The sequence below is a fragment of the Canis lupus genome, chromosome 3 (assembly GCF_048164855.1).
Source record: "Canis lupus baileyi chromosome 3, mCanLup2.hap1, whole genome shotgun sequence".
NCBI lineage: Eukaryota > Metazoa > Chordata > Mammalia > Carnivora > Canidae > Canis > Canis lupus.
This window is the reverse complement of record NC_132840.1, coordinates 59,836,674-59,972,190: the sequence shown is the minus strand read 5'-3', so window position 1 is coordinate 59,972,190 and position 135,517 is coordinate 59,836,674. Positions and strand designations below refer to the sequence as shown.

Below are 135,517 nucleotides of genomic sequence, written 5' to 3'. Positions count from 1 at the left end.
TCCTCCTTTGTAAAATTAGAATAGGAATAGTTCTTATGTCCTAGAGATATTTAGAGGCTTAAGTATATAAGTCAAAATATACAAAGCCCTTTAGATAGTCCCTGGTGCCCTATAGGGACTCTGTACTTGCTGTTTTGAAGCATTTAGAAATAATTTTGTTTTGAGACATTTCAGAGAATGTGTATATATGTCCCTCAAGATAGCTGAAGACATGACGAGCTATTGGCACCACGAGGATTGATAACCAGCGACCTGGAAGTTTTCCTTTCCAAACTCCAAATGAAATCAATAATCAGATGCTATACTAACTGTTGTTACCTCCCATCCCCCCAAAATAATTCTTACAAATCATTATCCCTTTGTTGGGTAAGAGATACACAGTCATCTGTATTCCAGAAAGACAGTCCCTAAACCTGAAGAAACAGGGACTGTGTTTGTGTCAAAACTCAATTGGGATATTTATGTGCTCACCTGAAACAATAATCTTGTGTAGAAATAATTTATATATATATATTTGTCACTTGGCTTCAGAGTAGTTCGGGGCAAACATGTTTTGTTAAGTAAGTTTTGAACACCATGTGGTTCAACCACTCCTCTTGAGAGCAAGAGTAAGCAGAACAGAGTTTTCTTTCTCATGACCTCTATCATTGTTCCATTGACCTCAGTGATAACTGTTTATGGACTGCCCAGAAGCTTCTGGAAAGCACCAGAGGGTCCAGGGAGGATGAGAGGATTCACCCAGGTGGGAGCTTCCTAAGAGCTCTGTACCAAGTTTTCTGTGGCAAGAACGAAGCTTGCTTGCCATTAGCCTAGAGTGAAATGGCAGACCCCGTCGTCCGTCAGGTCTCCCTTCTTTTCCATGTGGTCATTTGGAAATGCCTTAGACCCCGTTTCACATGGCAGATGGGAAACAAACTATGCAGGCTTTTATTTGGAATTGTGTTTGATATATATTTAAATTATCACAGCGCCTTCAAGTGCTTTTGTTTATATTATCCAGATGCTTTCTTTTTATTCTTATTTTTTCACCATTTCCTTCTATAGACAATGATATTGGAGGTTCTTTGTGAATATTCATAGCTAAATTACCCAATGGAGTGCCTTTTGAGAAGAAATGTATAATGCCCGTCAATATATTGGAGTTTCAGACTCCCATCCAGAGCATAGGAAAGTCCAAGCCAAAGATTTTCTGTATGTCTGCTCTATAGACTTGAGTAGAAGGATGAGAAAGAGCCTTTGCTCCTCTCATCTGCTGAGCCTATCCTCGATGCCATTCCCATCCCCCAGTGACCTGTCAGCGTGACCAGACTAAAGCACATCCTATTGTTCTCATCATGCCACAGTGCCTACCTTGCTCCTGTAACTGGAATAAGAACAGAACCAGGAAGATGGCTGGTGAATGACTGGTCATAGGAAATCAGTGAATGAGTCTGGGCTCTAAGGAGGATTCTTGTAATGCACACGTCCTTAGTCTCTCTGCCATTAATCCTTCCCTTTATTTTGGGACATCATTTTAAATGGTTGGGGATGAAATTAAACTTTTGTTGCATGCTGTCCTGACAAGAGTGGGAGGAGAGATCAGAAGAGAGAAGGACCAAAGGGGACTTCTCAGACCTCAGTCCTTCAGAGAGAGGGACTCAGTGAGAAAACATTTGCAAAGACCACTTGAGAAATGTAACATAAATCCATTTTAGATCATCCACAGTGGGAAGGGAGGAACGGAAGCCTGTCTGTGTAAGCAGCCAGCAATGTGTTTATCCTTGGAAAATCCCCAGCTTTTAAGGAAGGATAAACAATGTGAGCTATGGGGGATGGGCAGTAGATGTTTACAGCTGCGGGGTGGGGGGTGGGGGGTGGAGGGGCTGGGGCTTCCCAAGTCTGACTAGAGCCCGTCAAGTGAGCTGCAGGCTGCACAGTGGAGTACTACTTTTCCACACGGTAGACGGGTACCTGCATATGAACTGGCCATTTCTGGAAGTCAGTGGTTTTATCAGCAGTTTCTTTTGAAAGATTTCATCTCTTCCCTAAAATAGTTTATCTCCAAAAATAACCACTTCAGCCTTCCTGAAGGATCTGGCCACCCACCATCTCCACCCTCATGTCCACTCTTAATCCAGTGAGAAATATTCATTTTCATGAAGCGTTTCCTTTATGCTGGCACCAACGAGGCTCAGCTGCATTCCTATGTGAACTTCTGCCCCCAAGAAACACACACTCTGATGGGAGAGACAGTCAGTAGGCAAATGAATAAACAGATCTAGATATAATGAAAGACATCGAACATGCTTTGAAAAAAATAAAGCAGAGGAGGGGATAAAGTGTGTTGAGTGCCATTTTACTAAAGGTGTTTGGGGAGAGGACTTACTCAGCTGGGGATATTCACGCAGGGATGTGAGCAAAGGAAACGAGAGGCATGGAGGCACTAGGTTCAGGCTGAGGCCTCGAGGACAGAAGGGGCCAGGCATGTTGGAGGTGTAGCAGGATGGTCTGCAAGGCCAGAGGCAGTGAAGGAGATGGGGAAAGCCAGCCCAACTGCAGAGAGCCTTGCTGGCCCCCAAGAAGATCAGTTTTGGCTAATTAGACAAGCAAGGCTCTGAACAGGGGCATTACATGACCTCAGTTATGTTTGGGAGAATCACTCCGGCTGCCAGCAAACATCTTGCTAGAGCAAGGGGTGCAAGGACGCCTTCTCCCAGGTAGAGATGGGGACGGCACTGACAAGGAAGCAGCAGCACAGATGCTAAGAAAGGTCAGGTGAACAAGATTTTTCCAGGTAAAACCAATAGGATTTGCTCCTAAAGAGTACGTTGGAATTAAAGCCGAGAATAAAAAATGGCCCTGAGGTTTCGGGGCTGAGGAGACAGGGTGAGAGCAGCATGCCATCTGGAATCAGCTGGTGTGAGCTGCCCATCCAATGGGCCAGGGGAGGGGCTGACCGTGTGGACAGACAAGGTCTCCTGAGTGCCAAGAGGAAGTGGAGCTGGAGGCAGCCCCTAGGGGTCATGGCCTTCCTGCTGCCCTCCATGACCCTGGGGAGCTCCACCCCCACAGACTGCCGTGGGAATTGGGCAAAAATGGATTCTACAAGGATGAGAAAGCAGGGGAAGTGACCTCAAGCAGTCTATAATCACATGTGCTGTTCCATTTACTAACCCATTCTCCTTCCCTCTTCAAGAACATGTTTTAATTCTCAGCAAGAGGCTTGGTTTTTCTTTTTTCTTGGTACAAAAATCAAAGCACAATCACAAAAGGAAACACAAAATCTTAAGGACTGCTCTCATGGAAGAAAATTATTGGTCACCTGGGAACATTAGTTGAAAACAATAAAAGATGTCCCAAGATTTTTAAATATCCGTTTGTTCCTACAGTGAAAACACCCTGTGTTGTCAGCAGACCATATAGAGATGGCAACTGGCAAGGTCTCTACCACATTTCGCAGTCTTTGCCTGAAAACCAGAGTTTCCGTGTCTCTACCACATGTCCTGGTCCCCAAATCAACGTTCGAGTCAACATTCATGCTGGGAACCCACTCAGCCCATCAGCGGAGCCTGTTGCTCTCCAACAGCCCCACACACTAGGGGCCGGGACAAATCCCAGCTAGGAATCTCTTTCCTGAATGACCTAGCATGGGCAGCCCAGCCTCTGCCTCAGTCTCCTCTCCCGGCACACAGGTTTCTAATGCTGCTTTGATCCCCACACAACTTGGTTGGTATCCCAGAATTGCATGCAACACTTGAGTTCCTCAAGCCTCACCACATACCAACGTGCTTGGAGACTCACAGTAACCCCGACAGGTGTTGCTACCTTCATGTCATAGGTAAGAAAAGGAATGCACATTAGCTTGTGCAGGAAGGACAATCAGTGCTGACCACCAAGTGAGCAGCATGGACCACACATGCTACAGGAGCCCAAATCACTTAGACGTGGCCAGAGGGAAGGAAAGAGAAAAGAAGGCTTGGAGTTTCCTTCCTACAGAAGAACAAGAAGCTCACATTTTTCACATTAGTACACCCAGTGGTTGGGCTTAACCAACAGGACCTACACCTTTCCAAAAGAAGTACAACTGCATCATCAATCTCTCAGCCCCTCCCTCTCTGCCCCTCTTTCTCTGTCAATTACAAGTTAGTCACAGAAACATGTGGATAAGTTTTGGCCTTGAGATAAGCCCAAACCTCCCCAAAAGCCTGAAAGCTGCACAGGTTACATGCATCCTAATGAAGGTCTCACCACACTGGGAGCCAGCTGAGGACTTGCCTTCTGTTATCACCAACAGGCGCTGAATTTTGAAGAATGATTATCTGCATACCAAAAAGACTAAATAGGTTTCTTTTATTTACTCCTTTGCTTTTTATCATCAGTTAAATAAAATGACTTTCCAAATCTTCAGTAGAACCTTGTACTATTCCTGGAATAAACCCCACTTACTCATGATACATTATCCTCTTTATATGTTGCAGGGTTTGTTTTGCTAACATTCTGTTTAAAATACTCACATCTGTGTACATGATGGGTTTCATCCGGAGATTTTCTTTTCTTGTGTTTGTCTGGTTTTGATATTTGGTTTATGGTGGTCTCACTAAATGAGTTAGGAGCTTGTCCATGACATGAAAGAGCTTATCTATCATCAATATTTTTTCCTTAAATGTTCAATAGAATTTACAGTGAAGCCACCTGGGCCTGGGGTTTCCTTTGGGGAAAGTTTTAATTACCAACTCCATTTCCTTAATTCTTTAATTTCTAGGGCTATTCAGATTTTCTGGCTTCCTAGTGTCCGTTTTAGAAATTATATGTTTCAAAGAAACGGTCCATTTCAGACAAGTTGTCCTTTGACTTACTATGTGATCTAATTTTTATAAATGTTCTCTGTGTGTTCAGACATAGGTTTGCAGTGTGAGGGCTGTTTCTGGACACCCTGCTCTCTAGAGCTGTCTCACTTATTTCCTCTGTGAGCTCCCACTTCCATGGGATTATCAGTTTCTGGCAATGGGAAGGGCAAAGGCCCCCACCCTTGGCTTCCTTGCTGAGTTTAGAGACCGAGAAGGAGTTGAGGACCAGAGGGCAGAGAGGGTGCCCTGTGATGATGTCTGGGCTCAGCCCCCCTCATCTCTCATCCTCACCACCATCTTCGCCTGAGCATCATCTCAGAAATTCAGCATTAGGCTCTGTGGATTTGTGGGGGCTGCTGCTGTGTCTATAATGTTTCTACTGTCTAGTCTGGAGAGTAGTGAGAGAGGGGATCTTTCAGAGACTGGTCAGGCTGACTGTCTTGGTAGTGACTTCTTATCTGTGCTCGCAGCCAGCATCAATTCCACATTAATTGTTGAGCATCTACTTGACCCGAGGATTATATCAGCAAACAAAACAAAAGCTCCTGCCCTTTGTGAGTTTCCATTGGACCCCAAGGCAGATAGGCAATACGCAGTGGACATAACAAGTGCTTAAGTTTATATAGTGTGTTAAGGGCACCTGGGAGCTCAGTAGGTGAAGCATCTATCTGCCTTTGGCTCAGGTCATGATCTCAGGGTCCTGGGATCCAGCCCCACATTCCATTCCCTGCTCAGCATGGAGTCTGCTTCTCCGTCTGCCCCTCCCCCAATATCTCTCAAATAAAAAAATTAAATCTTTTTAAAAAATATGTAGTGAGAAAAAAGATGATAAATTCTAAGAAAAAAAAATGAATTGTAGAGCAGTGTCAGTCAATTGGGGCTAGAGGCCTGGGGATAAAGCTTATAGTTTTAGGCCTGGTAAGCCAGGGAAAGTCTCACTAAGAAGGTACAAAAACCAATCAGCCAGATTCTACATTGTTTCTCACCAACAGAGAATTCCTTTCTACCATCTAGTTAACCCAATGGTTATGCTATAAAACCAAATTCCCAATCATTGATGCAACCAAGTGAAAATAAATTCTTGGCTATGGGCAAGTCCGGAAGAAAAACAAAACACAAAACCAGTAGAGAGAGAGAGAGAGAGAGAGAGAGAGGAAAAGCCAGAGGAACAGAGAGTAAGCAAAGCTAAAGTTCTGGTGTCACTTGGAATTGACTCTGGAAGCCAAGAAAGGATGGGCCCCATTGAGCAAACACGAGTGAGCTACTCAAGAAACACAGTTTACTTGACGCTTCGTCAAGGAATCTCAGGCTTCTTGGGGGAACCTTCAATATTACTAAGCTATAATTTCTTTAAAGGTAAAATCTTGACTCTCAAACAAACATGAAATGGGCATGTGTCAAAGAATATGTTTATTTGACTAATGAATGGGGGACTAGTAAGAGATATTGGAGAATGTGCACGTGCAATTAGCAGTGCTGATATGATTGTGCTAACACGTGCAAAACTGGTTAATATCATAAGATATCATTTTTACTTCTTAATACTTTATCTCTATGGGACAATATGGCTTTGCATTTCTACGGACAAGAGTGTTTGTGTTACCGTGGACAGGAAGAACTTGCATCGTTGCTCGTTACCCTCCAGAGCTATCACACAGCCCCACCAGTCGGAGACCCTCAGATAAAGAAACAGCCCCGAATTCCCTGGACAATCAGCTAGACTGCGTGCAGGACTGCTTGCCCAAAAGAACACTCGGTCCTCTCTCTGTTTTTACCCATTTCCAAGTCTGATCATTATTCCTAAAATGTAAAATAAATAACAAAAATGAAATTCCCCATATGAGTTTGTGCTGTCTTAAAGAATTAATTCTTTGTCTCACTGACCCTGGGCTGACAGTCTGCTGTCCTATGTCCATCTTGGCTAAGAAGTCAGCGCTGCAACATCATGTGCATTCAATTAGCTGATGGGTAACGTTATTTGAAAAGTTAATTCTAATATTAGTTCCTAAGATTATGGTAGGACTTTGTATTCAATTTTTTTTTATTTTCTGGAGGTTATTTTTACAAATAAAATCAATATATTTAAAGTGAAAATTAAGGGACTCCTGGGTGGCTCAGTGGTTGAGCATCTGCCTTTGGCTCAGGTTGTGACCCTGGGGTCCTGGGAAGAATCCCACATCAGGCTTCCTGCAGGGAGCCTGTTTCTCCTTCTGCCTGTGTCTCTGCCTCTCTCTGTGTCTCTCATGAATAAATAAAATCCTTAAAAAAAAAAGGAAAAAGAAAATGCTAGAAGAGTAAGGACCTGTTAATAATTATGAAAGGGTGGGGTTTCAATCCCATCCTGAAAGAAATATAGGATAAGGGTGGATGGGAAAGCAGGAGTGGGCCCCCCCAGAAAACAGGGGAGTTGGGCTAGAAAGATGGCACCAGCAGTAGTGTAGGAAAGGAAAGGAGCCCGTGTAGAAGATGTTCAGTGTAGCACAGAAAAGAATATCCCTCTGACAGCCATAGTGGATTGAAATAAAGAGCAAAATTTTTTCATAGGAAAAAGAATAAAATAACATGGAGTGTGTATATGTTATGCCAGGCGGTTTTGCCTCATCATTTTTTTAAATGAATCTTTTCAAGGAAAAGATCACTATAATCCCCATTTTACAGACAAGTACACAAATGAAACTCAAGAGATGAAGTGACCCAACCAGCTGAGGCCTCACCTGAATCTCTCGACTCTCCTCTGAGAGTATCAGTATTTTCTCCCACTGCTCCTCACAGAAGGCAGGACTGAAGGCGGCCCCAGGGAGCAGGTGTGTGGTGGAGACCCCTCCCAGCATTTAGTAAATGCTAAATAAATATTCATGACGCGGAGAGTACATTTACAAATAAACAGAGAACATACTCTGGGAAGAGAAGTGGCTTAAATAGACAATAAAGCGAAAATGTTTTAAGTCTTTAAGAGAAATGAGAGACATTGTGACCGTTATATTAGGCTTACATCATGAAGGATCCTGAAAATCAAACTGAAGAGGTTGACTCTATTCAATAGTTTTAAAATGCAGTTTACAAAATGGGATTTTTTAAAAAATGGAGCTTCAGAGTAAAGGAAGTATTACCTAGTGGTTGGTTGGAAAGTTGTGGGGGTTGGGGAGTGCTTCCTGGTGAAATCTGAAACCAGTCCCTGGACACCAGGACAGGGAAGGGCTGCAGGGGACATGAGGGCAGGGGGGGACAGACCACAGGCAGCCCCGGGTAGGAGACAGGCAAGGAGCGCTTCCCTGCAGGCTCGTCCTGTCCCGGGTAACAGGGGCCCCGCACTCCACACCTGCCACACCTGTCCACTCTTTAAACATTGCAAACAACTGTAAAAAGTCTACTGAGTGGAGAATAAAAAACCATTGAGTTGAATTTCCCCAAATGAGAGTTTATTCTGATGCAGGTAATAGTGTCCTGACGGTGAAATTTCAGGGTCATACCAAGAAACTGTGCCTCGGGGCCTCACATCATGGGACCTGCCCTTGTCTATTTGGAGATGTCAGCCAATTCCTACCCAAGATTTAATTATTCTTCTAATGACAGAGCCCAAAATTCCAAAACATGACTACATGACTAACCTGGCCGTGCCGTGCCAAGAACTGTGGGTGGTAAGGCTCAAGAATTTGAGTACCAACAAGCACCAAACCACAGACCTATTACAATATGGTACAGACAGTCCCCAAGTTATAATTGGGTTGTATTTCAAAGCTTTGCCTGTTGGCTTTTTGGAACTCAGACTGCATCTCCCATGACAGCGATCTTAGAAACTAACAAAGACTAGGGTGCTATCGACCCACAAGTAGAATTGTTGAGTCATCAGCTAAGCACAGGTTTGGCTTTGACATCTACCCAAGCCCTCGTGGGAAGCAGTTGTCCTATGTGCAATGTCCCAGCCATGTGGGAGTTCCAGCGGGAGTGATCATTTTTACTGAGCATCTATGATGTTCCGGGTGCCATGTGAGTGCCTGACAGGTGTTTCCTCTGATCCTCAGGACAACTCACTGCGGTGGTATCTCTGCTGTCTCTGTTCTCAGTTCAGTGAACCTACCCTGGGCATTTGGCTGAAAGGGGGCAGAGCCAGCAGCAAGCCCCTGATGGACACTCTCAGATGAGGAGGTCAGCAGGGCCCACAGGCAAACCCTGAGGAAGCACACCCTCCCCAGCTACCCTGAAGGGAGAGCTACTGTGAGTCCTGTGCAAAAGGGGAGCATTGCTCAGCCCTGGAAACACCTGCCGTGGGAAGGGAGCAGACGGGTCTATAGAATGCAGTTGGGGTGAAGAGATAGTCCAGGACCTGGGAGGAGGGAAGGATGGCTGGGTGGTGGGTGCTGCCAGAGCGAGGACTCTGATTTGGAGACCGTAGCGCCCTTGGCAGCAGTTGTCTGGTGTCCCTGCGCTCTCCCCAGAATAATACAGACCCCAAGGATTTGCATGGAAGAGTGGTTTCACACACTTCACCTTTCCCACAAGAGATTATTGCTATCTCTTCCTAGAACTCCGCCCTTTGTTCTCTGGCCCTGTTTGTTGATTCTGAGCGGTACTTTCTTCCCATCTTCCTCATTCCCCGTGCTGGTCTGTCCTCCCTCACCTCTGATGGGAATCCCTCTCCACAGGCTGGGCGGGCTCTTTGATGAGCTGAGCCCACAGGCAGAAGGTGAAGCTGGGAAGGGTGCCCGAGCCCCCAGCTGTCTGACGACCTTCCCGCAGCCCGCAGGTGGAGCATGTAGACGCAGACCATTGACGTGGCCTTCTCAGGGCCTCCGGAGTCCCTCAAGGGGGAGAACCTGGGGGACAATGTGCCTCTTTGAGACCCAAGTGGACACTATTCTTTGCAGAAATCAACACAGCTATGTCCCCCCAGGGTGGGGAGAACCGGCACTTTAAAAGATCATCACAAAATGCTGGAGATGATTTTGCAGCTTGAGGGAGCTGCCCTCTTGCTCTCTGACGTCCCTGAGGCTACTGCGGGCAGCGTGCTATCATAATAAGGGGCTGTGTTTCCCCACAGGAAGGACCCAGGTGACATCTGTCCACCCTCTCACCTCACTCACCAAATGATGAAGTTTAAACCATACACCCGCAGACTCCCAGGTTGTCAAAGTAGAGATGAAAAGCCAGATCCAGCCTCCACTCCCAGAATCCTTAAGCAGAAAGGTGAACATCAGGTGGGGGACTGTGGGCAGGCAGGGGCCGTGGGCAGGTGGGGGGCTGCGGCAGCAGCAGGGGCTCACAGCCTTCAGACAGCCCTGTGATCAGCATGCTTCCTCCCACCTTTACCATATCTAATAAGCCTCAGTTTTCTCATTTGTATAATGGAAATAATAATTATAGCCTTTTTGATGTGAGAATTAAATGAGGTAATCTAGATCAAACACTTAACACAATGCCTAGTTTATAATAAGTAATAAATTGACAGTTGGTATAATAGTAAAGTGATTAATCATTATTTTTATTTCCTTTTAAAGACCTGAGGACACGTCTCTTGTAGCGCTTTCCCTGTTGGTATCTAGCACCGGGTAACACGCACTCCAACCAAATCTCGGTCTGCTTTCTCCTATCACCGTGTGCCGGCAATTCTGAACAATATCGTTGAAGAAATATCCCTCCTACAGTATCTTGTTCCAGTGTGTGTTCTAAACAAATGCTGACATTGGATCTTTAAAATAGTATGTATGCTTCCAGTTGGCACGTGTTAGTTATTTATCTTTAGTAGATACAGCGTCCCACATAAAGGGGACTCTGGAGCCCAACAGTGAGCTCTGGACAATGGGGGGCTCAGCTACACACACTCCTCCTGAGAGTGGTTTTACAGAGCTTCATGCTCAGGCTGGCAAAACCCATGTCTCCCACACCTGCATTCAAAATGGTGGGAACATGGGATTATGAAGGCAAGAAAACAGAATTTGAGCTCCATCATTTCTGTCATCCCTGTGGCAACGTGGAAGTTTTATTTGTATTTAATTTTTTTTTCAATAAAGACAAAAGGGAATATGCTAAAATTGATCCCAAAGAAACAGACATGGATGACATTGTGATTTCTGAAATTGACGTGAAATGGAATTTTTCACAACTCTGACAGTCTCCCCAAGCTCAGGATTTTTCCTAAGTATTTGTATAAGCATTGCTCCATGTGAAAGAAATTTTTCAAAATTAAAAAAATTAACAAAAAGTGTTCTTCAGTTAACTGTGAGTAAAGAAAGATTGACAAATTTTAACACGAATATGCAGGGATCAATCACAATAAAGGTCGGGCTCAGAAGCAAACATTGTAAAGTCAGTCATTACTGTGATAGGTTATTATGGGGGACATGAGGGTTTTATCCTTTTTTCAACATTAATAAAAATTTTCCCTTTTGTACTTGAATATTTTTTAAAGATATCTAGAAAATCCCCAAATATTTTGTAAAGATTTTAGTTTTTTAAGTAATCTCCACACTCCACATGGGGCTCAAACCCACAGCCCTGAGATCAAAAGTCGCACGCTCTATCGATGAGCCAGCTGGGTGTCCCTGATTTATTTTTTATTTGTTTTCCTGGCATGAATGTATAAAATATGTTCAGGAACTGAAAATTTCACTTTCTGGCTTTCTTTTCCAGTCAGTATTCTTATTCATTTCATTTCCTGATTGTGACTGAAAATGATTTGGTCACATAGAGAAAGAGTGTGAAAACATGACTTGCCCCATGGACCATGTGCGCTGGGCTGGCTCCCACCTGTCAGCCAAAGGGGAAGGGTGGAGCTGGTTTCAGAGCTGGAAACTAGTGGCCCAGGAGCTTTTGTTTGAACCACATGGTGATGGGCCACATGCTATTGTTACTCATTCATTCATTCATTCATTTAAATGAGATGAGACTTTAAAAATTAGGATTTTCAATGTAGTATTAAAAACTTCTGGGGAAACCAGGGTGGCTCAGTGGTTCAGTGTCTGCCTTTGGCTCAGAGCATGGTCCCAGGGCCCGGAATCGAGTCCCACATTGGGCTCCCTGCTCAGTAGGGAGTCTCCTTCTCCCTCTCCCTCTGCCCCTCCCCACATCATGCTCTCTCTCAATGAAAAAATCTTTAAAAAATAACAATTTTTCTTCCAATTTGCATGTATTTTTTTCAAATAGTTTCTAAGTTTTTGAAACAAAAATAATAAGTTTATTTGGACTGAACTACTTCATAAATAGGGCTGTTGGACATCTCCTTTGGTCTGAAAGATTACTAAGACCCAGAAAACCAGAAACAAGAAAGTTTTAAGACTTCTAAATTAACCCACTTCAGAGGTGAGAAGAGGCCCAGAGGAGTCCAGGAACCAGTCCAAGATGATAAAAGTGAAACTTGGATCAATGAGCATCTGATTCGGGCAGTCCCCGTGGCGCGGTTTAGCACCGCCTGCAGCCTGGGGTGTGATCCTGGAGACCCGGGATCGAGTCCCACATCGGGCTCCCTTCATGGAGCCTGCTTCTCCCTCTGCCTGTGTCTCTGCCTCTCTGTCTCTCATGAATAAATAAATAAATAAAATATTTAAAAAAATAAAAAAATAAAATGAGCATCTGATTCCAGAGTCCTTCCTTCTGTCACAGCCCCACTCGGTCAACACCAAGGAACCAGGACCAGACTTGGCCTCCACCTCAAGGCGTTCATAGACTCAGTTGTGAAGGCTACACGCACTCCGACCAAATCTCGGTATCTCCAGCATACCACCCCCATCATCTGTAACTCTCCTGGAACCTCCATTCCCAGGTCCCCAGGGGAAAAGATGGTTTCTGCACCCCATCCCCATGTAAAGTAACTGTGCTTATAACTCATGGAAGCCTGATGTCAGCTCAGGCTAGTCTGTGACCAGACAGGGATGGAGGAAATTCAGAACAAAGGGGCCCCGTGAATATGAAACCCATGGTGGGGTTTCATAATAACCAAGGGGATCTTTCTGACTTGGGAGATTCTGACTCCAATGACCAGCCTAAGACATGATGCTGGAATTCCTTCCAAGGATTAAAATAAACATCAGAGTAATCTTTCTTGTACCAAAGTGACTGCAACTTCTTCAAAACAAACGAGAAAGCAGAGGAAAATCCTGACAGCAGAAACTGTGAATGTATCACTAAATGCCACACACGCAGAACAGTAGTGGCATGGTGTCTAATTTAATGGTGATTTACATTGAGAGGAAAAGACGACAAAAATAAATAACATGCAAATCATCAAAAAACACCAGCTACTTTCACAGGCATTGCTGTAGTCCCCAGCACCTTCTCCTCCATCCGTGCTCAACAACCGTGAGAGGGGTAAATTGAATCAAATTATTGGACACGAAGCTAAATACCAGAGTGAATTTGAAAATTCTACCATGAGCTAAAACAAAACTCTCTAACTAGGACTCTTCTCTTTTAAAAAAAATCAACACCATTAGCAGGCAAATTTTATGGTCTATAAATTGTAGCTCAATAAAGCTGAGGCTTTTTTTTTTTTTAAGATTTTATTTGTTCGTGAGAGATAGAGAGGGGCAGAGACACAGGCAGAGAGAGGGGCATAGAGAGAGAAGCAGGCTCCATGCAGAGAGCCTGACGTGGGATCCTGGGTCTCCAGGATCACGCCCTGGGCCAAAGGCAGACGCCAAACCGCTGAGCCACCCAGGTGTCCCAATAAAGCTGGTTTAAAAAAAAACTATTAATATCTACAAGGCTCTTTTTTAAAAAATCACAGTTTAAAAAGTTTAAAAATCTCTCTTCATCTTGTAGAAATTACAATTTGTAGAGTGATTTTGTAGAAAATTACTCGTTTTCCCTTCACATTTCTTATGACAGTTTTAAACTCCTCCAAGACATATGAGTAACATGCATTCATTCATGAGCATGCTTACAAAATCCTCTAAAGTGCAGGAGAATTGAAAAGGCAGTTTGATGATTAAGAAGAGCATCGGTTTTGGTGTCAAACTCAGTCGAACGCTTGGCCTTACCTCTTACTGGAGAGTCACTTAAAAACTTTGAGCCTCACTTTCATCACCTGTGAGATAGAGAGGATGATGATCGTAACAGTGACAGCAGTTTCCAGAGCACTGCCAGGCGTCTGGGGCTGTTCAAATAAGTGACATGGGCTGTAGTAACCCTCACCTGCAGGGGATAGGCCCGAGACTCCCAGTCCACACCTGAAACCACAGGTAGGACCGAATCCTACGGATGGGGTGTTCCTCCTACACATACTTGCCCCTGATAAAGTTTAATTTGTAAATTAGGCTCAGGAGGAGATTGGCAGCCATAATTAATAGTCAAAGAGAACGACGGTAACAAGAACTAAATCAGGCACCTGCTGACTCTGCTGACTCCCAGCCCCGGTGGCAGAAGGATCACCCACTTCGGGCTGCAGTTGGCCCCAGGTGACAGGAAGTCCCTAGGGCGAGGGAGTCCCTACTGCTGTGCATCCCAGGTAGTCCTCACAACACACCCATAACTTAGGGACCAGGTCTATTTACATTTTGCAGGTGAGGAAGCCATGACTGAGGATCCCGGCACCTGGTTTACAGGTCACAGTCACACAGCCAGTCTCAGACACAGCGTGTGAACTCAGAAAATCTGTCATATTTGCAAAATGCTGCACTCCCAACTTCCTCATGGGGTTTCCATGAGTCAATAAATAAAACAGAGAAAGCTATAGAACATGGCCTGAAACGTGCAATAAATGTTAGCTTGCATCAATTGTTATAACATAAAAAGCAAAAATTTCCCCTTCTCTGTATCCCACTGCCCTCCTCTCCCCTAAAGCAACCACTATTGCACATGGTTTATATTTCAATGTGTATTTACTTCTGTAAATGGAATGTATGTAAATACCATATTGTTCAGCTACTTGCTTTGAACTCATATGTCTTTGGGCACATTTCAATGACAGTGGGTAAACATCATTTAATTTAGGATAAAGATGATGGTTTGATTCAGTGGGAAAGATGGATTATTTAATTCACAGTATTAGTACTACCAGTTATCTTTTCTTCCATACAGTTCTGTTCACCATACATTGGGTCCAGGAGCCTGGGGCACACAGAATGTCCCCTCCCAGGTGAACAACAAGCTCCTGCATCTTCTACCTCCTACCACGAAGAAATAAGAGTGACAATCTTTAGATTTTTGAGATAGCAGCTGTCCTTCTGACCTATTTGGAAGAATGACAAGTCTCCCAGATTTAAATAGGGTCAGATTTAAATAGAGGAATAATGTTATTACAGGTTCACACCTATACGACCTAACAAGACCCCAAAACAGAGTCCTGAGGCAGATCCCTGGGATTCTGGAGCAAGAATGTGCTCCCCAGAACAGAGACATATTCATGGCAGGAAGAATGCGAGTGATGGCCCAACCTGGCCTGGAGAGCATGTGTCACGTGGACAGGTGGCCAGAACCTCTAGGTCACCCACACCTGTCCACCATGCCTTTCCCCCCGCTCATAATCTTGTGGGATTCTCTCTGAGTGATGCAGGGGAGGAAAGAAAGTTTTCTCCTGGATCCTCCTGGGTTCTCTGGCTGGCACCTATAAATTAGATCAACAAAAGACAGATTAAGGAGAAAAGCTGAAGTTTATTAACACAAGTGCCTGATGCCTACACACAGGGGCACCTGACTCATGAGTCAGGAGTGCTTAGAACTGGCAACAACAACAAAATTACATTTTCAGAGAAGGAACAAGACAGAGGAAAAGAAATCTAAATTTCTAGGGGCAGCAAACTGTGGGAAGGTCAATATATAGGGAACCAATGAAAGAAACCACCTCTTAGTAGAGTTCATCACATAAATGCCTCTGGGGCCCCTGGGGGCTGGCAAGGATATAGGGCTGCCCTGGGGGATTAACTTCTGTCCTTCCTGGAAGAGAGGGAAGTGGTGGGAGGTGCAGAGGCACGGCCTGTGTCCTAGCGAACCCGGACAGGGCAGAGGACACTTCTCAGCTGCCCTCAGCTCAAAATAACCCCTCTGGCAAAGTGACAGCACCCTCTGCCCCCTTCACAAACCAAGGAGGAAGAATACATTCATGCCTGGGTTAGCGGCTGTCACCCCACGTGGGGGGACCTTGGAAGGGTGGAGAGGGGTGGCACTTCCAGCAAGCACAGCGCTGAGTCCCACAGTGATGATGATAAGCAGTCATTAGCTCCGTGTGCAGGGGACAGACCGAAGTCAGAGGAGACATCAGTCTCTGGGTTTTCCCAAGTCACCTGACTGGTTCATCAGGGTCTGAAGGAACGAGACCGAAAGATTATAAGATCAGAGACAGAGAGGCCCTGGAAAGGCCACCTGCATGGACGTGCGCAGCTGAGCGCATGACGCGGGACCTCTGTCTCCCCTGAGTGAGCCCGGGAGAACTTGTACTGAAGAGGAAGTGGGGCTCGCCCATGAGGAGGGTGGCGCAGCCAGGCTCTGCCCGGGAACACGACAGGCCCTCGAGCAACGGGGCCTGGCAATGGGCATGTTTATGAGCCCGAGGACCGTCAACCCAGCTACTCCGCCGCAGGTCGGCCTTGTCAGTACTGAACACTGCATCTGAGCCCTCAGGACGGGACCATCCTCAAGGGGAGGTGGACACAAAATTAGAACATAACGTGGTCTGTTCGATGATAACGTGTTTGCTGAGATGCTGAGGTGGGGGAGGAGGAGCAGTTAGCCCAGCCTGGAGGCACGCTGAGGGCTGTGAGGCGGATCCATACCTTCAACGCGGGTTTAATCAGTAGGTCACAAGGGACTCGTTGGTCCCCTCAAGGGAAGATTCCAGGGATTACTCTTCATGAGTCCCCAGCCTCACCACCAGGCCAGACCACACACCATGTGCTTTATAAATATGTGGTAAATAAATGAACAAGCAACCAAATCACCCAAATGCTCCAGTGAGGGTAACTAAGAGCCATAGCAGGGCCGTGGCTATGGATTTGGGGAGTCTGGTAGGGTCAGCCCCGCTTACCACACCAAGATTATGACAGCCAACAACCCAGCCCAGGGGCTGGTGTGTAAGAAACATTCTACACATGTCTGCAGAATGAATGACTGCATGTGGGAATGAATGAATGAGCGGTGGCATGGGATCCTGAATAGGCTATGCACTTCTCAGACAGGCAGGTTCAAACCCCAGCTGTGCCACTTGTTACCGATGTACCTTTGAAACTCAAAGACAGACGACAACTTTCTGAATGATTTGGTTGAGAGCATCAGAAAACCAACCCAACGACACACAATCAAAAACCAACTAGGACACCTGGGTGGCTCAGTGGTTGAGCATTTGCATTCGGCTCAGGGCATGATCACAGGGTCCTAGGATCAAGTCCTGCATCGGGCTCCTGCGGGGGCCTGCTTCTCCCTCTGCCTGTGTTTCTGCCTCTCTCTGTGTCTCTCATGAATAAATAAAATCTAAAAAAAATATATATATATATGGGGGGATTTTATCAGCTGGCATAACTGGGAAATTCAGGTAGTGAGAGTCCCTTCAGCTCTGGCCGAATGTAAGCAATCAAGTGGTAGGACTGGACACCTGAGGCCCTCTGCTCCATTTCATTCTCAGACAACGGTTCTCAGGCTAGCAGGACAGCCGTTAGCTGCTCCAAGCACGCATGGTTCTCACAGCTCATACACCAAAAACACAAGCCCCTCTCTCTACAGCTGTGCACACTGAACCCAGAGAAGGCTTCCCACGCCTACTCCTGGGGTCACCTGCCCACTCTTGAACTGGTGGTGTATGCGAACCCCTAGGGGGGAGGTGTCTGGGGAGCAGGACAGATGCAGTCCACAGAAGGAAAGTTTGCCAAGACCAAAAAGTAACACTCTTGCACTAAATAATCTGTCGGCACTGATGTGATGATTAACAGCAAAATCACATGTAAAGCACTTACTAAGTCGTGAAAGGCATCCACCACATAGCAGCTATTGTTCATAACAATGCCGTTAAGGGGAACAAAGTTCAAAGAAACTACAAGAATTATACATTCACCTTGAATTGTGTCCTTATTCAAATCCCCCCAAAAAACTCTTCTTTTTGAACGTTGAATTTCATGTGTCATATGCCATGATTTAGGAAACAGAAAACTGCAGCGGTCTCACCAACCAGCAAGGAAAACTCTGAATGTTGAGTTAGACCATTAGGCCTTCCAAGCACAGTCGCAGAGATGTTTGATGTCATCATCCAACCAGCTCATCTGGTTAGCACTCTGCTCTTGCTCATTTGGTGAAAAGGATCAGACCCTGGAACAGAAAAGAACCCAAACCAGTGAAATCCAATAAAAGTCCGTAGACTAGGTAATAGTGATATGCCAATAAATGGACCCTGGTTAGGTGAGATGTTAACCTTCCAGAAAACTGAGGACAGGGTATTTGGGAGCTCTCTCTCTTCTATCTTTGGAATCTTTCTGTAAGCATAATTTTTTTTTGTAAACATAATTTTAAACTAAAAAGCTTTTTAAAGGCAAATATCAAAAGAACAAAATACTTGGAGGACCGGCAAAGTGGAGGACATAGAAAAAAACACAAGTCCCTGCTCTCAAGGACCTTGTAGTCCTATTAAGGAAATAATCTAGAAATAATTTATGAGCAATGTTTCATCCCGAGAGAAGCAGTGTTACACAGTGATTTCAAGGACCGACTGCTGTCCCTCCCACGTACTAGCTGTGCGATGCAGACTCTGCCCCTCAGTCACTTCATCTGTGAAAGGAGGTGATGATACCACTACCTGCCACAGGGCTGTTTGAACACTTAGCACAGAGCTGAAGTGTTTATGATGATATGATAAAGTACAAAAATATATAGCACTTGTTAAGGGAAGCAGGAAAGCCTAGAACAATCCATTTCAACAATATTGATGATTGGAACTTAAAAATAATTCAAAGACCAATTGTTGAACTTTAATTATGTGTCAAGCTTGGTTGCTTTTTTTTTTTTTTTTAAGATTTTATTTATTTATTTCACAGAGAGAGAAAGAGAGAGAGCCCAAGCAGGAAGGAGGATCAGAGGAGGGGGAGAAGCAGACTCTCTGCTGAGCAGGGAGTCCCACATGGGACTCCATCTCAGCATCCTGAGATCATGACCTGAGCTGAAGGCAGACAGTTCACAGGCTGAGCCCCCCAGGTGTCCTCAAGCATGATTTTAAATATGCCATGTGTACTATTTCATTCAATGCTCAAAATAACCCCATGAAGTACGTGCATCAGTCAGAATTCAGCTGAGAATAACAGGATTTGCCTCTGCAAGTTTTAGAAGAAAGGAAATACAGGGAATTAATTACCTGTTAACAAAAATCACAGAAAGCCCAGGCCTCCAAGAAGGACTCCCAGAACAATAGCATGAACTGACTGTAGAAACCATTCATTCCACAGCCTGGAGACTAGGAAGTCGGCAAGCTGCTCTGTGCATCCCGGGTCCCAGGATGCCACCGTCAGATCTGCTGCCTCCCAAACCACTGTGCCTGCAGAGCCACAGGGGTAAATGTGAATCATGCTAACACTCACCAAAATAAAAAACAGAAGAGGAGGAAACTGGTGAGAAAGTTCACAACTTCCATTTAGCTCCTATAGAACATCCAAATGGACATTTCTAGAAGGCAGCAGGAAATACGAATTTAAAGGAAACAGACTTAGACCAAATTTAGGCCAGGGAATGAGGCCAGTGTTTTACAAATATGTCCATTATCCTAATAGCAACTAAGTGATGAGATATAATCACCAAGAAAATGAGGTTTAGAGACGTTAGTACATGTCTGAGGTCGCATGGCTCATAGGAACCAGCCAGAATTCAGTCAGGACACAAGCACTTCAGCACTGGACAAGCCTGGAACTGATTGTGGAACCAAGGTGAGTCCTCCATTTTCAGCAACGCAGTCCGCTATTCCACCCTGCTGCCACGCATTTATACTTTAGTATGTAAGATGGTCCCATTGTGCCTCCCCATAAGATGTTTGAGGTCAGAGTACGTGTCTGTTTAATCCTTCGTCCCTAGGACTAAGCATATATGATGGATAAATTAGTGTTTCTGTTGCATGAATGAATAAATCTGGGGATATAGACATATATTTCCTTTTTTCAAAAGATTTTATATTTAATTCACCTCTATGCCCCACGTGGGGCTTAAACTCACAACCCCAAAATCAGGAGTCACACCCACCACCCACAAAGCCAGCCAGGCACCCCCTAGATATATACTTCTTAATGGTGGTAAATCCACCCAGCTCAAAGATGAGATCAGGAGAAAAGCCTTCTCTCCTGAATGGAGTCCTGTACACAAATGAGACAGTTGCTATGATGAATTAAAAATATACCTACAAAGAAAGAGTTGTCAAACAATGCAGGAAGTATTGCTATCTGGTTTTAGGAAGACCCCCACCCCATTATCCCTTGTCCTCACCAATATTTACCTAGTCTGTGTGACTCTTTTTTTTTTTTTGTTTAATAAAAATCATCTAAAGCTGTGGCCCCAGTTCAATGAAAGCAAGTGCATTCTGTTGGCAAAGTGATGGTGTAGACGGAATGGCGTGATGACACAGCAACTGTGCACTCCTGTAGTTCTAGGTGTGATCCTGCTTCCTCTCCAACTCATCACGTTGGTGTCAGATCCGCAAAATATTTCAACTGAGATACCATCCAAAATAAGGAAGCAAAATGGCAAAACACCAAGGAAATTTTTGAGAAGACTTAATGTCTTCAGACAGCAAGAAAAAAAGAAAGAAAAAATGACAGAACTTGCTGGCCAAGAGAAGGAAGATGAGTCTCTGCAGCCCACATGGCTCACCTCCTGAAACCCGGAAGGGAAATAGCTTCCCTCTTTCCCACATCATGTTCAACAGAACCCTGAGTCTTGGAAATGCCTAAGTAATTAGAAATCCTTGGTCAAATAAGTTTGGGAAATTAAAAAATAATAATAAGTAAAATCATAGATTCAAAACACAGGTTTGCACGTTGGAGGCTCTAGGAAATCCTGCAGCAAGGAAACCTGTGAGCCTGTTTTAATATATTCTTTCCCAAAGTTATGTTGCCACAGCGTGTTTCTACTTAGTATCTGTTCATGGCCTATATTTATGTTCTTGGGAAGTCCTGCTAGATACGCTGGTCTGCGGGTGCAGACCTTGGAGGCTTGGCAAGTGTGTAACCAAATAATCAGGTATAAGACACATCAGAGACATCTCCCCAGCTATGGTGAGCTCCTTGGGCTGCTCCCTTAGACCCCTCAAGGGAGCCCGTGTGCAGAGGTTTGGGAAGCACAGGTATAAGCAATAAGCAGCTAGCTACAGAACTCTTTTTTAGGAGACAGAGGCCCAGAAACAAAGCAGGGACTAAGGGAAGGCTGGAGGGGCTGGGGGCGGGGCAGGAGGTAGGGCTGGGGACCCAGGAAAGGGATGGGGGCAGGGCAGGAAGCAGAAGACACAGCTGGTGAGGGTTTCTGTAAGAACGAGGACGAGGATGAGGATGCTGGCACTGGGTTTCACAGGCTCCTTGGAGGGGTGCAGGGCAGTGACCCTTCCCCCGCCACCCTTACCGTCCAGTCCTGCGTGAGCCAAGTCCAGCTGCGGAGTTCCTGGGAGGAGGTCAAGCACCCATCAGGGGAGGCAGGCGGGCTCCTCCACAAGGTGCAGACCTTGCAGGCTGTGGTCCCACCAGGACAGAGGAGGAGAAACACCCGCTCCCATGTGCTCCCTTTGGTGCTGGTGGAATAGGAAGCACACGGGAGCAGAGCGGAGGCTGTAGTCCCAGATGCCCCTGTGCTCCTTCCTCCTCTGTTTCCTAATTCTAGAACTTTCCGTGAGCTGATGCTGGGGCTTCAGGGAGTGGTGACCTCACGGAGAGTCAGTGCTCCTACAGCAGCTCACACTGACTTGCGAGGGGCTTGGAGGCCACCTGCAGGGGCCGCTGGTCACCGGGCGGGGGCGCGACCCGAGGGCCCGCCTCCTCTGCTGCATCACTGCCTTTCTGTGCTCTGCAGAGAAACCCGTCTTCTCCTGAACGTGAAATGTGTCTGTGCATTCAAAATTAATCTGTGTCTTGTCAAATGCTTTCTCTGCATCTAATGAGAGGATCATATGGTTCTTGGTTTTTCTCTTGCTGATATGATGAATCACATTGATTGTTTTACGGGTGTTGAACCAGCCTTGTGTCCAGGGAATAAATCCTACTTGGTCATGGTGAATAATTTTCTTAATGTGCTGTTGGATCCTATTGGCTAGTATCTTGTTGAGAATTTTTGCATCCATGTTCATCAGGGATATTGGTCTGTAATTCTCCTTTCTGGTGGCGTCTTTGTCTGGTTTTGGAATTAAGGTGATGATGGCCTCATAGGATGAAATTGGAAGTACTCCATCTCTTTCTATCTTTCCAAACAGCTTTAGGAGAATAGGTATGATTTCTTCCTTAAACGTTTGATAGAATTCCCCAGGGAAGCCATCTGGCCCTGGACTCTTGTGTCTTGGGAGGTTTTTGATGACTGCTTCAATTTCCTTCCTGGTTATTGGCCTGTTCAGGTTTTCTATTTCTTCCTGTTCCAGTTTTGGTAGTTTGTGGCTTTCCAGGAATGCGTCCATTTCTTCTAGATTGCCTAATTTATTGGCATATAGCTGCTCATAATATGTTTTTAAAATCTTTTGTATTTCCTTGGTATTGGTAGTGATCTCTCCTTTCTCATTCATGATTTTATTAATTTGAGTCTTCTCTCTCTTCTTTTTAATAAGGCTGGCTAATGGTTTATCTATCTTATTAATTCTTTCAAAGAACCAACTCCTGGTTCTGTTGATCTGTTCCACAGTTCTTCTGGTCTCGATTTCGTTGAGTTCTGCTTGAATCTTTATTAACTCCCTTCTTCTCTTGGGTGTAGGATCTATTTGCTGTTTTTTCTCTAGCTCCTTTAGGTGTAAGGTTAGCTTTTGTATTTGAGTTCTTTCCAGTTTTTGAATGGATGCTTGTATTGCGATGTATTTCCCCCTTAGGACTGCTTTTGCTGCATCCCAAAGATTTTGAATGGTTGTATCTTCATTCTCATTAGTTTCCATGAATCTTTTTAATTCTTCCTTAATTTCTTGGTTGACCCTTTCATCTTTTAGCAGGATGGTCCTTAACCTCCACGTGTTTGAGGTCCTTCCAAACTTCTTGTTGTGATTTAGTTCTAATTTCAAGGCATTATGGTCTGAGAATATGCAGGGGACGATCCCAATCTTTTGGTATCGGTTCAGACCCGATTTGTGACCCAGTATGTGGTCTATTCTGGAGAAAGTTCCATGTGCACTGGAGAAGAATGTGTATTCAGTTGAGTTTGGATGTAAAGTTCTGTAGATATCTGTGAAATCCATCTGGTCCAGTGTATCATTTAAAGCTCTCATTTCTTTGTAGATGTTGTGCTTAGAAGACCTATCGAGGGTAGAAAGAGCTAGATTGAAGTCACCAAGTATAAGTGTATTATTATCTAAGTATTTCTTCACTTTGGTTATTAATTGGTTAAAATATTTGGCAGCTCCCACATTCGGGGCATGTATATTGAGGATTGTTAAGTCCTCTTGTTGGATAGATCCTTTAAGTATGAGATAGTGTCCCTCTTCATCTCTCACTACAGTCTTCGGGGTAAATTTTAGTTTATCTGATCTAAGGATGGCTACCCCTGCTTTCTTTTCAGGACCATTTGAATGGTAAATGGTTCTCCAACCTTTTATTTTCAGGTTGTAGGTGTCCTTCTGTCTAAAATGAGTCTCTTGTAGACAGCAAATAGATGGGTCCTGCTTTTTTATCCAGTCTGAAACCCTGCGCCTTTTGATGGGGTCATTAAGCCCGTTCACGTTCACAGTTACTATTGAGAGATATGAGTTTAGTGTCATCATGATATCTCTTCAGTCCTTGTTTTTGTGGATTGTTCCACTGAACTTCTTCTTAAAGGGGCATTTTAAGAGTCCCCCTTAAAATTTCTTGCAGAGCTGGTTTGGAAGTCACATATTCTTTCAGTTCCTGCCTGTCTTGGAAGCTCTTTTTTTTTTTTTTTTAATTTATTTATTTATTTATTTATTTTATTGGTGTTCAATTTACTAACATACAGAATAACACCCAGTGCCCGTCACCCATTCACTACCACCCCCCGCCCTCCTCCCCTTCTACCACCCCTAGTTCGTTTCCCAGAGTTAGCAGTCTTTACGTTCTGTCTCCCTTTCTGATATTTCCCACACATTTCTTCTCCCTTCCCTTATATTCCCTTTCACTATTATTTATATTCCCCAAATGAATGAGAACATATAATGTTTGTCCTTCTCCGACTGACTTACTTCACTCAGCATAATACCCTCCAGTTCCATCCACGTTGAAGCAAATGGTGGGTATTTGTCATTTCTAATAGCTGAGTAATATTCCATTGTATACATAAACCACATCTTCTTTATCCATTCATCTTTCGTTGGACACCGAGGCTCCTTCCACAGTTTGGCTATCGTGGCCATTGCTGCTATAAACATCGGGGTGCAGGTGTCCCTGCGTTTCATTGCATTTGTATCTTTGGGGTAAATCCCCAACAGTGCAATTGCTGGGTCGTAGGGCAGGTATATTTTTAACTGTTTGAGGAACCTCCATACAGTTTTCCAGAGTGGCTGCACCAGTTCACATTCCCACCAACAGTGTAAGAGGGCTTACAACAGTGTAAGTCCCTTTTCTCCGCATCCTCTCCAACATTTGTTGTTTCCTGCCTTGTTAATTTTCCCCATTCTCACTGGTGTGAGGTGGTATCTCATTGTAGTTTTGATTTGTATTTCCCTGATGGCAAGTGATGCAGAACATTTTCTCATATGCATGTTGGCCATGTCTATGTCTTCCTCTGTGAGATTTCTGTTCATGTCTTTTGCCCATTTCATGATTGGATTGTTTGTTTCTTTGGTGTTGAGTTTAATAAGTTCTTTATAGATCTTGGAAACTAGCCCTTTATCTGATATGTCATTTGCAAATATCTTCTCCCATTCTGTAAGTTGTCTTTGAGTTTTGTTGACTGTATCCTTTGCTGTGCAAAAGCTTCTTATCTTGATGAAGTCCCAATAGTTCATTTTTGCTTTTGTTTCTTTTGCCTTTGTGGATGTATCTTGCAAGAAGTTACTATGGCCGAGTTCAAAAAGGGTGTTGCCTGTGTTCTTCTCTAGGATTTTGATGGAATCTTGTCTCACATTTAGATCTTTCATCCATTTTGAGTTTATCTTGGTGTATGGTGAAAGAGAGTGGTCTAGTTTCATTCTTCTGCATGTGGATGTCCAATTTTCCCAGCACCATTTATTGAAGAGACTGTCTTTCTTCCAATGGATAGTCTTTCCTCCTTTATCGAATATTAGTTGCCCATAAAGTTCAGGGTCCACTTCTGGATTCTCTATTCTGTTCCACTGATCTATGTGTCTGTTTTTGTGCCAGTACCACACTGTCTTGATGACCACAGCTTTGTAGTACAACCTGAAATCTGGCATTGTGATGCCCCCAGCTATGGTTTTCTTTTTTAAAATTCCCCTGTCTATTCGGGGTCTTTTCTGATTCCACACAAATCTTAAAATAATTTGTTCTAACTCTCTGAAGAAAGTCCATGGTATTTTCATAGGGATTGCATTAAACGTGTATATTGCCCTGGGTAACATTGACATTTTCACAATATTAATTCTGCCAATCCATGAGCATGGAATATTTTTCCATCTCTTTGTGTCTTCCTCAATTTCTTTCAGAAGTGTTCTATAGTTTTGAGGGTATAGATCCTTTACATCTTTGGTTAGGTTTATTCCTAGGTATCTTATGCTTTTGGGTGCAATTGTAAATGGGATTGACTCCTTAATTTCTCTTTCTTCAGTCTCATTGTTAGTGTATAGAAATGCCACTGACTTCTGGGCATTGATTTTGTATCCTGCCACGCTACCGAATTGCTGTATGAGTTCTAGCAATCTTGGGGTGGAGTCTCTTGGGTTTTCTATGTAGAGTATCATGTCATCGGCGAAGAGGGAGAGTTTGACTTCTTCTTTGCCAATTTGAATGCCTTTAATGTCTTTTTGTTGTCTGATTGCTGAGGCTAGGACTTCCAGTACTATGTTGAACAGCAGTGGTGAGAGTGGACATCCCTGTCTTGTTCCTGATCTTAGGGGAAAGGCTCCTAGTGCTTCCCCATTGAGAATGATATTTGCTGTGGGCTTTTCATAGATGGCTTTTAAGATGTCGAGGAATGTTCCCTCTATCCCTACACTTTGAAGAGTTTTGATCAGGAATGGATGCTGTATTTTGTCAAATGCTTTCTCTGCATCCAATGAGAGGATCATATGGTTCTTGGTTTTTCTCTTGCTGATATGATGAATCACATTGATTGTTTTATGGGTGTTGAACCAGCCTTGTGTCCCAGGGATAAATCCTACTTGGTCATGGTGAATAATTTTCTTAATGTACTGTTGGATCCTATTGGCCAGTATCTTGTTGAGAATTTTTGCATCCATGTTCATCAGGGATATTGGTCTGTAATTCTCCTTTTTGGTGGGGTCTTTGTCTGGCTTTGGGATTAAGGTGATGCTGGCTTCATAGAACGAATTTGGAAGTACTCCATCTCTTTCTATCTTTCCAAACAGCTTTAGGAGAATAGGTATGATTTCTTCTTTAAACGTTTGATAAAATTCCCCTGGGAAGCCATCTGGCCCTGGACTCTTGTGTCTTGGGAGGTTTTTGATGACTGCTTCAATTTCCTCCCTGGTTATTGGCCTGTTCAGGTTTTCTATTTCTTCCTGTTCCAGTTTTGGTAGTTTGTGGCTTTCCAGGAATGCGTCCATTTCTTCTAGATTGCCTAATTTATTGGCGTATAGCTGTTCATAATATGTTTTTAAAATCGTTTGTATTTCCTTGGTATTGGTAGTGATCTCTCCTTTCTCATTCATGATTTTATTAATTTGAGTCTTCTCTCTCTTCTTTTTAATAAGGCTGGCTAATGGTTTATCTATCTTATTAATTCTTTCAAAGAACCAACTCCTGGTTCTGTTGATCTGTTCCACAGTTCTTCTGGTCTCGATTTCGTTGAGTTCTGCTTGAATCTTTATTAACTCCCTTCTTCTCTTGGGTGTAGGATCTATTTGCTGTTTTTTCTCTAGCTCCTTTAGGTGTAAGGTTAGCTTTTGTATTTGAGTTCTTTCCAGTTTTTGAATGGATGCTTGTATTGCGATGTATTTCCCCCTTAGGACTGCTTTTGCTGCATCCCAAAGATTTTGAATGGTTGTATCTTCATTCTCAATAGTTTCCATGAATCTTTTTAATTCTTCCTTAATTTCCTGGTTGACCCTTTTATCTTTTAGCAGGATGGTCCTTAACCTCCACATGTTTGAGGTCCTTCCAAACTTCTTGTTATGATTTAGTTCTAATTTCAAGGCATTATGGTCTGAGAATATGCAGGGGACGATCCCAATCTTTTGGTATCGGTTCAGACCCGATTTGTGTCCCAATATGTGGTCTATTCTGGAGAAAGTTCCATGTGCGCTTGAGAAGAATGTGTATTCAGTTGAGTTTGGATGTAAAGTTCTGTAGATATCTGTGAAATCCATCTGGTCCAGTGTATCATTTAAAGCTCTCGTTTCTTTGGAGATATTGTGCTTAGAAGACCTATCGAGTATAGAAAGAGCTAGATTGAAGTCACCAAGTATAAGTGTATTATTATCTAAGTATTTCTTCACTTTGGTTAATAATTGATTGATATATTTGGCAGCTCCCACATTCGGAGCATATATATTGAGGATTGTTAAGTCCTCTTGTTGAATAGATCCTTTAAGTATGATATAGTGTCCCTCTTCATCTCTCACTACAGTCTTTGGGGTAAATTTTAGTTTATCTGATATAAGGATGGCTACCCCTGCTTTCTTTTGAGGACCATTCGAATGGTAAATGGTTCTCCAACCTTTTATTTTCAGGATGTAAGTGTCCTTCTGTCTAAAATGAGTCTCTTGTAGACAGCAAATAGATGGGTCCTGCTTTTTTATCCAGTCTGAAACCCTGCGCCTTTTGATGGGTTCATTAAGCCCGTTCACATTCAGAGTTACTATTGAGAGATATGAGTTTAGTGTCATCATGATATCTATTCAGTCTTTGTTTTTGTGGACTGTTCCACTGAACTTCTTCTTAAAGGGGAATTTTAAGAGTCCCCCTTAAAATTTCTTGCAGAGCTGGTTTGGAGGTCACATATTCTTTTAGTTGCTGCCTGTCTTGGAAGCTCTTTATCTCTCCTTCCATTTTGAATGAGAGCCTTGCTGGATAAAGTATTCTTGGTTGCATGTTCTTCTCATTTAGGACCCTGAATATATCCTGCCAGCCCTTTCTGGCCTGCCAGGTCTCTGTGGAGAGGTCTGCTGTTACCCTAATACCCCTCCCCCTAAAAGTCAGGGATTTCTTGTCTCTTGCTGCTTTAAGGATCTTCTCTTTATCTTTGGAATTTGCAAGCTTAACTATTAGATGTCGAGGTGTTGAACGGTTTTTATTGATTTTAGGGGTGATCTCTCTATTTCCTGGATCTGAATGCCTGTTTCCCTTCCCAGATTAGGAAAGTTTTCAGCTATGATTTGTTCAAATACATATTCTGGCCCTCTGTCCCTTTCGGCACCCTCGAGAACCCCAATTAAATGTAGGATTTCTTCCTCAGGCTGTCATTTATTTCCCTTAATCTAACCTCATGGTCTTTTAATTGTCTGTCTCTTTTTTCCTCAGTTTCCCTCTTTGCCATCAACTTGTCTTCTATGTCACTCACTCGTTCTTCCACCTGGTTAACCCTCGTCGTTAGGACTTCTAGTTTGGATTGCATCTCATTCAATTGATTTTTAATCTCTGCCTGATTGGATCTAAATTCTGCAGTCATGAAGTCTCTTGAGTCCTTTATGCTTTTTTCTAGAGCCACCAGTAGCTGTATAATAGTGCTTCTGAATTGGCTTTCTGACATTGAATTGTAATCCAGATTTTGTAACTCTGTGGGAATACAGCATCCATTCCTCATCAAAACTCTTCAGACTGTAGGGATAGAGGGAACTTTCCTCGACATCTTAAAAGCCATCTACGAAAAGCCCACAGCAAATATCATTCTCAATGGGGAAGCATTGGGAGCCTTTCCCCTAAGATCAGGAACAAGACAGGGATGTCCACTCTCACCACTGCTATTCAACATAGTATTGGAAGTCCTAGCCTCAGCAATCAGACAACAAAAAGACATTAAAGGCATTAAAATTGGCAAAGAAGAAGTCAAACTCTCCCTCTTCGCCGATGACATGATACTCTATGTAGAAAACCCAAAAGCCTCCACCCCAAGATTGCTAGAACTCATACAGCATTTGGTAGCATGGCAGGATACAAAATCAATGCCCAGAAATCAATGGAATTTCTATACACTAACAATGAGACTGAAGAAAGAGAAATTAAGGAGTCAATCCCATTTACAATGGCACCCAAAAGCATAAGATATCTAGGAATAAACCTAACCAAAGAGGTAAAGGATCTACACCTTAAAAACTATAGAACACTTCTGAAAGAAATTGAGGAAGACACAAAGAGATGTAAAAATATTCCATGCTCAGAATTAATATTGTGAAAATGTCAATGTTACGCAGGGCAATTTACACGTTTAATGCAATCCCTATCAAAATACCATGGACTTTCTTCAGAGAGTTAGAACAAATTATTTTAAGATTTGTGTGGAATCAGAAAAGACCCCGAATAGCCAGGGGAATTTTAAAAAAGAAAACCATAGCTGGGGGCATCACAATGCCAGATTTCAGGTTGTACTACAAAGCTGTGGTCATCAAGACAGTGTGGTACTGGCACACATGGATCAATGGAAGAGAATAGAGAACCCAGAAGTGGACCCTGAACTTTATGGCCAACTAATATTCGATAAAGGAGGAAAGACTATCCATTGGAAGAAAGACAGTCTCTTCAATAAATGGTGCTGGGAAAATTGGACATCCACATGCAGAAGAATGAAACTAGACCACCCTCTTTCACCATACACAAAGATAAACTCAAAATGGATGAAAGATCTAAATGTGAGACAAGATTCCATCAAATCCTAGAGGCGAACACAAGCAACACCCTTTTTGAACTTGGCCACAGTAACTTCTTGCAAGATACATCCACGAAGGCAAAAGAAACAAAAGCAAAAATGAACTATTGGGACTTCATCAAGATAAGAAGCTTTTTGCACAGCAAAGGATACAGTCAACAAAACTCAAAGACAACCTACAGAATGGGAGAAGATATTTGCAAATGATGTGTCAGATAAAGGGCTAGTTTCCAAGATCTATAAAGAACTTATTAAACTTAACACCAAAGAAACAAACAATCCAATCATGAAACAGGCAAAAGACATGAAGAGAAACCTCACAGAGGAAGACATAGAGACATAGACATGGCCAACATGCACATGAGAAAATGCTCTGCATCACTTGCCATCAGGGAAATACAAATCGAAACCACAATGAGATACCACCTCACCCCAGTGAGAATGGGGAAAATTAACAAGACAGGAAACCACAAATGTTGGAGAGGATGCGGAGAAAAGAGAAACCTCTTACACTGTTGGTGGGAATGTGAACTGGTGCAGCCACTCTGGAAAACTGTGTGGAGGTTCCTCAAAGAGTTAAAAATAGAGCTGCCCTACGACCCAGCAATTGCACTGTTGGGGATTTACCCCAAAGAATCAGATGCAATGAAACGCCGGGACACCTGCACCCCGATGTTTCTAGCAGCAATGTCCACAATAGCCAAACTGTGGAAGGAGCCTCGGTGTCCATCAAAAGATGAATGGATAAAGAAGATGTGGTGAATGGGTGACGGGCACTGAAGGGGACACTTGACAGGATGAGCACTGGGTGTTATTCTGTATGTTGGTAAATTGAACACCAATAAAAAATTAATTTATAAAAAAAAAACAAAATTAATCTGTGTCACATGTCCTAACATCTGATTTACTCTGTCTTCATCTTTGTGACTTTCTTCTGGATGTTTTCTTGTCCATAGGGTTAACCCAAAGATTTAATTGATAAATACCACAAATGCTTTTCTTATTTAGAAAGTCAATAGCAACTATGATAAGACGATTTCTTTATGGCTTATTATAACTCGCCGCATTATAATATTAAAAATAGTTCATTCTGTCTCAATAAAAATTGGAATTATCAGCATAGTAAAATTTTTGGAACAAAACCACTTAAACTTCCTATTTTCTTTTATACCTAATAATATGATGACCATGCTGAGTTCATAGAGGTTCTGGTACATAAAAACTCCCAGCTCATGACAAGGACAACGATCCAATTAGCATTTATTATGAAAGTCTTCCCATACTTACACACTTAATCCCCCCATTCAGTCCCCACCACCACCAAAAGAGAAAAGCAGCATCCCTATTTTTCAGATGAGAAGTTTGAAGCATGAGGGGTCAAGTACTTAGTCACTATGACACAAGGAGGCTTCCCAGGACTGAACGCCTGCCTTTAATATGAAAAGTCTGTCTGGTCAGGACACCAAAGCAGAAAATCACACTACAGCAAAAGAATGCAAAGGTATGAAAAGGAAATCTGTCAAAGATAAAGTGTTTACGCACCTGTCAGGATGGCTAAAATCAACAATACAGGACACAACAGGTGTCAGCGAGGATGTGGAGAAAGAGGAACCCTCATGCACTATTGGTGGGAATGCAAACTGGTGCAGCAATTGTGGAGAACAGTATGGAAGTTCCTCAAGAAGTTGAAAACAGAGATACCGTTGACTCAGCAATTGCACTACAAGGTATTTACCCAAAGAATACAAAAATACACATTTAAAGATTACATGCACCCCTGTATAGAGCAGCATTATCTACAATAACCAAGCTATGGAAGCAGCCTAAGTGTCCATGGACAGATGGTTGGATAAAGAAGATGTGGTATATATACTATGGAATACCATCAGAAGGAATGAAATTTTGTTTTACAATGACATGGATGGAGCTAGAGGGTATTATGCTAAATGAAATAAATCAGTCAGAGAAAGACAAACACCATATGATTTTACTCATGTGGAATTTAAGAAACAAAACAAATGATCATAGGAGAAAGAAAGAAAGGGAGGGGGCAAACCAAGAAACAGACTCTGAACTACAGAGAACACACTGAGGTCATCAGAGGATGTGGTGAGGGGATGGGGGAAACTGGGGATGGGGATGAAGGAGCGCATCTGTCATGACGAACACTGGGTGATGTAGGGAAGCATGGAGTCACTATATTGTACACCTAAAACTAATATGTTAGCTATATGTATTTTAACTAAGTGGAATTAAAAACTTTTAAAAAGAAAAAAATAATAAAGCATGTGGAAATAAAGCACAAGAAAATATAGACAAATTGGACTTAATCAAAATTAGAAACTTTTGTTCATCAAAGGACATTATCATGAAAAGACAACCTACAGAGAGGGAGAAAATATTTGCAAATCATATAAAGATAAAGATTTAACATCCACAATATATAAAGAACTCCTAAATTCAACAACAAAAAGGCAACTCAATTAAAACTACAGTCAGAAAGCTTAAATAGATATTCCTCTAAAGAAGATTTACCATGGACAACAGCACATAAAAAAGATGGTCAGCATCATTCACTGATCATTAGAAACACAAATCAAAACTATAATGAGATACCACTTTGTGATTATAATAAAGAAAAATTTTTAAACAGGGGAAATAGTAAATGTTCGTGAGGATATGGAGAAATTGAAATCCTCCTACGTTGCTGGGAAGAATGTAAAATGATGCCATCTCTGTAGAAAAACATTTGGTGGTTCCTCAAGAACTTAAACCTAGAATTATTATATGGCCAAGCAATCCCACTCATAGGTATCTGACTAAACTGATTGAAAACAGGGACTCAAACAGATATTTGTACACTGCTGACATTGTACAATCATTCACCATAGACAAGCAGTGGAAGCAACCCAAAATGTTGACAGATAAATGGATAAATAATATGTGATACATTCATATGATGGAATATTATTCAGCCATAAAAAGGAAGGAAGTTCTGACATCTGCTACAACATGGATGAACCTTGAGGACATTTTGCTAAATGAAATAATCCATACACTAAAGGACCACTCTGATATGTATACAATCGTATAAGTTGCCTAGAATAATCATATTCATAGAGACAAGATGTAGAATTGAGATTACCAGGGACTAGGAAGACAGGGAGGAAAAGTATTAACATATAATGGATATAGAACCTCTGTTTGGGATGACAAAAAAGTTCTGGACATAGGTGTTGGTGATGGTTGCCCAATACAATGAATGTACTTAATGCAACCAAACTGCACAATTAAAATGGTGAAAATGGTCAATGTTATGTTATGCATATTTTATTGCAATAAAAAAGCATGATTCTCCTTCTTTTGAAGTAAGTCACTTGTGATCTCTCTCTGCAGACCAGATCACCCCCATGAACTCTAGATCTGATTTTCCAGCTGAAAATACCCAAACTCAATACCCAGAATTGATGTCACAATCAACCCTGTTTCCCTTGAAAAATTTACTTCTTGGGGCACCTGGATGGTACAGTTGGTTGAGTGTCCAACTCTTGGTTTCAGCTCAGGGTGTGATCTCTGGGTCATGGGATCGAGCCTTGGGTCGGGATCTGAGCTCAGCAAAAAGTCCGCTTGAGTATTCTCTCCTCTGCCCCTCCCCCCCCCTTGCTCTCCCTCTCCCTCTCAAATAATTTTTTTTTAAAGAAAAAGAAAAATTTACCTCTTTCCCTTTCTCCAAAGCCTCATCTCTGTAATAGCAGCACTACTGTCCACAAAGTCCATTAATCCATAATTCTGTCTTCCTCGCTCCCAAGCCCATCAGTGCTTAAGCTTGGTTTTGGCTTCAGTCTTACCTTCCAGCAGATCATGAACGGCCTTCCTCTTTCCCATTCCTGGGTGGGTCCAGATCAGGGCCTCACGTTTCCTCTCTCGCCTGGATTATTCAATGACTTTTTTTTTTTATCTGTCTGCTCTTCAAATACCATCCCTCCACGCTCCATCTTCAGGACAACCACCAACATTTGCTGACAACCTTACAGATCTAATAATGCTACTTTCTTCCTTTGAAACATCCCTGACACCGTTGAGGATAAAGTCAGAAGCCGGTAGCAGACACGACTGGCTCTTCACAACTTGACCCAAACTCCTTTCCCAGCCACTCATTTGCCAGCAACGCCAACAGTTTGCCCTTCATCATGTGTCTTTCCTTCCCCTGTACTCCTTCTCTGAGGCCTACCCAGGGCAACCGTGAACTACCCTCCCAAATCCAGCTATAAGGCCACTTCCCACAGGGATCATTCTTCCATTCCCATAAGAAGGACTAGCTGTACCCCCTCCTGGATCACATCACATACTATAAGCAATTGTCCCATTCTTTTAAGAGTATTTCCCTCCCTGTACCCCCACCCCAGAGCATCAGCTTCTGCAGGCAGGAACTGGTACTTGATCACTTGATCTCGTTCATTTTTCTCTAATTACAATTCAAAGGAACAAGACAAAAATTTCTTTCTTGCTCTCCAGAAATGACTACTCGAGGGGTCATTAAAATTTATTTAAAGTATTTGTAATACCTGGGCAGCCCCGGTGGCACAGCGGCTTAGCGCCGCCTGCAGCCCTGGGTGTGATCCTGGAGACCCCAGGCGAGTCCCGCGTCGGGCTCCCTGCATGGAGCCTGGTTCTCCCACTGCCTGTGTCTCTGCCTCTCTTTCACTCTCTCTGAATAAATAAATAAATAAATAAATAAATAAATAAATAAATAAATCTAAAAAATAATAATAATAAATAAAGTATTTGTAATACCTAATGCTTTTTGAATTACTAAAAGTAACAAAAATAGAAAAGATAATATCTGGAGAATGTCTTTGAATCTTAATTCAAAGCAAAGATGATGGAAAAGCTCATATACCCCATATGAGCTGATCCAAATCTAGAAGTGTTAATTTACCCTATAAACATGCGCTGACCTGTTACATGCCACATGCTGACTAAACATACAGGTTCTCAAGTACAGTTGAACTGTGATGATACAGAATTAATGCATTTATGTAAAGTGAGTAAATTCAAGTTATTGATCTGGAAAATTTGCTAAGTCACAGCACTCAATCTCCAGATGATTTAGGAGTTATTTGAATAAGTAAAATTTTCAGCTCCAGCATATCTGGAATGTTTCCCATGATGTATTACAGTCCAAAGCCATGGGACTCTCCCAAGAAATGTATAATAAATACAACAACAAAATGAAGAGGCAACTCTGGACTGGGAGTCAGGCCTACTATCAACTAGCTGCAAGACTGGGGAAATACGTTAATCTGTCATTTGGGCTTCAATTTCAACTTTGATAAAAATAAAGAAATTAGGGGATCCCTGGGTGGCTCAGTGGTTTAGCCCCTGCCTTTGGCCCCAGGGCGTGATCTTGGGGTCCCAGGATCGAGTCCTGCGTCGGGCTCCCTGCATGGAGCCTACTTCTCCCTCTGCCTGTGCCTCTGCCTCTCTCTCTCTGTGTGTCTCTCATGAACAAATAAATAAAATATTTTTAAAATAAAATAAAAATAAATAAGTTGGACTCAAATCTTGACTTTGGAGATTGTTACAGAATGTTTGCTTGGTAATTGTTTGATTATTTTTATGTTTTATGCACTTTTTCATGCATTTCAAATCTTAAAAAGATATTTTTAAGATGCATGTACAAGGGTGGTTCAGTCAGTGAAGCATCTGCCTTCAGCTCAGGTCATGATCTCAGGGTCCTGGGTTGGAGCCCTGTTTCGGGCTCCCTGCTCAGCAGTGTCTGCTTCTCTCCCCCTCTACCTTCTCCCTGCTCTTCCACTCTCTCAAATAAATAAATAAAATCTTAAAAAAAAAAAGATACATGTACAATATGTCCTGAATGATGCTCCCCCAAACTTTCAACTGCAAAGTTTTATCTGAGTAGAAATTTGATTCTGGCAAATAACATGAGTTAAATTCATACAGCAGACAGGAAAAAAAAAATCCTTTGAAAGGCAAATACATTGTGTGCTTCCTGACAATAAGGACATAAAACTTCCTTGTTGGCATTAATGAAAAATAACACACACTTCCAAAGTTCTGTAGACACCTACAAGAAAGAAAACAGCCGAATGAGTCACCTATTTCCACATCAGGGCTGAGAAGCTATATAAATGTCTGCAGCCTCTGGCAGAACCGAGCAGACTGAGCCTCGGTCCAAGAACCGTCCGGGGCAGCAGCGATGCGGCCGGCTGTGCTATGTGCCCTGTGCCTGCTGCCCAGCTGCCTGGCCTTGCCGCTTCCCCGGGAGGCAGGTGGCATGAGTGAGCCACAGTGGAAACAGGCTCAGGTAGGTCACAGGTCCACTCCCCGGGAGCTCCCCATCTCACCATCAGCATGATGAGGTGTGGTTTTTGATTTGGGTTGTTTTTCTGATTACATATATGTTTTAATCAAGTAGCTATTAAAAGCAGGCTGACTGGGGGGCTCAGTCAGTTGAGCATCTAACTCGATTTTGGCTCAGGTTGTGATCTCAGGGTCATGAGATCAAGCCCCATGTCAGGGTCCAGGCTTGGTGCAAGGTCTGCTTGAGATTCTCTTTCTCTGTCGGCCCTCCCCTCTGCACTCTCTCTCAATATCTTTTTCTCAGTCTCTCTCTCTCTCTCTTTCTCTCTCTGTCTCTCTCAAAACAACACACAAAACCAGAGTGGCTTTATTGCTACCCAAACTGGGTTCACACCGCAGTTCCTGCTCCCCTCACCAAGTAAACAGACATGAGGATGTTATTACACTTCTCTGCACTTCGACATTCTTTCTGACTTGGAAATTGCCAATGATAGTGGCATCACCAGGTGGGGTGCCATGAGGCACTTAACCCAGAACCTGGAACACTGTGTCTACTCAATGAATTGAAGTTGTTAATGTTTTACTTATTGTGACTTGAGATTCTTTTCATAAAGAGCTGAGTGTTGCCTCTTAAGGTGAGGAATCAGGTCATGGAGAAGCTTGAAATCAAAAAACAGAGGTTACAGCTGGCTGCTCAGCAGCAGGGAGGATGATGGGCAGGTGCAAACTCCTGACTTTGCCCAGTAGGGACAGCCATACTATGTGCTCACAGGATTCCTCTCATGAACAAAGAAGTGACAACAATGCCAACAATTATGCGTGCAACAATCATAGATTACAAAGTGCTCCATATACTTTGTGTCATTGAATCTTTAGCTCCAATTCCGGAAAAAGAAGGAGCCAAAGTGATATTGATTCACATACTTGGTAATGAGAGTGATAGGAGTCAAGGACAAGTTTTTCTGGTTCAAAACCCATGGTCATTCCAATATACTAGTTAATAAGCAAATTGATAAGTATAAATAATAATATTTGGTAAAATAATGGGTTGTTTACTCCTAACTACTATTCAAAAATTTAAGCTTTAAACATAAGAAAAGTCTACTTTTATTTCACAGTAACTTTGACTTTGAAAAAGTCCCAGTAATATGTCAGATTGAACAGTATTAAATTACTGATATTTAACTGTTTTTTTTTTTCCTGTAAAACAACAATTCCATAAAGTTCGATCTAATGGGTTCTCCATAAGGGATACTTTTGCAGGAGCATTGAGTCCCTTGACTTCATGCACAGGTCGCCAATAAACTAGAGAGACACTAGCTGGGTTTAACAGAAGGCAGGAAAATTTCTGTCAAGAATGCAAAAAGATTTCTTCCAAAAGAGTGTGTTTGTGAAGCCTGTGGCTCGAGAAGAGATAAAATTACTTACTTATTTTAAAACAACAGATTCATTCTTAATTGTCCTGGATGTTTGTTGAGTGAAGTAAAACACAATCACTGGAATCTTGAAAAGAGAGCTCAGTATGATGAAGTTTACTTCCCTGACACGCACGCCCCTGAGGGACTCAGACCACACGTGCGTGCCGGTGTTTGAATCACTCCAACACCGTCATGCATCCTACAGCCCTCCGCATTTTTCTAATGAAATGGGCTTTGGAGATGGAACACGAGTTCAAATGCAGCTCCTCATGGGGTGAGCTCGTGCAAGTGATTTCCTTGTTTGAGTCACTAGTCTTCATGTGTAAGTAGGAATGACAACGCAACACCTACATCCCAGGTGGCTTGAGGTCTGGATGAGATTTGCACAGAAAGCTCCTGGTCCTGTCACTCAGAGGTGCTTGATACAAGTTCTCGTGAAGGTGCTGCTCCTCTGTCATTGACTTTTAATGTGTCCTATTGAGGCCACTGGGCTGCCACCCTCATGTCCACACACTGGAGTCTTTGAAGAAGGTCCTGAGGCCCCAGCTGCATGTGGAGGACGCCTGAGAGAACAGCTGTGTCCTGTAGCCCACAGGACAGGCCGTGAGGAACTCAGGGCCAGCTCTGCTGCTAGATTAACATGTGGCCCGGGCACATCACTCAGCTCTCTGAGCTTTGCTGTCTTCACCAGGAGAGTGTGCACAATAAATGAAATAATTTCATAATATCCTGTCCTAAGACTAAAATCTTAAGACCTTTTAACCTCAGAGGACCAGTCCTCTGGAGAACCTCTGATATGGCTGGGGGACCTGGGACCTCCCACAGGGTCTCTGCTGTACCCCCCAAGGACATGCTGCGTGCTCTTCCTGATTTGCTCTTACAAGCAAGTCTGTGTTTTATAAAGCATACGGTGGGTTTCTCCTCAAAACATTTAATGGGATAGGGGGCCTGGGTGGCTCCATCAGTGAAGTGTCTGCCATCGGCTAAGGCCGTCCCAGAGTCCTAGGAATAGTCCCAAGTTAGGCTCCGGTCTGCTTCTCCCCCTCCGTCTGTTCCTTCCCCCTCCCCTATTCATTCTCTCTCTCTCTCTCATAAATAAATAAATAAATAAATAAATAAATAAATAAATAAAACCTTTAAAATAAAAAAAATCATCTTCTTAAAAAAAATGTAATGGGATAAAAGGGAAATGGAGGGACTCTTTGGCTCCTGAAATAGAAGGACACTGTATCATTATCAATATTAGATTTTCTCCTCATTAATGCACACTTGTTTTACCTGGTGCCTGCATAACTACTTTACCTTCAAACCACTACTTGAGTCCACAGAAATCCGAGGCAAAGATGCATAGCCCTCTGAGACCTATAAAGGAGACAATAAATAAGATGGTAGAACAATCACTCTTTCCAACAGGACTATCTCAAGAGGTTTTATCCATCTGACTCAAAAACAAGGGATGCTGACAGCTTCAAAACCAAACTCAAGGAGATGCAAAAGTTCTTTCGCCTGCCTGTAACAGGAATCCTGAACTCCCGCACGATAGAAATAATGCAGAAGCCCAGATGTGGTGTGCCTGATGTCGCCCATTTCTCACTATTCCCAAACAGGCCAAAGTGGACTTCCGAAGTCATCACTTACAGGTTAGTTTTACTTTGGCTCGTTTTGGGGAAAGCAGCAAAGCCCTAAGTTCAAATGTTGTGTTCTTCTTGGCTTCCAGGATCGCATCGTACACCCCAGACTTACCACGCTTCAGAGTGAATCAATTAGTGGCAAAGGCTTTGGCAATGTGGAGCAAAGAGATCCCACTATCCTTCAGGAGAGTTCCAAGGGGAACTGCAGATATAATGATTGGCTTTGCAAGAGGAGGTAAGGCAGGCTGCTGTAGGCTGGTCCTGTGTGTGGTCACTGCCTTCCTCTTTTCAGGACTTAAAATCTTTATAATAGTCTTTACATATGATATATATGTGACATGTATAATATGTAATGACATATCTCTGTCATTATAGTTTTACTAGTTTAATTTAAAGCCACTTTTTATAGCAGGAGATGCCAAATTACAGCCCATGAGCCAAATGTGGCCCACCATCTATTTTTGTAAATAAATTTCTGTCTTTTTTGTGTGTGAGGGCAGTTTCAGCATTTTATGGAGAAATTTTTATCAGAACACAGTGATGGTCCTTCACTTACCTACTATCAATGATGCTTTGGGGCGACCATGGGAGAATTTAGTGATCATGACATCTCAGATACCATGAAGCTCATAAATCTTAAATTACTTATGATCTGGTCCTTTACACAAAAAGTTTGCCAGCCCTTTTTTGCAGTGTGAATCCTGATGGATGTACATACATGTCTGTAGTTATGGAACAAGTTAAAATATAGCTAACTAACATCAACATTAAACCAAGACACGGGGAGACAACCTCCAGAGGCCCTAAGTGCCTCCCCAAGGGCCTGTTGCCAACACCCTCAACGGAATAAGAAAGTAGAAACTCAGAGAACTCAGATTACAGGACTCAAGGACATAGAACCCATACACACGAACTGCTATTAATTGCTAGCATTTTATGGTGCAAATTTAAAGAAAAATGTCGTTCTTCTCAGTCTGTTCTAATGTTGAACTGCTCGGGTGCTGTGAATTTAGCTGAAATTTGAGCTTTGGCCACAATACTGACAACAGCAAAGAAAATGTCGCAGAAGGCATGGATCATGGCCACTATGTCTTCCAATCAAGGATCTTGAATCCATTGGATTCACATGGTTACAGCCTGATAGCAATTCAAAAACAAGCATCATAAATACAAGCACTAACAAAATTCATTTTGACACTTTGTGTGTGGTTCTCCGAGACTTTGTCTGTTCTACGCACAAAGAATAAGCTAGGTTTTTAAGAAAGATTGTACTAAATGGTGCACAAGTAACGTGATGAGTGCCGTGCACCACTCCTCCATCCTGCCACCATTCGGCCAAGTGCAGTGATTGGATTTAACCCTGGAAGTTAACTGTGATGTATTTAAAGTCTCATATTCTGGAAGCCTTCAGTCTCTGGTGGTTGTCAGGACTGAGTCTGGACTAGTGCCCGTGACCAGTAAACACCCCAACCCCCTGGGGGCGCAGCTGGTAACCAAGCGCTCACAGCCACACTCTGCTGATCTTTGCAGTCTCTGTAATTCCGTAAACTCCCAGGTAAAATGGCTGGAGATCATTTCACTCACCCTATTTTCTTTCAGCTCACGGGGACTACTATCCATTTGATGGACCAGGAAACATCCTGGCTCACGCCTTTGCACCTGGGCCAGACCTAGGAGGAGACGCTCACTTTGATGAGGACGAGCGCTGGACAGATGGTAGCAGGATAGGTACGACACACTAGGGCTCTTCTGCTGCATGTTGTTCCTAAAAATCTGAACTTCCTATGCTAGCTTGAGTTTGATGATGGCTTTAGTTCATGCTAATTACCAACCCGTCGCTAACTGCCAAAGACTACGTGATTCAAAGGCATGACTTCAGGATGGAAGGAGGCTGAGGGCCCAGGCACACTGGGCTCAATTCACCATAGCTCTACCAGCTACTCACCACATGTCTCTGGTCTGGTTATCTGACTTCTCTGAGCCAGTTTCCATCTATAAATAATTCCCACCCCATAAGATTATGGTTTGAAGTAAATGAGATCATGTTTACACAGTGCTTTACACGGTGTTGGGATATCTTAGTATTCGATAAATTACAGTTCTATTTCCCAAAAATAAGTTTTTTTATTTAAGGAGAAGGAGGAGCTATGACATGATATTTAAGAATTGTGTACAATTCTGAGATTATAGCCTGTTGTTCAGAAGGCAGCCAGTCCATTGTATTCATCACCTTACAAAGTAGGAGATTACAGACACTCCAGGAAACTAACAGGAAAGCTCTGGTATAAATCATACTAAGTGGAGAAGATTCTAACAAGATATTAATTAAATAAAATAGCATGCCTGCTCACTGTCCCTGAGAAGGAGATCTGTGCTTATGTTTGGTGATGGGAATTCTTCTCCACAGCAAAGCCAGACTGTCAACATCCAACCTTTGTGAGGTCGTGACACTGGCTGGCTTCCACATCCTGCGTGTCTGGCTCATTCCCCTTTCTTCCCCCTCGGGGTCAGCTCACTGAGTGTCCCTCCATCTTCATGCCACCCACTATCCGCGCTCTGGCCACTTGGCAAACTCCCAGGCTCACCCCTTCCGCCTTATCAAATAAATCAGAAACCAAACCCAGTGGCACCAGGGGACATTTCACCCCAGCTTCCTCAAACTGTCTCTCCTGGTACTCAAACTCACCATCAGTAAACAGCCATTATTTCCCAGAAAGTGGAAACTCCCAGTAGAATGACAAACCTACACAGTGGGAGGATTATCTCTGTTATCAGATGAGGAACTGAGACTTGGGGCGGTCAGTTCACGTGTCCAGAATCTGCACTGGTAGTAGCAGAGCCGGAGGTCAAGCCGGGATCCTCGTGCCTCTGAAGCCTTCGTGTTCCCCTCCAGAAGCCTGCTACTTGATTACATTAGAAGCACATAGGCAGAAACACAGCAGAAGGGGCGATGAGATTAAAGCGCTCTGTGATTCTCGTCAACCCTCCAGTTGGGAGGGCCTAGAAACAAGGAAGTGAGCTGCAAAGGCTCTGAAGATGTGTGCATTCTTACAGTTCTCCTATTTTTTTTACTACGTGTTATGTGTGACGTTATTTACAGTGTTGCTCTTATAGTCACCGTGTGTCACTCTTGGGTTGTAGGAATTAACTTCCTGATTGCTGCAACCCACGAGCTCGGCCATTCTCTGGGCCTGGGTCATTCGTCAGATCCCGATGCCGTGATGTATCCGACCTACAGCATTAGAGATTCTAAGAGTTTCAAACTTTCACAGGATGATATAGAAGGAATCCAGAAATTATACGGTAATGTTTAAGATTTCACATGGTCTCCTGCAGGAAAGGCTGGGAGATGGGTATCCACTTGGATAAACAAACTGGAATATACATCTAAAGGCCCATTGAGGGGAGAAATTTGAGACCTTAGATACTTGAAATGTTGCCAGGCTATTTTATCCTGTGATACTGATTTTAAGTTTTCGGTAGCATAGTATCATTCCATGAAATCAGGAAAATGACACTAGGCAGGTTGTTTGTTTGTTTTTCCCCAGGCTGCCACCCACTGTTTTTTCTTGCTCTGCTCAGATACTTTAGGAGATTGTCCCTAGGGGATGGACTGAGAAACTACCACCTTCCTCCCTAGCTGCCAGTCAGAATGACCAAAAGGCAGTGGAAGTGCTTCCAAATCACCGGGCAATGTCCTCAGGAGATAATCATTCCTAGAATAAAATGGATTTAAGCAATTGATCAAACCTAGAATTTACTATCAATGGCGTTTCCTAAACTGTGTTCCCTGAACACTAAGTAGTCCTACAGGACAATCCCCAACAGAGGAAGCTAGAGAAGAACAAGTTCAAGAAGCAGGAGCTCCCCTACTTCAGGTGCACATGATCTTGAGGTCCCCGCTGCGCGTGCTGACTCAGCACCCCCAGGTTACAATCTCCTATACTAAACAGCGACTGAGCACTTGCCGATCAGCCCTGCAGGGAGCATATTTTGGAAGATACCATGTAACTGGGCCTGAAAGTTGTGACTCAAATTGCTGCGATTGCCAAAAAGTTCACGTGACACAACACTTGTCAATAAAGTGATCGCCAGCAGAGTAGAAACAGTGCCTCCCCTGCCATAAATCTGTGGCCCATCGAATACTCCTGGCATCTGTAACTGTCCTAGAACCTCAAGAAAATTAGGAAGGGCTTGATCAGATTTCACATGAAGCAGACAGACCAGGGCATTATATTATTAACTATCAGACAATGAGGTGCCCTAGGCCACGGTGGAAAGAGGTAGCTTCTGGACAAATGAAACCAAGACTTAATGAAATAGGTTTTAAATGTAACCAGTTCATTAATCCAAGAAGCCCTATGAACAGAGAATGTAAGTTCAGAAGTATATCATTAAACTCATGGATGTTCTTTTCAGAATCATAAAAATAATAGCTATAATGCACCCCGCGCGTTGTGCACCCAGCGTTCCACGTGCATTAGCTCATTGAACACGACAATCCAGCGAGTTGCCCTTACCCTCATCTCGCACATGGGAGACCGCACCTGAAGAGGGGCTGAGTGGTACCTCACCCGAGACGGTGCAGCTGCTGGACGGCAGGCATGGGGTGCACAGCCACCCGGCCCCCTGCCCACGTGCACCAACACCTCCCTCTCCGCCTCTGGAGGAGGGTCCTCAGAACCTTCATTCCAGGCACGAGAAGGGGGCTGGGGGCAGGACAGCTTGTGACACGTCTTCTGCTTTTAGCATCTCTCAATGGTTTTCATGTGTTATATATACCATATCAAATGATCTCATTTTCTCTCAACAGGAGGGAACAGAATTTAAGGAGAAATCTGGAGCTGCAGGGAGAACACACTTCCATTCACTGGATTCGGTGTCATTGTCCTCGAGCAGAGGTAATGCACACGGTCCCTGAGCTCCACTGAGTACTTGGTTCATTCTCCCCCATGCCGTGGTCATCACATGTCTTGCTGTCCCAAAGAGAAGCTCTTCAATGGTGCAAGTGCCTCATTCGCCAATGACTTTGCATTTGGTGAATTTTAACAAATGCACAGATAAATAAAGTTTTTATTCCATAGCAAAAGGATTTCTATCAGGAAGCATTGTTTCTGGGTCAGAAAAGACAGGCTATGCAACAAAATCAAGACCAAAGCTAACAAACGAACAAAAATCCCACCTCACCCCGGGTCCTCCATGGCACACTGACCTACCTGTCACCGTGTGGGCAGGGAGACCCCAGCTCTTCCTTGTTCCTTATGAAGCCCGTGGAGGCACCTAGTTCCCCTTCTTCTGCTGGCCCAGGCTTTCACTCTGAGTATTCTGGAAGTCCAGTTCTTCCCACAAATACAGGTGAATTCCCAATGTTTTACATTCCTGTCATCACTTCTGGTTGAGTCCCTACCCCTGACCTGACTTCACTGTATCTCCCCTGACACTGTCGCACCTGTGTTCCCTTTCCTGGGCCCGGGGCCAGCCCCGAAAGACTTTGGTGACACACTGAAGACGTGCCTCCGTAGTGGGATTTCATGTAGTACGAGGTTGATGGAATTGGACAGTATCCCCATCCCTCAAAACCTCCTCTTGCCCCAGCATCAGGGGTTTCTCAGCAGCTGCCTACCTCCCCAGGCTCTGGCCCCCTACCCCCGGGGTCTACACTCCATCCCTCTGACTTCTCCCAGAAACTCATTTCCTGACGTCCACACAGCTCTCCCTGCAGCACAGAGGATGTGTTTCTGTGGGAGAAGCACTCTCTGTGGAAGAAAGAATCAGCAAACTTGAAAGTAGAGCATTGGAAATTATCAAAACTGAGGGAGAAAAAGAAAAAGAACTTAATGCCCCTGTGGGACACCATCAGGCAGACCGTAGGGGGAGTGCTGATAAGGAGAGAGACTATGCCTGAGAAGGAATGGAGGCCTGTGGAAGACATCATCCCTTCCACTCGATTTTGCTGTGAACTTTAACCTTATAGATTAAACATTAAATTACAATCTGGAATTTTTCAAATCAACGAAATTGACAAGCCTTTACCTAGACGCACTAAGGAAAAAAGAGAGAGGGCTCAAATCACTTAAAGTTTAGCTCTGAAAGTGGGAACATTACTAGTGACTCTACAAAAATAAATTTTAAAAGTAAGAGCCCTGTAAACAATTATATGCCAGCAAATTGGATAACGTAGACTAAATGGAAAAGTTCCTAGAAACACAAAACCTGCCAATATTAAATCATGAAGAAATAGAAAATCTAAATAGACTCATAACTAGTAAGGAGATTAAACCAGTAATCAAGAATCTCCTGACCAAGGAAAGCCCAGGACTGAAGGCTTCACCAGTGAATTCCACCAAATACTTAAAGGAAAATTGATACCAATCCTTCCCAAACTTTTCCAAAAATTTGAACAGGAAGTAACACTCCTTTATTCATTTTATAAGGCCAACATAACCTATATATCAAAGCTAGACAAAGACACTACAAGAAAACCACAGACCAACACTCCTTATGAAATTGATACAGAAATTCTTAACAAAGTACTAGCAAACCACATTCAGCTGCATAGTAAAATGATTACACACCATGAAAGTAGGATTTATTCCTGGAATGCACAGGTGTTGCAATGAGATGAAAATCGATCAATGTAATAGACCACATTAACAAAAGAAGGGGGAAACTGCATAATCATCTCAATTGATGCAGGAAAGCATTTGACAAAATTCAGACTCTTTTATGATAAAAACACTCAACCACTAGAAATTAAAGGAAACTCCCACAACATAATAAAAATATGAAAAACAAACATCATACTCAGTGAGGAAAAATTTAAATCTTTTCCTCTAAGATCAAGAACAAGACAAGGGTGCCCACTTTTGCCACTGCTACCCAACATCATACTGGAAGTCCTAAGCAAAGCAATCAGATAAGAAAAATGAATGGCATCCAAAATAAAAAGGAAGGCATAAAATTATCCCTGGTCACAAAGATAAGATCTTACACACAGAAAACCCTAAAGATCATACACACACACACACACACACACACACACACACATACACACACACCTGTTAGAACCAATAAATTCAGCAAAGTAGCAGGACAGACAGTCAACAAGCAAAAATGGGTTGCATTTCTGTACACTAACAATGAACAATCTGAAAGGAGATTAAAACAATGCCATTAATAATTGTATCAAAAAAGAATAAAATACTTAGGAATTAAGGAAGGAGTAATAGAAATCAAAGAAGGTAAATTAGTGGGAAAATCTCATGTTCATAGACTGGTGGACCCAATACTGTTAAAAGGTCAATAGTACCCAAAGTGATCTACTATAGATTTAATGCAAATGACAAAAACTTCTGCTAAAATTCGTATGGACTCTCAAGGGACCCTAAAGAGCCAAAACAATCCTGAAAAAGAACAAAGCTGGAAAATTCACACTGCTGAGTTCAAAACTTACTACAAAGCTACAGTCAAAACCATAAGGTGCTGGGGCAACTGGGTGGGTCAATCGGTGAAGCATCTGCCTTCGTCTCAGGTCATGATCTCAGGGTCCTGGGATGGAGTCCCACATTGGGCTCCCTGCTCAGAGGGGAGTCTGCTTCTTTCTCTCCCTCTACCTGCCGTTCCCCCTGCTCATTCTTTCTCTCTCTTTCTCTCTCTCTGTCTCTCAAATAAATTAATAAAATCTTTTTAAAAAAAATAGATGGTACTGGTGTAAAGAGAGACCAATGAAATAGAATAGAGTCCAGAACAAACCCCCACATATATGGTCAAAGGATTATTTCTGTAACTACACACGAGACATAACTTGATCATTATTCTCAGCATTCAACAAACATTTATTGAATCAGGAACCTGCAGTGAGAAGAAGCACGGAAAGGTTAAAAAAAAAAAAAAAAAACACATAGTGTGTACCTTCCATAATCTAAAAGTTTGGTGAATAGAACAGATATTCCAGAAATTACTATAATATACCACATTAAGTGCTACAATAAATGACTGAGAAATGGGTAATGGGCTCCTGAGCTCCACTGTATGAATTCTAGCACAGATTATATGCAAGTCCAAAACTCCAGTTTGACCAGAAAGTATCCTGGACAAGTAGGGCCTCTCTAGCAGGCTTGGGACTCACATTGGCCTGACTGAGACTGTCTTACAACGGTCATATACCCTAATACCTCACAGAGTCCTGACCCACATCATGGCCTGGAGGCTCCCTCCACCTGCTCCATTCTTTTCCCCTGTATCCCTCCTAGGCATGGGAAGGATACCCAGCAATAAATCTCTTGTGTGTCTAATCATGTCTTGGCATCTGCTTTTTGAAGGACGTGAGCTAACATAAGGGGTGTTTCAGTAATCTATCACTGCACTAAATAGTGGCTTACACCAACAATCCTTTTATGAAGTCCCATGATTTTGTGAGTCAGAAATTTGGGCAAGTCTCCACAGGGCAATTTGTTTGCTTCATGGGGTGGACTGGCTGGTTTGGAGGGTCCAAAATGGCTTCCCTCCCATGTATGCCATGTTGTTCAGGTGCTGGAGATCTGGGCCCAGCAGGGACTGCAGCTATATCGTGCGCACGGTCCTCCAGCTTGGAGATGGGAAGATGATGGGACTCCACATGTGGAGGCTCCAGCCTCCAGCAGCAGGTGTTCCCGCAGGCAAGGAGAAGCTATATTGCCTTTTGCAGCTAGCCTCCGAAGTCATAGAGCATCAGTCCTGCTGTAGTCACTGGTCAAAGCAACCCCAAACCCACTAGATTCAAGATGAGGGCGTGTACAGGCCACCTTGATGCAGGAGGTGCTGAAACATTTGAGGTCATGTTTTAAAACTGCCACAGGGGGTCACCCTTTCTCTTATGAAACCATCTATCATTTGAACTGGAGGAGTTCTATTCATTCCAACTGAAAGTTCACTTGCTTCAATAAAATGCTGCGTGGATCAGCAAAAATAAGTCCTAGTTTCTACCCTCTTTGCCACCACAGCCCAGATATCAATGCCCCAACCAACAAAGAGGGAATTCAGTGCTTCAGTATACAGGAGACAGATGAAGTGGAGAACATGCCTCTGGTGACCACAACTGTTTCTTTATATTTTCTGCAAGGATGGAAGCTGTCACGCAACACGATGCCTGCCCACATATTCAGTGATCTTTCCACGTGTGTGACAGAGCCACTCCGATGCTAGTGGCCATGGAGAGCACAGGGACTCGCACTTTGACCTGACCTCCAGCTAAGGGACAGCTGTGACCTACCAGGCAACTTCACCTGGTGATGAGAAACATGGTGTCATGGTTACCAAAAGATGATGGGTCAAAGTTTAAGAAACAGCACCACTTTGAGAACTACCTCAGCATTATTCAAATACGTTTGAAAGGCTGCTGCTTCTTCTTGCCTCTCAAATTAGCAAATTTTCCTAGCCCCGAAAGAGCAAGCAACTATATAGAAAAGTTGGGAACCTTACATAATAGGTTAAAGTTCTGTTCAAACTTAACACCTACTCCACATCCTCAGTTTACCTGTAACTAGATCACACACAGGAAGTATCTACCTCAGCGTTCACAGACCACAACCTCATAATCTATGGCACCATTCTGAATCCGTGCTCTAACACTTCCTTAAGCTTCTCCTCCCCTGGTGCTACTAGCAGGAACAGTGGAGTTCTCGGCAGAAAAGGCAGAGTCTGTGTCTGAACTGTTTGGAGTTAGAAGCTTAATGATTAGCATGATCACTGGTACAGAGAAGTCACTTAATATACATTTGCTGAATGGTCAAATGAATGAATGAATGAATAAATATTAATTTGAGTTAACTTGCTCAATTAAAATTTTCATTTTAGACATCTTTCAGATGATGATATAAGTCAAGAATGATAGGCAAAATACAGGCTACTTTAAATTTGAAATAGCTAAATGGTTTCTATTCAGCTTGATGAGAATGAATACTTAGAAGGATATTCATTAAAATTTACTTAGGATAAATTTCCTCTGAACTTCATTTCTTTTGTGTCCAGACCAGAAAATAATGCCTTTTTAGTGAAACTCTAATATTCTGATTATCTTAATAACCATCACATCACCAAAGACTAAAGGGTATCATTTTAATTACTTTCAGACAGGGAAGTTATCTGTTTTGTTCAGTACCTAGAAGAGCATTGATAGAGAGTAGACACCCATTTAACATTTGTTGATGTTAATGAATGAATTAATTGACATACAAATGGTCTGGAAAAACATCAAATGGAAATTGACTTTTTCCTGAATGAGAGCCCTTATGCTGGGCTCCCTGGGATACTGGAGTTCCGTCTTTTGAAGCAGACATGCTGCCAGGACACAGGATTCAAAATGAGGAAAACAAACTCCATTTCTCCATGGGAGAGCATGACAAAGAACATGAAACTACCTTCAATCCACCCTACCTGCTGACATTCTAGGAATTACAGGTACCCTGAGAGGTAGGTAGTATCTCATCCACTTCATAAAAGAGGAAATTCTCGCAGCTGCCATGTGATAACTCTTGGGTTTGAAGCCATGTTTGTGCATCTCCAGTCTTTTTTACTGACTCTCTAATAAGATACCATTAAGGATGTGTACAAAATAAAACCAAACAAAATTACTTGATACCTACTTTATGTCTTGCTCACGTGTCTCATTCATGTACCTGAAAGCCATGTTATTTATAGAATTATCAATCAGGGCCTTGTGTTACTTTTTGGCTCCAAATACTATCCCTTTGGGATTTCCTGTCATTGTGTCCACAAAAGAGACATGCATTCCCTAAGCAGTCTGACATGACCCAGACAATGGTTCCTCCACCAGTGCGTGGCCAGTGCTCATTCTTTGAATGAGACTATGCTCACCTGAGTTGACCACACAGATTTCAACTCCAGGCTAACTTGACCTAATAACACTATCACTTTCTCTGCTGATGTGTCCTCTGAAAAAACAAAATAATGTTCAATAATGGCCTACCCTAGCAATCATAATTCCTCCCTACCCCCAAAGGGTAGGTCCTGAAGATATTCCATATTTTCTTCCAGGAATTTTATTCTTCCATATTTAGCTTCTTACTTACTTTTAATATTTTGAGCTTCTTTTTCTATTTTGCCAGAGGTACAGATCTAATTTACTTTTTTTCCATATAGTGAACCAATTTTTCCTACAAAATGTTTAATTAACGCAAACTCTTATGGGCCTCTTTCTGAGTTCTATCCTGTTCCTTGGGCTGTTTGTATGATTCTATGTTCATACCATGTTGTTTTTCCCACTGTGGCTGGGTAATATGTCTGACTAGTTAGTAGAGTGAGTCTGTGTCCTTGTTGCTTTTCTTTTTTATGATTGTCTTAGTCAGGGATCAGGGAATTCCAGCCCATGGGCCAAAATCTGCCCACTGACTATTTTTGTAAATAAAGTTTTATTGGAACACAACAAAGTGTGCTTACATATTTTCTGTCAGTGGCTGCTTTTGAACATTACAGTAGAGTTGAGCAGCTGTATCCAGCCACCAAAGCTTAAAATGTTTAGTATTTTTATAGAAAAATTTTGCTGACTCCTGGTTTTAGTTACTCATAGTAGACTTGAATTCTTCCACATAAATTTCAGAAATATTTTGGCAAGATTCTCAGTTCCAAGTTCTTGATTACAAGCAACAGAAACTGTTTCTATCTGATTTAATGCAGAAACGAATTTGCTGCAGAAGGCATCAGAGTTCACTGGAGCTCTCAGGAAAAAGCCTAGAGAAACAGGCTCAAAAAATGGGCATGCACCAAAGAAGAACAGGCGGCAGCATGACAGGGCTACTGCAGGGAGCACCTATTTGGGATGCCAGTGTGGCTGCTGCCATGGTGAAATCTTCTGAACTCTCCCTGCATCCCTGTACCACTCAAGACTCAGAGCCCTGAGGAGGAGAGTTTTTTGTTCAAGCTAGGATCACATACTCATGTGCTAGCTTCCAAAGAGCAAGGAGTGAGATACCTGGGTGGTTCAGTGGTTGAGCATCTGCCTTCAGCTCAGGGTATGATCCTGGAATCCCAAGATCAAGTCCCGCATCAGGCTCCCCATGAGGGGCCTGCTTCTCCCTCTGCCTATGTCTCTGTCTCTTCTGTGTCTCTCATGAATAAATAAATACAATCTTTAAAAAAAAAAAAAAGAGTAAAGAGTGTCTGGCCCTTCTTCCACCTCCACAGAGAGAGGTGGGAGATGGGTTCCTGCCTTCTACCAGGACTCACTCAGTGAAAGGTTCATTCAAAATATGAGCAGGGCAGGATCTCTCCAAAGGTGGCTGTGACTTTGCTTGAAATTGCATTAAATTGAGGCAAAATTGTTATCCTTATATTCTCCATCCTCATTCATGAAGATGATTTATCTCACTTTTAACTCCGCTCTCTTCATGCCCTTTGCTAGAGTTTTAAATGTTCTTAATGGTCTTGTGAATTTTTGTCTCATAAGTCTTCGATATTTTACAGTTTTGTTATTGTTGTGTTGGATGTTTTGGTATTTTATTGTCTATTATCTTCTTGATTTTATTATTGCTGGTATTCAGAGATACCTCTGATTTTTGTATATTGATCTTATGGTATTTAAACTTTCTTATTACTTCTAAAAGTCTGTTGGTTTTCTTTAGTCTTCCATGTAAATGATCACAATACTTGCAAGTGACAATTTCATCTCTTTCCATCCAATCTGTACATTTCTTACTATTATTCCCTGTCTTATTACTTTGTCCTGAAACTTCAGTGATATTATGCAGAACATTCTGTTACCACCATGTATTCTTGTGTTTTCCTGGTCTTATGCATAGCCAATGCTTTTCAAGTTTTTCCAGGTAAAAAGACAAATACCTTTCTATCCCATTAGGGGAGTTTCTTTTTATTTCTAGTTTTCTACTAACTAAAATTGTAAATAAGGTGCTTTTTCTGCATCTGTTGAAATGTTCCTATTTCCTTCTTTAGCTTATTAGTATGTGAATTTACATTAATAGATTTCTTTTCTAATGTAGAATTTTCTCCTTGTATTACTAAAAATAAACCATAATTTCACTATATATTTTTCATCATTACTGAATTCAGTAAGCTAATATACATTAGGGTCCTTGCATCTGTATTCACAAATGAGACTGGACTGTAATCTACTTTTATTGTACTGTTTTTATCAAGTTTTGATATTAGGCTTAAATTGACTTTTTAAAAGGAGGTGGCAATCCTATCTTTCTTTAAAAAAAGAAATGATAAAACTAAGGTTACGGATCAATAATATGGAGAATTTTTAAAAGCAAAAATGATTTCTAAAATCACAATTTGCTCTTCAAAAAGGTTAATAAAAACAAAAAAATAACCAGGTGCCCATACTCCCCAATCTGCTCTGGAGGCCTCCATGTTACACCCTCTCCTAGCACAGTTATTCACTGCAGCCCTTTTTAGCCAGAAAATGTCACTGCTGGGCAGCAAAATATTCCCAGGGGTGAACCAGCCATGTGGACATGGGTTTGATGCTGCCTATTAGCTGGATCGTGTGGCGAAGTCACTGGCCTCTCTGAGTTTCAGGTTTCCCATCAGCAGAATAGAAATTGAAGAGTTGGAATAAAGCAAGTAAACTCTTAACTTCTAAACAAAAGTTAGTTGATTCCAGCACCAGGGATCACCAACCCAGAATCCACAGTACGGAGCAAGGATCCCAGCACCCAGATTCAAACCAACAGAATTCCAGAGCTGTCTGGACCAGAGGCAGGGAAGTACAGATGAGGCCACGCCGTAGTGAATGACTGTCTCTGCCCCAGTTCCTGGCACAGAGCACCTGAAACCCTTGTAATGTTCTAAGTGGCTAGAGCACGAGGAGCATCTTTTGTTCTAATATTTGGTCTTTGACCCCAGTGCATGATTCAGGGCTCCTAAAACTCTTGTATTTCCTAGTGATGAGTGCATCTTTTACTCTTATGAGGTGATGCTGGGTGGGTGGGATCCACACAGAGACCAAGCCATGATTGGAAGCCCCCCATCATTGTCTTAAGAAGGGAGAAGGGATGAAAACGGAGTTAATGACCAATCACACCTACATGATGAAGCTTCTATTAAAAATATATATACAAAATAAGAACCTCTGGGAGCTTCCAGGTTGGTGCACAGATCCACATATTGGGACGGTGACACACCCCAAGTCCAGAAGCACCATGCTTGGGACCCTTGCAGACCTTGCCCCACACACCTGTCACCTGGCTGCTTATCTGTACCCTTTCTCATGTCCTTTAATAAACTGGTAAATGTGGTTCCCCAAGTTCTGTAAGCTGCTCTAGCAGGTGATTGACTCCAAGTAGGGCGATCATAGGAACACGAGATTGTGGCCAAGTTGGTGCCAAGTTGCAGCTAACTGGGAATCTGCGGCTGGCAACTAAAAGGCCAGTCTCTCAGGACCGAGCCCCTAATATGTGGGGTCTGAGGCAGCCTCAGAATTGAGTTAAATTGCAGGACAGGCTGCTGGTGTGACCGAGAGCCAGAGTCAGAAGTGCTGTGTGTGGTCGTGGCAGAGAGACCCAGGAGGAAGCATGGCTGTTTTTCCCACGCCATCGCCAGTGCCCACCACCCCACCACCTCCCGCCCTCCCCACCACAGCCCTGAATACAGGCTCCTGCAACGCTCCATCCTGAGGACCAGGGAAGCCCAAGTGCAGAGACCCCACTCTCAGCTGCCCCCTGCCCTGCCCAGCCCTGCCGGGCCTGGGGTCTTCCTCGCACGCACCATCTCCTCACCACCCATACAGGATGTGATGTTCACACCACTTCAAAGCATCATCTCACCATGTTTGTTTTTCTCTCTTATCTTTGATGTACTAGAATGTGAAATGGAAAATATTCTTTCTCATCTTTGGTAAAGTCAACCTTCCCTTCCCTAGAGCAAAGAGAACATGTTTTAGACCAGGGCAAGGTTTTTTTTTTTTTTCTGTTTTGTTTTTTTTTAAGATTTCATTTCACTCAGCATAATACTCTCCAGTTCTATCCACGTTGAAGCAAATGGTGTGTATTTGTCGTTTCTAATGGCTGAGGAATATTCCATTGTATACATAGACCACATCTTCTTTATCCATTCATCTTTTGATGGATACTGAGGCTCCCTCCACAGTTTGGCTATTGTGGACATTGCTGCTACAGAGACTGGGGTGCAGGTGTCCTGCTGTTTCACTGCATCTGTATTTTGGGGGTAAATCCCCAGTAGTGCGATTGCTGGGTCATAGGGTAGCTCTATTTTTAACTCTTTGAGGAACCTCCACACAGTTTTCCAGAGTGGCTGCACCAGTTCACATTCCCACCAACAGTGCAAGAGGGTTCCCCTTTCTCCACATCCTCTCCAACATTTCTTGTTTCCTGTCTTGTTAATTTTCCCCATTCTCACTGGTGTGAGGTGGTATCTCATTGTGGTTTTGATTTGTGTTTCCCTTATGGCAAGTGATACAGAGCAGAAAATAAAATATTTAAAACAACGGCAACAACAAAAGAATTAACAGAATCCATGTAAGTTGTAAGACAGGCTGCCCACCTGAGCCACAAAAGTCCATGTCGTTTCTTTTCTTTCATCCCCATGTGGCCAAATATAGAAGGAAGTAAACTACACCCATTTTTTTCAGAACAATTAGAGACCAGCCAGTTCCACCCCATTTACCACTTCCTCTTTTCACCAAATGTCTTAGAAAAGAATATACAAAATCAAATAGAAAATGTCAACTTCTTCAGTAGACATTTATGTATTTCAAAAACATGAGCAATTACATTTTTCAAGGCATTCTGTCTTTTTAAAAAAAGATTTCATTTATTTATTCATAAGAGACATGGAGAGAGGCAGAGACACAGGCAGAGGGAGAAGCAGGCTCCCTGCAGGGAGCCCGATGTGGGACTTTTCCCAGGACCCCAGGATCACTCCCTGACCCGAAGGCAGAGGCTCAACCAGCCACCAGGTGTCCCTAAGGAATTCTATCCTACCACTGACAGAGTGGAACAGTTAAAAAGCATATTCTAAGAGTTACTTTGCAGGTAGTACAACATCTAATTTGCAAAAAAAGACAATTTGCAGATAATGCAGTTGAATTGCTGGTTTTCTAACCCATTTTCCTGAAATGGATCTGCTTCTTTGTTATTAGGAACTTCCTGGAAAATGGACAGTAAACACAGGTTTTTTTTTTTAAGATTTTGTATTTATTTATTTGAGAAGAAGAGAGAGTATGGAGGAGCAGGAGGGGCAGAGGGAGAAGGAGAAGCAGGTTTCCCCGAGCAGGGAGCCCGACCCAGGACTCAATCCCAGGACCTGAGATCATGACCTGAGCCCAAGGCAGATGTTTCACTGACCCGGCCACCCAGGCCCCCTAAATATATACGTTTTATTTTCATGTTAATTACAAACTTGTCAACAATCTGCACAAATCATAGTGGAGAGATTCTTCCTCTGTGAACTTCCCCAGGGAGAGTGGTCCCTTGAACCAGGAAAACACACAGGGTAGCCGTGTTGGGAGGACACCAGGATTTCCATAGATACTAGAGATCTGTCTCCACGGAAGGCGCTAGACTTCTACCCTGGGAATGCACTAACTGCAATAGGACTTTCCTTCTCCGTAAACACCTCCTCTTTGATCCTCTCACTGACTCCAGTGGTTATCCAAGTGTGGCCTGGCAGCATCAGCAGCTCTTGGCGATGGGTGAGAAATGCAAATTCTTGAGGCCCACGCCAACCTACTAGAGCACAAACCCCAGGGTGGAGCCCAGATGCCATGTCTGAACCAGCCTGCCTGAGATGCTGACCTGTGATGGTAACTCCTTACGGTTCAGAGGTATTTAACCTTTCACAATCCAGGTCCCCTCACGGAGCTGAGAAAGAAAGTAGGGCTGGGAGCTGGCCTGCACTCATGACATGGCCCTGGGGTACAACATGAACAATTTCACAGAACATCTTCAGACCAGGCCACTCTGTGACCTCATCTGAACACAGACAGGAACAGGAACATGTCCAAAGCACAAAAATAACCAATATGTTTTCCATCCTAGCTAAAAATGAGTGGCCATTGTCTCCTAGCCAACTAAAGCTGTAGATCTGTTTCCCTCTGCCCCAGACCAACACTTAGTTCTGGAACTTGCAGACACCATCCAACCCCGGGGAAAACCCCAGGTCTCAGTAGGACTGAACACAGGCTGAAATCCCGCCTGAAAGGTCCTTTCTGATGAGTTCTGAAAGAAATGTTGCAGGCATGCAGCCTCCCTCACTGCACTAAGTGACGACCCCACTGTCTTAAGAACAAGTACGTTCCTGGTGCTGTTTGACTGGATGGTGCTAACATGGGGATCACTGCACACACCCCCGGCCAGCGGGAACTGTGCCCCCCATGAAGCGTTCACCCCAGGCCACCCCACAGTAAGTACAGGAAACACAATAGTTTCAGAAAGTGGTTTTATGTCTGTTGAATCTAAAAATAGGTCATCGGGCTTGTATTGTGTATACCAGCTATTTAAATTTTATTTTTCTAGCCATTCATAATTATGCCTTAAAAATGATCAACATTAAATTTTAAAAAGAAAACGGGCACTTTGGTGGCTCAGTCGGTGAAGCATCTGCCTTGGGCTCAGGTTGTGATCCTGGGTCCTGGGATCAAGCTCATGTGGGGCTCCCTGCTCAGCAGGGAGTCAGCTTTTTCCTTTCCCTTTGTCCCTCCCCTTGTGTGCTCTCTCTCTCTCAAAGAAATCAATAAAATCTTTTTCTTAAAAGGTTTTATCTTTGAATCTTGAGCCACCCATGCATCCCAATCAATAAAACCTTTAAAAAAGAAAAACCAACGGAGTGCCTGGGTGCCTCAGGAGGTTAAGCATGCACCTGTTGATTTTGGCTCAGGCTGAAATCTTGGAGTTCTAGGATTCAGCCCTGCATGTGGCTGCATGTGGCTCCCTCCCCCTCAGTCTCCCCACCCCTGCTTCCACACATGCACTCTCCCTCATAAATAAATAAATAAATAAATAAATAAATAAATAAATAAATAAATAAAATCTTTTAAAAAATAATAAAAAAAAACACATTGGCTCTTCATCTCCAATTTTTGGAGCTCAATCCCAAAGGGTCCTCTAATACTTTCTCAACACTGCTCTCACAGTAATCATCTTTAAAGTTAAACCCTTTCTCAGTTATCTTCAGCACAGTCTCCTCTGTTTTCATGTTGTAAAGGAAGCTAACATATTTTGAGCACCTACCATATACTAGTAACTATGCAAATATAAATACACCCAATACCTAGGAAAGAAATTTTTTTTAATTTTTAAAAAATTTTATTTGAGGCGGGGGAGCGGGAGAGAGAATCTCAAGCAGACTCCTCAGAGCAGGGCTCGATCTCAGTACACCAAGATCATAACCTGAGCAGAAATCAAGAATCAGATGCTTAGGGATCCCTGGGTGGCGCAGCGGTTTGGCGCCTGCCTTTGGCCCAGGGTGCGATCCTGGAGACCCGGGATCGAATCCCACGTCGGGCTCCCGGTGCATGGAGCCTGCTTCTCTCTCTGCCTGTGTCTCTGCCTCTCTCTCTCTCTCTCTGTGACTATCATAAATAAATAAAAAATTCAAAAAAAAAAAAGAATCAGATGCTTAGCCAAGGCACTCTAAGAATTTTATTTTTAAATTTTCATTTATTTTTAAGTAATCTCTGTGCCCAGAGTGGGGCTTGATCTTACAACCCCAAGATTAAGAGTTGCATGTTCTACCAACTGAGCCAGCCAGACACCTCACCAGGAAAGAATTCCAAATAAATATTAGCATCCTCTTCCCAAACCTACTTCCCAGTGTTTTTATGGGTAAATTCTTTTAGACATCAAGGAACATATATCTCAAATGTTATTTAGAGAAGAATAAAACAGGACAGCCTTCCTGATTAATTTTTTTTAGAGGCCATCCTAGTACAGCAAACCTGATCAACATAGCATTTGAATGTTAGCGTGCAGCATCGTTAGAACTGATGCCACAGTGATGTGCTAGACCCTTCCTAGAATCTGTTCCTGGGCTGACGTTGGCAGGTGCTTACTGAGTGTTGGATTGTCCATGCTCATCAGCAGCCACATTCCTACCACCTCCCCTTCTTTCGATAATAAGCCATCATCCGTGGCTACAGGAGCAGGTAAGTGACACAGGCAGCACTGGTCAGAACTCCTCATACCTCTGGCCTCACTGATGGACCGAGAGGTGTGCCCATGACCCACAGTGAGTAAACCTGTGTTCCCCAGAATGGTTCTAACTACAGGTCACAGCAAAGTGCCTTCTGTCCTTTGTTGTGAGCTGTTAGGCCAGTAACTGCACTCGCCAGTACAGGGAGAAGATCTATCTGACACGGAGAAAATAAATCCAAAATGCAGAGACACTAGAACAAGGGTGAGAGCAGGAGCGCGTGGGAGACTCTCAACCCTGTGGGATCCCTGGGGCTAGGGTGGCCCTGATGCCAGCACCTTCTCTTCCCCACCCAGTGCTTGGCTTCAGTCCAAATGCCAAAATTCCTTCTTTAGTATGAGATAGTTGGATTTCCTTTTCTGTCACTTGGAACCCAAAAGCCCTCCTGAACACAAATCTTCAGGGAGTGGCAGTAGGCAGAGGAGCGAGTGCTGAAGACAGACAAATACACTTGTCCCCACCTTGTAGGTCTGGGAGCACTGGTCCCTGAGCCTCTCTGGGCTTTGTTCGCTGTGTTTGTTTTCAGGGATGGAAAACAGCCCAGTCCTTAGACTTACCTGACAACCTTTGGAAAGACAGGGGGTACATCTTATCTTCTTTGCTGTGTCCTCAATACTTAACCAATTCTCACAAATTAGGCCCTTAGTAAGTGTTTACTGAATAAAATGACAAATGAGAGCATAAATGGAGAGCCTAAACACAAGACCACCAAGGCTCCCAGCAGGATGGATGGTGTGTGGGAGGCACTCACCTATCTCGCCCCGTGGAGGCAGAAGCATCTGTCCTCAGGTCCTGGGTGCCCTGTCCCTCCTAGATGAGCTGCCTCACTCACCTTTCCCCCAAAGCATGGTGACCAGGGTGAGGATGGGGGGGGGCAGGGCCTGCAGCAGTCAACTAGGAAGCTGCCTGCATTCAGGGGCTGCTGGCCACCGAGGGACTGCCAGTGGCTAGGGGTTCAAGGCCAGGAGTGAAGATGGGTGTTTCCAGGAGGGAAGGACAAAGGAGAAATCCAAGAGGACGCCGAGATGTCAGGCACCCCTCCCACTGCCACCACTTGCTCATGCCCTCTCAGCTTCAAATAGTCAACCCACCAAGATGTCATCGTCTGGGGCCGTGAGCCTATCACTTGAAAACCAGAGTGTGGTGCGGCCAACATCCTCACAACACTAGTCAGCTCTATGACCTTTCCGTATTTTTACTCTCACTTACTTGTTCATCTTTGAAACTTCATAACTTCATCCATTTGCCCAAATCTTGTTTTCTAAATGTCCTTCTATCCTTGATCGGGCGTGTGCATGCATCTCGCTGTGATGGTTCCCCAAGGTCGCTGGCCCTACACCACTGACCAGCAGGTCTGCCCGGCTTTTCTCACGGAGCTCCATCCACTGATTTCATTTTGAAAACAGCCCCCTTGCTTGCATTCTGTCTTTAGTATCACAGAATATGGTCACATCTTAGCCCCGTTGGTCTTTCTTCTCACAGCTCCTCACTAATTTGTCCAGGGTTTCCCAGACTCAAGACTAATCTAACCTTTAAAGCAAATAAGTGCTCAGGATTATATGCAATTTTTATAAAATGATCAGTAAAGCAAAGCAGCTAAGAGCATGAATTCTGGATCCAAATGTCCTGGCTGCTTAGCTGTGTGAACAGTGCTGCTTCCTTGAGGAAAAATGGGGTGATGGTACCAGCACTCTCCTCCTCGGGGACTGAAGGGGCATCCGTGTAAAGTTCTTGTAATGTGGCCACATAATAAGTGCTAGACTGTGTTTATTTCATTAAAATCGTAATTCTGATTAAATGATTGAAATTGTTATTGCTACCCGGCACCTGTCAGTGACAGCATTTAGAAATTAGTAACTTTTTAAAAAGGATTTTATTTATTTATTTGAAAAAAGAGATTGGTAAATTGAACTCCAATAAAAAAAATATACAAAAAAAAAAGAAAGAAAAAGAGAACACATGAGTAGTGGGAGGGCAGGGAGAAGCAGACACTTCATCGAGCAGGGAGATAGACGACGCAGAACTCCATCTCACGACCCTGAGAACATGATCTGAACCCAAGACAGATGTGGTTGGACGGAGCCCCCAGGCACCCCTAATCAGTAAGTTTTTTGCATAATCCTGGAGGCTTGTGCTTCCCTTGGCTGGAAAAATCTTAGAGAGCCTGCTCACGCTCAGGGGGACCTCAGAGAAGCTGGACGTTAAAGCTTCAGAGAGAGAGAATTAATGGTGAACACCCGCTGGGCTGGGCCCAACTGTGGGGCCTTCAGTGCACTCCCTCATTTCTCCTCTCCTACGACACGGTAACAAAGGTACCCATGTTGTCCTCCTGTCCTCATTGAAGAAGTGGACATTCTGGGGCCTCCTTTACACTGGCACAGGAAGGAAGGACAGACAGACAAGAGGTGGCAGGTGGCACCGTGAGTGTGTCTAACTTGGTGGGTGGCAGCCTTGAGTCTCTGGGGTCAGCACACATGCACGTACCCTGAATTCACAGGGGTGGTTCCACGCTGCCCTCATCACATCAGTCCTCCTAACGTCACCTAAGGGGACATTCGGGCCACCAGGGCTCCAGGGCCACCAGGAGGCTGACCTCCCGACTGTTACACGGAGTCATTCGCGGCGCCTTCCTTAACCCTGAAGCCACCTGGTTTCCCTGGTGTTTTATAAAGTATCAGATTTATCTGATGTGGGGAAAATACAAATTTTGTTAACATAGACATTCAGCGAGTTGAAAATTTTATTAGTTTATTATGGTTACATTTATGATTTATAACAAGCATTAAAACAAGACAACATTATATGGTCTCATTCATTTGGGGAATATAAAAAATAGTGAAAGGGAATAAAGGGGAAAGGAGAAAAAATAAGTGGGAAATATCAGAAAGGGAGACGGAACATGAAAGACTCCTAACTCCGGAAAGCGAACTAGGGGTGGTATAAAGGGAGGTGGGTGGGGGGTGGGGGTGACTGGGTGACAGGCACTGAGGTGGGCAGTTGATGGGATGAGCACTGGGTGTTGTTCTATTTGTTGGCAAATTGAACACCAATAAAAAATAAATTTATTTTTAAAAAAAAACAGGACAATACAGAACCAAACAATTGGAACAAAATTACCTTCAAAGAAGTAGCTGGTGTTTATGTTAGACTATAATGCCTCTGTCAGAGCCTCACCACGTTTCTCATATGCTGGACAGTCACATAAGCCATCTAATTAACAAGAAATCAATATTTTAAGCTTCAGTGAAACTTCCCTTTTCTTCTGAAGCGCACTCACCACCTGTGAACAGATACGGAGAAATGTGTGTGATGACCAGGAAGGCTGCCCCCAGTGGGAATGAGGAGCACGGCCTCCTTGGGAGCTGCCCCAGGCCTGGCTGGCCCATCAGTGGCTCCAGCTCCCAGTCCCTGCCCCCAGCACGGGCAGCTCAGCGCAGAGCAAAGACCTGCAGGCCCCGCAGCTGACTCAGGTCCGGACGCACCGGCCAACACGGGGACTCGTGCGCTGCAGGCAGCTGAGCTTGGGCTGGGAACTGGATGTGCTCATCTCAGCCTCCCGAGCACGCCGCCCGGTCCTGATGCCTGGGGTGGGCAATCCTGCTTCGGAAGGTCATAGGGATGAATGAAGACTTGGTAAGTTCGTGGACATGCTGGGACTGAAGGCCACAGACAGAGGCTCCGATGTGGCCTCTTCCTCCTGCGCTCACAGGCAAGGTTCCTGCAGAAGCACAGAAGGTCACCTCAACTCACATGAGCCTCACATGAACCAGCCATGAGACGTGGCTGATGAAACAATTTTAATGCAACCTCAAGACTGAGTTAGCAGCAGTCCAATGCTCGAGGGAAAGCCAGCTGATATGGGATTCTTCCTGCTGCAACCATGTCTCCAACATCCCAAAGGCCATGCCCAATTCCAAGGGAAGTGATCTTTCCCACACAGAGCCTCTCCCTTTTGTTCTGTTGACAGGGTTTTCTTCCACCACAAAAATTCTTCCCATCTCCACTGTCCTCCTGGGGATCCTCCCTGTCCCACGTGCCAGCCCCCTCAACCCCAACATATTTCTATTTCCCCCAAATCCCTATTACAATATATTGTACTTACATTTTTTACCCAATATTTTCATTATTTATTTACATGTCTTATTTATCAAAAGAATGTCAGCTGCAAAGCACTGATCAGGGGCAAGTGGTTTTCATGATTTTTGTTGTACTTGCTTCCTTGCACATTTCACAGGCTTTGATTATCATCTTCTAAAGGCCAGTAAGAGACCAAAGTTGTTTCTTTTCTTTCCTCTGACATTATGCACTACGCCCAGCTAGTTGCTCTGGGAAAAGAGCAGAAGTCACTTGTCCACGGCTGACTCAGACATGTACGAGCCACAACAGGAGGAAGGAGACAGACTGGCAAGGAGCAGGAGCCAGCATGCTCTCCAGGCCAGGGGCTGGGCGTTGAAACAACTCTGAGTATATAGATTCATGTACATAGCTCGCATGAGAATTAAGCAACCAAAAATATAAACAAATAATTCCCAGAACAGGAAATACAAATGCCCAAGAAAATAACCAAAGCTGTGCCATCTCCCTTAATAGGAAGGAAAATGCAAATTGAGCAAAATGAGCCTCCATCGCTCATTTATCACCCTAGCAAAAGACAAACAGGTCATGTTCAGTGTTGGCAAGAGCAGGAACGTAAATTTTAAAATGCATTTTACAATACTGATCAGAATTTTTGAAACATATATGCCCTAAGTACTCACATTTCTAAGAATATGCTCCTCAAAATTACTTTTTCCATGTTGCCAGGATATTGGCTGAAGGATGCTCACAGTGCCATGAATTTTTATTAGTAGAAATCAGAGATGACCTACATCTCTGTCAAAATAAGTATATTTACATAAACAACATCTATGCTCTGGTGCTTCATAGTCATCACACAGATGAAGTATATCTCTTTCTGTGGATATGGAAAAATAACCCACAATATATTGTCAAATTTAAAAAAGCAAGTTGCAAAACAGTAACTAGGGTATAATTCCTTTTTTCTGTGGAAAAAAAAAGACATATGTTCTAGGTTTCCACATTCATATAAATGCACATGCAAATTTCTACATAACTACATGTGCAAAGACAAAAACAAACATACAAACAAAAACAGGTCTGAGGGGCAGCCCCAGTGGCCCAGCGGTTTAGCGCCACCTTCGGCCCGAGGTGTGATCCTGGAGATCCAGGATCGAGTCCCACATCAGGCTCCCTGCATGGAGCCTGCTTCTCTCTCTGCACCCCCCTCTCTCTCTGTCTGTCATGAATAAATAAATAAAATCTTCAAAAAAATAAAATAAAATATTTAAAAAAAAAAACAGATCTGAGAAGAAAACCCCCCACACCTGTGGTTTCCCCTAGGGAGGTAAAACAGGAAGGGACTTTTTACGCACCTCTATGTATTGTTTAAATTTCCTTTCAGCCTTTATGTAAAACTTATGGCTTTTTTCAAATAGAAAATAAGGCCAACAAAAGTAGAGGCTTTTAAAAGTTGTTATAAAATGTTTGAGTATTTGCGGAAGCAGTCATCAAACTTCAGAGACTGCATGCATGAATAATCTCTTTATTTTAAGTATTCTTTAGAACTCTATGCTCACAAAATTATTCACATATATTTGTGTCAGTTACAGAAACCTGAAATCCTGTGTGGTTGCCCAGAACAGTCACTTCCATGTTGTAGATGCGATAAGAAAGGAACTAAAAGAAAAATAAATGTCTCTGACACTTTGCTTTTAAAAAATGGACACCCCAAGCACAGGGCTCTCAAAACAATTCACCTGATGGCTGATTGATGCTCTAGGAGTTGCACATTCAAGTGCCACTGGACAGGGAAGTAACCAGGTGAGAAGATTGGTGCAGCCAGTTAGAATGAGCAGGTGAGCAGGTGAGCACCCTGGGATGTTGGGAGGTGTGCTGCCCACAGCTAAGAGCTCTTCCCGCCTCCAGCCTGACTGACAGGACAGGCGGGTTATCCTGGATCTCCTAGCATTTCTAGAGAAAGCAGACATCAGAATTTTTCGTTGCAATGCCCCCAACTTTTACATTTTAACAACTAATTATTTAAAATAGTTAAGTGCTATGCTGGTAAATTGCAAAGGCCAAACAAGACCTGTCTCCCACAGGATTTGGCCAGCTGGATTTCCCACTTGCCATATTTGGGTTCCACTGTCCTCACGGAGTTTCAGGGGACTCATTCCAACACATCTTAATGACCCACATCAGTCCACTCTTCTTTCATCAGCCTTTGGCCATGGGACTCTAGGACATCAGAGTTCAGAGATGGTTTAAAAATATCTCATTGGAAAAAAAAAAAAAAAGAAATATCTCATTAGGGGCACCTGGCTCAGTGTGTTAAGTTTTTTACTTCAGCTCAGGTCACAACCCCGGGGTCCTGGGATTGAGCCACAGGTAGTGTGAGTCTGCTTCTCCCTCTCCTGCTGCCCCTCCCCTGCTTATGATCTCTCTCACAAAAAAAAAAAAAAAAAAAAAAAAAAATTTAAAAAGAAATATCTCATTAAAAATATTGAATTAATCTATTCTCTCATTAAAAATCATTTTGGGGAACACCCATGTGGCTCAGTGGTTGAGCATCTGCCTTCAGCTCAGGTCATGATCCTGGGATCCTGGGATTGAGTCCCACAATGGCTTCCCTGAAAGGAGCCTGCTTCTCCCTCTGCCTGTGTCTGCCTCTCTCTGTGTCTCTCATGAATAAATAAATAAAACCTTTTTTAAAAATCTCTCATTTTTCATTGTAGTCAAATATAACATAAAACAATTTTATGTGTACAATGCAGTGGCATTAATTACATTCACAGGGTTGTACAACCATCACTACCAGCTATTTCCAAAATTTTTTAATACCCCAACAGAAACTCTGTATTCCTTACATCCCCCAGCACCTTGTAACCTCCAGCCTGTTCCAAGCACCTCAACTGTTTGCAATCACCTATTTGCCTTTTGCATCTGGCTTATTTCACATCACATGATGTTTCCAGAGTCCATCCACATGGTACCATGCATCATAGCTTCATTCCCTTTGCTGGCTGAAGCATACTCCACTGTATACCGTCTATTGTGATTTTTTTTTTTTAGGTGGGCTCCACGCTCAATGTGGAGCTTGAACTCATGACCCCAAGATTGAGAGTCACACGCTCCACCAATTGAGCCAGCCAGGTGCCCCAGTATTGTGGTTATAGTAAGAAACAAACATATATTTGGTCTTCATTTCCCTTTCAGGCATGAGAGCTTCTAAAACCTCAGAATTTCCCAAACTGTGAGAACAGTCAAGGTGTCTTTTGTTATGTTAGTGAGTGGCTTTTGGGTAAGCCCCTTGGTCACCTGAGGATGAGAACTAGTTGCCAGGGCAACCAACCAGGAGATTTGGGGTTGGAAATTGCAGTCCCACCCCCTGATGTCAGGGAGAGAGGGTCTGTAGGACCTGTAGGTAAAAATGCCCACCTGCGGCCAATGGTTACATCAACCATGCCTACGTAATGAAGTATAAAGTATCCATCAATAACCAAAGAGGACAGGTTCATAGAGCATCCAGGGTGACACTGTGGGGATCAGGGCGATAGCCATGTCCCGAGATGGTATAGCTCCGTGCCCTCCCCCACCCCATTCCCACTGATCCTGAGTTCTGTCCTTTTATAATAAGCCAATAATTCAGTGAGTAAAAGGGTTTCCTGAGTTTAGTGAGCCAGTCTAGCAAATTAATCCAACCCAAGGACAGGCCACGGGAACCTCTGGTTCACAGCCAGTGGGTCAAAAGCACAGCTAAGCTGACTGGCAGCTGGCCTCTGAAGTGTGTGTTTGTTGGGAAGCTGGGACTGAGCCCTTACCTGTGCAGTCTGATGTTCTCTCCCCATAGGCAATGTCAGAAGTGAGTTAAATTGGACCCCCCGCTGGTGTCTGAGCACTGCTTGTTGGTGTCGGAAATTGAGCTTAGAACATTTTCTACGTGTCTACCACGTTTGGTTTATCTGTTCCTCTGTTGATGGGTTGTTTCCACTTTTCAATGCTGTCAAAAATGCTATGAATATTGGCTTAAAAATATCTGAGTCCATTTTTTATTCCCTCAGTCTATACCTAACAGTAAAATTGTTGGATTATAGGATAATTCTATATTTAACTTTTTGAGGAACTGCCAACCTGTTTCCCACCATTGGTACCATTTTACAAACCCACCAGCAATGCATGTAAATCCCTTATTTTAAAGGTGAAGAAATCAAGGGTAAAACTGGTTAAATAACTTGACCATATTTGACAGAAAGTCAACTGTAGAGCAGATTCCAGAAACAAATAACTTGAGTCCCAATACAATCCTCTTTCCAAGGTTAACACCACTGAGATGTAAGTCAGATGATTAGGCAAATGGCAGTGATGTCTGCACAAAGACTGGACCATTGGAAAGAGACTCCTTAAAAAAATTTTTTTTCAAATAAAAAAGAAAGGAAAGAGACTTCTTGGTATATTTGGGGAAAGAATTTGAATAAGCTCTAGATTTTGTTCCTCATATAGAATTTTTAGTCTCTTCTTCCTCAGGTCTAAGCTCTAAGAGAAGATTAAATCATGCTTGTCTCTTGCCTAGTACCTAACTGTAGTCATAGGCACATATTTTATCATTATTACATTTACAGTTCTAAAATAAGGGCTTAAAATATTAATTTAAATGCAATAAGTATTCGTTTTAGAAAAAATGGCAAATTCACAAAAGTGGGGAAAAAAAAGATTACATAGAGAACCATCTATCAGAAAAATTACTAATAAAGCCTGAGTACTTTTTCCGTTTTTTTTTCCCTAAAAATGGTGTTTTTGTTTGATATATATGGTTGGAATTGCAAACTCTTAAAGTTTAAGAAAATTATTGCAATATGGGGGAGGCAAGCTTAAAAAATAGATTAAGGAAAAATAGATACTCAGTTCTAGGAAAGGGCCCGATATACCACTAGTGGTTCCTCCTACCAACTCAGCAGCCCTCCTAGTCTTTTGGCATCCCTTTTGGTCGTATGTTATTACTTAACTGTTTATAGAAAAGTTTTATTTATCCAAATATAAGAGCCTCATAAGCTTGGCCATATCTTATACTATTTTGTTCCTTCCTCCATGCTACAACTACAGTTGGTGCTCAGCAAAGAAGTTTTGGATGATTTTCACTGATTTCATATCACCCTCAAGGTCAACATTCCTCTGAGTCTTCAGTAAGGGGTAACCCAACCCAGGCCCTACAGGGCTTCCCACTCCACATTCAAAAATTAGTTCAGCCATCAAAGGCCATTTAAATATCGTTTGAGGGGCACCTGAGTCACTTAGTCAATTGGGCATCTGACTTTTTATCTCAACTCAGGTCATGACCTCGGAGTCCTGAGAGTGAGCCCTGCATCAAGCCCTGCATCCAGCTCCAAACTTAGCAGAAGTATACTTGAGGTTCTCCCTCTCCCTCTGCCCCTCCTCCTGCTTGCTCACACTCTCTCTCTCTCTCTCTCTAAAATGAATAAATCTTCAAATGTCATGTGAATCTTTTGTTTGCCTAACTTGAAGAATACTGAATGGGATTCAACACATAACCCATAATAACACTTCTCCCCCCAGGCCCCAGCTCCCTCTCTCCAAGTCTCAAGGCTACAGGGGACTCAAAGCCCAGTCTCAAAATTATCGCCAAAAATTCTCTCTGAACTCCATCCTTTGTGGTTTTTGGTCTCACTTTTCTTTCCTATTCCTTTGATTTCTATTGCTTCTTCCTTCTAGCCATTAAAGACAGCCCTTTGAGTCTTGGTATGCATTCTTGCTCTTCCGGGTGACCCCCACTCTTCTGGGCCACTGATCATGTGTTATGAGAGCCTGGGCATGGCGGTGGCACACTCAGCCACCCTCTTGGCTAGAGACACAGGAGTTAGGACCCGGGGGAACATGGGAGGTACTGGGAAAAATCACAAATACCTGTAATGTATTATCCTGACTTTATTCTCATTACACGATGGAATTCTCACACATTATTTATTTGAGGTGGACTACAGAAAGGTCTTTGGAAAAAATTACTTGGCAAACTATAAGGGTAAGATGATGAGTTTTCTTTGAGGAAGAAGGTTCCTGCATATGTGTCCTCTGCTCTTCAGAGTGTCCACCTTGAGGACACAGCAGACTTGATACAAATGGTTTAACCCTTTGATCTTACCAAGCAAAGTCTTGGGCCTTCTGACCCTTGAAACTAAAAACTTCCTCTGGAGTCAGCTCAGAGGTCCGTCTCTTGTGGGTATAATGAGGCCACCACAAGGTACACTCTCTTGTCTTCCACACAGAGAAGTTTTCATTTTCCTCTCTTCTACTTTCTGAATAATTTGTGTGAAATTCTCTCCAAATTTTGTAGTCACTTTAGCTCACATCCATGTTATCACTGATAATACTTGCCCAATATTGAAATCATGTTGATATAGAGGGGTCTTTTGTTGCACTCTTTCGGCTTTATTTCCCCAACACTCCAAGGATCCTCCAAAAAACCAGTTTCATCTCTTCAACTATATTTCTTATTTTCTTCTCTGTCCAGTCAGGTAATAGCCACAGTGCACGACTTGTAGGTGAGAGGGCACTTCAGTAACACCCAGAGCCACTCAGTGACCTCCTTGACCCAGGAAGACACCAACACAGGATCATGGAAATCTTTGGTTCCACCGGGGGGGCTCTCTGTGTGCCTTCTGGAGGGAGGCTGCTCTGAGGGGCTCAGAAATGACAGAGGGACAGTGAGATAGAGTTCAGAAAGTACGTGTGAATATTCTGGGCCACCGGGTGTGGAGCTACTGCCCACCCACTTACTGAAGCCACAAACTGAAGGCTCAGCCTTAATATCTCTTTCCCTCAAGTACCACATCCAGTTGAATCCACACCCCTAACCCATTTGCTGCTTCCATTGTCATTACATACATAACAGGCTCCTGACCAGACTCCTCGTTTCTACTCTTGCTCCTCAAGAGCAGCCCGTGTAACCTTTCCTAAAAATATAAATCGTAATGTGTCACTTTGTCAGTTCTCCAATGGCTTTCCATCTGCCCCGGTTCACTGGGCTTTGGCCACAGTGGCTTCCTTTCTTGTGCCTCAACACACCAAGCTTGGTTGAAATGTACTACCCCTGGTTTTTTCACATGGCTCCTTTTAAGGACTCAAGACTGTAAGTGTCCCCATTACCTCCTTAGAGAAGACTTCCTTGACTACTTATCCTGAACTACCCTGATGTTCTGCGTCACACTATGGAGCACTCACTCCCAGCGCTTCCTTGTGGGGCTGGGTTCACTCAATGGCTCTAACTCCTGTTGAGCTAGTGGAGCATGAGCCCTCTTCCTCCCCTTCGAGATGGGAGGCAGGAAATACCCAGCAGGGCTCAAGACGACAAGACCTTTACATCAGATCTTTTTGTACTTCCCCATAATGGCTCTTTTATCTTTTGTCGCTATGATTAGCCATGAGTCTTGCTACAGAATGTGCTCGTGGTCCAGGGCAGCTAGTGCTGCCAGGGACTTGCAGCCAGCTCCATAGGAAGGCTCACAGAAGTGAGGACGCTGCGGGGGAGTAGGGGGCAGGTGGCTTTCACTGACCGGGTCCCTGCAGCCTCCTCCAGAGAAGAGCCGAGGGTGAAAGCAGGAGCTGACCTATAGCCTGGCACTAACAGCAGTGGAAGAGCCCAGCACCTTGGCCTTGGCCCCTGGGGCTTGTCTTCCTCCCATCCTCAAGGTACAACATAATCCTGTCCAGGTCACATATGGGAAACTAACCACCCCCCAACTCCCCCACCTCCATCACCCTCACCTCCCCCCTCTCCTGCCAAATCCTTTGGATTCAGACACAGCTCCCTACTCCTTTTTTGTGAAGCCCTTCCTTAGTAGTCCAGGCGGAACTCTCTCTAATCTGACTTCCTTGTTTGGGGAGGAAACTCCACCTGTGTAGGCATCCATTGTTCCTGCTGGATCTTCACCGTGAATTGTTTCTGGCTTGTTGTATTTTTCTTATGCTGTTGCCTTAATGTGAGAATCCTACAGAGCACTGAATACAAAATCAATACCCAGTAATCTTTTTGGATTACTGGTACTCTGAGGGAAGAAACAAGAAGGAAAAACAAGAAGCAGAGGGAAGAAGGCCTGAGAAAAGCCGGGGCTTCCAAGCACAGGGAGAGGAAGCAGAGGTGCAGGAGAGGGGGGAAACCCAAGGAATCAGCTTTCACTGGGAACTCATAATCACCATGCATGACATGCTGCCCATCTGCCAGAGTGGAAGGCGACAGGAAATTGGCAGGAACAGGGAAATGGCCACAGACCAACTCACACTTTCCTTACATCCTCCCGCTGCCTTGTCATGCTTGCTGCTCCCTCACGATCCCAAAGTCCCGCAAATTCTGATTCCTTCCTCTTGCAAATACTGACTTATCAACAGACCGGCGTGTACGTGGCTAGACCTGTGCACATCTAACCAGATGACCATTCCCTTATCACCTCTTGTTCTTTTGATGAATAAAAACTTACTGTGGGATATAAGCAAGTTTCAGTGATAAAACATGGAATCTCTATCTCTCTATCTCCTGTACAGTCATAACAGATGCATCATCTGCCACTCTTACCTCCCTCAATGGGATCTATCATTTCATGGGGCAGGTAAATCTGTATTATTTGCTATTTCCCAGCACCTAGCATCATGCCTGGTGTATGACATGTGTTCGATAAATTTTTGGATATCGATTACTTGAATGGATGATGGTTCTAGTCTCTGCTTCATGTTCGGGTGACCTTCAGTCTAAGACACAGACGTGTGGGAAATACAGAATGGACAGAACAGAACTGCTGAGCGAGAAGAGTAACAGAGGTTGGCTCTGCCTCTGTCTACCCAAAAACCCACACATGTAAATTGAGTGCCTTCAATGTGATGGGACATGTGTTAGATTCTCAGACAGAGCCCTGCTTTTCCATGATCGCATCGTAGTGTCCATCACACTCTGTCAGCCACTAGACTGTAAACTCTGGCAGGACATTGGCCATTGTGTTGTAAGTGCTCAGTAGTTGACAAGGCACCTAAATGGACGTGATAGCCTTCTGGGGGAAGAAGACATATCCCATTGTATAGAGTCAGGATCCTTAGTTGAGAGAAGAAAAGCTGACTGTTGCGGATGTAGCAGAGAAGGAGGGCGTTGAAGATACTGGGTGGCTCTCTAGATTGTTGGAAGTTGTAGAGAATCATGACCAAAGCTAAGTCCCAAACCCGGCAAAACTAGTCCAGTGAGAGACAGTTTCTACGGCAGCTCCCAGTCAATACTACACCTGCATCAGAAACTCAATCTTACCTCCACTGAGAAACTGCTGTTGCTGGGAGCACTGCCAACCAAGCCAGTCACCTCTGCTGCTATCCACATCAGCAACACAAGCAACTGCAGACAGGGCCTGTGTCCTCACTCAAACCCAGATTTAAGTTTCACGTGGATGAGCAGGATTGGCACAGCCTGGGTCACCTTCTGGAGCCCAGCTGCAAGGGAGGCTGGGGATTTGAGATCTAAAGCAAGACAAGCTATTCCAACAGTGATGAGTGACCAAAAATATGACCAGTGTCCACTGTATTACAGCAGTACAGATAGGAGAGAAATCTGAAATATGCTCTCAGAGATAGTGTCTGGTTCTCAGGGAACTTGCATCCTTGAGGAAGAGACTAACAATAAGCATATAAATGACCCTAATGACGGATAGTGCTAGATGCTACAAAGACACATAAAACTGTAAGGTGGGTGTCTAAGACAAGCTTTTCTGAGCTGAGCAAACACCTACATGGCATGAGGGGCAGCCAGCAGAGTCCCTGAGGTAGGAACTGATTTGTCATTTCTAAAAAAAACAAAGGCAGCTGGGGCTAAGTAAGTGAACAGGGAGAGGGTAGAAAACAGGGCTGGAAGAGCACTGGGGCCATATGGTGTAGGGCCACGATTCTGGCCTCTGGAAAGTGGCAGGGGAACAGCATGATCGTTCAGTATTCTAGAATGATCATGCTGGCTGGCTGCTGTGAGAAGAGGGTGGAATCAGGTGAGCAAACAATCAAAGTACGGGCAAGTGGATCAGGTCCACCTGATTTCTGGGGAGAAGTGAGACATGGAGAGAATTTCGAGAGATGAGTGAAAAGTACCCAGGAAAGGAGGTCAGGAGGCATCCTGGCAAAGGGAAGAGCAGGAGCAAATGCACAACAGCATGGAAGGCCCTGGAATATTTGCAGAATGCTGAGGAGCCTGGTGAGGTTCCAGAGACAATAGACATCTAGGTCTCCTAGACTGCCAAAGCCTCCAGTGCTGCTCTATGTGAGTAACTCCTCACTCACCAAAGTAAAGTGCAGTGATGGGGGCAGAGCCAGACACGAAGCTGGGGACAGATCTTCCCCAGGGAGTCCAGGCGTCCCCTAGGACTTCCTACAAGTGCAGGAGGGTCATAGTTCCTTGCCCTTCTACCACTCCCTCCTTAGACTGGAGGAAACTGTGGGCCAACCCAGTCGTGTGCCGTTACCATCAAAGCAAAGCTGGTAGTGTGGAAATCAGATAACAGGCAAGATCTAAGGGTGTCAATGTCATTCCCAGGAGAAAATGCCAAGTGACATCTTGTCTTCTATACTTTCTCATCTCTCTTCTGGAGGCAAGTTATGTTCCAGTCCAGACTCCCAGGGACACATACCCTGAGCCCTAAAGGAAGCATTCGAAGTAGGCTGGCCAGAAGAATAAGAGGAGAGTATTTCAGAAGAGAGAACAATACGCAAGTGCCCAGGAACCAGAAGCACCCGAATCCACGGTCAGGCGAACCAGGGCTAGAAAGGCCGGTTGGACTCAGGTTGTGAAATCCTTGGCTGATGGGCTAGACAATCACCTGAGCAACTGATTCTCAAGCCAGATTCCCCACTTGGGTAAAGAAATCAAACCTCAATGTGCAGTGTATGCTTTAGTCTGCGTGGATGCCAGGGAGTATGTGCTGGCTGGCTCCCATCCACAGATGGAAATCTTCAGATTGAGGGCAGATTGCCCCATTTAGTCTCTACCATCAGTCCTGTTCTTACTGGTAGACTTATCTGAGGCCTAAAAGTCCTATCTGTCCTCACAGTTTTGGGAATTTAGCTGCAATGATGTGGCCTTTATATCATAAAATCTGGGTCAGATGTCAAAGATCTGCACATGTAGAGAGAGGGTTGCAGGCAGGGGCTCACCGCCATTTCAAGCACCCTGGACCCTCTGTCCTTCCGCCCAAAGCGGGACCTGGGCTGCTCTGCACCTCAGCTGTGGGTGTCTCACGTCCCTCCCCGGGTCTGAGCAAGAACCAAACGCGGGCCTGGGAAGTACTGCAAGTGAGCAGGGGCTGCGAGGGCTTCGGAGGGACTTGGCCAAGCACTACCCAGGTCAGGTTCTGCCATGCGCGCAGGGCCCCGGGAAGGAGGCCCAGGTGCAGGAGCCGGCGCCGGGCATCAGGTGCACTGTGGGGTACAGGTGCCACTCTGCGGGCCACCCCCCCCCCCCCCGTCTGCCCTCAGCGGACAGCGGGTAAAAAAAATAACTGTGTATGTGTATGGGCTGTGTATGGGCACAGTGTCAGCCTCCCAACACCTTTAAGGAAACACCTACATCCATGCCCTCCAGCTCTTTTCCTGCAAGCAGATTCCTCGGGGGCGTTTGTTAGCAGGACGGGCCTTTCCCGAAAGCATATGGCCGAGCGGGCTTCCCCAGAGGGGCCCACGGCTGTGCTCCGCGTGCATCTGAGCGCTTACCGTGCACATCCCCCGCCCCAACGCGGCCTGGGTCACACAGGGCTCCCGCGACCCCTGCGACCCTGCACAGGTCCCGCCCATCCGAGCTCTGCTCCTCTCAGCCCCGGCCCTCCCGCCACGATCAAAGACTGACTTCCGGGCCTCGCGAGGCCCATCCCCAGGGCCGGGAGAGGCCGGGCTCCGGCTCTGCTCAGCTGCAACAGGACCGCGGCTTCCGACCAGAAAAGAAACCCGCCACCCGCCGGGGGCCCGTCAGTCAGCCAGCCAGGCCCCGCCCCTTCCGGGCCCGGCCCTCCTCTCGGCCCCGCCCCGCCCCGCCCGCTTCCCGGGCAAGTCCCGCCCCCGCCTCCTGGCCACGCCCCTCGCATAGGCCAAGCCCCGCCTCCTCGCGCCGGCTCCTCCTCCCCCCGCCCCGCGCGCCGCTTTGCCGCCCCACCTCAGCCGCGGCCCACGCCGGCCCCGCCCCCTCGCCCGGCCCCGCCCCTCGCCCGGCCCCGCCCCCTCGCCCGGCCCCGCCCCGCCCGTCGCCCCAGGCCGGCTCCCGCGCCCTATTTGGGCATCGGGGGGCCGGCGGCGGGAGGCGGCGCGGCGGACGCTGGGTCGGGGAGCCGCGAGGCCGCCGCGTCCTGCCGTCGGAACAATGGGAGTGGGCGCGCGCGGGGCCTGGGCGGCGCTGGTCCTGGGCGTGCTGCTGATGCTGGCGCTGCTCAAGGCGGCTGTGGACAGCGCGGGCCTGGACGGTAGGTGCGGGCGGGCGGGCGGGCGGGCGGGGAACCCGAGGCTCCGGCGGGCAGGGCGCGCCACCTGCGGGTCCGCAGGCGCGGGGTGGGGCGGGGCGGGGCGGGCCCCCTCTCTAGACCCGCGTGTGGACCCGGGCCGGGAGCCTCGGATGGGCCCCGTGGAGCCCGGACGCCCCAGACGCGGGAAGGGGGAGCTGTGGGGCACTCCCCGCCCCGCCACGGGGGCACCTGCCGCGGCGCACCTGCGGCGCACCTGGGGTGGCGGCTGCCGGGTGTGCGCCCCGCGCGGTGGTGCTGCGGTTCCGGGAGGCGGGGTGGGGGGGGGCGGGGGGCGGGGGGGTCTGGAAAGTCCCGGAGGATGAGTCTGGGGGCGGGAGGGGCTCGGGGAAGAGCCCGGGGGCGGGCGGCTCGGGGAACAGTCTGGGGGGGCTGGGAACCTCACTTCCTTTGGTCAGCGATTGGAGCTGCTGGTCACCATAATGGCCGGTAAACTACGGTAAGTTATTTTCAGTGACTCGAGTTTTCCCTACTTTTAAGTTCTGTCCACTGGCTGTTTGTTGGACCTTAGAGGAGTTTTATCCAGGAAAAGATAAAGACCTCAGTTCAGGCACAGCACCTGCTTTGCTTAGAATAATCGGGGTGAAAGAGACAACAATTTTCCTTTGTTTTGCTCATTTTCTTGTTCTTTGGCTTTGCTGAATTGTGCACGTCAGAAGTCGGCTTTGCAGACCCGATTCTGAAATTATTTAAGAAAACAATGATAAGCAAATCACATCTATCCTATTTTCAACAGATTGTAAGGTGAACAATCTGGAACCAAATCAGTCTATTTTGGTGCTAAGTTTAAACCAATATTTTTAGGGGAAAGTCTCCCTTTTTTGTTATTTTGTGAAAGTAAACCTTTTTCTTGTCTCTCTGATGAATTACTGATTAGAGAAACTAAGTGTCCTTGCTTTACTTTTTTTTTCCCTAATAACACAGATTTTTTTTTTTTGCCCTATTTTAATACTCACTGTTATGTTTATTAAAGTCTCGCTAGAGGTTAATGCTATTTGGAAATCTTGGAATGAATGCTCCATTATAGGAGAGCCTTCATTTCATGAACGAATATAGCCAACAAGAGCTGGAATCCGTTTCTACCAACTCTAATGTCACTTTGAAATTAGAATAGAAGGTTCTGTAGAGAATTTCTCAAAACAAGTATCATTATGAAATTCAGTAACTTTTAACAATAATACAAGAGCTTATACAGTATTTTTTACTAGACACCCTTCCTGTGTATTCCCCATTATGCTAATTTAGGCCCACATATCATGCCATTGGATCCTTGCAGTATTATTCTCACTTTATAAATGGAAAAAACTGAGGCTTAAAAAATTGCCTAACTTTTTCAATGTAAAACAGCTATTACATGTTTGATTTCAGAGATTAAAATTCCCAACTCTCAATTTGCCATTTTGCCACTCAAGCCATTTTAGGTGGTGTTGGCTATTCAAGTAGATAATGCTTAAATGTATAATCTGCTATTGCCCAGAATATTGTAGGAGAAGATAAGAACATGGAGATTCTTTTTTTTTTTTTTTTTTTTAAATATCCTGCACAGTCTGCTGTGTAGCTTCAAAAATATCCTTAGCTGGAGGAGTGAGGGAGGTGATGAGCAGGTGAGCAAAGCAGTGAGCAGGATTGATATTGGCAGTGCAGGAAGACATGGTGTGGGGGTGGGGTTATTCAATCAGGACCTTTGGTAGCAAGTGGCCAAAACCCACCTGGAACAACCTTAGTGGAAAGCAGGGACTTTACTTGGTCTGCCACTGGAAGTCTAGGGTGACTTCAGAAATGCACTACCAAGTGTTGCAATAGGGTACCAGGAAAAAGTCATTTCCACTCCCTTGATTACACCTGTCAGCTCCCAGGGGAGCTGAGCCATTGTTCAAGTGTTGTCAGCCTGTTGGTGGGGATGATAGTAGGGTTCAGGGAGGGACTTCAAGTAGCAGGGACTTTCTAAAGTGAGTCCCAGGCGCCAGGCACCATCACAGTGGGCAGTTAGGAGAGTAAATTAATCTCTAGTCGGTGCCACTTCATGAATGTAAGTTTCTTCTCTTCCATTTAGTGCATCGTTGTATGTTAATACTTAGTCTCTGTCAAGTAAAGCATCATCCTCTTTAGAGTTGGATGTCCTGGTATTGTCTCCTAGGATACAAAACCAGTGCCTACCCACAGTAGGTGCATCGTAATTGATTTGAAAAGGAGAAAGGCTCTAAAAGAAGAAAGGTCCTAGAGCTACAAAGATCATCAGCTTTTGTCTCCTTTTTCAAGCAAAAAAGGTTGCTGGGACATAATATATCCTGAGTGATGACAGCAGGGAGAGAGAAAGAGGAGGCTCCTGCTGTGGTCTAGGCAGAGGGCTGTGGCACATTGGCCCGTGTAAAAGTGCATGGATTCCTTTTGTGTTTGGCGGGGGGAGGGGGGGGAGGGGGGGGGAGGGGAGGGGTGGTGACACTGAACAATCACCTTCGAATGGACTGGAGGAGAGAATGGGGACACACAGGAATCGAGGATGACCTCTTGGTGTGGGGACTGAACAGTTGGTAATTCCACCACCGAGAAGCCTGGGAGAGAAGCAAGTTTATAGTAGAAAATCAGCCCTTTCTTTTGGCACTTCCACATATAGGCTTTGTAGTCAAACAGCTTGGTCCAAGTCCAGGCTCTGCCACATACTAGCTAGGTGGCCTTCTCTGGGCCTCACTTTCCTGTCACTGCAAAGTGGTATATTCCTGTCTCAGAATTGTTGGCCAGGCTAAGTGAGCTAGTGCAAGTTACATGCTCCCCAGGAGGCCTGGTGTGGTGGAAGCTCTTTATAATACTGGCAAGTACTTGATGCCAGCTGTTGCATACAGCAGGTATGCACTCGATGCCAGCTGCTGCATATAGCAGGTATATACTCGATGCCTGCTTCTGCCTCCAGTAGGCTGGTACACAAAGCCTAGAGTCATCCCTTCACGAATCCCTAAAGTAAGGGTTGCCCTTAGAGGCATCAGTAAAGGGTCATCTCATTCTAGCAGAGTCATGACCTTGATCTTCTTCATGTTTAATCTTCACACCACATCCTTTGTGATAAATGGAATAATTGCATTAAGAGGAAGAAATTTGCACAGGGTAAAGATAGGTCCTTCAAAGTTGTTATTTCTTACGTTGTAGTTTGAGAGGCTTTTGGGTTAGGGAGTGCTACCTTTGTGAATAATACACTTATTCTCTTCCCATATGCTGCATATATTCAATATCCCATTATACAAAGACCCAGATTGAGTAAACCACTCTGAAAAGTTGCTTAACTGGGGCATAGAATTCTTCTGAAGTTTTTCCAAATCTTAAGGTACTAATCAAAAATTAAAAGAATCCTACTTCTATAAAAAGGCTTGCAATTAAAAATGAAAATAATGAATATATATTACGTATAAAGAATATAACATCACCATCAGGAAAATGAAAATCGAAACCACAAGGAAATATCATTTCACACCTGTCAAAATGCTAGAATAAACAAGAAACAACAGGTGTTGGTGAGGATGTGGAGAAAGAGGAACTCTCTTACACTGTTAGGAATGCAGTGGTGCAGCCACTGTGGAGAACAGTGTGGAGGGTTCTCAGAAATAGAGCTACCTTGTGATCCGGCAGTTCTACTTCTGGATGTGTATTCAAAGAAAATGAGGACAGTTATTTGAAATGATATGTACACCCATGTTTATTGCAGCATTATTTACAACGGCCCGAATACGGAAGCCACCGAGTGTCCCCTGGTAGGTGAGGGGGTCAGGGAACATTACTGGATTATAAAAGGACTGAAATCCTGCCATTTGCAACAATGTGGCTAGAGCTAAAGAGTATTATGCTAAGTGAAATAAGTCAGAGAAAGACAAACACCAGATGATTTCACTCAGATGTGGAGTTTAAGGAAAAATGAACAAACAGAGAAACAAACTCTAAAGTATAGAGAACAAACTAGTGGTTGCCAGAGGGGAAGTAGGAAAGCAACAGAAAGTCCTACCCACTCATCTTGTGTCCATGGTATGAAGATAAGGGTCTCCGTGGTAAGAGGCCCCGGGTGCTGAGCGTAGAAGGGGCCCTCACAGGCGGTCGGCTGTGCTCCCGAGAGCGTGTCCTTGCGTGGGCGAGCGCACTGCAGTAGCCAGCCCACGGTCAGTACCACGTAGGCCCCGTGTGTTCTGCCCTGAAAACCCCGGTGAGATAGTCCCGTGCTCCCTGGCAGTTGAAGGTGTTTCCCAGCAGCAGTGGCCGAGGCAGAACCTGCGTGCAATGCTGTGCCTTCCCGCACGCCCCACCACACCCAGCGGCCGGCGTCCTTAGATGTTGGATGCTTTTTCATCACAGGATGTGTTTTGTTTTTATAGGATCTCTAAACACAAAGAATTCAGTGCCTTCAGGAAACCACAGTGCTAACCCAACAGGTGAGTTTAAGAAGGTTTGAGCAATAGATGTCACCTGTCTAGGATGCAGCAGGTCGAAGGGGCTGGGCAGGTACAGGAAGCTGTGCCCCGACCTGTGGGCACCATGGCTGCTGCTTCCCGAAGCCCTGCGGCTTCCGTCCGGGTGGCCGTCCCAGGCATCGTAAGAGCGGCTGCCGCGTGGATCATCGTTCTCCGCCTCACCCAGTGTGAGTAACGCTGAGTCTTTCCGTCTGAGCATCCTGGGCTTCCACCCTGAGTTTCCAAGCCCATTTTTAGGCGCAGAGGCTTTGTCCGCCGCATGTAGATTAGGAATAGGACTCCCGGCATCTGCCGGCCTATGGGTGGGACAGGCCACCCTCACTGGTCAGCAGGGCCACCTCCAGGGAGCCTGCCAGAGTTTCGCCTACCGCGTGGCTCCCCTGCCTGCACAGTCTGGGACAGAGGGTGTCCCCTCGGGAGGCCTGAGGCCACGGGGAAGGAGGTCCGCAGTCAGCCACCGCATGCATCTGCTCATCTCCTTCTCTGGGTGCTGAGTTGGACGTGAGGAAACGGCACATGCGCCTGTCACCAGCCCTGTTTGTCTGCCCGACACTCACCAAGTGTCCCCCATGTGCCGAGGCATTGTAGGGCTGAGGTACCAAGTTGTCCTGGCCTGGATCCTGGGAGTCGTCATGGGCTTTTTGTCTTATTTCTCTGTGGGAGAGTACACACAACAGGACACCAGCCAGGGAGCCTTCCGCAGTGCACATTTGGGCGGCAAGAGCACTCACAGTCCTGTGCCCCCTGTGCCGCATTGTTAGCAGCATCTCACGCTCTGCCCACCTCACATTCTCACCCTCATCCCCACTTCTCAGCGTCTCTGCCGTGGCTCCTGGCTTCCATCTGAATCGAGAACCTTCTATTTCAGCTTTCCTGATTCTGCAGCAAAGTTTCATTTGGGGAGAAGAGACTAGAGCAGTTGCTGCAAACTGTAATAATGATTATTGCCGGGCACATAAGGGAGGGTTTTTAAAAACATCTTGTTAGATTATTAGGTGTCTTTTACTGAGAGCCTACAATGTGGGAGAAACTTCTCACACGTTTGCTAACTGAGCAGTGCTGAGCTGGGGATGGTTCTGCATCACACGGATGGAGCGAGCAGACACCCAGACTGGTTAGGACCCTGCCCAACATCACACAGCATGCTCGGGATTTGATTCCAAACCTGTGCCCCTTCACCACGTTTCCTGAAACTGTGGTGTGGTCTTACCTTTGGAAATGCTTTTCAGTGGAGAAGTCCCACTGCTAGCCGTTGTCAACAGTTGTCAGAGATTAACACGGTACTTTGAGATCACCTCCAGGGTCCATGTGATGATTCCAGATGCCCCGTCTAGCACTTGGAAATTCACAGGAAAAAAAAAAAAAAAGAAATCATTGCCTCAAAACGTTTTCCTAAAAACATCAGATAATACAGTAATAAAAACTTCGTGTAACACTTCCCACAACCGTTACAGTATTCTTCTTATATCCTCTTTGAATCTTGAAAATTCTTAGGTAACATGTTGAATGTGCGTATTTTTGTAGGACATTATGCTTAGTATTTTGTCTTTTGTGGTAACAGTCCCTTCTCATGTGGAAACACTGTTTTTGAACATTACCAGTTTTTTTGGTGCTGTTGGTCTAATGTGGTTTATTTGGCGTCACTTCCAAAATGATAGTCACATTTTTCTTTGGCAAACTCCTATGTTCTGTTACTGGAGGCATACGGGCCTGGGAAGCATGCAAACCGCCCACAGTCCTGCTGGCAGCATTGTTGCCTATTGCTTTTATAGGGCTCACCATGTTGGGTTCGGCAAATGTTCTTTCCCTGTTTTGTTTACTTTTTGGTCTCTATCTAATTTCCTTGAGAGTGGGACCCATGACTTACTCATCCTAACACCGGGCCTGGTACACAGGAGGGAATGCACGTGTTGGTTAAGCTGAACCGAGGAACCAAGTGCATATTTTACTCCCAACTCACTTTATGGACGAGCCACTGTGTGTGGTTTGCAGACATACCTGGTCCATGCTCCAGTGTGACCCATTATTACAGCTGTTTTGTCGTCGTCATTGTTTGAACAGTGGGATGGATACTTGAGGTCAGAGAAGCAGGAGTTGAGGTCACCCTCCCGTTGTACCACTCTGTTATATGTAAGCGTTGTGTTTCCTTTTATGCCCTAATCGTTATCTGAGGATAGCCATATCTTTGACCTTCTATGCGGGGCCTTATTTAGTTTTAGTAATTATACAGAAATTTTTTCACTTGGGGGGTGGACAAAAAGACTACAGGATTACCCAAAATGTAATCATGATTATTGTTGGGTAGTTGAGAGGAGTTTTTTAAAAATGTGTTTTACTAGATCATTTGCATATTTTCAGCTTGTAGAGAAAATAATTTTTCCCACTTTAGATGTAGTCCGAGGGCTTCGATTTTAGGGTCTGTGGATGGATGAATTTATTTTTTACGGTGTAAGGATGTCACATACCCAGATTTTTTTTCATAACAGATTTGGGCAAAGATACAAGAGAATGTGACATGGTTCAGAATGGACAGCATTTCCCATCTGTAGCCAGAACTCTGAGCCAGTAGCTCAAATGCCCTCTCCTTGACCTCTTATTACTGATGCTTCCCAAGAAGAGGAATCCGAGAGGTGGAAGGGATGACTGTCTGGGGGGAAGGCCCTCTTCTCGGGCATAATTTGAACCAGGCCAGTTTCAGAGCAGTCCATTACCCTCAATGTCCCATGTGTACAGAATGGCTTCTGGCGTGGTAGCCCACCCTTGGTTCCACCATTTTGGCCTCTTGTTGGTGTGGTTTTATCCACAGATGTGGCAGGACTATAGCAATTTTGAGCAGATGGACTTGGCTTGGGCTCAGATTTCAGCAGCTTCCCTAACTGCTCTGAAAAACTCACTTGTTCTTACAGAACCACATCCGTTTCTCCAGGACTGGTTATTGTGTTCAACACATGTTTCTGGGATGGCATTTGAAAATGAATGGTAACTTTTAACATCATCAGATGTTGTTTTAAGGAATGCAGAGTGGAAAATCTTGCAATATTATGTTCATTGAACAGATGTTTGTTTTGTCTGCCCACTGCACCAGGCGCTGTTTTAGTCTCGGGCAGGAAGTGGTGAATAAGACAGGTGAGTCCCTACTCCCATAAAGGGTACCACACCAGCAGATACAGACTAAGGAGAGAAACAACTAAGGAACTCGGGGTCAGGTGGTGATTGACAAAAATAAATGGTGTAGACTGAATATATACACAAGTCAACTGGGAAACGTGGCAAAAGCTTGGGAAGGGCTACTTCAGATGAGGCTGTTGGGGAGGAGCCGCCATCTGACAAGACTATGATGGGAGGGAGGACAGCCCTGTGGATACGGAGTGAAGGGCACTGCAGGTAGACAGGTGCCCTGAAACAGGACTCGTGTGCAGGGACATGGGCAGGTCATGGGCTGGCACAGTGGTGGCACGAGTTACATCATTACATGTAGGAGAGGAGGAAGTGGAAACCATGTTTCAGATGCACTATGATATTTTGAGATGTCAAAAATATAGTAGAGCAGGGGTGCCTTGGTGGCACCGTCAGTTCAGCGTCTGACTCTTGTGACTCTTGATTTCAGCTCAGGTTGTGATCTCAGGGTCCTGGGATTGAGTCCTGCATTGGACTCCCTCTCAGTACAGTCAGCTTGGGACTCTCTCCCTCTCTTTCTCTGCCCCTCCCCCATCTCATGCATGCTCACTCTCGCTCTTTCTCTGAAATGAATAAATAAATCTTAAATGTGTGTGTGTGTGTGTGTGTGTGTGTGTATAGTAGAGGAGACCAGAAATGTGGATTCTGGCCACTATGTTCACTTTTCTGAGTCTTTCTTGTGCGAGGGGTAGTAGGGTGGTTAGCTCTCAGGCATTAAAATGCTCCAGTGTTTCTGGATCACTGTGCACCCCAAAGACTGCAGGTGCAATGGTGAGTTGGAACACTCTTGGTGTTTTCTTCACTGAAGCATGCCTCTGTCCTAAACTAGTTGTAGGAGCCAAATGAGATGCTCCCAGTTCACATCAGAAAGTGCTGCTCTATTTTATTGTGATGTGAATAAGAGAAAAAGAACAGTTTGAGGAATATTAGAATGCAAAGGCAGGAAGAACAAAAGACGGTATAGAAGACAAACTTGCACTTGTCTACCCTCCCAGCACCTGCCCCATGAAAGGGTTGACCCTGGGCAGAAGGCTGGCTCCCAGACTGCGGTGTCCCATCTGTAATGCCCGTGAAAGTCAGGGTCCTGTACACTGGGGTGCAGGAGGGCCCTTCCAAGCCTGAGCTTGGGGATCCAGCCCATGGGACTCATTTTACCTTTTTTGATCCATAGAAAGCTGGTAGGCTTGCTCCGGGCTCCCCCGACATCTGTCAGACTCGTTGATGGCTCCCACCTCGTGTGTGGCAGTACAAGGGGATTTCTCAAGAATGTTCCCAGGTGTACAAAGGTGTCTCTTCCAGAGACATGGATATGCTTCCTAGAGTGTCCCAGAGGGGTGTCGGGCACTTACTTGGTCTTTGGCATCTCACCCTTTTGTTCATCTATTATCTTACTTTTTCTTACTATGTAATTTCTTCACAACTAATTATAAAATACAAGGAAGGCACATACGTGATGAAAAATTTCATGCAGTGCGTAAACATACGCAATACGTGCTTCCAGCCTTCCTGTGGGCACTGAGCCCCACCCAGCCCTATTCCCAGGTGCGCTGTTACAGCTCAAAGCCCAATTCCTTACTTTCACCCAGAGATCTTCTCCTGTGTTTATCCCCGTTAATGGAACCACCATCATATGGTGTCTATAGCCAGAAATGTCACCAGTTTCACATGGATCCTTCCAAAAATTCATGCAAGCATAATTCATCTATAGTATAGACGCTTGTTATTAACATTAATGTGTAATGCTGAGTGTACTATGCTCTGCCCAGCTGGTCTCACCTAAACCTCATTGCTCCTCAAGGCTGATTGCTCTTCCTCAGCCACGTGCTCTTCCATGGAACAGATGCAGCATAACGCACTCACCCAGCCCCCTGTTGATGCACATGTAGGTTATTTGCAGCCTTTGCTGTGTCGAGTGGGGCTGCAGTGAGTGTCCTCCCTGGTCCACCTTGGTATACCTCTGCAAGGGCTCTTTTCTAGTGGTGGAGTTGCTGAGTCACATGGTGTATTATTTTAACTGGGTATGTTGCTAAATTTTCTTCCAAGAACATAACACATGTTTACTCCCACTGGCAATAAAAGGGACCTGTTTGCTACAGACTCAGTGGCACTGGGAAATAGCAAGCATTTTACTGTTTGCTAAACTGAGATGTGATTAATAAACATGTCCTGTTTGGAGTTAGTCTCAACTCAGTTGAAGGAATCTATTTTCATATTGATTTGGAGGGCTTTTGGGGGGTTCTTTTAAAAAAACACTTCTTTAAGATATATTTCACATACTGTACAATTTCAAATGTACAATTTGGTGGTTTGCGGTATATTCACAGATATGTACGGCCATCATCACAGCCCATTTTAGAGCATTTTCATGTCTCAGAGACAGATCCTATAGTGGTGACCCCCTCATCCACCAGCCGAACCCCTGCCCTAAGCAACCACTGATCTGCCTCTGTCTCTGGATTTCCTCCCAGACTTTGATGGGTGTGGAATCCTGTGGTATGTGTCTTCAGTGGGCAAAGTTTCCAAGGTTCATCCAAGTTGTAGTGCATCTTGTATGGCCGAATGCTATTGCTCCTGCATTCGTCGATGGACACGTGGGCTATTTCTGCATTTCAGCTGTTGTGACACAGCTATAAACGTTGGTGGACATGTTTTGGTGGAAGTCTGTGCGTGGGCGTGTCACTTGGGAGAGTTGATGGGTCACAGGAAAGTACTGTGCTTAAGGACCTGCCAGGCTGTGCCCACCACTGCCGCTGCACCTTCAGTTGCGCCGGCAGCGAATGACAATGTTGCGATGGTTTGAGTCTGCCTGTCCTCGTGGGTATGGGCGATACTGAGATTTGTAAGAAACATGTATTGGGTCATTCAGATGGCCAGAATATATTCCCCATGTGTATTGGTCATCGTCTGTGGTTCCTGGCGGCCAGCTCCTAAACCCATGGAGTTTCCTAGAGTTTCCTAAGCCTTAAGAGTGGTCAAGTTGTTTTTTGTTACACTAATGAGGTGATCCTAGGGCACAGGGCAAAGGGGGGGCTGGACCAGCCACTGGGTTAAATGGTTGGTGCTCCGCCCACCCACAGCCCTCCAGACTCTGGGGAGCATGGGGGAGCTGGAGATTCAGTGGCCCATAGCTAATGACTTGGGCACAACTGTGTGGTGAAGCCTCCATAAAAACCCAGACAGCTTGGGGAGAGCTTCTCATTGGTCAACAGGTAGGGATGCGGGGAGAGTGGCACCTGCTGAGGGCCTGGAGGCTCTGCCCTTCCCCCTGACTCATCCTTGTCCTCCAGCCCTCCTCCTCCCCCATTCCCCGCACCTGTTCTACACTTCCTCTGGCTGCTGCTTCATGTCCTTAGTCCCTGAGCTGTGAGCCACTAGCAAAGGAAGGTAACCTGAGGTCATTGGAACCTCTCAGCTGCAGCAGGTGCTCAGAAGCACAATGACTGGGGCACAGGAGGGGGCTTGTGGGTGTTGTGGGGGGCCATGCCTTTAGCCCTGGGATCTGATGCTGTCTCCATGTAGGTAAGTGAGGACAGTTCTCAGACACCCCGCTGCTGTCCCAACAGTTATAGGGACCCTCTCACCCTGAGTTGGGATTGGGAACCCCATGTTATTAGGAAAGCACATCTCATTGTGGCTCTAATGGGCTTCTCCTCATGGACTAGTGGGGGTGAGCATCTTCTCACATGTTCATTGGTCAGTGGTACATCATGGAGAGAAGTCTGTTCCCATCCTTGCCCACTAGTTAACTAGGTTGTCCTTTCAGTACCTTGTCTGTGCTGCCTCATTTTTTTATGACTGTGAAAATAGCACATAGTTTAGAAATATATTTTTTAAATCATTTAAATTAGTCTCACCGAGTGTTTTTAGTTTTTTTAGAATTCAAACTTAACTACATGGACATCGTTTCTTAAAGAGGGAACTAACCCTCTTGTATAAAACCCATCACTGGGGAACAACTAGTTAAAAAATGACAAATTGAGTGTATTCCAAGTTTGGTTAAGAACTGGTTTGACTGCTTTCACCCTACAGTGAATTTGATTTGCTGGAGTTTTGTGCCCCCACCTCCTGGTTACATGTGCTCTCTGACATTTTGTGACATTTTGAAGAAGACAGAATTATTGCTTTCCTCTTCAGTGAACTCGGGCCAGTTATTTAACCTCTTTATGCCTCACTTCCTTCTAGAGGAAAAAAAGCTGGTAAAATACAGGTGTTTCCTGGGACAAATGAGATAATAGGTAGAGCACCTGCCTTTCATACAGCCCCTGGCACAAACTAAAAACTAAATGTGCTCCTCCTTGCTCTCTGGTCACAATGACCTTTTGTTGGTCCCTCCAGTGTCCACCTTCTCTGCCAAGGGGCCTTTGCACATGCTCTTCTGGTTCTCTGAAGAGCTCTTCCCTCTTGCCTCTGCCTGGTTAACACCCATTCAGCTTCCCATTTCTGTGCAAGCTTCTCTGGGTTCCAGACCCACAGAGGACCCTCTCTACCTGATGGTTTTAGTCTGCCTCAGCAAACAAGTCAGCTTTGCCAGGGGCTTGCTGGCTTCAGGTACCATCTCGTTCCCAGTGCTCTGTGTTTGTTGAAACAAGGAGAAACATGCTCGGGGAGGAGGAAGTCAGTTTCCAGTCTCCAGCCTCACCTGTGAGATTCCTGGAAGCTCCTTTGTCAAGGTAAATCATGCCCAGCACTCCCCCCAGTGTGCTGGGAATTGGAAGCAGGGCCTTTCCCTCCACGGTGACGAGGAACAGAGGGCTTCAGTGTTAATGGGAGACTTGCTGCACTTGTGTAACTGTGACCCAGGGGAATGCTGTTTTCTTGGCTTGTGTTCTGATGAAGCCTCCCAGCAAAGCCTGATGTGATGTGCAGGGAAGTGGTCAGATGGGCCGCTCAGATCGAAGAGGATGGCAGGGACCTGGCCTGGCTTACCAGGGCCGTGATGCTGATCTGGGGGTACTGGGGTTCAGCCCGGTGACCTTGTGGCTGTGCCCTGACCTGAAGGAGTGGCATGAAGGTGATGTGGGGGCTGGGGGTTTGGGGTTTAATAGCGCCGTGGGAAGCCACTGCAGGTTTTGAAACAAATCTGCCCAAGTGGGATACAGGTCTGGATGGCAGTGACAGAGATGGAGAGGAGGTGTTGGCTGGCTGGACGCAGCAGGTGTGCAGAGGGGGCAGCTGGCAGCTGGGTATTGGGGTTGGTGCTCAAGTGGCTTTTTGGCCAGTAAAACCAGACACCTGGCACTGTGGGCCTCAGGATTATCACAGGTGGAGAAGTGAGGCCTGAGGACAGCAGAGAGATGCCTGCAGGATGGAAGGCGGGGGGGGGCAGTGTCCCAGTGGGGACGGCCTCGTGAGGATGACAGGCCGCAGGACTGCACTTAGGTCATGTGGGGAGTGAGAGGATGCCCCCGTATTGTGCTTCCTGGTCCCAGAGCAAGATGGTGTGTCAGTGTGGAAATCCTGCAGTTTGAATGGTCGGCAGCCCACTTATCAGATATAAATCTGGGGGAATAAATCTCAGACATGGTCATCTGTTGGTTACATTATTCCATTTTTATTTTATTTATTTTTCTCATTAAACTTTTGTTTTAGTGGGTCTCAAAATTCTGTGACAGATTTTTGGTCAAATTGTTTCCATTAAAAAGTACTGATTTAAAAAACTAATAACTTAAAACTGCCACACACGCACAGAAAAAAACAAATGGGCCACAAAACATTCTCCTTTCCTTCCGAAGGTTTTACGATGCATTATCATTAACCAGTCTTTACTATTAAACTTAAATGGCCAATTGACACACAGTTCTTTTTTTTTTTTTTTAATTTTTTGAAGAGTTTATTTATTTATTCATGAGAGACACAGAGCCATAGGCAGAGGGAGAAGCAGGCTTCATGGAGGGAGCCCTATGTGGGACTCGATCCTGGGACTCCAGGATCACACCCTGCGCCAAAGGCAGATGCTCAACCACTGAGCCACCCAGGTGTCCCTTGACACACAGTTCTGAGACCGTTCTTCCACCACTGATTAAGACTGGGGTGGCAGGTATTGGGGATAATATTCACTCAGCCTTCTGAGCTTTCTGGGCAGGCTTGGTGACTTTGCCAGCTCCAGCTGCCTTCCGGTCCACTGCTTTGATGACACCCACAGCAACCGTCTGTCTCACATCACGAACAGCAAAACGGCCCAGAGGAGGATAGTCAGAGAAGCTCTCAACACACATAGGTTTGCCAGGAACCATATCAGCAATGGCAGCATCCCTAGATTTCAAGAACTTGGGACCATCTTCCAGCTTTTTTCCAGAACGACGATCTATCTTCTCCTTCAGCTCAGCAAGCTTGCAAGCCATGAGCTGTGACAATCCAGCACAGGTGCGTATCCAGCACTGATTTGGCCTGGATGGTTCAGGATACTCACCTGGGCCGTGAAGCCAGCTGCTTCCATTGGTGGGTCATTTTTGCTGTCACCAGACACGTTGCCACGACAAACATCCTTGACAGATACGTTCTTGACATTGAAGCCCACATTGTCCCCAGGAAGAGCCTCACTCAGAGCCTCATGGTTCAGCGTTAAAGCACACTGTCATCTCAAGGGGATTGATTAATCTCCGTTAACTCTGTTTACCCCATAGTCTGATAAAGAGAAAACCAGCAGTAGCTTTATAGGTAACGGAATCATTATTGTGAATCATTTATGACTTTCTCCAGAGAAAACAGACTTAACACTGTGTCCTACAGAAACTCCGGTAGCTTTTACCATAGAAGTGTATGTATTAAGATCGCCTGTTTCACAGAGACATGAGGACACTTTTTTTAAAATAATTGTAATGCTAGTACTACACTTAAAAGTTAACTTTTTTATGGCTTTAATGAGGAATAATTGACATTGTGTAAATTTAAGATGTGAGCATAACTGCTTGACTTACACTGTGAGGTGATGGCCACTCAACACCCATCATCTCATAGATAGAAAAAAAAAAGGAAATAATAAAAAGAAAAAATGCTTTTTTGTTCATATGAAAGAACTTTGAGGATTTCCTCTTAATTTTCCTGCATCTCATACTGTGGTGTTAACCAAGGTACTGTGTGGTGCATTACATCTCTGGTGCTTACCTTACACCTGGAAGTCTCCTCCTGGCACACCTTCATTCACCTCCCCCTCCCTCACTCCTGCCATGACCACAAAGCCGATTTCTTTTTCTGTGAACTTGGTTGGTTTCTTTGTCTTAAATTCCACGTGTAAGTGAGATCATGTAGTATGTGGCTTTGTCTCAGTTTTCTTAACATGATGCCTTCAAGGGCTATTCATGTTGCTGAAAATGGTGGGAATTCTTCCTTTTTTATGGTTGGTAATACTCCATTGTGTATATTAACTCGCTCATCCACTGATGGGCGTAGATAATGCTGCTGTAAACATGGGGCACAGGTATTTCTTGGGCACAGTGATCTCATTTCCTTTGCATAAATATCCAGCAGTGGACTTGCTGGATCTCATGGTACACCTATTCTTCATTTTTTGAGGAATCTCCATACTGTTTCTCCAGTGGCTGCACCACTTCACAGTTCTGCCAACAGTGCTCAAGATTTCCCTTTTATCCACATCCATGTCTTTTTGATCTGACCCATTCTAACAAGCATGAGAGGACGCCTCCTCACAGTTTGATTTGCATTTTATTTTACTGAGTGATTATGAGTATCTTTTAATGTACTTGCTGACCATTTGTATATCTGGTTTGGAAAAATGCCACTTTTAATTGGATTAAAGATGTTCTGCTATGGAGTTGTAGGAGTTCTTTTAATCTTTTTAAAACGATAGTTGGCATACAAACTTAGCTTCAGGTGTCCGACATAGTGATTTGACAGTCATGTACATTACAAACTGCTCACCACAGTAAGTCTGGTTACCATCTGTCATCAGTTATTACCTTATTCACTATACTCCCTCTGCTGTACTTTAAATCTCTGTGACTTCTTTATTTTATAGCTGGAAACTTGAACGTTTTAATCCCCTTCACCTGTTTTACCCATCTTCCCATCCTCCACCCTGATGGCAATCACGAGCTCTTATATTTGAGTCTCTTTTGTTTTTTCATTTGGTTTTTTAGATTCCACATTTAAGTGAGATCGTAAGGGATTTCATTTCTCTTTCTCTGACTTACTTCATTTAACATAGTACCACTAAGGCCATCCATGTGGTGGTGGATGGCAAAGTTTCACTCCTTATGGGCAAACAGTATTCCACTGAACAATCTATGCTCATTATATATCCTCTATTCATTGATCTATTAATGGACACGTAGGCTGCTTCCTTAATCTTGGCTGTTGTAAATACTGTGGCAGTAAATAGGGATGCAGTACCTTTTTGAGTTATGGTTTGCATTTTCTTCAGATAAATACCTGTAAGTGGAATTGCTAGATCATATGGTAGTTTTACTTCTACTGTTTTGAGGGACCTCTGTACTGTTTTCCAGAGTGGCTGCACCAATTTACATTACTAGCAATAGTGCATGAGGTTTGCTTTTCTCCATTTCCCCACCAACACTTTCAATTCTTTTTGGTAATAGCCATCCTGACAAGGATGAGGTGATAGTTCATCGTGGTTTTGATTTGCATTTGCCTGATAATAAGTGACGTTGAGCATCTTTTCATGTGTGTTTTGGCCATTTCTATGTCTTCCTTGGGGAAAAAAGTTTTTTCAAGTCCTCTGCCCATTTTTTACTCAGATTGGTTTTTGTGTTGAATTGAACAAGTTCTTTATATATGTTAGATATTAGCTCTGTACCAGAGATATCATTTACAAATGTCTTCTCCCATTGATGGTTTTCTTTGCTGTATAAAAGCAAATATTTTGGTACAGCCATGATTGATTGTTTTTGCTTTTTTTTATCCTTGCCTGAGGAGACAAATACAGAAAATACTACTAAGACTGTTTTCTCCTGGGAGTTTTATGATCTCAGGCCTTATATTTAGGTTTTTAATCCAGTTTGAGTTTATTTTTATCTGTGTAAGAAAGTGGTCTAGTTTCATTTTTTTGCAGGTAGCTGTCCAGTTTTCCAAATACCATTTATTGAGGAGATATCTTTTCCCCATTGTATATTTGCCTACTTTATCTTAGATTAATGGATCATTTAAGCTTTTTTTTTTTTTTTCTGGGCTCTGTGTTGGGCTCCACTGATCTATGTCTGTCTATATTCTGCCATACTGTTTTGATTGCTGTAGCTTTGTCATATAGGTTGAAATCTGAATGTGGTACATCCAGCTTTATTCTTAGGATTGCTTTGGCTTTTCAGGGTCTTTTATGGTTCCCTACACATTTTAGGATTATTCTAGTTCTATGGAAGATGTCACTGGTATTTGATAGGGATTGCATTAAATCCATAGTTTGCTTCCGGCTGTTTGAGTATCTTAACAATGCAGTATACATCAGAAGATTGCAGGTTTGCAGACCATCACAGTAAAGCAAGTCATGAATTTTATGGTTTCCCAGTACATGTAAAGTTGTTTACACTATAGTCTATTAAGTGTGCAATTGGATTATGTCTTTAAAAATGCACATACCTTAATTTAAAAATATTTTATTACAAAAAGAATGCTAACCATTATGAGCTTTCCAGGAGTTTTAATCATGGATCACTGTAACAACAACAACAACAAAAAGAGAATGTTTTAACTATTCTGAGAATAACCAAAATGTGACAGACACGAAGTGAGCCAGTGCTATTGGAAAAATGGCACCAGTGGAATTACTTGATGATATAGTATTGCCACAACCTTCACTTTGTGGAAAAAAATCATTATCTGTGAAGTAGATAAAGCAAAGTGCAGTAAGACAAGATATAAATTATTCCCTTCCATGAGCATGGCATATCTTTCCATTTATTTGTGTCATATTTAGTTTCTTCCATTATTGTCTTTGGTTTTCAGAGTACAGTGATTTGGTTAAAGTGATAGTTTATTCTTTTTTTATTAGTAAGATTGTTTCGCTTTTCCATTTATAACTGCTGTATAGGTACACAACCAATTCAGGAATACGAATTTTGTATCCCGCAACTTTATTGAATTCATTTATTTTAATAGTTCCTGGGTAGATTCTTTAGACTTTTCTAAGGATAGTATCCTGTCATCTGCAAATAGTGAAAGTTTACTTCTTCATTACCACTTTGGATGCCTTTTATTTCTTGCCTGACTGCCATGACTAGGGCTTCTCCTACTAGTTGAATGAAAGTAGTGAGAGTGGGCCTCTTTATCTTGTTCCAGATCTTAAAAAGCTCTTAGCTTTTTTACCCGTCAGTGTGATGTTAGCTGTGAGTTAGTCATATATGGCCAATATTACATTGAGATTTGCTCCCTTATTACCACTTTGTTGAGAATTTTTTATCATGAATGGATGTTGATTTTTTTTTTTTTTTGTCCAGTGCTTTTTCTGCATTTGTTGAGATATTTTTATCGATCATTTTGTTAATGTAGTGTACCACGTTGATTTGTAGGTAGGGAAACATCCTTGTATCCCTGGAATAAATCTCACTTTGTTGTGGAGAATGATCCTTTTGACATATTGCTGAATGCTGTTTGCTCATATTTTGTGGAGGATTTTTGCATCCATGTTCATTAGAAATATTGGCCTGTAGTTCTCTTTTTTATTGGTGTCTTTGGCTTTAGGATCAGGGTAATGCTGGCTTTATTGAATGATATTACAAACATAACTGCCTCTGCAGTTTTTTGGACTAGTTGGTAGGGTGGGTATTAATATATTTTCAGATGTTTGGTAGAATTGGCCTGTGAATCCCTCTGGTCCTAGACTTTAGTTTGTTGGGAGTTTTTTACTGCCAGCTCAACTTCTTTTCTAGTCATTGGTTTGTTCAAATTTTTCATTTTCTTCTTGGTTTCTAGGTTGCCCAGTTTGTTGGCATAATTATTCACAGGGGTCTCTTACCCCTTGTGGTTTTGTACTATTGGTTGTAACTTGTCCTGAGTTTCTGATTTTGACTTCTTCCTTTTTCTTGATGAATCTGGCTAAAGGTTTTCAAAGAATTGTTCTTGGTTTCAGTGATTTTCTTTTGGTATTTTTTGTTTTTCAGCTTCTCTAAGTATCTGTGTTGATTTGAAATTTCTCCTGCATCTTGAGGTAGGCCTGTATCACTGTAAGCTTCCCCCTTAGAACAGTGTTGACTGTGCCACAGATTTGGGGATGTTTTCCTTTGCATTAGCCTCAGGGTGTTTTTTTATTGCATCTTAGATTTCTTCCTTGACCCACTGATTGTAGTGACATGTTGCTGAGCCTCTACCTGTGTTGTTTCCAGTTTTTCTTGTAATTGACTTCTGGTTTCATACTCTTGTGTTTGGAAAAGGTGCTTGATAGGATTTGTCTTAAACTTACTGAGACTTGTTTTGTGACCCCACATGTGCTCTGTTTCCTGTGCCCTTGAAAGACAGTGTGTCTTCTGTTGTGTTTGGCTGGAAGGTTCTGCCCATATCTGTCCGGCCCATCCATCTGGTGTGTCGTTTACAGCTACTGCTTCCTTGACGATAGTCTGTCTGGGCAATTGATGTAAATGGGGTTTGAAAGTCCCCTGCTGTTGCCAGTTTCTCCTTTATTTATCTCAGGAATGTGGATACTAAAATTGCTATAGCCCCTTATGGAGTTGATGCCTTTATCATTATGTAACACCTTTCTTTTGTGTAACACCTTTCTTTTCTTTCAAAGTCTGTTTTGTGTGATATGAGTATTGTTTCCCCAGCTTTCTTGTTATTTCCATTTGTGAGGACTATCTTTTCCCACCCTCATGCGCTCAATGTGTGTGTGTGTCATTGAGTCTGCAGTGAGTCTCTGAAAGGCAACATGTCTTTCAGAGGAGACATGGATGGGTCTCTTCTCCCTTCAGTCACCCTGTCTTTGGACTAGAGCGTTAAGTCCATTTACATTTAAGGAAATTATTGATATGGCAGTACTTGCTGCCATTTGGTTGCTTCCTGATTTTTGTAGTTCTTTGTTCCTTTTTTCTCTTGCTCTCCCCTTGTGATTTGATGAATTTCTTCAGTATTTGGATTTCTTTTTCTTTGGTTTTTGTGAACCGGCATACCTTGAAGATATAGCAGTTTCAATTTCAGTCTGCCACAATAAAACGAGTTAAATTAATATTTTCATTTCCCAGTGTACTTAAAAGTTATGTTTACACTGTAGTCTATTAAGTATGTAATAATATTATGTCTAAAAAACTACATATCTTAATTGTAAAAGGCTTATTGGTTAAAATACTAGTATCATCTGAGCCTGCAGTGAATCCCGATCCTCTTGCTAGTGGAGGGTCCTGCCTCAATGTTGGTGGCTGCCAATGGGTTAGTGTGGGGCTGCTGAAGGTTGGGGTGGCTGTGGATTTGTTAAATTAAGAAAACAGGGGGATCCCTGGGTGGCTCAGCGGTTTAGTGCCTGCCTTTGGTCCAGGGCGTGATCCTGGAGTCCCGGGATCAAGTCCCACATCGGGCTCCCTGCATGGAGCCTGCTTCTCCCTCTGCCTGTCTCTCTCTCTCTCTCTCTCTCTCATATGAATAAATAAAATCTTTAAAAAAAATAAAATAAGAAAACAAATTTTGCCAAATTGTTTGACTTTTTTTGCATGAATGATTTCTGTGCCATGCAATGCATTAGATAGCTTTTTATACATATTACACTTTTTAAAAGTGGAATCGGTCCTCCCAAACTTTCTATTGCTTTATCAACCAAGTTCATGTGATACTCTGAGTTATTCTGAATGTAATATTCTGAAATATTCTGTAATACTTTGTTGTCATTTCAACAGTCGTCTTCACAGCATCTTCATCAGGAGTAGATTCTATCTCAAGAAACCACTTCCTTTGCTAAGAGGCAACCCCTCCTCCATTCAAGTTTGATCATGAGATTGCAGCCCATCAGCCCCATCCTCAGGCTCCACTTACTTCTGATTCTTGTTCTGCAGCTGTTTCCACCCTATCTGCACTGACTTCCTCCCCTGAGGTCCTGAACCCCTCAGGGTGCTCTGAAACTCTTCTTAATGTTGGTATTTTGACTTCTTTCCATGAGTCAATACTCTTATTGGCATCTAGAATGAGAATCCTTTCCAGAAGGTTTTCAGTTTACTTTGCCCATATCCATCAGAGGAATCCATGTCTGGCATAGCCATGGCCTTGTGAAATATATTTCTTAAGTAATAAGGCTTGAAAATAGAAGTTTGTTCTTGATCCATAGGGTGCAAGGTGTATATTGTATTAATAGGTATAAGAACATTAATCTCACTGGACATCTGCATTGGAGCTCTTGGATGACCAGATATATTGTAAATGAATATTTTTTTTAAAGATTTTATTTTTAAGTAATCTTTACACCCAATTTGGGGCTTGAACTTACAACACCAAGTTTAAGAGTCGCATGCTCTGCCAACTGAGACAATCAGGTGCTCTAGCACCAATATTTTTAAAGAAAATGATTTTTCTGAGCACAAGATCTCAGCAGTGCACTTAAAAGAATACAACATGGCCTTTGGATCTGTTCCCCCATCTTCCAGTCATTCGCCAAGATGACCAGCACAAAGGAAAAGAGAAGAGGCACCTGCTGTGTATTCTCTAGGCCTCTTAGAAAACATTACATTGTTCCTTTAGCCACATACATGTGAGTCTTCAGGAAGGGGATGCTGTTGATGGGGAGGGAATGGGCACAGTTCAAACAGGAGCACCCCACAGTGTTAGCAACACAAAACTGGAAGAGCCTACAGAGGCTCTTGCTGCTAGTGCTGCTGAGAATAGGCACGTTAAGGGAAGATTCTTGCCAAGAGAAGTAATGTACATACTGAGTGGAGACAACTTCCTGAAGTGAGTGAAGGGAAATTGTCAGGGAAAAGGAGGAGGCCAAAGAGCAGGGTGTCTGGGTTCAACCATAGCACCAGCCTGCTCCACTCTGAAAAGAACACTTTGCAAAAACCAGTAGAATGGAGCCTGAGCTGCTAGAACCAGTTCCCTATGAATTCATGGCATAATAGGGGTTAAAAAAAAAAAAAAGACCTAGACTATCAAAGAATTTTAAAACTTAAAAATTAAAAGGGTGCCTGGGAGGCTCAGTCAGTGAAGCATCTGCCTTCAGCTCAGGTCATGATCTCAGGTCCTGTGATCAAGCCCTATGTCAGGGTCCCTGACCAGTGAGGAGTCTGCTTCTCCCTTTCCCTCTGTCCCTCCCTGCTTGTGCTTGCTTGTGCTTTCTCAAATAAATAAAAATCTTAAAAAATAAAAAAAAAATTTTAAATGATGTTTTAAACAGTTGTGCTCTCATCTAGGCTTTGTTCAACTTCTGGAGTACATGCAGAGTAGATAGAGGATAATTTTCAAGGGCTGGGGATTTTCCCAATCCTCAATGAGCATTGGCCTCAACATAGCCTCACCTTTGCCTTTGTCTTAACAAAAGTGGCAGCCTGTCCTTTCAAGCTCTAAAGCCCAGCATGATCTCTCTCCAGCTGTGAAAGTTCTGGATGGGGTCTTCAGTAAAGGCCATTTGTCTATACTGATAATCTGTTTTGTTCAGTGTAGCCGTCTCCATCAGTTATCTTAGGCAGATTTTCTGAGTAACTTGTACAGCTTTGACATCTGTGCCTGCTGCTCTGCCTGGACTCAGATGCTATGGAGACGGCTTCTTTCCCGAAGCCTCACCAGCCCACCTCTTCCAGCCTCCAATTTCTGCACCTTCCTCAGCTCTCAGACTTTGGATTAGCCTTTGACTTACAGACTTTGTGGCTGGTTTGATCTTCCCTTCACACCCCTAGAACTTTCTCCATATTGACAATGAGATTGCCTTGCTGACTTTCTTACTCATGAGCTCGCTAGAGGAACACTTGTTACTTCTCTGGGAAACTTTCCCTTTGCATTCACAATGTCACTGTGAGGCTGAAAGTAAGGCGTCTTGTGCCAGTCTCCACTTTCAATATTCTTTCCTCATAAGGTGTAGTCACTTCTAGCTTTGGATTTAAAGTGTGAGACCTGAGACCCTTCCTTGCACTTGAACACTTCAGAGCTGTTAGGCAGCAAGAACATTCTGTCTCCTTGAGGTTATTCTAGCTAGAGTGAGAACCAAGTGGACCAGAGATGGATTAACAGGAAATCACATTCAATAACGTCCATATGAAGAATCCACACAGATGGGGAAGTTCCCAGACTGGCACAATGAGGCATACATGTCCTCCTCAACTAAGGAGAAAGGAGTGGGGGTCTCAGTCTTCAAAGGAATGAATGCCATCCTCTGAAAAGGGAAAGTGTGCTGGGCCCCTGCCAGTCCACCATCCCTTGTTCATACCAACATGTAAGCATCTCTGGTGACTGCTCTCTTCCCTAAATGGGCCCTCCAGGTGGATTCTTCTGGCAGTTATGGAGGAGGTCAAGAGCTTTTCCTGCATCTGCTGAGTCTTGATGGCTTTTAACACAAAATAGGCTTCATGGCAGAGCGGCCCATCTTGGGGCAGCTGCCCTGGGGCCCTACAAGGCCACTGTAGTGTTACAAACTGGTCTACTGCCAATACTGTTGTGTCTCAGGGAAGAGGGAGGTTGAGGGGAGGGAGCAACAAGGACAGCCAGTCAGTGCAGCAGTCAGCCAACACACAGGTGCACTCTGTGGTGTCCGAAAAGAGCTAAGACGTAACCTCAAAGATGATCACCATAACAAATATATGGAAGTGTGAAATAATGTGAGAATTACCCATGTGTGGCACAGACACACAGCGACTGTGTTGGAAAAATGGGACTTAATAGGCTTGTTTGGTGCAGGGTTGCTGTAAACCTTCATTTTGTAAAAAAATAAAAATTAAAATTAAAATTAAAAGTAATACTTATAAAGCACAGTAAAGTGAGGTACAATAAAGGAGGCTTGCCTGCTTTTGTTAGAGGTTCTGGAAGTTCATGTATAAGACCATGAGTACAGAACAGTCAGTTTGTAGTTGATGGTCTCTGAAGTTGGAACACATTTGAAAAACACTACATTTTTACTCCCTCCACATTTTACATATTTCACATTGTATCTTACATCTTTTGTTTTGTATACCTTTGGACTATCCTAGGGTTTATTTTACTACTTTTCTCTATTAACCTTCATGCTAGCTTTTGAAGCAGTTAATTCACTACCTTTATTCTATGTGTGCTTTTGCCAGTGAGGTGTTCTTATTCTGAACTTTTCTCTAGTTATGGCCTTTCCATTCCTGCTTTCAAAAGTCCCTTTAACATTTCTTATAAGGTTGGTTTAGTGGTGATGAACTCCTCTAAAAAAGGTTTTCATATGAGAAACTCATGATCTCTGCTTCAGTTCTGAATAATAATCTTTCTAGGTGGAGTATTCTTGCTTGTAGTTTTTCTTAAAGCACTTTGAATATATTCCTCTCCCTTGTGACCTGAAAAGTTTGTGCTGAAAAATCAGCTGGTGGTTTTTGGAGTATTCCCTTTTATGTGACTAGTTGCTTTACTTTTCCTACTTTGAAGATTTCCCTCTTTATCTTTAAATTTTGACATTTTAATTACTTGTCTTGATGTGGACCTCTTTGAGTTTATCTTGTTTGGGGCTTTCTGTGTTTCCTGGGCCTGGATATCTGTTTCCTCCCCCAGAATAGAAAACTTAATTATTTCCTCAAATATATTTTCTGCCCTTTCTGTCTCCTCCTTCTGGGACCCCTGTAATGCAAATGTTGGTGTACTTGATGCTGTCCCAGAAGTCACTTAAACTGTCCTCATTTTTATAATTCCTTTTTGCTGTTGAGCTTGAGTGATTACCACCACCCTGTCCTCCAGATCTCTGATCCATTCTTAGCTCTGATTGGTCCTATATTTTCATATTTTCTGTTTCTTTGAAGTTCTCTGTGTGTTTATCCAATCTCCTAATTTTGGTGATTATCTTTTGACTCTCACTTTGAACTCTCAGATGGATTGCTCATCCGTTTCATTTAGTTATTCTTCCTGAGGTTCGGTCTTGTTCTTTTGCTTAGAACATATTCCTGCATGTCCTAATTTTGCCTAACTCTGTGTTTACTGCTTGTATTAGGTCAATTAGGTACATCCCCTGATCCTGAGGGAGTGGCCTTATGGAGAAGGCATCCTCAGGGCCCAGAAGCACAATGTGTCAGGCTGTCAAAACCAGGCCCTCCAGAGCTATCCTCTGTGTGGGCCTCATGTACTGCCCGCACTGTGGCTGGGGGTGAGCTGATGGGCAAGGCTCCCACCCCCACCCCAAGGCAGGAGCTGCTTTGGAGGCTACTGGTCCCAAGGCCCCCTGCTGTCTGTGATGGGTGGGGGACACCCTGAGAGGGTGCTGGTCCTGTCTGAAGCCGTGCACTGATGCCTATTACTTCATTACATTCCCTAAAAATAGTCAGCAAACTTCCTGCATGTAGAGCCGGGTGCTTTTCAAAGTGTTGCTTCTGTGCAAGGTCTCCAGATGAGTAAGTCTGAGTGCAGGCTCCTTAAGAGTGGAGTCTTGATTTCCTGTCACCCTCTGCTCTCCTGGGGTTAAGCCCTGCTGATTTTCAGAGCTCCCAGAGTAAAGCCCCCCATTCTGCAAAGCCAGATGTGACCGGGCCTCCCTCTCTTGCTGCAGGCCCCCAGGGCCCTGCCAGTGCAGGGCTGCCATCCTTGATCTCAGGAAGAACATCTGCATCTGTGACCTCTCCTGTTTGGTGGTTGCCACACAAGGGTTGTGAGTTCTGACCAGACTGTGTGTCTCTGTCCCATTTCCCTTTTTCAACATTTCAACTTTTTAAATGTTATTTTTTATCTTTAGATGCCAAAGAAGTGTTCTGCTTCTCTTTGGGTTGTTCTCAGAGAGTTACTCTGTATCTAGCTGCAGCCTTGGTCTGTCTGTGGGAGGAGGTCAGTTCAGGAGCCCTGTACTCTGCCATCTTCATTGGGATCCCTATGTAGTATTTATTTTTGAATAGTAAACCTTTATCAGATATTTGGTGGCACATATTTTTTTTTCCCATTACACAGATTGCTTTTCATTTTGTTGTTTCCTTTTTGTACAAGGTTTCTAAAAAAAGATTTTATTTATTTGAGAGAGAGGAAGCACAAGCAGGGACAGAGGGAGATGGAGAAGCAGACTCCCTGCTGAGCAGGGAGCCTGACGTGGGGGCTCGATCCCAGGGCCCTGAGCCGATGGCAGATGCTTAACCGACTGAGCCACCCAGGCGCCTCTATTTCTTTGTTTCTTAATGTAGACATTTATTGCTATAAACTTTCCTCTTTGAAATGCTTTTGTTGTATCCCATAAGTTTTGATACACTGTAGTTCCATTTTCATTTGTATACTTAACTGTTTCCCCTTTAATTTCTTCTTTGATCTATTAGTTGTTCCGGAGAGTGTTGTTTAATTTCATTTCTTCATGAATTTTTTAGTTTTACTGTTGTTATTTATTTGTAATTTCATTGCTTTATGGAAAGAGAAGATGCCTGTAGCTTTTGTCTTCTTGAATTTGCTAAGAGTTGCTTTGTGGCTTACCATACGGTTTATGCTAGAAAATGTGCATTTGCTTTTGAGAAGAACATGTATTTTTGTTGTCAGAATGTTTTGTACATGTCTGTCGGGTCCCTTTGGTGTATCATGTTCAAATCTGCTGCTACCTTGTTCAATCCATCTGATCTATCCCTTATTGAAAGGTGGGGAATTAGAATCTTCCACTACTGTATTACTGTTTCTCCTTCTGCCTGTTAGTTTTGCTTTATATTTTCAGGTGCCCTGATGTTTGGTATGTAAATTATTACAACTGTTACATCTTTTTAATGGACTGACCCTTTTATCATTACCTAATGGCTTTCTTTTTGTATTTTTACAACTTTCAGTTTATTTATTTATTTTTAAAGATTTATTTATTTAATTCATGAGAGACACAGAGAGAGAAGCAGAGACACAGGCAGAGGGAGAAGCAGGCTCTGTGCAGGGAGCCAGATGTGGGACTTGATCCTGGGACTCCAGGATCATGCCCTGAGCCAAAGGCAGATGCTCAACCGCTGAGCCACCCAGGCCTCCCTACAACTTTCAGTTTAAAGTGTATTTTTGTTTACTATAAGTGTAGTAACACCACTAATTATTTGTATACCACTGGCTTGAAATAACTTTTCTCATCCTTTCACTTTCAGTAGGTGTGTTGTAAGCAGCATATCACAGATCTTGGATTTTTTAAATCCATTCAGCCATTCTGTGTCTTCTGATTGGAGAATTTAATGCATTTCTATTAAAAGTTTATTACTAGGTAAAGATTTACTTTTGCCTTTTCGTTGATTTCTAGCTGTTTTGTAGATCCATTGTTTTTTCATTTCCTGCTTTTCTTTGTTGTGTTTCTTGGTGTCACATATGCTTTGACTTCTTTATCATGTTCTTTTGTGTAATTATAGGTTTTACTTTGTAGTTATTATGAGGCTTACATAAAATATCTTACAATTTAACACCCTGTTTTGAACTGATACAACTTCAATAGAATTCCTAAACTTTACAATTCTACTTCTGCTACCTCTTATATTTGAGGTTATTAATGTTAGTTTACATATGTTTTTTGCATGGTGTAACTTGTAACAGATCTATGGAGTTTTTTGGTGAATTTTTAGAGTGGATTCTAAATGAATTATGCATCATCCTTACCACAATATAGAATACAATGGCCTATGTTTATTGTCAGATTCTATAAGCATAGACCATTATCATTGAGTTTTATGATACTTTATGTTTTGGTGATACCTAGCATCTTTTAAATTCTACTTGAACTCCCTTTAGCATTCCTCACAAGATAGGTCTAGTAGTAATGAATTTGCCAAGCTTTTATTTGTTCTAGAAATCTTTCTCTCTCCTTCATTAATGAAGGTCCACTCTGCCAGGTATAGAATTCTTGGTTGACAGCTTTTTTTTTTTTTTTCTATCAATATTTTGAATATGTCATCCTCTTCCCTCCTGACCTGAAACACCATTGTTGAGAAACCTGCCTGCAATCCTGTGGGCGTTCCCTTGTATCTAATTTCTCTTTTCCTTTGTTTTTGTTTTTTGTGGGTTTTTTTTTTAAGATTTTGTTTATTTATTCATGAGAGACAGAGAGAGGGGCAGAGACATAGGCAGAGGGAGAAGCAGACTCCTCACAGGGAGCCTGATGCAGGACTCAATCCTGGAACCCTGGGATCATGCCCTGAGGTAAAAACCGACTCTCACCCACTGAACCTCAGGCGTCCCTCCTTTGTTTTTTTAAAGAAATCATTCTTTATCTTAGACTTTTGACAACTTAATTAAAGTGTATCTTGGTATAGCCCTGTTAGAGTTTGACCTTTTAGGGCTCCCCAGGGCCTCATGAAACTGGATATTCACTTGTCTCTTCAGGTTTGGAAAGTTTGAAAGCTGTTATTTTGTTTCCTTTGGTGACAAATCAGTAGATTTTTCATGATTCTTGATTTTTTACATGGGTTCTGTGCATTTCAGCCAACAGTCTCCTCTCCTAGTCTTTGCAGGTTGGCAGAGACAACTCCTGATCATTCAGCTCCATCTAGGTTTGTGGAGGCATCTGCTATTAACCTGCCTTGGGACTTGCTGTCTGGGTCTGCCGTGGGTGGGGCCACTGCCCTGGTTTTGCTGTCTTAGAAGGCCATGTGCCTCTGGTGAGGACAAATGGACAGGACTGCCCCTGGGTTCCCTTCCCAGGTGAGGCCAAGGTGGGACAGACTCTGTAGGCGCCTGGCTACTCTGGGTTCTGGGCAGCTTACCGTCTATGCTGATGGTGTAAGCAGCAGTAGATGGGGCTCCAGGCTAGTTTCTCTGCCCTGGGTGTGGTAGCAGGACCGTCTCCAGGGCCTATGCTGAATCAGGCAGGTCACGGAGTGCCCTCACCCGAAGGGGCCAGTTTTTCTCTACAGGCAGGTGAAACCACCAGCCTTACTTTTTCCTAGCACCCCTGGAAGCAAGGCCTTTGCAGGGATGATGCAGCTTCCTGTGTCTTCTGTCTGATGTCCCAGGGCAGGTGCACGCGGCTATGAGTTTATGTTCCAAACTAGTAGAGAACTAGCTCCACTGCCAGTGAGGCTCTTGTCCTGGTTCACGGTGGCCTATGTCCCAAGCTTTCTGGTTGAACGGGGCCACTGCTTCATCTGCTGCTATGCAGATTCCTGGCGTTCTTGTAAGCCTGTTTGGGCTGCCAGGGCTGTGCTGTGACTCGGCTCCGCCACCTCAGCAGGACCGGAGTACCAGTCCCGGGCTGCCCGCAGGAGCCTCCGGCTGCACTGCACAGCACCCTGGGGTAGGACCCTGCTTCCTTGCCCTGGAGGCAGAACAGGCTCCAGGACCAGCCAGGGTCTTCATTTGAGGATCCAGAGAAGGCAGAGCTGTACACAGCACATCCCCTGGGGGTACCCTGACTGCTGGAAGTGACCACCTGGAGGTGGGTAAGCTACAGGGAGCCTGCAGGTAGGAAATCAGCTTGCCAAGATGCCTGCTAGGCAGAACCTGGGTGGGGGTCCCAGAAAACCCCCTACAAAGCCGGGGAGCTAGATATCCACCCTGGGTCCTTTCCTGCCTGTGGGAGCCTGTGTGGGCCTGGGATGGGGTGATGCACTTGGCTCGTGGTCACTTCCCTTGCCTGTGTCCTGGGCTCCGCCATAGGCTGTGGTGCAGGGGCTGCTTCGGCCTCACTCTAGTGTTCTAGACTCTGGCAGTGGTGTTTTGTATGTGAACAGTTGTTAGTGGTCGTTCTGGGGGAGTAGTCAGAAGGCCTCTGCCGCCACCCTGGAACCGTTGTTCCATAATTTCACACACACGGACACACGGGCAGTGCTGTTTGAATTACTTTTCTGCGATCTGTACTTTAGAAATTTTAGGAAAAGGAGTAATACGAGTATTTATAAGTAAAGGAGTAGATTTCGGAAGTCTTTAAAAGGAGAATGTCCCTGATCTACCTCCTTTCTTGATGAGAATCCCTGTTTGATTGAGTAAAGTAATATGTGGCTCCGGCTCCTGTGCAGAAGGAATAGCGGTGGGCTCGTGACATAGCATTGAAGGCCCTCTGAATTCTGGGAATCTGGCTGTGTCTGACGTTTGTGCCAGTCACGGGCCCCGGGTAGAACGTGAAACTTCTACCTCCGAGAATGCTTTGATTTTCACAGTTTATTTTTGAACCAAAAATACTCTAGTTGGCTTCAGTATAGTAACACGGCAGCAAACAGACATGGGCATTTATGTTTGCATGCTTATTAGTTTGAGGAAATGTCTTCTCAGGGCCAGAGTGAAAGATTCATGGAGGAGTGTGACCATTTCCAGGAGAGACATCTCACGTTAGAAGCTGCACACATCTGTCCTATGGGCATAGTTGAAACATGCATTCTTTTGGAAGGAAAAATGTTTTAAAAACTGAAGAGAAACCATAAACATGATGACAAAGAACAGGAAAACAAGAAGAAAGTAGACCTCACCCGAGTTATGATGGTTAGGGTCAGGAAAGAACCGAATATCTCTTGGTGCCTTTTACTCAGATTCCCAGGAGGCCCCGACTGGCCTGGCTGTAGTTCCAATGCCCCACGCTGAGCAGTGAGCAAAGGAGGTCCCTGCAGGAGGGAGAGGGAGACAAGTGGCCATTCAGGGCTCGGCTTACACGGCTGTGGCCGCAGCAGGGGCTCTGTCTGGCCTGGAGCCGGTGGTTCCCAGCTGCTGGCCTTCACTCCTTTGCACATGAGCAGCCAAGCCATTGGTGCGCTTCAGGCTGGTTATCGGTCACGTCCCATGAACCCAGAATGTCTCTTTCAGTAGCTTTGTGAACTGTCTTGATAACCAAGAGTTTCCCACTTGGGGCAAACACGCAAGAATGAGCAGCCCATCCCCCCATGAGTGTGTTCCCTGGAAACACTAGCTCTCAGCAGCTGTGTGTGCACCTTACATGTCAGCAGAGATCGTCCCTATCTTCCTGCTGAGCTGGCAGGACCGCTGTATCTCACATCTCCTGAGAACCCACTGCCCTGTGGCAGCTCTGTGACAGCCATGGGCCGGTGCCAGCCACCTCCTGTGAAACCCCCATTGTCCGCAGAAGCCGGCGAACAACACCTGACTTAAGTGTGTGTGGGAATGGAGGCTGCATCTGACGCGAGAAGACCTGCGTCAGTCTCTGGGCCGCCCCACGGCCACGAGTGCCTGCAAGAGCGAGGGCGTGCCCAAGGCCAGCAAGTGCGCAACACAGCCCAGGGCTGCAGAACCTCCAGTAGGTGCAGGACGCCTGGGGCCAGCAGGGGCTCCAGGGATAGGGGCACCCTCGAGTGCGCCGGGGAAGGGTGGGAACACATATCCGCGTGGAGGAAGAGGGAGGAGCCGCCACTGGGGAAGGAGCACCCAGCAAGGAGGAGCCTCCCTCTCCGTGCATAGGAAGGTCTTCCCAGGGAACAGGAAGGAACGTCCTTCAGGAAATTTTAAAAAGCCAGCCATGAACAATAGTGTTGGTCAGTGAGTTACTGGATGGCAGGGGTGGATACGTGTGAGTTCCCACCACACAGAACGGTTGTAAACAGAACACAAAACAAAACCACCAGACCCTGGCCACTGAACTCTAGGGCTCCATCCCATGCCGGATGGTGAAGCGTTGGCTCCTGGAAGACTCCATGGTGCCTCCTCGGGGAGGGTGCATCAGGGCCTGTGAGGGACATCCCTGACACCCTGGAGGGCTGCAATGCCAGCAGGTCAAACATAAGTTCTTGAATGGTGACTGGGGTCATCTGTCTAGGACTCGATCAGGAAACGAGGAACCAAACTGCCTCTGTCCCCGGGAGGCCACGTGCTCATTCCATCTTGATGTTTGTGGTGAATGAGTCTGCTTTCACGGGACACAGCAATGACAAGAGACCCTGAAATCCCTGCCCGTCTCATTAATTGTGAACTGGCTGATTTTTCCATGATTATGAAGTTAAGACACTTTGTATAACTTCCCTGAGTAGCTGAAACTTCTGAAGTTTTCCTTTTTCGGGAGAAAGCTGACATAAAGAATTGACCCTAAGTCACCTTGCACCCAAAACACAGTTTTACTTAGATAGGTTTTTTGCTTTGCTTCTTTAAAATCCTCCTGTATTCAGTTTGTTAACGTGCTAGTTAGTGCAAAGCAGCATCCAGCAGGCAGAGCCTTGGAGAAGCTGCCACCCACAGTGCCAGCGATGCTGGATTAGAGTAGGGGGCAGTTCATGGCCGGCAGCAGGAACTTCTTTTCCTGGGGGCTAAGCATGAATAGCCATTAAAACACGAATGGGGGGGGGACAATAAAACAGGCCTGATTTTAACCCACACGGATTTTATGAAGTTTTTGGGGGCAAACTGTAGAGTGTTGTGATGCTTGGTGACTCATCCCATGCCCTGATGGCATGTTCAGACCATTGGCTCCCATGGACTGCTGTGAGCTTCCTCAGCCTGCTTATCTTACATGGTTCATATGAGCTGACACACGTCCGTGCCTCAGTCTCCCTGCCAAAGCACACAGGTGGCAGTGTGGGGGGCTGCACACATGCACATCACAGGTGCTGTGTGAGCACCTGGGGCCTACAGGTGCTCAGCCTATGCCCAGGAACATCGATGGAACTGGGCCCAGGGGAGGCCAATTTCAGTGAAAAGGCAACAAGAACAGAAGCAGCTCTAATGGACAATGAGCATGCTGGCTGCAGAGCCTGCAGGGTGCTCAGAGCGGGAGGGGGCTTCCAGCTAGCGGGCAGCTGAAGGATGAGGGGAAGGGATGTGGTAGTCAGAGACGGGGCAAGGGAGGCCAGACGTGTCACCGGAGTCGCAGTGTGAGGACAGGAGTCAAGAGGAACTGGGTCTGTGCTACAGAGGAGGGGCAGGCCGTCCTTACATGCATGTCCTCTGGGAAATGGCGGGGACGGGGGGGCCATGTTGGCGGTGGGTTCGATGCTTAGGCCAGGCCTGGGATGGGCACTGCCCATGTTCCTGACCACCATGCAGAAACCGATGCAGGCTCATGTCTTCACTCCCACCTGGGCTCAGCAAACACACTTCGTGCCTCCAGCATTTGCCAGAAACCTGAGTTTCTGAGAAGAGAACTCATGAGCACAGAGCAGAGCCGGGCGGCTCCACACTCACCTTCACCCTGTTCCATGTAAGCTGGAGGGTGCAATCCGATGACCAAGTCTGAATTCCGAGCACGGGATTCAAGGTCTTCTGTGCCCCAGGTTTGTTTCCAAATCTGTAAAATTACAGTAAAAATATTGCATAGGTCTCCAGGTTTCTTGTGGGTAAAAAAATATTGTCTGTGGAATACTTAGCTTATACATGCTGGCTTATACACGCTATACTCATAATCCCAGTCCTGTGAAGCCGTTACATCCTCAGGGGCTTCTAGTCACATGGGGGGCTTTGCTCATAGGCTTGTGGGCTCCGTTGGCTATGCTCTGATGGCCTGGATGGTGGGTCTTACGTTGGCATCAGGCCTCCCTCCAGGGGCCCCACCTCCCTCCATCTGCTGCTTTGAATCAGCAGTCAGCTAGAAAACCACATAACAACTTGTTACCAGTGTGTCTAAAATTAAAGAAATTTTCTTCTGTAGGGGCTGAGAAGTTTTTTTAATCTCAATTGATTCAAGTTTTTTAATTTTTCTTTTGTTGTGAATGGGCTTTGAAAAAAAAATGCAGAATAGGTGCACATAGTCTTTCAAGCAGCGTAGGAGCACATAAAATCTAAAGACGAATCTGGTCCCTTCCTTCCTAGTAATTCCCCAGGAATATTACTAGTGCACATATACCAACAAGTATATACATAGAGTCCAGAAGCTTGCTTCTGTGACTAGAAGGCAGATGTATTGTGTGGTACTGGTTATTGCTGCAGACAGAGCCTGGACTCCGTGCACAGAGACCATGCTGTTCCTGGCCCCTGCGTCAGGAGTTGGGCAGTAGCCAGGTGCTTCTCTGGGGTGGGCCTGGGGTGGCAGTCAAGAGGACGTGAGCAGGGCTCAGGGACTTTCTCCTTAGGTGGCTCCAGGGAGTCAGGCTGGCTATTGGCAGGCCTCTGTTCCTCTCCTTCTCGTGTTGTTGGAACATCTTCATGACATGGGGGCACACGTCCCCTAAAGTGAGCAATACCAGAGATCCCTAAATCCTTAAGAGCCAGACAGAAGCTCTCCTTCACTTAGAAAGAGATCCCTAAGTCAGGTCTCTGTGCAAGGGAAGTGGAGTGGGCCTCACCTTGCAAAAGAAGACCCATCGGAGAACCGCGGATGCACGGTAACACCATCACGTGTGCAGCCCATGTCTTTCGTGCCCATCTTTGCTATGTTTCATGAATAGATGTACCGTGACCTTCTCAGCCCTGCCCTCCTCAGCATGCACCTCCTTGTGATAAGTCTGCAGTGAATGCACACTTGCTGGGGTGGCCAGATTCTCGGACACCGAATGGTGGGCTCATCATGGGCTTCCATGTGAGGCCCACGAAGATGGACTCTCACACTCGAGAGCCTGGACACACTCTGCCCTTGAGCCTTGTTCTGGGCAGACTGGAGTTAGTCCTTGCACATCATCAAGCACAGAGACAGCATTGCCAAACTAAAGTCCTAAGGCAAAGTTAAATCCTGCAAGAAATGAAGCAGAGGAGTAGGTCTCCGTGAGAATGGACCAGTTAACTTAGTGTTGAGTACAGAAAGCAAGAGCAGAGCCTCTGGCCTGAGGCCACTGGTAGAAAACTTAGACACATGGTCAACTGTGTGACATGGCTCAGAAATCATGTGAAGTGAGAACATGAAGAAACCAGGACACGTTCAGGATAGTGGTGACTCCAGGGATCGCATCCAGGAGAGCGCTCCTTTCGGGAATCCCTCAGTCAGCAGATTTTCATTCATCAGTTCATCAGGATGGTGAGGATGCAGATGGTCCTGTTGTTACCTGTAGCTTTTTGCATGCCTTAGTTTTAGTTACTTAGCTTCTTGCTTGCTTGTTTGCAAGCTTGTTTGCTTAAAAAAATTAAGAGGCCATTTGGTATTAAATACAAAGGTGTGTTTATTGATAGTGATTCAGTGCTGCGAGAGTGGTTGGTGGTGGAACAACTGAGGGAAATGCAGGGCTGGGGTTCTTTTTTTTTTTTTTTTTTTTTATTTTTATTTATTTATGATAGTCACAGAGAGAGAGAGAGGCGCAGAGACACAGGCAGAGGGAGAAGCAGGCTCCATGCACCGGGAGCCCGACGTGGGATTCGATCCCGGGTCTCCAGGATCACGCCCCGGGCCAAAGACAGGCGCCAAACCGCTGCGCCACCCAGGGATCCCTAGGGCTGGGGTTCTAATGGATCCTCATCAGGGAATGAGGCACGAATGCCAGTGGAAAGGTCACCATGGCCCTGCGAAGGTTTGCTCACTGCCTCCTGCAGCAATTTGGGGCATTTCCCTCACCTTGGAGTCCATGTTCTCCTCTGTGAATTGCAGGGAACAAACCTACTTTTTGGTGCTCTTATACAGGTCACATGATATTTTTAAAAAATTAAACCTGTGCAAAGCACCTGCACGCAGTGACTGGATGCCACAAATGTTCAGCATTTTCTCCCTGTTCAGTTACTGCCTTGGTCCCAAGGCCATATCTAGCATTTGAACAAATAGGTATTTTTAATAAGTGCAAAGTTGATGTTTTCCTTTAGTCTTGCAAGAAAAAAAATGTTCATATTAAATATTTTCGAATGCCTTTCTCCAGTGAATTAAAATTATTTGCTAGTGGCTAGTGGACTGTAAGGTTGTCATGTCTGGAAATTTCTTTTTGCTGACATTTGAGCAGATCACTTTTTCACTCCATGAATCAATCTCTCTTTGTGGTTGCACCTTAAGCTCATTAATGACCAGATTCTCTTGTGGAAGCTGCACGTTACAGGTGCATGTTCTCCGTGTTTAGAGAGTAAATCTTCCATAACAATGACAGACCACTGCACAGCATTCTGGGACTGCAAACAAGGTCATTTCAGAATATTTCAGACAAGGAAATGATTCATCTGGGTGCAAGAAGCTTGTGACCATGACGTGTGTTGATGATGGGGATGTGCTGGTGCTGTGTCCTGGCTGTCAGCTTGTAGGTCAGAACATCAGGACTATTTGGTGCGTGCCCAGCTGAGGATGGTTAAATATGTGGAGAATTCTGAGAATGTTATTTTTCTGTCTATGATCTATTTGCCAGCATGCTCTTCACCAGCTACTTGATGAAGGCCAACAGCGAGGCAGGGACAGTTACTGACCCTGACCGAAGATTTTCGACTTGGTGACACTGCTTTCCATGGCTGGCAGCCAAACACAGGGGCCAAGAGAACCGACTCGTAAGCTGGGCTGTCCAAGTCCCAGTCGTCGTGGCCTCTCTCCCTAGTTATGCTCACACTACTGAACCTGTGTGCCTCAGTTTACATCTGCCTCCTGCAGGAATTAGGACTGTGCCCGCTCAGAACGAATACTGGTACATACGCTCTCGAGCTCACACACTGGGCTCAGCTTGGAGAGCTGATTCCCGGTTGGATCCGTGCCCACATAGCGAAGGGGGAATACAAAACAGTAGCATATGATGCTTTCTTTCTCTTTGACCAAACCAGAAGCTGTGGAGCCGAGGCACCTCGTGTAGCTCCGAGGGCCTTCTCAGGGCAGAGAGTAGGCAGGAGACCCTGGGGACAGGATCTGGAGGAACAGGCAAGCACTATCCATCACAGGTACTGAGCCAGTGTCTTCAGGTGTATTTATATATAGTGCACACATGATATGTATTCCTGTACTTATTTCTATATAAAATTATTCTCTTCCTATAGATGTTTTCTAAGTTACTACAGAAAGAAATTTAATTTTGGCACTTAACTGGGAGGAAAAATAAAATGATCGTGGTCACTTAAAATGATTGGAGTTGGTCTGATGCTCAGACGGGAATGTGCGCGTGTGACACAGGCGTGCCTCTCGCCCCATACTCCCCTTTGCTCTTCTCACTCTGTGCCTTCCTCACTTTGCGCCAAGTGGGAGGAGGTAGATGTATGCTTCCCACTCCAGCACACAGACGTGTGACACCTGCAGGTCCACCTTGCAGCTAGCTCGTCTCAGGCTTGGGGGGAGGGAGTACCATTACGCCCCCAAGGCTGGACCCGCTGCAGGTGCTTGCCTGAGGAAGAACGTTGACAGCCAGCATGTCCATTCTAACAAAACAGGTCACCGTCGTGCTTTATGGTGTGAAAGCATGAGTTCTCCTGTTAGTGCCTTCACAAACTGTTAACACTTAATGGACCAAGAAGCAATGTGCAGAGTTAGAGCCTGTGTCCCACGGGGGGCCAGAGTAAGTACTCGGGCTTCAGAACTGCTCGGTGTCTCTCTGTGCTCTGCTCGCTGTGTCCCCTGTGCGCTGGCAGCCACACATAGCACGGAGACAGACATGTGGCCACATTCCAGGCACACTTGGCTTACAGAATAGGTGGCTGGCTGATGGTGGCCTGTGAGCCACTCGTCCACGGGGTTTCTGAGCAGGGAATTAAGCCTCTAGAGTGCAGTGTCCAGTGGGGCAGCAGATCCCAGGAGTGCTCACAGGTGCCTGGGGATGCTGGGGCCCTATGAGGGGTCACCTTCTCCCTTCCCCTGCCCCACCACCTGAGCCCTCACCTCCCAAGCCTTCTGTCCCTGGTGTGTCCTAAATGCTGCTCATGGCACAGCCACTCCCTACCCAGGAAAGCAGGTCCTCCGTGCGGTGACCCCGAACCACCTGTGCGGCCCCCCCATCCACGGTGTCAGCACACATCCTGCACTCCACTGTGTACTCTGCGCACGTGTGTCCTGGTGCACACCCCCCGCCCCCATCCCAGGAATAACCTGCTCGGTGCTTGCGTCCTCCTGCCCCAGACCCGGTGAACATCCCTCCTTCCTGCCCTCCCTTCTTTCACACTTGAGCTCTTTCTGTTCCCACTGCATCTGTTCTCTGTAGAATAAAATATCGTCCATACTGTGTTTGAATAATAGAATAATAGAAATACATATCTGTATTTTCTATTTAACCTAGTATTTCATACTAAGTTAAATGTCCTTAGAGGAGTTTTTCTTTGTAACACTTGTAATATTTACCATGTCTTATATAAAACAGGCAACCAGTAAACACGCATGTTATTCTATAATTTGTAATTATTCTATAATTAGGCAAAATTTGTAGACTCAAATATTGCCGAATTGAACTGAATTCAGCTTTAAGTAAATAGCATTCTGTTCCTTTATTTTAGGGCTCACTATGAAAGGCTCATTTGTAGCCACTGGTCTGTCTGTCCACCTGACCAGTCCACCTGACCATACGCTTGGGAAATGTATTAGCGTGTGTCAGTGCCCAATGCATAGTAGGATGCTCAATGTTCAGTGAATGAGTGGGTGATTGAAATTCTGTAGGAATGCGTGAAGATCAAAGTGGTTTTTTCGTATGATGTATACTTTAATTTTTAAGAACAATGAACAAGAAAGCTGAAAAAGCCATCGACTTGAATGCACAAACTTACAATAAACTGTGTCTAGAAGAACCATCTTGAGATGCTTTTCACAGCCGAGCTGTAATGAAGCTGGGTGTCCCCAGGTTCATTCTCCTGGTCCAGGTGAGCACCTGCCTTGCAGGAAGCCTCTGGAAGTAGACTTTCAACTTTGCAACCTTCTGAAGTTCTTATGGTCCCCCCCCCCCCCCACAAAGGAGACACCTGGGGAAGTTCCTGCAAGGTTGTGTGTGCTCTGAGCTGATGAAATCTCAGAAGTCTGTGTGAACCTACATTCCTTTAATGGGTTGCGTTTCAATGGCAAACGCCTCTCGGTGCATCCCTTGAGTTTAGCTCACAAGGTGTGACATACCATAGGTTCATTATCAAAAAGTTTTAAATTTTATATTGTGATTTTTAAAATTTAATCTGTGGGTAATTGGTAAGTGTAAATTTTCTAATGTTTTAGGAACTGGCTATCTTCTTAATGTTGATTTTAGCTTAAATTCACAATGGCCAGAATTCATATTCTAATTCTTAAATCCTTGAAAGTCATTGACTCTTGTTTTGTGATGAAAGTCAGGTTCCTATGTGCTAAATGAACCCTGTGCTCTTGAAAAGTGCATGAATTTTAGTTAGATAGAAATGTATATATTGATTAAGTCAAATTTGTTAGTATTATAAATTCTTACTGATTTTTTTTAAAAATCTGCTCATTCTTTTCCCTCAAGTTGTCAAATTCCAGGTCCATAGATTGTTTTTCCCTATTGGGTCATTCATTTTTTGCTTCATATATTTTTTCTGATATATATAAAATATACATCCTGCTAGGCTGACCCTTCTATGAAATGTCCTTTCTTAAAACATTTCTGGTTATGACTTAAAGACTATTGCATATGATTATTTATAGTTTCATCACTGTATTTTTTTTTTTTACGATAGTCACACACACAGAGAGAGAGAGAGAGAGATTGGCAGAGACATAGGCAGAGGGAGAAGCAGGCTCCATGCACCGGGAGCCCGACGTGGGATTCGATCCCGGGTCTCCAGGATCGCGCCCTGAGCCAAAGGCAGGCGCTAAACCGCTGCGCCACCCAGGGATCCCTCATCACTGTATTTTGAAGTATAATTGGTAAACATTATTTGCAGGTGTAGAGTGCAAATTTGCAGGTGTAGAGTGCAAATTTGGTATTTGTACAGTGAAATGATCACAATGACTCTCGTTAACATTTGCCATCATTTGTAATTAAAAATTCTCATCCCAAGAGGAAACTGTAAGATTGAGTCTTGCACCTTTCAGATATTCAGTACAGTATTAACTGCAGCTGCCATGCTGTGCATCACATCCCCTTGACTTCCTTACTTTATAACTGGAAGTTTGTACCATTTGACCCCCTTCATTCATTTTGCCTCCCAAACTCCACTCCTGCCTCTTGCAGCCACCAAAGTATCATGTCTGTGAGCTTAATTTTTTCAATTTCACATGTAAGTGAAATCATACAGTATTGTCAAAAGGCAAGATTTTATTTCTGTTGGCTGAGAAATATTCCATTGCATGTATGGACCACATCTTCCTTATTCATTCCTCTGTCCATGGACACTTAGGTTACCTCCATATCTTGGCTACTATCAATAATGCTGTGATAAATACAGCAGTGCAGATAGTTTTCAAGGTAGTGTTTTTGTTATCTTAAGATAAATAACCAGAAATGGAATTTCTGGATTATAGGATATTTCTACTTTTAATTTTCTGAGGAACTTTCATATTGTTCTCCAGAGTGGCTGCACCTGTTTGCATTCCCACCAACAGTGCACGAGGGTTCCACTTTCTCCTCATCCTTGCCAACATGTGTTGTTTCCTGACTTATTGATTTTATAGCCATTCTGACAGGTGTGAGGTGGTATCTCATTGTGGTTTTGATTTGCATTTCCCTGATGGTTGGCAATGTTGAGTGTCTTTTCTTTTCATGTGTCCGTTGGCCTGTCTATGTCTATGGAAAATTGACTCTTCAGATCCTCTGTTTTTTTAAGTGGATTCCTTCAGCTTTTCCTTCCTGCTGCTTCTTCTGCTGTTGAGTTGAATGACTTCTTTACATATTTTTAATGTTAACCCCTTATCAGGTGATCTGCAAGTACCTTCTCCCATTCATCAGGTTGCCTTTTCATTTTGTTGAAAGTACTTTGCTGTGCAGAGGCTTTTTAGTTTGATGTAGTTCCATTTGTTTATTTTTGCTTTTTTGTTGTCTTTGCTATTGGTGTCAAATCAAAAAAAAAACAAAAAAAGCTGTGACTAACATCAGGAAGCTTACTGCCTGTGTTTTCTGCTAGGCATTTTATGATTTAAGTCTTAACATTTAAGTCATTAATCCATTTCAAGTGAATTTTTATGTGTGATGTAAAACACTGGTTCAGTTTGCCCAGCACCATTTATGGAAGACTCTGTTTTCCCTGTTGTATAATCTTGAATTCTTTGTCATAAGTTAATTGACTGCATGTACATGGGCTTATTTCTGGGCTATCTCTTCAATTGATCTGTGTGTCTGCTTTTTTTTTTTTAATGTTTTATTATTTTTTTTAAGATTTATTTATTTACTTATGATAGAGAGAGAAAGGCAGAGACACAGGTAGAGGGAGAAGCAGGCTCCATTGGGAGCCCGACATGGGAGCCCGACGTGGGATTCCATCCCGGGACTCCAGGATCGTGCCCTGGGCCAAAGGCAGGCACCAAACCGCTGAGCCACCCAGGGATCCCCACGTGTGTCTGCTTTTATGACAGTAACCTACTGTCTGGATTAGTACGGATTTGTAATATAGTTGGAAATTAGGGAGCATGATGTCTCCAACTTTGTTCCTTTTATCAAGATTACTTTGCCTATTTGAGGTCTTTTGTGATTCCATACAAATTTCAGAATTTCCTATCTCTGTGAGGCTTTTGATTGGGATTGTACTGAATTATAGGAAGCTTTAGGTGGTATGGATTTTTAGGAGTATTAATTCTTCCAGTACATGAGCATGGAATATTTTTCCATTTGTGTCCTCTTCAATTACTTTTGCCAGTGTTTTAAGGTTTCCAATTTACAGGTCATTCATTTCTTGGTTAAGTTTATTCCCAGGTATTTTATTTTTCTTGGTGCATTGTAAATAGGATTGTTTTCTTAACCTTGTTTTCTGCAGGTTCCTTATGAGTGTTCAGAAATACAACAAATTTTGTATACTGATGTCTATATCCTGAAACTTAATTGATTTCATTTATTAGTTCCAACAGTTGATTTGGTGGCGTCTTTAGGATTTTCTGTGTATATTATCTTGTCATTTGTAGATGGCAACAGTTTTACTTTTTACTTTTCAATTTGTATTTTATTTTTCTTGCCTTATTGCTATGGCTGGGACTAGTAATACTATGTTGAAGAAAAGTGGCAAGAGGCGGTATCCTTGCTTTGTTCCTGAGCTTATAGGAATAGTTTTCAGTTTTTCACCATTGAATAGGATGCTTGCTCTGGGTTTGTCATATACAGCCTTTATTATGTTTAGCTGTATTCCCTCCAAATCCACTTTGTTGAGAGTTTTTATTGTGAACAGATACTGAATTTTATCAAGTGTGTTTTCTGCATTTGTTGAGGTATGATCATAAGATTTCTAACCTTTGTTTTGTTCATGTGGTGGATAACACTGACTTGCAGATGCTGAACCATCCTTGCATCCTTGGAATAAATCCCCCTTGATCATGGTAAAGGATGCTTTTAATAGATGGATGAATAAAGTTTATTAATACTGTGTTGGGGATTTTTGCATCTATGTTCATCAAGGATATTGGGCATTACATTTCTTTGCTTGTGGCATCCTGATCTCATTCTGTTAATCAGGGTAATGCTGGCCTGGTAAAATGTGTCTAGAAGTGTTCCCTTCTCTTCTATTTCTGAAAGAGTTTGAGAAAGATTGTTGTTATTTCTTTGAATGTTGAGCAGAGCTTACCAGTGAAGCTATCTGGTCGTGGACTTTGGTTTATTGGAAGGTTTTTGTTTACTGATTCAATCTCCTTAGTAATAATAGGCCTAGTCTGTTCCGATTCTCTTATTTCTTCATGATTCAGTCTTAGAAAGTTGTATGTTTTTAGGAATTTATCCATTTACTTCAGGTTGGCATATAATTGTTCTTAGTATTCTCTCATGGTGATTTGTAATTTTGTGGTATATATTGTGACATTTTTTTTCATTTCTGATTTTCAGTTCTTTTTCTCTTGGTGATTCTAGCTAAAGATTCTAGCTAAAGATTTGTCCATTTGGTTCATCCCTTCAAAAAATTAGTTCTTTGTTTCATTGATCTTTTGGGTTTCTTTCATTTTTTATTTCCACTATGATCCTTGTTGTTTCCATTTTTCTATTAACTTGGGGCATTTTCTCTAGTTTCTTGAGGTATAAGGTTAGGTTGTTTGAGATACTTCTATTGGATGTGGAGCCTACTTTAAAAAAAATCCAGTGAAGTCTATTTTGTCTGATAGAAGTATTGCTCTCCTGGCCCTCTTTTGCTTCCCATTTACATAAAGTATCTTTTCCACCCTATCACTCCGAATCTGTGTCTTTGGGTCTGAAGTCTCTTTTGGCAACATATGGATGGGTCTTGTTATTTTATCCATATAGTCACTCTTTTCTTTTGTAGAATTCAGTCCACTTGCATTTAAAGTAATTATTGATAGGGGTGTACTTACTGCCATTTTTCTCATTTTTTTTTTTCCTGGCTGTTTTGCTGTTCCTCTATTCCTTTCTTCTCCTAAACATACCATGGTGTGATGAGTTTTAGTGGTGTGCTTAGATTCCTTTCTCATTGTGTCTGTGCATCTGCTATAGGCTGCTGCTTTGTGGTTACCATGAGACTTGGATAGGATATAACAACTTATATTTATGACAGTCTTTTTTAAGTTGATGACATAGTTTGAATAAATTCTAAAGCTCTACATTTTTATTCTCCCTTCCCCCAGTGCTTTATGACTTCATCATATTACATTTTCTATATCATATACCCCTTAATTACTATAGTTATACTTTTACTGCTTTTGTATTTTTTTTAAAGATTTTATTTATTTATTTAACAGAGAACATGAAGCAAGCACGAGCAGGGGAACAGCAGAGGGAGAAGGAGAAGCAGGTTCTGTCCCAGGATTCTGAGATCATGACCTGAGCTGCAGGCAGACGCTTCACTGACTGAGGCACCCAGGCGCCCCATATTGCTTTTGTCTTTTAACCTTTGTATGCCTTTATAAGTGATGAATCTACCACCTTTACAACATTAGATTCATCTGAATTGTACCTTTATTCTTTCATATGTTTGCCTGTTACTCATCAGCACCTTCTTCTTTTGGCTTAAAAAATCCCTTTAATATTTCTTGTGGCCATTCTGACTGTGATGAACTACTTGAACTTATGCTTTTCTGGAAAACTCTTCGTTTCCAAATGACAACTTTGCCAGATGGAGTATTCCTGTTTGAAAGTTTTTCTTTGAGCACTTAGAATAGATTGTGCCACTCTCTTCCGGCCTGCAGAGTTTATACTGAAAAAATCTGATCATCTCATGGGGGCTTCTCTTGATCATAAGCAGTTGTTTTTCTCTTCCTGCTCTTAAGATTCTTTCCTTTCTCTAATGTTTCATGTTTTAATTATAATTTGTCTTGGTGTGGATCTCTGTGGTTTCATCTTATTTGGAGCTCTGTATGCTTCCTAAACCTGGATGTTTGTTTCCTACCCCAGGTTAGGGAAGTTTTCAGCCATGATTTCTTCCAGTTTTCTCTCCTTTCTCTCTCTGTCCTGGGGTTCCTGTAATGTCAGTGTTGCTCGTTTGATGTTGCCCCATGAGTCCCTTAAGCTGTCTTCACTTTTTTCCATTCTTTTGTGTTTTTGCTGCTCCAATGGGGTGAGTTCCATTGATCTGTCTCCTGCTCAATCTAGTTGGCTGTTGAGCCTCATCTGGTGCATTGTTCAGACCACTTGCTGTGTTCTTCAGCATTTTGGATTCTTCCTGGCACTTTATTATATTCTTTCTCCGTTGAAGTTCCCACTGTGTTCATCCATTCCTCTGCCAAGTTCAGGGAGCATCTTTTTAGTATATGTGCTGCCGAAGCGAGCACAGGGAGCATCTTTTTGACCATTATTGTGAACTTTTTATCAGGTAAATTATCTCTATTCCATTAAGAACTTTTTCTGAGGTTTTCTTGTTTAATTTGGAGTATCTTCCTATTTCTTCATTTTCCTTTACTTTCTGTGTCGGTCTATGCATTAGATGAAACAGGCACCTCTTATTCTTGAATGGGTGGCCTAATGTAGCAGAAGAACCGTACGTACCATCTATCCAGCCCTAGCCTGGTTGTCTTTCATAACTCTGATTATTAAGCACCATATTTTATGTCTAAAGACTCCCAGGAATTGAGAATGTGCCAAGCCCTGTCAGTGTAGGGGATAGTCCCAGCACCTGGACTCGGGCTGATTATAAGCCATGTCCTCAGGTACCAGCATTGGAAGCATGCCGGCACACACAGGGAGTGTATGCATAAGTCCTGCTGCCCACCAGTCAGGCCATCTGGAGGTGTCCCCTGGGCAACAATTTCAAAAATGTGGGAGCCAGGCAAGTGTTCAAGTTCCTTTCCATGAGATGCCAGTGAGAGTGTGTGCCTGGAGAGAGGCACACAGTGTGTAAAGGTGCCCAAGCCCAAGGGAATGGGCCTCCCCCACAGAAGGATGAGTTGTGCTTCCATCTGCTATGTGTGCAGTGCCTGGGGGTGGCAGTCTGCCCAAAGTGCCTTTCCAGTTGTCACAGTCCATGGGACCCAGGAATGCAATCACCCTGGCCACCAGAGCCAGGCCAGCACCAGAAGGGCAGAGGCTCCTCCCCTGGAGATACTGGGGAGCTGGAGTGGGGCAGAGGGAGAGAGCAAAGATGCCCATATCCATCTCTAGAGAGGACCCGTCAGGCCCCTAGATGTGTGTTAAATTCCATGTCTGCCATTCAAGCCAACACCTGGACATTAGCAGAGGAGCCTCTGACATAAAGCATAGGCACCTATCACTTGGCTGCCTCTGTGCTTAGTCCCTGGAGTGAGCAAGACTGAGCACATGAGCCCCTTTCAGTCAGGTCCCTGTAGCCAGTGAGTCTGCTGGGCCTGAGCCCCGTCATGCTGGAGGGCCCATGGGCTTGTCTCCCAGGCATAGGTGTATAGGTGGGGGTACTTGATGTGTGGTTCAAGGAGAGGGCTGTGAGCTCCCTTGTGACTGTGGGTCATAGTGCTGGGGTGGAGTTTATGGTGGGATTGTGTGTCAGCCTCTCCCCCTGCTTCCCTGGGAAGGTTTCAGCTTTGCTCCATGTGTAGGCCTTGCTCTCCAAGGTAGTGGTTTCTTCCTGGAAGTCACTGCAGATCCGGTATTGTGGAAGGAGGTGACTGTAGGATCTGCTGCATTGCCATGCAGAGCCTGTTTTCTGGTCAGTAACTGGTTTGAGGTAACCTCTACGCTTTTGCCCTCTGTACTTTCCAAGTTTGCTGTGTCTCATATAAAGATAAGTCGCTTGTAAACAAAGCAGTTCATGGGGTTTTTCTTACTGTTGGATAATCTTCACCTTAATGTACCTTCAGTGTGACCTCTAGGCTGGGCCTTGAACAGAAACAGAACTTCACTAGACTGAGGTGGGGGGAGGCACTGTAGGTCTCAGGAAGGAGGAGCGACAAACACAGAAATGGACTGGCCGTGAGGGGCAAGGGAGCAAACGCCTCTGTTGCTGGACAGTCTAGAGCACAGGCCAGAAATGATTGTGTTCACCCACAACCATGCCTGGCACTATGAGTAAAATAAAAATCCAGGTGTGTAGTTTGCACAGTTAATAACCAGCTAAATGTTTTTTTCTATTGAAAAAACAAAATAAGGTACGTTAATTTGAGGGGGCACCTGAGTAGCTTAGTTGGTTAAGTGTCAAACTCTTGATTTCTGCTCAGGTCATGATCTTAGGGTCATGAGTTCGAGCCCCTGTTGGGCTCCCCACTCAGCAGGGAGCCTGCTTGAGATTCTCTCCCCCACTTCGTGTGCATTCTCTCCTTAAAAAATAAAGATACACTAATTTTTATTTAATAATACAATGAAGAGTTCAAAATAAATGAAGACCAGATGTTTGATGAAAAGGGAAATGCCTGGGAAGGAATTGGAAGTGGAATAATGTGACTGTGCTGTTTGCATGTTGCTTGGACTGTGAGCTCCTTGCAGGTAAGAACTGCATTGTCTGTGTGTCTGCAGAGCCTGGGAGCATACTTTCAAGTGGGGCAGGAGTGCGTGGGGGGCAGGGAGCAGGTGTGCATGGGGCAGGTGTGCGGAGCCTGCACAAGCAAGGCTGGAGCATGCTGGGGACAGCAGGGAGTGAGTTCTGTGCTATGGAGATCAAGAATCTTAGGGATGAGAGGCGTGGCCAGTTTTGAGCAACAAGAGAAGAAAGTTACTGTTCTTGCAGATGCCCTTGTGACCATGATCCAGGCCTTCTTTGTCATTAGCCAGGGTTACTAATTAATTGGGAGTTGAGCGTGTGGTAACAGAACAAAGTGGGCAGGAACTCAGGTGAAGGCACCGGCACAGCATGTCATAGTCTGGTGGCCAGGAAGGTGGCGCCCACTCCTGGCTCTGCTCAGCCCCCTGCAGCTCTGGGCCAAGCAGACCCTGGTGGAACTAAATGTATTGTGGTTATACGAGACCTTAGTCCAAACACCCTGGTTATTTTTCTGCATTTATATAGTTGGCTTTCCTTTTTGGAATTTTATTTTTTTTATTTTTTTATTTTTTCCTTTTTGGAATTTTAATTTTGAACTTAGATGTTTAGGAACTTGGCAAAATATATTGGATTTTCAGACAAAGCACAGTTCTTTATGATTATAATAGTTTTCGAATTTTTTTAAGGCTAGTTTCCTCTTAGATCCTGTTTTAATCTAGAGTTTTCAGTTCTGTGGATTTTTGGTCCTTGGGTCATGAGAATTCAGACTTTTAAGAACCAGTCTCCCGTGTGTGCACAGGGAGGGAAGACCTCTGCTCTCTAAGAGCACAGCCGGGAGAGAGCTGTGGTTTTGCTGTGTTCCAGAGGACAGAGGTTCTCCGGGGGCCACACGCACGGTTTTCTCATCATTGGCTCAGGCTGCGGGTCGTGTTCGGAATCCCACACGCTCAGAGTAACGTATGGCACCACCAACTCATGACCGTAGCTTAAATAGCTCAGTATTTTTGGTAACTATCATAGGAAATGAAAAGGTACTCCTATCCTATTTAAAAATAACTGCGATTTAAAAAACCTCATGTGTATTTTCAACTCCAGTTTGAGCGTGTATTTGATGCCCTGATGAAAGAACTGTCACCTTTAACCTTGGAATTTTTAGGTTAAAGGGGAAAGCGGTGTTTTGGGGCTCGAGGCTATCGGGCAGGAAAGTTACTTAACACAGACCTGTAGCGAGCAGCAGGACTCTGCAGGGTCAGGACCTGTACTTGGTGTCGGGGAAACAGGCCTCGCTTCTTTGGAAAATCGCCTCAAAGAACCAAAGAACCGATGGGCACAGAGCCTGGTCTTCCCAGGGATGCCGCCGCGCTGACCTTGGGCCAGGAGAGCTGCCGGCACCTGCCCCTCAGCTTCCCTTGGGGACCTCCGGGTGCAGCTCCTGAGAGGAAGTGCATTTCCGAAAACTGCTGCTCTGGGAGGGAAGAAAAGTCACCGAAGGTCTCTGTGTGGCAGATGCTGTGTGGCATACACCGCCCCCTGGCTCTGTTTGCTAGCCGTGCCCAGGCGTTCCCAGTTTCTTTTTTCTTTTTTTAAAGATTTTATTTATTCATGAGAGAGACAGAGAGAGAGGGGCAGAGACACAGGCAGAGGGAGGAGCAGGCTCCACGCAGGGAGCCGGACGCGGGACTCGACCCCGGGTCTCCAGGATCATGCCCTGGGCTGAAGGTGGCGCTACACCACTGAGCCACCGGGGATCCCCTCATTCCCACTTTCCAGAGGAGGCAGGAGCGTGAGTGTCCGCTTCAGTGAGGCGTGTGAGGAGTGTGAGGCGTGTGAGGTGTGTGAGGAGTGTGAGGCGTGTGAGGTGTGTGAGGAGTGTGAGGCGTGTGAGGAGTGTGAGGCGTGTGAGGAGTGTGAGGTGTGTGAGGCGTGTGAGGCGTGTGAGGCGTGTGAGGCGTGTGAGGTAACCCGCAGGGAAGGGGCTGAGCGCCCGAGGGGAGCGCAGTGCATGGCTCACCCAGACAACAGGCAGCACCCACCAGGTAGAGTCTCATCCCTTCTGAAAACTTTGTCCTGAGGGTCGTGCTCTCACCGCCACCCAGTGACCGAGGGCTGACGGCCCTGGCAAAGCGCACTCCTCTCAGGCGCCATCAGCGCCCCTGCCTTTCCCCTGCACTCGGCACCTGGCGGGAAGCCGAGTGCGTGGACCCGTCCCTGCCACCCCTCGCCCGCCGTCCGCTCACCGTGTCCCCCGACAACAGCCGAGAATTTCTCGTGTCTGATTGAAGCCCTTCCGTGACCTCGCTTCATCCGTGGGAGCTCTGCGTGTTTTTGGACAGATGCTCAGAGGAGCCGGCTCCGCCCGGGCGCCGCATGAGTGTACGTGACTGCGGGTGGCCTGAACCCGGCCCCACTGGCTAGCAGTGCTGGCCCCAACGCGTCCTGCCCCCCTGCCCCCCGCCCCCCGTCCCCGTCCCCTCTCCCTCCGTCCCCTCTCCCCCCTTCCCCTGCCCCCTCTGCCCCCCTGCCCATTTCCCTATCTGTAAGGTCCCTCCTGGTGACTCGTTTTAAGTTGATTCCTACGGAAAGATCCACCTCTCAGCTAACATCACACCCTGAGGTAGTGGGGATACCTGGATTAGGATTGCAGCACGCGCCTGGAGGACGCAGTTCATCCCAGAACCTAAGCCCGACCGCTGTGTGGGCCACACCCCTTCCCAGCAGCCAAGGTGCTGGGCTGCCTCAGGTCCACCTGCTGGAAGAGTCCTTGTAGGTCCGTCTGCTGCCCGGAATGATGCCGGACGCTGACACTCTGTGGTCACCCAAGCTCGGGGATCCTCCCCTCTGCCAGCCAGGGCCTGCTTCAGGATTGGAGGGTCGCTGTGGGCGTGCAGGTGTGGCTGTGGGGATGCGGGGTGGCAGTGGGGACACGGGTGTCCCCAGCTCCTTCCCGGCTCCTTCCCAGCTCTGCCCTGTCCCCCTCACTCCTGCTGATTCTGAGCTGACGGGCAGAGGGTCTGGGGGAGGAAAGCCAGTTGCAGGAAGGCTGGGACTACATGTGGCGTTGGCACACATGCGGTTCCCCCAAGTGATTCCTGGGGTTCCTGCAGCGGGAGCTTCCCCCCTGCCCACCCCCCTCACCCACCCAGCGCCCTGGTGTTGGGGATTGGCTCCCTGCTGGTCACCCTTCCGTGCAGAGCTATGTCCTGAGGCTGCGGACTTGGTGCGGGAAACACGTGCCTCTGCCATCTGCACGTGCAGCCCCGGACCCCTCCGAACGGCTTGTCAGGCCCCCGTCACTGGTGGTGTCCATTTCTTGTCACGTCCAGGGGCTCCGCATCCTGCTGCAACCTGAGGGCAGCCTCCTCTGTCCTCTGCAGACCCTCTCCAGGCACAGACTCTCTGTGCCTTGACAGTGGCTGCGAGCTTCTCGGTGACAGCACAGTGTCAGGTATTTGCACGAGTCAGCATTTGCATCGACTGAAGGACCACAAGGAGTCCAGTAAATACCGGGGACCGTCCTCGGCATAATTTTCCCTTCGTGATGACAACTTTTAAGTGTTACCCTCGGCCACCCTCATGCACTGTGGCATCGACTCCTTTCCCCTCGCCACCTGTTCCATCCCCCATGACTTGGGAAACCTGTACCTGTGGACCACCCCCACCCTGCCTCCTGCACCTGCACAGCACTGGTCCCCCAGGGACCCAACCCTCGGGGCCCAGACAAGGACGCTGATCTTGGGCACTTCCCGGGATTGCCGTGGACGCATTTATACCTCGTGACACTGTTTGATACAGAACTTGCCTGTTTGGTCAATTTATAGAAATGTTCAGCTGCTTGTTTCTCTAACACACCGGGATTTTCCTAGTTGGATGAACCCACTCCAGCTCCCTACCTCACCCCTGTGGCTCCGTCCAGTGTCTCTGACAAAGGGCAGGAAGCTCACGAGTGGGCTGCTGCCAGAAGCTGGACATGTTTGTTGTTTTACTCTGCGAAGCCCTCTCTTCTGAAGATGTGACATGGACACTGGTCCTTTGCTGTATTTAATTCCACTACAATAGCATTCGTGCACGACTTCTTCAAACAAAGGGGAATATTTCCACTCTAAGTGTATTACTTATCTCTACATGGAGAGCATTCAGAGTAGTTCATTTTTATCGTTTGTATCCTCTACTTGGAATAACTGTAATTTGTTGGTCTCTATAGTACAAAAGTTTTCATTTGGCCTTTATTAAAAATTACATAAGACTCTGTGGGTGAGACCACACAGCAGGGACCCAGAGTTGAGAAAATGTACTAGGAGTTGGAATGGTAAAAGCTGAGAGGCAAATAAGCAGCACCATTAAAATCAGCCTGTACAGTTAAACTGGAAAAAAAAAAAAAAAGTATTGTAAGTCTTCCAAGAAAAAGTCCAAAGTGACTAGAAGACGGGATGGGGATGTTGGTATAGGATGCAATGATTGCGGGTGCGGTACAGCACTGTGGGGGCCGAGACCCCCTGGGGAAGGGGAAGGCGGACGGAGTCACTCCTTCACCCAGAGGTACGGCGTCCCCAGGTGGTGGATGGGAGCAGGAAGCCTGCAGTAAGCTCGGAGCCTCAAGACAAATGCAGGAATCCATTCATTCCCAGGAAAAAGACCGAATGAGGGCAGCCTGGGTGGCTCAGCAGTTGAGCGCCACCTTCAGCCCAGGGCGTGATCCTGGAGACCGGTGCTCGGTCCCCCATCAGGCTCCCTGCATGGAGCCTGCTTCTCCCTCTGCCTGTGTCTCTCGTGATTAAATAAACAAAATCTTAAAAAAAAAAAAAAAAAAAAAGACCGAATGATAGCAGGACTTCAGTCCCTGGACAGCACATACTACAACAACTGGGGCTCCTGTGGGCTTCCAGGGAGGTCCCGTGAGAGGCAAGCAGGCGTAGTTAGAACCACAGCACAGTTCACGTATACACATGTCTAGCACAAGGCTTTTTCCGAATGGGAAACAAGCTTTTTTTTTTTTAATAAATTTTATTTATTTATGATAGTCACAGAGAGAGAGAGAGAGGCAGAGACACAGGCAGAGGGAGAAGCAGGCCCCATGCACCGGGAGCCCGACGTGGGATTCGATCCCAGGTCCCCAGGATCGCGCCCTGGGCCAAAGGCAGGCGCCAAACCGCTGCGCCACCCAGGGATCCAAATATGGTTTATGTTCAAACAAGCTTTCTTGCTTGGCATTTTGGGGAGTAGTGACATGATGAGTACCTGCTCCTTTCCATGAGACCCCCATGTCAGGTGTGAACCGAGTTGCTGGTTCAGGTGTTGGATTTCTGAAGCCTTCAGAACCAGGTTTAGTAGAAGTGTCCCCCCTAATGATGGGAAATTCTTCCCAAGCAGCCACACTGGGCACCAGCAGGTGGCATCCTATCAAGGTGATAGCCTTCACCTCCCAAAGCAGTGTGGGCTCCTCCCCACATCCCACATGGGGGGCTAAGGCACGGCTGCTGGGAAAGAGGTAGCTAGAAACCGCATCTTTAAAATCCTTCCCTCCTCCACCCACCGGTCCCATCCTCCACTCACCAGTCCCATCCTCCACTCACCTGATCCTTGGGACAGGACATAGGTATGAGGTTCAGACAGCATCAGTTTAAGACACAGTTCTTGTCCTCAAGGAACTCTGCCCTCGGGGGCCTTATTTCCTATCTTCACCAAGCTCTTAGCTTCACAGGCAGGCAGGCGGGATCCCACACAGTCGTTCATGGTCTGAGATACTGGCTGGCTGCCACGGTGGGCTGGCTGGTGGTGGGCTCGGGATCTTCCATGCTGTTCCACCTGTCTGACCAGGAAGGCCACAAAGAGTGGGTACTAATTCCCTGAGTCACTGTTCAGGGGTAACATTTCTTGGATATTCCTGCAGAGAATGTCACCTTTGTGACCTCCAACTATACGAGCCAGTCCACCACCAGCTCCACGAAACCGCTGACCACGCCACTGTCTCCTATCTCCAAGACGGCCACAGCTACAGCCAGAATCACAACAGCTGGGGTCTCGGCCAACAGGATCTCTACCAGCTCAGGTTCCCAGAACACAACCCAGGCGACGCTGGCCACGGAGACCATCGCCCACAACAGTTCAGCCACAGCCCTTTCTTTATCAGTAACAAGTATGTATCAAAGCTGCCCTATTTCTGTACTGAAAATAGGTGTCAAATGCCACATTTCTATTTTCCTGTTGTGCAAAAAATAGAAATGTGGACAGTGGTGTCATATTACACAATCCGTGGCATCAATCCTGGTGGTCTTGTTCTTGTAGAAAAATGAGTTTCTGATTTAATCAGGTCCATGAGGACTGTAAGGGATGTGCTTTGAAAATGTGTCCTGCTTGGAACTCCTGGTCCCTCGCCACAGACCAGAATTAGGCAGCCTCATCCACCGGGCTCTAAACCCCAATCACCAATTCATGGAGGTTTTACTTCCTTTCTGCTTCCAGTGGTATCAGAACCTGAACGTTAACTTTTAACATATTAAGAGTTCAGCTAGTGACTGCACATAGCAACACAAAGAGCAGACTTCACAGTTTCCTCTGTTTTTGTAGGTTTCTCTCCATTGTTTTATTAATATGGTTTATGTTCTGAAATCAACTGTAATGTCTCCTGGGCTGTTGATGTGATAAAGCCAAAATAGTTTGAATCCCCTATTTATTCAAAAGGAGAAATTTCAGTTAGAACCATTCATTCAGACTGGATCCATCGTGCCAACACCTACCGTTAGGCCTGAACTCTCCCAGGACCAGCAAGGAAACAAATTGCCCAAATCCTGCGGCCTCGGAGGCTGTGGTCAAAGGTTGGGGTCCAGCAGTAGAAAGACCCTGAGATACTAAGGGGCAACCCTGGGGGTGGTGGGGGGCTGAGATGTGGGCCTGCAGGTCCTGGGCAGGGGGATCAGCCCCGGGGTTGGGGGTGGGGAGAGGACCTGCAGGTCCTGGGTTGGGGGGTCAGCCCTAGGGGCAGGGAGAAGACCTGCAGGTCCTGGAGGGGTCAGCCCTGGGGTGGGGAGACCTGCAGGTAGGTCCTGGGGGGGTGGTCAGCCCCGGGGGTTGGGAGGGGAAGAAGACCTGCAGGTCCTGAGGGGGCAGTCAGCCCTGGGGTTGGGGGGGAAGAAGACCTGCCGGTGCTGGGGGTGGTCAGCCCTGGGCACAGGAGAGAAGTGCCGGATGGGCTAAGGGACCCAGAGCTCAGCAGTCACCCAGTGCAAAGCAGGCTTTTGGCTTTCTTAGATAGAAATTCAGATTGGCAGCTTATTATGATAATGTTGAAAAGCAACTAAAGCATATTTTTTGTTCTAGTCACACCAACTATTAATTCTAAAGGAAATCCAGGATCAAAATTTGATACTGGCAGCTTTCTTGGCGGTATTGTGTTGACACTGGGTGTCCTGTCAATTCTTTACATCGGATGCAGAATGTATTATTCAAGAAGAGGCATTCGATACAGAACCATGTGAGTTTTGCTGGCCAGCACTGGTTATTTCTGTTTTTCCTTAAATACCACAACAAAATGCCAGAACAGGGCCACAGGTTTATGAATTACATTCCCATTAATCCTCAGTGCCCAACATTACCTGCAAACACAAACAATGCCCATGCCTGTGAAAGTGCTGCACTGACTCACGTCCCTTTCACGTACCTCCAGCCATAAGCAGCACCTGTTCAGGAGGCTGTGGAGCTGGTACATCCGGCACTTGTCGGGAGCACGGAGGTACATCCTGGGTAGGAACATGGATTTACATAAATTCTTCTGCAGTCTCATTTTCTCTGATAACTCATTGTATCAAATATCCTATCTTTCCAACAAGGCCCCTTTGTAGGCCTGCAGGTCCTGTGCTGTTTGCAGGGGTCACCCCTAGCTTTTAGTCCTCAGAGGCCTCTGGGGGTTTTGACTCTTACTGGAGCACAAGAGCCAGTTTATTCTTTTGATTGTTGAGGTGTTATAGGGTGACTCCTGTCCAGAGGACACACATGTGTGTCCCACATGGACCTGACATGTCAAGTGCATTTGAGCTGATTTAACAAACTGAAACAGAACAGGTTCCTTGACCACAGAAGTCACTAAGGCTTGGATATGTTGCTGCACATTGAGTTTCCAGAAGGGAACACAGCATGAAAGTATTTCTCAAATTTTTCATTGAACTGTGAAACTTTAATAAACTCACTTTCAAAGAATATCAAGGTTTTGCCAAACTAAAAGCATATTCAGAAACATTCTTTAGATCATGAAGGAAACAGACTAGAGTCAACTTGGTTTTTTTGTTTTTGTTTTTGCTTTTTTAAAAAAAGATTTTATTTATTTATTCATGAGAGGGAGACAGAGAGAGAGAGAGGCAGAGACACAGGCAGAGGGAGAAGCAGGCTCCATGCAGGGAGCCCAATGTGGGACTCAGTCCCCGGTCTCCAGGATCACACCCTGGGCTGAAGATGGCACTAAACCGCTGAACCACCCAGGCTGCCCCTCAACTTGTTTTTGATACACTTCTGTGCTTCTAGAAATATTTATAGTGTGATTTTGGTAAATTTCACCAGTTGAGCAGAAGGGATGTTTGATCAGTGTATTTTCATAGTTAATCAGTTTTCACTGATGTAAATGAGGCTATGAAATAGTGAAGAAGTTCCATTGTTTTCATTTTAGCTTGCCTTCACTACAGAGCATGCTGTCCTGTGTGTGCCTGTGGCATCCTGCTGCCTTCCCCTGGCTTCAGGGGCCCAGCAGCAACCCCTTGGCAAAGGGCGGCGGACCTAGGGGACCTAGGCCCCCACAGGCCCAGTACATGTGGCTCTTCCTGTTCCCCACATTTTAGCACGTCTGAAGTTAGGATGTATCTTAGTCTGTGAGCTGAAAAAACAGTGTTGCAGTTTATTTGGCCGTTTTTCTTACTGCATCTGAAAGCCAGTAGTTGCTTTGAAGTTGTGAGGTTCCTATGCAGGACAGTATTTGATGTCTGGTGGTGAGCACTACCAGGTTATGCGGGGGCAGGCGGGTAGGGTCTGTGGGTGCAGGGATGCTGCTGACTCCGCACGGGACCTGCCTTGGCCCCTTGGCTTCTGGTCCCTGTGAGATGAGCTGATTAGATGAGACAGGCAGAGTCAACAGCACAGCACCTCATACATAGTCTGTGTTTGAGGAGTTGTGGGTGCGTGATTTAGCACAGCCACTAAGAGGCCAAGCAGAGGCTGTCTGAATCCTTAACCATATAGTAAACCAGGCACTTAAGATTTTACAGAAAGAAATGACAATGTGGATTCTAGGGCCTGACGTTATTTATTTAAAAATAAGAACCCAGGGATCCCTGGGTGGCGCAGCGGTTTGGCGCCTGCCTTTGGCCCAGGGCGCGATCCTGGAGACCGGGATCGAATCCCACGTCGGGCTCCCGGTGTATGGAGCCTGCTTCTCCCTCAGCCTGTGTCTCTGCCTCTCTCTCTCTCTGTGACTATCATAAGTAAATAAAAATTAAGAAAACAAAACAAAAAAAAAAAAGAACCCAAACTGTTTTGACATAAATACAAAACAAAGTAATTTTAACTTTTGATATATTACAGTGATGAACATGACGCCATCATCTAAGGAAGTCAAGGACCAATGGAAGAAGATTGATACAGCCCTGTCAATTAATTTCAGTTATTAGGCCATGCATATAATATACAATGTGCTGTATAAACATATAGAAATTCCTCCTGGTTACTAAAGGTAAAACAGGTTTGGTTTGGGTTTTTTAAAGGAGTATTTGGAACATATAGTTAATACAATGGTTATAGTCACTTTTAAAAAATGCACAGTAAGACAAGGCCTGCCCTTTCCTTGTATGGCACTGGTCACAGCGGGGGAGTAATTGGCAGACATGGTCCCTGATGGGCGCTGTGCCGTCCCAGCATACAAATAAGGGCCTCAGGATGGTAACAGAAATGCCACACAGCAAAAATTATAGGAGTTAACCAGCTCGCAAGCATAACTTTAAAGCTTTGTACCTGGTGCACTGCCCCCAGGCCCCAATCAAACTAGAAATGATATCTGGGCTTTGCCCTACTAGGGAGAGCCTGAACTGTCAATGATAGTTAATCTAAGTATTTTTTCCTCTGTGTATTTCAGTAAACTGCAACACTGAACAGTGTTTTAAAGATTTAGTTAGGTTATTGCTGCTGTGAGACTAGCGTCAACTACTGGAAATTGCTTTATTTCATATGGAACAGTTATTTTCTGTTTAGTGAATATTTTTAAGAGGTGTAAAGCTTTCTGTTCCTAGAATCGCTTAATGTCCTGTAAACTTCCCTAACATAGGCTCCTCCTGTGATTTCCAAACCCACCCCACAAGCTAAGGCCGTGCCAGTCCGTCCAGGGGCCGTAGGGCGGCACTACCTACACAACCCCTCGGGCTCCCACCTACATGACCAAATGCTGCATTTTTGTGCACTGTTGATTTTACTCAGATTTGGGGAAATAGCATTTTTATACTAAAAAAAACTTTGGATTAAATTTTTAAGACTTTTTAAGATAAGCTTTTATTATTCTTCAGGCCACTCGTCTCCTGGGGGCAGGCATGTGGCTATATTATGGTAGCAGAGAAAGCACCGTGTTGTAGGGACCCCAGGGCCGGTCAATGTAGTTCCTGTTACAAACAGCCAAAACTCAGTCATGTTTGGCAAAAAAAATGGTATTTAGTGTGACTGTATGACCATCTGAGAGAGTGTTTCTATCTTAGTAAATTTCTGCTAATCCAGAAATACACTAAAATGTCCTAATGTCCCTCATCTGCACTGAAAAGTATTTAAATGTGACTTGTGACCAGCTTTTGTGTTTCAGAGGATGCTAGGAATTTTTATGTAAAAGCATCACTTCTGCTCACTGTGCATTACGGCCTAGTCTGCTGAGGACCAGGTGATGCCGCAGGCCTGAGATGTGTATTGTAGAGGGAATCCAAGAAAGCCTGGGTGGGTGGAGTTAGTAACAGACCACATACTTGCCTGGTCAGGACCCCACCATTTCTATTTCTTTGCAAAATGATGTGTGTGTGTGGGGGGGGGTGTTTCAATTTTACCTTTTTCATCTCCTGTGTTCTTTGTGCTTCTCGGCTTGAGGTCCATTAGAACAACATAGGCAGGCCTGATTTTGAGCACTCGGAAGATAGGAAACCACTTCATGTCCCTGAATGCCTTTTCTGTGGCGCGAAGACTGTCTTCTCTGTGTGGAAGCTGCATTGCGCACTTCCCAGGCCAACCACTGCTCCCCCTAGTGCACATTTCACAGGCATAAACTCATACCCTTGTCCTGTTCACTTCGGCAAATACTTGCTTTTGTTTGCATTGAGAAATGTATTGACTTGAAGATACATTAGAACCCAATCCAGGACTTTAGATAATCCAAAACATGAATATTCCCATTCAGATAAATGAGAGTTGACAATATATTAGTGAGAATTTTGTATTTTTAAGGAGAAAAAAAAAGCAAATTCCTTTAACTCTTTTTTCCTTTTATTATAATGACCAGCTTTTGGTATTTCATTGTCACTGAGATCTATTTTTAGAATAAAATTTTGTTCTTCATCTAAGAGTTTTGTGTGTGTGGTTTTGCTTCATTTCTTCAAACTCAAGAGAAATGAAAAACCCCAAATAAAGAGGCATATTTTAGGGGTAACACGACACTAGTTAAGTGTGGTTGGCTGGACCAGCAGTACCACTGGGAAACCTGGTGGAAGAGGAAATTCATCAACGCCACTCTAGACCTTCTGAATCAGTGTTTCAATGATCCTACCTGGGGATCCTTCAGAACATCACACCCCTTCTTTATTCTATTGGGTAGAATTATACAAATATCAGCCACAAAGGCCTCAAAGTACAGACCAGCACAGTAACATGCTGAGGGCTCTCTCCCAAGCCCGCAGCCCCCCAGCATGGTCTGGACCCCTGGGAACCTATGACAGAGCAGCAGGAGACTTGAAAGAAACAGCTCTTGGTCTGAAGACATCAGACGGATGCTCTACCTGCAGTGCCCAAGCTGTTGTCCAACCAGCACCTCTGCTCGCCTACAGAAGCACAGGCAGCAGTGCTCTCTGTGCAGGGAACCAGCTGTACGTCCGCCTCGTTCTGATCTAGAAAAGAACCTCACCACCACAATCTGGCCAGAGCTAAGAAAAGCCCTAAAAGAAAGAGACACATGAGGAACCTAAAACCTACCAAGAATGAATCCAGAAGGAATAGGAAATCTCGAGCAGTCTGTGGGCGCTCAGCGGTTTAGTGCCGCCTTCGGCCCAGGGCGTGATCCTGGAGACAGAGGATCGAGTCTCACGTGGTGCTCCCTGCATGGAGCCTGCTTCTCCCTCTATCTGGGTCTCTGCCTCTCTCTCTGTCTCTCTCATGAATAAATAAAATCTTTTAAAAAAAAAAATCTCAACAGACCAATTAGGAGTAAGGAGATTAAATCACTTGTCAAAAATCTCCCCATAAAGAAAAGCCCAGGACCAGATGACTTCATTGGTAAATTTAACCAAAGAAAACTTAATGCTAATCCTTCCCAAACTTCCAACAAATAAAGGAAGGAACACTCTCCCAGTTTTGTTTTGTTTTTTTAAAGTGACCTCTACACCCAACATGGGGCTTGAACTCATGACATCAAGAGTCAGACGCTCTACTGACTGAGCCAGCCAGGGCATTCCCCCACCCCTGAAACCATTTTTAAAAGCCAGCATTACACTAATGTACACTACACCAAAGCCAGAAAAGGACACCACCAGAAAACTAGAAGATAAAGTCCCTGATGAATATAAACTCAAACATTTTTTCTACTACCAGAATTCCGCCCAAAGGATCACTCACCATGCTCACCAGGGATTTATCCCTGGGATGCAGGGATGGTTTGACATAGGCAGATAAGTGTGATGCACAACATTTGCAGACTGCAACCATGAAGTTTAGGTTCTTTCAGAAGAAAGAAAAGCATTTGACAAAATTCAACACCCGTATTTGATTTGTTTTACCATGAGAACAGAAGGGATGTCCTTCTGTACAGTAAAGTCCACATAGGACAGGCCTATAACCGTCATCAGGAGTCAGTGATGGCAGGGGCAGGAGGGAGGCAGAGGGTACCACTCCACACAGCATGAGAAAGCCTAGCCAGACAGTTAACGAGGTAAACAGCATCAGAACTGGAACAGAGGAAGTAAATTTTTTATTCGCACACAACATGTTTTCATAAACAGAAAAATCCTAACTCCACCAAATGGAGCTAATGGATACACTCAGGAAAGTTGCAAGATACAAAATCAACATTCCAAGAGCAGCAGTATTTCTATATACTGACAACAAAGTTCCTGAAAAATAGACAATCCTATTTACGGCAGCATCAAAAACAAAATACTGGGGATTAAATTTAATCAAAGAACTGAAAGATCTCTGCTGAAAATCACAAGATACTGATGAAAGACACTGAAGACATAAATGGAAAGATAGCCTGTGTTCATGGAATGGTACAGTTCATACTAGCAGAGCCCGTAATCTGTGGTCCTCTTAAACCTGGTGCCCAATGATATGGAACAGTTCATGGAGGAGATGAGAGAGCTAAGGAGGAAAATTAGGGAGCTTCAGTTGAGGTACAATTTGCACATTCTTATAGGGGATCCCCCTCACCATGACCATCATGACGAGTTTTGCCTTATGCCTTGAATGCTGAGGTCAGTAATAATAAACTCCCTGCCTCCCAAAGTTGCATTTTCTTTATGTACCCTTTACTCTGAATCTGTGATGTTCTGTCATTTTTCTGATTGGAGAATTCATTTGACTTAGTCTGAAAGTTTTTCTGTCAGCGGGGGAGTTTCACCAACTTGCATGGAAGGATGTTTAGTACATAGTGTGAAGGTAATAAAGCAGTTTAAAAACCAAAAAAAAAAAAAACAAAAAAAACAAAACCCTAGTGCCCATCCTACCTTTCCAAACTTGTTTCCCATTATCCACCTTCTTTTTCCAAAAATGCTTCATGCATTTTTGTCTTCATATTTCTCACTCTGGAAAATACTTCCCAATATCTCTGTTCTCCAACTCTGCATACTCTAATCCTATTTAATTTTCAATACCCAATTGTAGACACATAGAACAGTGGAAGAGAATAGAGAACCCAGAAATGGATACTTAACTCTATGGTCAACTCTTCAACAAAGCAGGAAAGAATATCCGGTGTAGCAGGACAGTCTATCCAATACGTGCTGTAAGGAAAATTGGACAGCCACATGCAGAAGAATGAAACTGGACCATTCT

At 44.7% G+C, this 135,517-nt stretch overlaps 2 protein-coding genes across 2 annotated transcripts; both read left to right on the top strand.

Annotated features, from left to right (window-relative positions):
- The first annotated feature begins 36,036 nt into the window (after nucleotides 1–36,036).
- Nucleotides 36,037–44,293, top strand: MMP7 (matrix metallopeptidase 7). The gene is made up of 6 exons (XM_072812242.1): nucleotides 36,037–36,174; nucleotides 39,002–39,228; nucleotides 39,306–39,454; nucleotides 40,819–40,947; nucleotides 42,361–42,522; nucleotides 44,033–44,293. Exons 1-6 carry the CDS (start codon nucleotides 36,067–36,069, stop codon nucleotides 44,047–44,049), a joined length of 792 nt encoding a protein of 263 aa, XP_072668343.1. The 5' UTR covers nucleotides 36,037–36,066; the 3' UTR covers nucleotides 44,050–44,293.
- Nucleotides 44,294–74,700: 30,407 nt separating this feature from the next.
- Nucleotides 74,701–132,819, top strand: TMEM123 (transmembrane protein 123). Its single transcript, XM_072821754.1, has 5 exons — nucleotides 74,701–74,921; nucleotides 79,331–79,387; nucleotides 127,143–127,388; nucleotides 128,570–128,723; nucleotides 130,817–132,819. The coding sequence occupies exons 1-5, from the start codon at nucleotides 74,822–74,824 to the stop codon at nucleotides 130,839–130,841; spliced, it is 582 nt and encodes a 193-aa protein (XP_072677855.1). The 5' UTR covers nucleotides 74,701–74,821; the 3' UTR covers nucleotides 130,842–132,819.
- The last annotated feature ends 2,698 nt before the right edge of the window (nucleotides 132,820–135,517 follow it).

Excerpts from the sequence above, each read along its gene's own strand:
- TMEM123 (XM_072821754.1), top strand. The coding sequence starts at position 74,822 with ATGGGAGTGGGCGCGCGCGGGGCCTGGGCGGCGCTGGTCCTGGGCGTG. Across the intron at positions 79,388-127,142 it reads CCACAGTGCTAACCCAACAG|AGAATGTCACCTTTGTGACC; the intron begins GTGAGTTTAAGA and ends ATATTCCTGCAG. Across the intron at positions 128,724-130,816 it reads GGCATTCGATACAGAACCAT|TGATGAACATGACGCCATCA; the intron begins GTGAGTTTTGCT and ends GATATATTACAG.
- MMP7 (XM_072812242.1), top strand. The coding sequence starts at position 36,067 with ATGCGGCCGGCTGTGCTATGTGCCCTGTGCCTGCTGCCCAGCTGCCTG. Across the intron at positions 39,455-40,818 it reads GATTGGCTTTGCAAGAGGAG|CTCACGGGGACTACTATCCA; the intron begins GTAAGGCAGGCT and ends ATTTTCTTTCAG. Across the intron at positions 40,948-42,360 it reads GACAGATGGTAGCAGGATAG|GAATTAACTTCCTGATTGCT; the intron begins GTACGACACACT and ends CTTGGGTTGTAG.